The following is a 144,179-nucleotide window of genomic DNA, read 5'->3' on the forward strand; positions in this document are numbered from 1 at the left end:
ATACTCAGTATTACAAATATACTAAGTCACACACACAGTTATTTGTTACTTCTTTATGATTTAATCAGCACACTTCCATTGTTGAAAATGCACACACAAGTGGAGTGATGGCCTAGAGGTAATGCGTCCACCTAGGAAGTGGGAGAATCGGAGCACGCTGGTTGGAATCACGGCTCAGCCGCCAATATTTTCTCCCCCTCCACTAGTCCTTGAGTGGTGGTGTGGACGCTAGTCATTCAGATTAGATGATAAACCGAGGTCCCGTGTGCAGCATGCACTTTGCGCACGTAAAAGAACCCATGGCAAAAAAAGGGTCGTTCCTGGCAAAATTCTGTAGAAAAATCCACTTCGATAGGAAAAACAAATAAAACCTCAAGCAGGAAAAAATACAAAAAAATGGGTGGTGTTGTAGTGTAGCGATGCGCTCTCCCTGGGGAGAGCAGCCCGAATTTCACACAGAGAAATCTGTTGTGATAAAATACAAAATACAACAAGAGGATAATACTACAAAATACTATCCTCATGACTGTGCTAGAATTCCTCCAACCTAAGCATTTCAAAAACATATGGAGCTTCAGTTTCATTACATCGTTAACACAGTTTGCTGTGCTGTGTGCAAGATAAATTTTCAGAAAAATGGAAATATCATCTCTCTCTCTCTCTCTCTTTCACACACACATACACACACACACACACACACACACACTGAGACATACCTGATCCTAACATACCCCCATCAATTTTTTCACAACACACACCCACAGCAGAGGGGCCAGGTTACACCCCCACACCCCACATCCCCATTTCACTCACTGTCACACACCCACACACACTTCACCACCATCCCACACCCAGGAAGATCAAGGGAGTGAATTCTGCTTGCTTTGCAGTCATCTTTTCTGCAACGCTGAGCTGAACAGAGAGAGTGATACTGAACATACAGTGACTGTGTACGTCAACACATCATTAGCACCCAAAATTTGTATGAGTGCACTTCATCAACACAGCAGACAAGGGGTTGATGCTCTGTATCAAGCCACACCAAGAACTTCATAGAGTAACGCTCAATGATCTCAAGTTCGTACTCAAAGGCACCAGTCAAAGAGCTTCGGTGGTTGATCTTTACTTTACCAACAATCATGCTATGTAGGAAATGAATGATGAGTGCCCAAAAGCCAGTTGTCACCCAGCTCTATAAAGGCAGGCAGTCTGTTTTGCAAATGACTGTTTTTTGAAATGTGCTTGGAGTTTGGTCTCAACCAAAAATAGGTGCAATGTATGTATCAATCATATGAATAATAATGTTGTTAGCTGCAGAAAATGTCTGCAAATTCTGTGGGTGCATTTCAGCTTGTTTGAAACTAATTTTCATATCTGAAAAAAAAAAAAAAAAAAAAAAAATCCAAAACTTCAAAATTATTATTCTGACTTTATTTACTGAAGAAACTTTGATGAGCAAGCTGGAAGGTAATAATGCAGATGGTAATGATGCTGTGGAGGAAAAACAACAAAACAAAACAAAACAAAAGGTGAAAATCTGTGAGTCTCTCATCATTTCTTCTTCTTGTTGGCGTTTTTCTTGGAGCGCACAACCTGTCGATGTTTCTGGAAAGACTGCACTTTGGCTTTTTGTCGACGCTCTTTGAGGATTTTCTCCTTGGATTTGAGCTCAGAGCGGCCTCCCTTGAACTTGCGTTTGGTGCTGCCCCCTGGCTGGTCGCCTGTCTCCATGCCTTTAGTGTGCCCTGCAGACAGACAGGGATGTGCCGTTGAACAACCTGTTGTCTAATGCTTGAGAAGGGCATGGTGACTAACCACCCATGGTGTCCAATCATGGGTTAAATGATCATTTTTTTTTTTTTTTATTCCTTTGTGTACAAACAAAAAGGAAATTTTCTTCCTAAAATTACATTTAAGTAATATACTTACCGTGACCCACTAGTGCAGACTCCAGCAGGGGTCTGATTCCTATCCTGTGGAAGCTACTACCCGCCTATGCGGAGAAAACAAAAGTAGCTACTGCAGATAACCTCCCAAAGAAAACAATAGTTTCTTGGTGGAGGTATACAAAATCAATAGTGGATAAAGTCATCAAATTTACATTAAATTGTTGTAAAACTAACTGAGTTGTGAAGATTCAAATTAGACAATGCCCTGACATATCAACATACTTCTTTTCTTACTTTTTTACAATGATATTCTTTTTAAAAATAAAAACACACACTTAAACTGGAAAACAAAATAAATTTCTATCAGTGCAGGTATAAGAAAAAAGAAAAAGAGTACATTTGTAATAAATGTTAGTGATCATGTTCTAATGACTATACTCAGAATCTACATGTAAGATTAATGTGCAAGGTCAGCAACATGTAAAAGTTAACATAATATAAGCACTGATTTGTTGAAATGTGTTGCTCTTGTTAACTGAAACAAGGATCCAAAAAGCAAATGAAGCCAGGGATTTTCAGTTGGCAGATTCCACCTCACCTAATTTACCCAAATCCAGACAATTCTGTCACATACCACCCACATTTCTCACCCAAATCCAGACAATTCTGTCACATACCAACCCACATTTCTCACCCAAATCCAGACAATTCTGTCACATACCAACCCACATTTCTCACCCAAATCCAGAAAATTCTGTCACATACCACCCACATTTCTCACCCAAATCCAGACAATTCTGTCACATACCAACCCACATTTCTCACCCAAATCCAGACAATTCTGTCACATACCAACCCACATTTCTCACCCAAATCCAGACAATTCTGTCACATACCACCCACATTTCTCACCCAAATCCAGACAATTCTGTCACATACCAACCCACATTTCTCACCCAAACCCAGACAATCCTGTCACATACCACCCACATTTCTCACCCAAATCCAGGCAATGCCATAATATATCAACTCACATTTCTTGCCTCTGGTACCGGTGACTTGCATGCCTCGTTTACCTCCCTTCTGTTGGTGCCTCTTGCCGGGGTGGCTGGGTCGTTCGTCGTCACTGTCATCATTTTCCTCCACCTTTTCCTTGCTCACCCACATTTTGTATGTAGGCTGTGTTAAGGATCACTCTGACTGCCAGGTATCAGGGTCTGTACTTTTTTTCTTCAATGCAAACTTGTATTCTGTGCCCCTTAACTCCTTTCGCCCAATGCCTCAGCAGTACTTGAGAATGGAAACCTGATTCATCAAATTGGTTTTTCTATCATTCAACCAAGTTTTAACAAATAGGGAAGGGATGCAACTTTCTGACAAAGTTTGGGTGCAGAGCATTTTCAAGAACTCTTTTTGCTACTTTTGTTTATTAGATTCAAAGCACAAACACTCACAACACAAGCACACAATGTATGATGAATAATAATTCAAGTGTTGTGGTAACATCTCCAAGAGAATATGGGGGTACAGGATCAAATTCTACACTCACCACACTTTTCTCCCCTTCACTATGAGTGGTGGTCTGGACACTAGTCATTCAGATGAGTCCCTTGTGCAGCATGCACTTAACACATGTAAAAGAACCCACGGCAAAACAATGGATGTCCTTAGAAAGATTCTGAAGAAAAATCCACTCCAATACATGTAAGTTCATGCTTGTGACTGAAGCTTGACTGAAGGACACAGGAAATGAATGACAAGCACCTAAAGGCAACTGTCTGTCAGCTCTTACCTGGTAGGCAGCCTGTTGTGCAAATAACTCCATGTTTGTAAAGCACACAGAGTTTGGTCTCTGACCGAAAATAGGCAGTGAATAAGACTCACTGATAACAATAAGCAAGGATATAGACTGGACTTGTAGGAGGCTGGGATCCAGTTTCCACTCTCTGTCTTCACTTTCTTCACTTTGCCTTCAGTGCTGTCCGTCACAAACCTCTTCCGCTTGCGGTCCCTGCCCAGCAAACACAGCTCAGTGTTGAACACGCATACATGTTACAAACATACATGTAGATTCTATTGTTTTGTTTCTTGATGTTTTGTTCATACTAATCTTTTGCTGTTAATGTGTAGCTGTTTGGTGCATGGGGAGTTGAAACTCTGAGAGGAGAGAAAAACGTAAAAATAAACAAGATTAAAGAGAAAACTGTGACAGGAATGATTAATTTTAGAGATCACATTACATAAAAAAGAGAGAGAAACATGAGAGACACAGAGAGAAAGAATGTCAATGTTCTATTCATGACAGACCATAGCCCCTCATGTGGTGGTGTGACATTAAAGTACAGTAAGATCATCCAAGGCCATACGACAAAGCACAAAATGAATTTCATTTTCATATGCATCTCTACGCAATGGACAAATAAGTTCAATTTCAGTATGAGGTCTACAACAAAAATGATGAAGAGTAATATCAGACAAGCCAAATCTGAATCTTGTCATAATAAATTTCAAGTGTTTATCTATATATGCTGGAACGCAGTGCAGGACAGAGAGACAGAGAGAGAAACAGTGTCATCACCAGAGACAGAGAGAGAAGCAGTGTAATCACCAGAAACAGAGAGAGAAACAGTGTCATCATCAGAGACAGAGAGAGAAACAGTGTAATCACCAGAGACAGAGAGAGAAACAGTGTCATCATCAGAGACAGAGAGAGAAGCAGTGTAATCACCAGAGACAGAGAGAGAAGCAGTGTAATCACCAGAGACAGAGAGAGAAACAGTGTCATCATCAGAGACAGAGAGAGAAACAGTGTAATCACCAGAGACAGAGAAACAGTGTCATCATCAGAGACAGAGAGAGAAACAGTGTAATCACCAGAGACAGAGAAACAGTGTAATCACCAGAGACAGAGAAACAGTGTCATCATCAGAGACAGAGAGAGAAACAGTGTCATCATCAGAGACAGAGAGAGAAACAGTGTAATCACCAGAGACAGAGAAACAGTGTAATCACCAGAGACAGACAGAGAAGCAGTGTAATCACCAGAGACAGACAGAGAAGCAGTGTAATCACCAGAGACAGACAGAGGAGCAGTGTAATCACCAGAGACAGAGAGAGAAGCAGTGTAATCACCAGAGACAGACAGAGAAACAGTGTAATCACCAGAGACAGACAGAGGAGCAGTGTAATCACCAGAGACAGAGAGAGAAGCAGTGTAATCACCAGAGACAGAGAGAGAAACAGTGTAATCACCAGAGACAGAGAAACAGTGTAATCACCAGAGACAGACAGAGAAGCAGTGTAATCACCAGAGACAGACAGAGGAGCAGTGTAATCACCAGAGACAGACAGAGGAGCAGTGTAATCACCAGAGACAGACAGAGGAGCAGTGTAATCACCAGAGACAGACAGAAAAGCAGTGTAATCACCAGAGACAGAGAGAGAAGCAGTGTAATCACCAGAGACAGACAGAGGAGCAGTGTCATCACCAAAATCTGAGAAATCTGAGGTTAGGTGGGGTATGATAGGAAGTCAAACCCAAGTGATGATAAGATAAAGCGGTGGAAGAGGGGGGCATGCGGAAATCAAGGTAGGAGGTTTGGCAGTGATACGCTGCATGGTCAGCAGAAAAGAGAAAGTCATCATACATTTCTGGATTTCGCTCAGAACAAGTCTCCACACACCGTCATATGAACACAAAATGGAGCACAAAACAGAAGCACAGTGGACAGGGTGAGCCACATAATGAACACTGCAGTGTCCCCTCCACTGTAAACACGGCCTGGAAACGGTTCACAGCCGTGAGCTTTACTCGCAGATTTATTAATTTTCTTTGTCATAATTTTGATGAAAATTCCAGCAAACTGACCCACTGCACAAAGGTAAGTCTCTAAATTGACCGCCATGACTATCAGCTGCTACAAACAAATAAATGTGTGTAGTCAGTCTAATCACTGTGAGAGAGAAAGAAGTAGTGTAATCACTGAGAGACAGGGAGAGAAGCAGTGTAATCACTGAGTGAGAGAGAAAGAAGCAGTGTAATCACTGAGGGACAGGGAGAGAAGTAGTGTAATCACTGAGGGACAGAGAGAGAAGTAGTGTAATCACTGAGAGACAGGGAGAGAAGCAGTGTAATCACTGTGAGAGAGAAAGAAGTAGTGTAATCACTGAGGGACAGGGAGAGAAGTAGTGTAATCACTGAGAGACAGAGAAAGAAGTAGTGTAATCACTGAGGGACAGGGAGAGAAGCAGTGTAATCACTGAGGGACAGGGAGAGAAGCAGTGTAATCACTGAGAGACAGGGAGAGAAGCAGTGCAATCACTGAGAGACAGGGAGAGAAGTAGTGTAATCACTGAGAGACAGGGAGAGAAGCAGTGTAATCACTGAGAGACAGGGAGAGAAGCAGTGTAATCACTGAGAGACAGGGAGAGAAGCAATCACTGAGAGACAGAGAGAGAAGCAGTGTAATCACTGAGGGACAGGGAGAGAAGCAGTGTAATCACTGAGGGACAGGGAGAGAAGTAGTGTAATCACTGAGGGACAGGGACAGAAGCAGTGTAATCACTGTGAGAGAGAGAGAAGCAGTGTAATCACTGAGGGACAGGGAGAGAAGCAGTGTAATCACTGAGGGACAGGGAGAGAAGTAGTGTAATCACTGAGGGACAGGGAGAGAAGCAGTGTAATCACTGAGAGACAGGGAGAGAAGCAGTGTAATCACTGAGAGACAGGGAGAGAAGCAGTGTAATCACTGAGAGACAGGGAGAGAAGCAGTGTAATCACTGAGAGACAGGGAGAGAAGCAGTGTAATCACCATCGGCGTGTGTTGTTCAGGGACCGCATGTTATTATCATCATCCCCTGTGAAGTCCAGCACAGCACTGCTGATCTCGTTCTTGAAGCCGTCAATCTTGTACCTGTGCACACAGACAGAAACATGTACATATACACACACATGGCTTTCCCAGCCCTGGAAATGATTTTCCTATCATTCCAAGACCCTTCCAGACTTCCACAACTCTGTGGGAACCATGGAAGGAGGAGGAAGACAGCAGAATGAAGAGATGCTTATCTACTAACACAGTGTCTGTGAAGGTTTGGGTTCAATCCCAGTCTAACCCTTTCTCCCGAGTTTGACTGGAAAATCAAACTGAGCACCTAGTCATTCGGATGAGACAATAAACCGAGGTCCCATGTGTAGCATACACTTTGTGCACTGAAAAAGGAGCCATGGCAACATGACTGTTGTTCTCTGGTAAAACTCTGTGGAAGATATCCACTCTGATAGGCACACAAATATATATGTATGCACTACAGGCCTGACAGGCACATTGGGTTATGATGATGATGATATGGGTACTTATATAGCACCTATCCTCAGTCAGAGACCAAGCTCTAAGTGCTTTACAAACACGGGGTCATTTGCTCATTTGCACAACAGGCTGCCAACCTGGGTAGAGCCAACTAACGGCTGCCATTGGGTGCTCATCATTTCTTTCCTGTGTCATTCAATAAGGTTTCAGTCACACATACATACACACTCAGACAGACATGCAACACTGATGCTGCTGGTCAGGCATCTGCCTAGCAGATGTGGTGTAGTGTAGATGGATTTGTCTGAATGCAGTGATGCTTCCTTGAGGAAGTGAAGAAGTGAAAAGGAAGACGAGGAACTCACCCAGCCTCAGTGTGTGTGTTTGAAGGTTGGTACTGCACATAGTTCTGCTCGTCCCTGGCTGTCCTGCTCTTCTTCTTCTTCTTCTCCTTGTCTGTACTGTCGGAACTCTGCTTGAACACCTCCTGTTGGTCAGCAAGACACCATGCTTTAGTCACTGACATGATTAAATTAAATGAAAGAAGCAGTCCATATAGAGTGTGTAAAAATGTGTGTTCACTGCATCACCCACACACACACACTGATACACATACTCATAATGTTTGCTAAGTATTCAACTATTTATCAAGGAACTGTAATTACTGATAGTGTTTGCTAAGTATTTTATTAAGTAGGAACTGTAATAAGATTTTCATAATGAACAGTGAATTTCTGGGTACAGCCAATAAAGAAATTTTGAGTCTTGGGGGAGGCGCTGGGGGGTGGGGTTGATCATTTGTTCTGGAATTGCAATGTGTTAGATGGAGATTCGTTCTCTGAGCCAAATATGTGGCTATAGCTCAAATTCAACGAAAATATATCATTCTTTTTGTATATCATGAAAAAAATCTTTACATCTCACCAGCAAATCTTCCTCGGGGTCACTGGCAGGACGACTGGCTGACGACACATGTGACAAAGCTGAAGCAGCAGCAGAAGACGCCTGATTTTCTCTGGCTTTCTGGATGATGTGATCGTGAGCCTCCCTCTTTGCCCGCATCACAGAGTGGCTCGTCTTCTTGGCTGTAGCGTTGATTTCGAAGATGGTCTGAAACCAGATGGAAGTGTCACATTTTGCTGGGTTACAGATGATCGAGCTTGGATGATGCCCACATTCTCTCTCTCCTGATGCATGTGTTCTGTGGAATATATTCTGTATTCTGCAGATCCATATGTATTGTGGGGGTAATACCACATTTTGTAAAGAGACACTGATTACAACAACATTAATTTTGTAAAGAGACATTGATAACAACAACATTAACGATACCAATACATAATTCTTCTATGGCATGATAACCAGTACTAACGCTGCTCAAAGCACCTAACATGATCCAGTGAAAAGCAAACATGATACAAAAAGAGAAACCTGGTGGTGAAAGAGGGTCATGCAAATGCTTTCTTTTTCACGGTGATGAGAGAAACCAAAAGTCAAAAAATCCTTATGCTGTGGGCGACATGTATGGCATGGTAAGTCATGGCCACTCCGTTCTGCAGCAGGACTTGTGTACACACTCTGTACCATGTGTACTGATTTATCTGGTTACTTCCCATGGACTGAGTAAGGATAACTAGTTCAATACAGCAAAGAGCACACTCAGTTTCACTTTTTCAATCACTTGAATTCCTCTATGTTGTTCATTGTTGTTTCCAATGGGGCTGAACATGTTTTTGATGACTTGTGTGTGGTTTCTTTTTTGTGTAAAAAGCATGGCTTCAATGGTGCACCCAGTTATTGTGGGACACAGAAACTGCAGTGCAGCGGCACTGGTGGGGTACAAAGTGTTACATCTGAATTATATTACAGCTTAAAACAACACCAAACAGCTCAGGTGATATATGCTCAGCTGTGATGCAGAAAGAAACAAAAACAAAACAAAACAAAAAAAAACCAACAACAACAAATGAAAGAACACAAAAGACGGAAGTACTGACAAACTTACTGCTCTCCCCCTGAAGTTCCTCAGCACAGACAAAGCATGCTGGTGAAAATCATCGGTATTGTCCACCAGTTTGTCTGAAAATCAAATCAAATCACATTGAACAGAAACACTGCCTTCAAACTTCAAAAGAAATTGTTTTTTTCTTTTTCATAATTTAGGTTTTCACACCAACAACTTCACAATACCTGACAATAATAACCAACCTGTATTTGTTTCTCAGCTTTATCCCACAAACTGACATGCTTGTCAGATTCTAACTCACCTGCTGGACCGAAAATAAACAAAATAAAAACTTGTAGCTACAAAAATGAAGAAAAACGGATTTTAAAACATGCCCCCCACCAACACTCACTGAAGACAGGGTGGAAGCCAAAGTCAGCCTTCTCTTTCTCCAACGCCTTGGCTCGCTTGATGGACTCTGACGCCGCTGGGGGTCGTGACCTCAGGTACTGTTTGTAGGCGTTCTCACTCACCCGCTTCTGGTTCTCCTGCAAATGATGATGATAATGATAATTGTAATAACAGTGATAATGATAATAAGAATGATAATTGTAATAATAGTGATAATGATAATAAGAATAATTGTAATAATAGGGATAATAATGATAATGATGATGATGATACTAATGATGATGATAATGGTGAAAACTGTGATGATGATGATGATGATGATGATGATGATGATAATAATAATAATAATGATAATGATAACAGCAATGAATAATAACAATAATGATGATGACAATAATAATCATAAGAATAATACTGATAACAAGAATAGTAATGATAACAAGAAGAAGAAGAATGGTATGTATAAAGTGATAAACCAATAAAATACACATGTTGACTTGCAAAGAAAAGTTAGCACCACACAAATATACAGATAATGGCACAAGCGCATAGTTTCAGTTTCAGTTTCAGTAGCTCAAGGAGGCGTCACTGCATTCGGACAAATCCATATACACTATACCACATCTGCCAAGCAGATGCCTGACCAGCAGTGTAACCCAACGCGCTTAGTCAGGCCTTGAGAAAAAAATTAAAAAATAAATAATAAAATAATAAAAAATTAAAAATTAAAAAATGAAATAAAATAAAATAAAAGCGCATAATCATAGTAAATGCACACATCTGACACAGTTGCAACAACGACAACAACAATTATCACAATAAAAATGATAACAACAATAATAATGATAACAAGGATAATAATAATGGTATGTATAAGTGTAAACCAATAAAATACATCCGTTGATGTGCAAAGAAAAGTCAGCACCACACAAATATACAGATAAAATCACAAGCCCATAGGCAAAGTAAATGCACACATTTTGCACAGTTACAACAACAATAACAACAATAATGAAAATGATAATAGTAACAATAATAATGATTACAACAATAATAATGATAACAACAATAATAATGATTACAACAACAACAACAACAACAATAATAATAATAATAATACTATGTATAAAGTGTAAACCAATAAAATACACCCACTGACTTGCAAAGAACAGTTAGCGCCATACAAATATACAGATAAAAGCACACATTTTGCATAGTCATAAATATTCTAAACATTTGTTCTAAAGAGGACTTTGCTGATACACTATAATCATCTGAAAAATGTACAAATTGTTTGTGATGTCTAATTTACTGTCAGTAAATCCTATTTCCTTCTTTTTATCAACTGAAGATTTCTTTGCTGAAAAGGTGTTTGATATTAATTATATTGTCAGTCTCCAGTCACCCAAATCATACACCATAACAAACACACAGAAGCAGAAGTCATCTTTCCCTCACCAGATCCACTGATTCACTTTTCACCAATTGTAATTCATCCCCCTGGTCGTTGATGACGCTCCTTGGTATGTTGCCAAAGTAACCGTCTTCATCTGAAACAGTGAACACATAGCTTCACCGTCAGCATCAGACCAAGGTTACACACACTTGCTGTCACACAAGAATTATTCCCTGAAAATCCTACCATCCACCCATGCACTTTCTTTCTTTTCTTTTTCTAATTTTACATAGTGAAAAGAAACTGAAGGGTACAACCACACACACACACACAAACAAACACACACACACACTGAAATATTCACATGCACACACATACAGAGTTTTATATATAAAAAAGAAGTTCATCAGAGCAGTGAATCCACACCCACTGTGTCCAGGGCTCAGCACAGGAAGGCAGGGCCCAATCCTCTCCTTCTGCCATTTTAACCTTCCCCAACCGATCAGGTACCCGTTCACACCATGGCAGAATGAGGAAAATTGAAATAAACTGCCTTTCTCCAGGACACACCACCACGCTGAAATGGGACCTCCGACTGATCACTGGCGAGCACAGGATCAGGAGTTCAGTGCCGGACCCACTGCTACAGCACTTCAATCAAGTCATCCCAAACCTTTATGGATGATTCTGCTACAGCACTTCAATCAAGTCGTCCCAAACCTTTATGGATGATTCTGCTACAGCACTTCAATCAAGTCGTCCCAAACCTTTATGGATGATTCTGCTACAGCACTTCAATCAAGTCGTCCCAAACCTTTATGGATGATTCTGCTACAGCACTTCAATCAAGTCGTCCCAAACCTTTATGGATGATTCTGCTACAGCACTTCAATCAAGTCGTCCCAAACCTTTATGGATGATTCTGCTACAGCACTTCAATCAAGTCGTCCCAAACCTTTATGGACCCCCACAGCAACATCTTCATCTTATCCATTATCTCTAAAATTTACAAAACAAAATATTCCCAATTTGGGGCACCAAAAAAAAAACAACAAAAAAACAGCAGCAACAACAAGAAAAAAAGAAACAAAAAACAAAATGCAGTGCAGTCTCCCTACCTTCCACCTGTCCTGACTGAGGCACAGCCTTCAAGGGGCGGCCCAGGAAAACGTGGAGGTCTATCAGGTGTGCCACTTCGTCCATGGCTACCAGGGAGTACGCTGTGCCACTGCGACCCGCACGTGCAACCCGACCTGCACGTCACACACAGCACAGAAAGTCTGTTGGGGGCTTCTTGCTTTGTTGTTCAGTAATTCAGATTAGAATGTCTAATTAGTCGGGGCAGCAGTTGCCTCCTCTGCTGTTCTGATGGTCATAGCTGGACACAACTATCATACATACATACATATTCTGACAGGCCATTGCCCTTAGAAAGAGGTGAACATGACCATAACAGAAACATATTCAAATTATTTTATTACATATGCACATTATCATTTAAATGATTTGTATACCCCCGAAAACAGAGTATGGCTGCCAACATGGTGGGGTAAACACAGTCATACACATAAAAGCCCCCTCGTGTACATACAAGTGAATGTGGTAGTTGCAGCCCACAAACGAAGAAGAAGAAACTCTTTGTATATATAGAGTATAAAAAAAAATTTTTTTAAAAGTGTGTGTGACCTGGGTTATACAGAGCCTAAGGGCAGAACTATGATGGGGATTGTTGGTTAGTTGTTTAGTAGTGATTCAGACTCAAATGTGTTATAAGTCAGGACAGCAGCTGCTTCCTCAACTGTGCTGATGGTCATAGTTGGACACAACTACATGTTCTAGCAGACCATGACTCCTAAGAAAGGGGTGAAGCTGACCATGACAGGAACATATTCAAATTATTATATATGCACCTTATCTTTCAAATGCTTTGTATGGAGAAATTTTGTTTAATGTCCCGTCACATATATCGGTGATTGAAGACATTTTGTTAAAGTATTTATGAATACATTTGAGTATTATCGGTCAGAAGGGGTGAGAGATGTGAATGAATGGGGGGGTTGGGGGAAACTGGGCAAGTGAGGGTGAAATGTGGGTGAAATTTGGAAAAAAAAAGAACAAAATTCTAAATACAATTATGCTTTGTATCTATAGATAGAGAGAGTGATAAAAAAAAACTGGGTGGGTGGGTGAAGGAGTGGGACAGAGAGTGTTGAATTTTGTTTAATGTCCCGTCACACATACTGGTGACTGTAGAGAGAGACAGAGTGTGTGTCTGATGGGGGTTTGTTGGTTGATTGTTAAGTAGTAAGAGAGTGCCTGTGCCTGTGCTAGTGTGTGTGTGTGTGTCTGTGTGTGCATGCGTGCATGAGCGTGTGCTCGTGCGCGTATGCATGCGTGTGAGCGTGTATGTGTGCATGCGTGAGTGTGTGTGCATGCATGCAAACATGCGTGAGTGTGTGTGTATAAATGTGTGTGTGTGTATGCATGCATGCTTGCGTGCATGTGTGCGTGTGTGTTTTCATGTGCGCGTGTGTGTGCTGTCAGACAACTCACCCACACGGTGGACGAAGAGCTTGGCCTTGGCAGGGAAGTGGAAGTTGACGACGTTGTCCAGCTGGGGGATGTCGATGCCACGCGCCGCCAGGTCCGTCACCAGCATCACCCTCACCTGCCTCTGCGTGAACTTGGCCACGTGGATCTTGCGCGCTGTCTGGTCCAGGGAGCTGTAGATGTAGGTGCAGTCAATGCCGCACTTTGTCAGCAGCTGCCACACACAATTATTATGTGACCATTTTACTGTTCACTTGGCATAAGTTTATATAAAGTGATTTTATTGACTCAAATTAAATGCAACTCTTTTTTTTTTTTTAATTCTTTAAAAATTTTGCAAAGACATGTATACAATACAGAGAACATCCAATAGAGAAGAAAAAAAAAATCAAAAGTAAAATATAAAAAGCAACAAAGCAATAACAACAACAACAAAAAACTTGTCCAATCATTCAGTCAATCAATGTTTACACAACACTGACTGCAGTAGTAATGATGATTTAAGACGATATTAATAATTAAGAGACCAGCTGTACATAGCAATAGCATCAGTTATGTCAACTATTACAGTAATGGCATCAAGGGTGAGGTGAAAGCGAGTGGCAGCATTGTAGTATCATGATAAGGAGCAATGAGTAGACCACTTCCACATTACTGGGGAAAAAAAAAGCTTATAGTTAATTAAATTGTAAAGACAACAACAACAACAATGACAACAAACAAACCAAAAAAAAAACCAACAAAAAACTGCTGGTACAAGTAAGGGCTGTTATACAGAATGGTTACTATGGAACAGGCGAAATTGTGATTAGTAACAGTTTCCATAATTGGAAGGTAATTTTTCCACTTTGTACGGAAAGCATAATGGTTCATCAGTATATAAAAATGCGATTTCACTTTTTACTGTTCAATGGACATAAAACTATACGACAATTGTATTTTTTATTGGACACAAACTTATACAATCATTTTATTGTTTATTGGACACATATCATATAATTATTTCATTATTTATTGGACATAAATTATAGGACAATGTTACTGTTTACTGGACAGAAACTTATACAATCAATTTCAATATAAAATGAACACAAAATAGAATATAATCTTACTTTTTATTAGATATAGATCATATGATGATCTTATTTTTATTGGACACAAAGAGTACAAAAACTTCATTGTTTATTAGACACAAATTACACAGTTTTATTATCTACTGGACACAAATTATGCAACAATCGTATTGTTTACTGGACACAGCGTATATGACAATCTTTGTTCGTTCGTTCTTTAGTTTAATGTCTTTTCACTGTAAGTGATATTAGACAAGCAATCTTATTGTTCATTAGAGACAAATTATACAACAACTGATTATATGACAATTTCACTGTTTATTCACTTCTTTGTTTACAAACAAAACAATAACATGTCAGCTGGACAAAGATGATACATCATTTTCATCAATGGACTATCACTGATGACTTCATACACACACACACACACACTCACACACACACACACATACTTACAGTGTGCAGATACTCCACGTGATGTTTGGTAGCGACAAACACAACGGTCAGTTCATTGTCACTGATGACGTCACGCAGAAGGTACAGCAACATGGCCTCCTTGTCATCCGCTCGGCATGACAGGAAACTCAGCTGGGTAGAGAAAAGGATTGTAAAGGATCAGCATATTCTTTTATATTTGTAAACTTTTCTCTGTACATGTGTGTAGACATTTGATAAAGCATATGTGACAAAACATCACACAATATGATACAACCCAATACAAAACAAAATTACAGTTATTTTCCAAAAAATGTTTTAGTTTTAATTCCACAGAGACATTCCCTGGCTGTCTGTTTAAAACAACTTGTGAATAGTGGTGATCACTGTTAACCCCTTCAGTGCTGCTGCCAAGTATGTCTGTCACGTGAGACAGACTGATCTCACAGGTAAGGGGGTCAGTCACACGAGACAGACTGATCTCACAGGTAAGGGGGTCAGTCACACGAGACAGACTGATCTCACAGGTCAGGGGGTCAGTCACACGAGACAGACTGATCTCACAGGTAAGGAGGTCAGTCACACGAGACAGACTGATCTCACAGGTCAGGGGGTCAGTCATGTGAGACAGATTGATCTCACAGGTCAGGGGGTCAGTCACGTGAGACAGACTGATCTCACAGGTCAGGGGGTCAGTCATGTGAGACAGATTGATCTCACAGGTCAGGGGGTCAGTCACGTGAGACAGACTGATCTCACAGGTAAGGGGGTCAGTCACATGACAGATTGATCTCACAGGTCAGGGGGTCAGTCACATGAGACAGACTGATCTCACAGGTCAGGGGGTCAGTCATGTGAGACAGACTGATCTCACAGGTAAGGGGGTCAGTCACACGAGACAGACTGATCTCACAGGTCAGGGGGTCAGTCATGTGAGACAGATTGATCTCACAGGTCAGGGGGGGTCAGTCATGTGAGACAGATTGACCTCACAGGTCAGGGGGTCAGTCATGTGAGACAGATTGATCTCACAGGTCAGGGGGTCAGTCATGTGAGACAGATTGATCTCACAGGTCAGGGGGTCAGTCATGTGAGACAGACTGATCTCACAGGTCAGGGGGTCAGTCATGTGAGACAGACTGATCTCACAGGTCAGGGGGTCAGTCATATGAGACAGACTGATCTCACAGGTCAGGGGGTCAATCACATGAGACAGACTGATCTCACAGGTCAGGGGGTCAGTCACAGTTATTTATTTGGACGTCTTCCTCTTGGGACTGCATGACTTTGGTTCAGCAAAATCAACACTGTAGATAACACAGACAGCAGTAACTGCTCTCAGAATTCACTCCATGCTGGTTAAGGCTAAGCAGTCCAGTGGTTTCTTCTGCTTCTGAATTCATGGGCCGCAACTCCTACGTTCACTCATTTGTACAAGTCCGCCTTTACATACATGTATGGCTGTTTTTACCATGCCATGTATTGTGTTGTATTGCGTTGTGTTGCTTTGCATTGTATTGTATTGTATTGTATCGTATCGTATCGTATCGTATCGTATCGCACTGCACTGTATTACCCTTTTGTCACAACAAATTTCTCTATGAGAAATTCCAGCAGCTTTCACAGGAGAGAGCATGCTGCAACCGTGTGAGCATCATCCTTTTTTCCCCTACCTGCCAGTGTATTTGTTTTCTTATCAAAGTGGGTTTTCTCTACAGAATCTTGCCAGGGACACTCCCTTTTGTTGCCATGCGTTCTTTTACATGCTCTAAGTGCATGCTACACAAGGGACCTTGGTTTATCACCCCATCCAAATGACTAGCATCCAGACCACAACACAAGGGGGAGAAAATACTGGTGAGTTTGGGATTCAAACCTGTATACTCAGATTCTCTCACTTCATAGGCGGACATATTACCACTAGGCCACCACTCCACACTGGCAGCCATGCACTGTTGTGGGTTAATACCTTCAGCTGGGCACTCAGCTTGGTGTCCACATCCAGACGGACAAGGGTGGGGTCGGTCAGACCTGCCTGAGCAAAGGACACCAGAGTTTTGGGCAGAGTGGCCGAAAATAACAATGTCTGTCGAGTCTCCGGCACACGGTGAAGGATCTCCTTCAGCTGTTCGGCAAAGCCCATCTCAAACAGTCTGCAAAGACACACACACACTAAATGCATGCATATAATACATTTAATAATTACTCATTTCAGGGGCTCCTCCTGGAACCTCCCATTCAGACAGACACCCACGACTCATCCCCTTAAACAACACAACAACCAAGCCCTCAATAACCTGACCTTAAGGGCTTTTTGCCAGTGGGTTGTTTAACTCCACAGTTAATATCATTGATTCTTATTCTTCTTTTTTTCTGTTTGTGACCTGAAACTCCCACGTACATTTTTGTACCATAGAGACGGCTGTCAAGTGTATGACTGTTTTAAACCAGACAAATTGGAAAGCCATACTCTGTTCTACCGGGGTGTGTAAGCAAGGTACATTCAGGTTTTCATAATCCAACAAACACTGACATTGATTATGGGGTCTTTAATTTGTGTAACTGATCTTCTGTGAGCATACATACATATATAGGGGTTTAAGGCATTCACAGACCTACACATGCTGACCACACATAAACTACCAGGCACTGATACTGGGATTAAATCAATGTTCCTCAGATTGATAGTTCAAGACTAACCGCTCAGTTATCGAGTCATTCGTGTTGAGCACTATTCTCTTGCTCAGAGCTGGACTCAGTAGTATGCAGAAGTCATGTCACACACACATCAACACTCATCCATACATACTTGCACACACAGCACACCCCACACTCCAACTGTGAAACTGACACCTGCAGTATCAACAGTACCTCCTGCACTGATACTTGACCCTAGTCAGGAACACAAGAAGACATGAAGACAGGCAGATATAAATGCATGCAAACATAGACAAGACACAGACATGCGCAGATGAAACAGAGACAGACAGACATACAGGTTAAGATAGCAGAAGGAGAGGATTGGGCCCTGCCTACCTGTGCCAAGCCCTAGACACAGTGGCTTTTAAAAGGCTGTGAGACCTTTTCTTTTCTTTTTTAAATGTCTCACCTGTCTGCTTCATCAAAGACGACGTAGATAATTTCCTTCAGGGTTTTGTTCATCTCCACCAGAACATGCAGCAGACGACCAGGTGTGGCGATGATGCTGTTGACAGTCAGACAACAACATCCTGAGGTTTAGTATAATAATATTGGGTGTTCGTAATGTGCTCTACATCTTTAGCACAGACAGCACTAATAATCAATATCACTACTGAAAATATGGTTACAAAAATGATCTATTTGGACATCTCCCCCTCCACACACACACACACACACACACACACATGCGCACATGCATGCACACACACATTTCTACATACTAATATAACAAAAGCACCCACCCCTACAAATATCCACAAAGAACAAAAGCACATACTTACATTTATCCTGCACAAATGCACATTACATGATAATTGTGAACACTGTCACACACAAACATGCCTCTTTCACAAACATACACTCACACATCATGTGTAATAACATGTACACACATACATACTCTCTGTCTCTCTCTCATGTACACACATACCACACATACTTAACTATGCAAGTAATCTCGTACACCTACACATTCACAAATGCATGCAAGGACACCAGACACACACACACACACACACATGTCCACAATAACACACCCACACCAGCACTCATACATATTAGTTTTCACCTCCCCACCCCTGCACACACACACACACACACACACACACACAAACACACACACACTTCAGTGACAGTAAAAAAACAGAACTGTACTCACATGTCTGGGTTCTGATGCAAAGCAGAGAACTGATCTTCCATCCTGTTGACAATGTTTTTTTTAAAGATGTGAGAGTCATGCCACTGAAAAACAGCTGCCTACAACATGGCCCCTAATCAAATCATGTTGTTTAAAGCCCACCTGACCACAGAGGGACCAACAGGGCTCCAAAAACTAAAAACCAAGTTTCAACCCCCCAAAACAAAAGAAATTCAGGCACTGTTCCATTTGCAAAAATCATGAAATAAAAACTTTTTCTTTCTCATAAGGGAGATTGTTTTTTCTCCCCACCCCCGATCCCAAAACTAAGTTTGCACATACGATATAAAGGCTGAAATATTCATAAGACAGTGTCACAGTTCAGAAACATGACTTTAACTTTTGTGATAATCAGTTTTGCTCCCTCGTAAGAAAATGACATTACAACGAAAAGAAAAAAAGAAAAAAAAGATATAAGATGAAACACGCACATCACATAAATATGAAAGCCTATCACAAGAACCAAATTTTCAATTCTTTATTTTGTGTTAATAAACAGGCAATTTTAAAAAGTAAATAACAAACAAATAAACATACAAATATTTAAAGAAAAAAATAACTTGACCATAATATCTGATGGACTGATGGCAAGGTTGCTAAATTCTTTCATTTACATAAAAATCAGCCATACATATCAACAACAAAAAATACAAAAAGAAAATGAATCTAATGCAATGAAATCTTGATAATAACAACAAATAGCATCATTTTCAACACACACACACAGACACACAGACACGCACACTTACTTGTCTCCGCCAAGAATTACTGCAGCTCTCAGATCCATAAACTTCCCCAGCTGAAATAAAACAAACAAACCCCCCCCACACACACACACAAATGAACATCAACTGATATCTTGTTCACAATGCACATCAGCAAAGAAAAACTGCCTGATCGTGATACAAATCATATTTAGTGGTGTAAACAATGACATGCCTGTTTTGGTCACAAAGATTCTTTCAAGATAAAGTTTTAAAGAATCATTATTTTACTTTGAATTAAATTCAAGTGGAATGTTTTAACAAATGTGCTTATCAGTGACATTAACAATGTATATTTTTTGTTATCAATAACGTAGAGGCCAAAATTTAAAAAAAACCTTCAAAACAAACCTGGGTCATTAGAAGAAAAAAACAACAACCTTTTCAGGGCTTAAAAAAAGGAATGTCATTTTTCACAAATTTCTAAAAACTAGGGGAGTAAAACCTGTATAAACCCTGTATAAGATCTGAGCAAAGCAACAAAAAGTGAATGTTGATCAACAAAACTAAAGTAAAGAAAGAAACAACCACCAACTTCTTTGGTGAATTTCAACGTCTGCAGGGCTAGCTCTCTCGTTGGGGACAGAATGAGTGCACGTGCACCCTTAGAAGAGTGCAGCTTGAGGCGCTCCAACATGGGCACAAGAAAGGCTGCTGTTTTTCCACTGCCAGTCCTTGCCATGGCAACCACATCTTTGCCTTCCATGATCAGTGGAATGGTCTGTGGGAAAAATACAAATATAATTAATTTTATAATATATATATATATATATGTGTGTGTGTGTGTGTGTGTGTAAATATTCAAGTCGCTATGTTAAAAAGACACTCAAAAATTGTGTGGGCAAGTTCCAGGGAAACATGGCGCACAACACTTGAAAATGAACTGAAGGAGAATGGTTATACCTAGGGGAAGCTGGCTATGACAGTACAAGATAAGCAGCAGTGGCAATAAGTGATGGCCTTATGTATGCCATATGTTGTAAAATATCAATCTTTTCTTCTTTCTTCTTTTGCAATTGTGGGCTTCATCTTCTATGTTCGCAAACAGATCTGCAAGTGGATTTTAACGGGTATGACTGTTTTCAACCCACCATACTACCTTTTCCTGGAGACAGAGAGAAAGGGACTGCATGCTGGGTATGATTGTGTATCTATAACCCACACAACACTAATAATGGAATTAAGCATGCACATTTGATCTTTTGTGTGGGTATACATAACAGTCAACAAGAAATATACAGTAACTTCAGTTGTCATCTTCCAAGAAACTGCTGCACAAAAATGGAAGATGTCCAGCAGGCCACTGCCACATGGGGATAAAAATCGCTAAAGGCTTATTTTGTGACATCAAGAAGAAATTGCAAAGGGTGTTATGCATGATTATACAAATGTATTCTGACCTTCCTCTGTATGGGTGTGGGCAGTTTGTATCCCTTCCTTGTGATGGCTTTGAACACTGCATTGGACAAACCTGAAAATGACACAGACATATGACAAGAGCAATAAAAAATACAAATATGTATACATTACATATTATACAGATACACAGGGACTATCTAACAAGAAGAACACAGAGTTGAGATTGATAGATTGTCGTTGAGAAGAATTCTAAATAATGCACTCAATAAATGAATACTAACATACAGCATAGCTTTCAGCTGCCATGCGCTGCCTTCATCAGCCATCTACTGAAGGCTGACCAGCACGTGAGTCCACACCATCCTCAGATTAAACTCTAGTAAACACTAAAGAGTGGTAACTCTCTCCATACAAGGTACACAACTTCAGTCAATGCTACATATGCTACCGATTCAGCCAGCACAGGTCAAACAAAAGATACATTGGAACAAATCCAGATACTTCCTCAAAAAAGAAGCTCCAGGCTTCTCCCTATACCAGTCACTTGACATGTGCATGCAGCAGCAATGACAGAAGAAATGTGCAAACACAGATTAGCTTTATATTCAAAACTTTTAATCCTGAATATGCTACACTGTAAACAGAATATACAGACAATATCGAACGAGCACATGGTTGCCTCAATATGAAAGAATGATGAGGCAAGGGGAGTAAATTATTAATAAACAATAAAGAGTGGAAACTTCAAGTCAATGCTGTATATGCTACCGATTCAGCTAGCACACAGGTCAAACAAAGGTACACTGGAACAAAACCAGACACTTCCTCAGGAAGCTCCGGGCTTGTCCCTATACCAATCACATGACATGTTACTAAACCTTTACTCCCATGAACACGCTGGAGATATATCTTTTGATTTTGTCTTGTCTTTCATCTTTATCAGAGCAGACATCAGTTTTTGGTTTGTTTCTTTTTCAGTTCAACTCATCAAGCCATTTCCTTTCAGCTTCATGATAATAACAACGACAACAACAATGCATTATGGCATGCAAAAACACCGCACATGATAACTTACAAACAAAAATTTACACCAAAACAACAAACTGAATAACTGCAAACCAATATGATTTATCACATCAAGCAAAAAATATGCCTTTCAGTTACACAAAACATACACATATAGTGATATAATCATATACATACATGCACACATACGCATCTACAATCACCAATATGTGTAACAGGATATTAAACAAAATTCCTCCTACACATATATTGTATGCATGCATGCATGTATGTACACACAGACTAATACAGACTGCATATGTTTTGTATGAATCATCACATCAAAAAAACTCAAAATACAACTTACAGTCACACACACACACACACACACACACACACACAAAGAATAAAGCAGATTGCAAGTATGAATCTGCACATCAAAACAGCACAAAATATGCACACGCTATAAGGAAACTTCCTTGGTTTGATCTGGCTAAATAGACAGAGTTGACAGTAGGTCAGAATGACTAGAAGTTGGAACAGACACTTGCTGGAAAAAGGTTTATTCTTTTGTCACCAGGTTCATGTTAGGCAGAACCAGGACACATAGGCCTATTTTCCCTTTCTGATGCTTTAATCTGAACCAGAGGACAGGAGTCTGGACAATAATGTCTCCCAGAAACATACCCATGGCCTGAAATCCACCAGATTTCTTCTTCTTCCTGTTCTGTGCCTGCATCAGTTTTCTCATCTCCACCTCCTCCCCACTGCTGTCCCCGCTGGATTCCTCGGCTGACGACATGATCTGTAACATCAAATATAATATTCATATCATATACATTATAATATATTCAGGGTACTTTAAGCATTGTTTTATGAACAGTCAACATGAGGGACTCAACAACCATGCCTGTAGTGTTGAGATGTTCAAATACACATTGGACAATGTTTCAGTTTAGGTACATCAGGGCACAGATTCATGTTTTACTAGTTTCCAGTTCTATAGGATATAAATAAAAGTCTTCAGTCAATCTGACAAAGTTTTAAACTGACTCAGAAAAAGGATCTGACATCCATCTCTCCCTCTCTCTCTCTCCCCCCCCCCTCCCCCCCCTCTCTCTCTCTCTTTGTATATACTATATATATACATGTATAACAGTATATGGATAAGCAAGGAACAGACTTTTCTTTATCCAGCCCTTGCCTATAAGAAGGGAAAAAAGCAAAAGAACCAAACCTATAAACAAAAGAAAAAAAAAAGAAAATATCTATCAAAACAAACTGAAAAAAACCTACATCACTACAATCAAAATTCCTGAATCCTACTTCCCAGTTTTCACACCCTGCACCGATATCCTGCCCATGCAGAGCAAAAGAAAACACACACGAGAGTAAATGAAAACAAAAGCATACAAATACCGCAGCCTGAACACACAGTTCTCCCTTTGTAATCAACCCCCACCTCAGCCCTGACACACAGACAGACAAGCAGGTTAACAGATGGACATTGATATTGACATTTTTTTTTTTTTTTATCCATTCAGCCTTAAAACCCATTAGACAAAGGTGGGTGGGGGGGGGGGGGTTACAATTTCAATGACAATTGTAAACAAATGAAATTCATAGGAGCACACACACACACACACACATACATATATATATATATATATATATATATATATATATGGATATAAACAGACACAGACATACAGATGATTGATGATTTATTAAATTTTTTATACTGCCAGAGCCTAAAATTAAAGCTATTTTGGCAGTAAATACAGACACAAACACATTCAGACATGCACATGCGTGTGCGTACAGCAACCACACGCGCGCGTGCGCGCACACACACACACACACACATTCACACACAGTGACACACACACACACAGAGAGAAGAAGAGGGAGAGAGAGCAACCATGCGCACACACAAGATCCATATACACTAATACAGGATCATCTTGAATGTGGACAGACAGACAAAGAGAACCAGATTAATCATCCAATAGCATAATCAATCATTCGTTCATTCATTCAGAGTGAGAGAGAGAGAGAGAGACTGAGAAAGAGAAAGGGGGGGGGGGGGGGAGATAGATTGTTGGAATAATAATCTACAATGGTTGACACATCAACTGATTTCGTGATTATCATCAATTTTGATTGAAATGTATTTTTACTGTCCAGAGTAAGTGGTTAAAAGATAATAAATTAAAATATATTAATGATGATAAGAATAGTCATAACAATGATGATGATGATGATAATAATAATAATAAACACAACAGAATAAATGCTGCTATATAAGAATTCAAAAAAGCATGAGAATTGAAGAATGCTAAATTTTCATCATTATTTAACCATAGGAAGAGTAGGACAAAAGGGAACTGCAACAAGAAAGTCAAACATGAGATGAACATGGTCTTTACAACTGAGTCGATGACAGACTGAGAGAAAGCGAGTCTGTTTTAAACCGCGTCCAGATTTTGAGAGGAAAAAAATGAAAAGACCACAAACCTTTTGTCCAACGATTCTATGTTTCTTCCGGATAACTTATCTAGTTTATAGGAATGAAATCTGGATCTTCTTCAACACACCACAACCAACACATGCCATGTGTGAAAAACCGGAAATAGTATACAGAGTGGTCTTTTACTTCAGAAACCGGAAGTTATCGAAAAGTGAAAACAACCGAACAAACGACCTAAAGGGTGTAGGCGCCAAAAGGTCGTTAAACTCCTATAGAACTGGAAAAGTGAATGATCATTCACGAATCTGACAGTCTCAGTTTCAATGAAGTGTCAAAGTGTGCGGACTGATCCAAAAATGCCATACAATATCAGCTGTATTTTTTTTTACACATACACTAATTCACACACACGCATGCACAAACACACTGACTCGGCATTCACCTGGCGCGCCTGTGTCGTGCGCGCGCGCACACACACACAAACACACACACACACACCAGTTACCACAACATACATATGCATACATACCAACGCTCACATATTGCCACACACACACATACACTGATACATATGTAGGCTACTCACCGCCTTACATATGGAAACTCATATTTTCCAGTTCCTTTCCCAGCATTATTTTCCCTTATCCAAGTCAAACTAACAAAGAACTGAAAGAAGATGTCAAACAAAACACGCAGAAAAAGAACGTAGTGCCACAAATTTTCCACTGTTGATACACAAAATCAACAGGGTGTCAAAATATATCTGACGCTGAGAACGTGCTATTGCCTATAGCTTGTTGTTCAGCGCGACTGTATTTTGGGAAGGCCCGTTGAGACTGCTCCATTTTGAAGAAACCTGACAGCACAGGTTAATTTCCTGTGATGATATAGATCCTGAAGATGTTTTTACATGCTTCCGTGTTTTCATTGTCCCGTGAGATTTTCCAGTTTTAGTATCCTAGACTCAGAGACTTACTTTACTGAGGATTTTTTGTGTATGGTTGAAGCAATGTTACCATTAGTATATGCTGTGACTCTGTTGTCTTCGACTCTTATTTTCATGGTAATTCCACAGAATTTACATGCTGCTCCTGCTGATTACTATTTATGTTAGCACCTCGTTTTCACTTTTCTGTCTCACTTCACATTATGTGTGTCAGTTTCAAACTGGATTAAATTGTACGGTTGAGTCATTTGACCCAAAAACTGCATTGTGCTTCAGTTTAGAGGCCAACAGTGTCTCCACCTGCAACTATGACATCCCTGCCTGCAGGACATAGTACAGACAGATGTCTTCCTTCCCCCGTACCATCCCGGAATGGGACACACTGCCCCAGGAGGTTGTCACAGCCGAGTCGCCAGACTGCTTCAAGTATAGACTCGCCTCCTTCCTGTGACACAACATAACAGAGTCGACTTAGCACCCCACCCCACCCCCACTACCCTCAAACACTTGTGTTTGGTCCCTCCCCCCGGGACCCCCCTCCTCCTCGCAAACACACACACACCTGCCAGCAAGTCCACCCACCCCCACTCTTTTTTTTTCTTTTTTTTTTCCCCCACTGGAAAGTACTGTCGTAGAAGGCTAGGGCTGTGTCGGTCGGGAGTATTCTCGGGGACCACTATCGTAGTCAGATTGGCCTAGCTGGAGATGCGAACACGCCAGTGGACTGTGCACCATTTCCCCTATCAGTTATCCCTTAGTAGCCCAGGTGAATTGTGCCCAACAGCAACCTCCCACAACACAACAGTTTTCATCAACATACTGATGTTGGTCATCTCGTGGAAGAAGAAGACATGAAATAAGAGCTGACCTTTGATCTTGCACAGACAACCGGTGGGTGTAATTAATGTCATCGTTGTAAGATCATTACACCCAGAGAGAACAATGGTTGAAACTCTTATTCCATTAAACTAAAGGCTACAGGATAGAAAGGCCTTCATACAAAGTGAGCCAGGATGGACATGCCGAATGGGTCAATGCATGCCAAAAGGTAAAGACAATGAGTGGTTCTAGTCAGCCTGGGTAAGGACGGCTGTTTACATTCCTATCAGTTATCTTACAGGGTTGCTGCTATCGCTTGTGCTGGCCAAGTCCCATAACTAACTAGCTATAAATAAAAACTAGTTAGATCACTACAGTAGGAGTTGTTGGGCCGCGTGTAGTTGTTGGGATAAGTACTAATTAAGACCATTAACTGTCATATACAGGTTTGTACGGTCCAGGCATTCCGTCAGTGACAGAGATGGGTGGGGTTGGATCAAACTCCAACTTCCAGATTTATTTTGTTAGTAATTTTGATGCCATTGGTTGACACCCATCATATGACCATGAGTATGTGTGCTGAAATGAATGCATGTGTACATGTCTTAACACTTTGTAGTGAATAAACAAATGCTTCTTCTTCTTCTTTTTTGGACACCCAAGTCTCTGCAACAAAGCCAGCTGTACGCTGCAGGTCCTCCACTGAGACAGCCGTAGAGCTTCCAAGTCACCAGAATTGGGTCAGGCCAGTTCCTCTTTCTGAGCGCCTCACAGAGGGGGCAGGACTGCAGCAGATGTTCTGTTGTCTGGCTGTCAAGCCCACTGGGACACCAAACTGAGTGAACAATGCAGGATTTAGTATACAAGTGGTGCTTTAGGCGTTTGTGGCCTGCCCTGAGTCTGAACACTGACACCTGTTACTGCCTAGTCAGCAAGTAGTAAGGGTCTGTCCTTTTGTGGCGTGGATGCTGATGGATAGTGGGTTTGAAAATGCTGAAAGGTAAAGACTTTTTCTCAAAGCCACTCTGAGAGTCTCGGCCCAACACCAGAGATGCTGGACTGAACATGGCCGAGTGTTCCTTCTCCCCATGCAGGGACAGCCCAACACCCAGGGATCTCTTTGGGGTCATGGTCAGGGATGTCCCAGTGTTGTTCAAGGGTCCTGCTCTGGTGGACAAAGCTGCTTCTCTTGAATTGCCTAATACGACTGGGACAGTCAGTCTTTCATGGGATGGGATCCTGCAGCCTCTTGAATTTGACAGTTTGGGTGAGGAGCTAGACATATCTGCAACCCTCAAGAGGTTGGAACCCCGTGACTGTTTCAAGCTCCAGTACTGACGTTGACTTCATGGCCCTGGTGATGATGCAGGTTGCCTGGTTCTGCTGACCTGATCCAAGTTGGATGTGGCCGTAGCCGGTGCCCATTCTGTCACACTATAATACTCAAGCACTGGCCTGACTTTTCTAGTGTAGATCCTCCTGAATGTCGTGGTGTCTGTAATCCATCTCATTGGTAACTTTGTCAAAGCCGGGAGACTAGTGCTTTAGTGCTTCATCCAGCTCATCCATGTTGAAAGGTTTGTCTGTGCATTCTTGTGGATCTTGTTCACCCTAGTGGTTCTTCAGATTGTCATGAACTTTTTTCATGCCCTCTAGAATCTGAATGTTGCTATCTGCTCTTAGCTGTCTATATAACAGTTTGCTGCATCCTTCCCTGTCACCATCTCCTGGTCTTTTTCAGTCAGGTGCTGACCTTGTGTCCTCATTATTTATTGCCGCTCTCAGGGTCCAGCTTTTCTATTTTCTCCAACTTGTTCTTGTAGCTTTAATGTAGGCCACAGCTGTCCAAGTTCTAAACAGAACTGCACGCTTAGCCGACAGCGAGCTCCTGCGGACAGCACTGATAGTGCCAGACCCGTAAACTCGTTCGGCCGCTGTACCCGCCTAACCCTCCTCTGACCCTTCTTTGTCTTATATTAAAACGCGGCAATTTCCCACGCCTTTTGGGTGGGCTTGTGAGCGTACGCAAGATTCTGTGGCATTAAAGTTTGTACTGTCGGATAGTTCAGACATTTCTCTTTCTTGTGGTGGTAGTACCTTTCTCCATCGGAACCGATCTTTTAATGTTGCAGCATTTATTTGTAAGAACTGTTTGCTGGCAACTGTGACTGGCAGTGGTGTATTTTTCACAGCAGAAATTCGTGAGTAGGGTTTCCTTCACCTCCTCTTCTCTCTCATTTTCTTTCTTTCCTTCCATATTTCGTTCTGTTTTCCTCCCTCTCTTTCTCTTGTTTACTCTTTGTTTTACTCAGTTCACCACCCTCTCTCATATCTTTTTTTTCTCTTTTAAATTTTTTTTTTTTTTATATACTTTTTCATGCAGTATTCATTCATTCATTCTCTGTCTCTCTCTCACCAGAGGACCAGAATCTGTCATCCTTTCTGTTTGTCTTCCTTATTTCTTTCATTCTTTTTTCTGTTTTTTTCAACACGTGCTGCCCACTTATATCCTGCTCTCTCTCTCACTCATTCTTCGCACTGCATCTCTCGTCTTGCATTTATTCATTTCACTCTCTCTCTCTCTCTCTGTCCGAATTAAAGAAATCTCTCTCTCTCTCTGGATTTAATTATTAAATAAATCGTTCTCTATCTCTTTAACTGAATTAAAGAAATCATTGTGCTTTGTGCTGCTATCTCTTCCAGGCCACAGTTCTAACCATCCCGGCTGCTGCATGTTATTTTTAATTGATGCCTTTCCTTCCCGAGTTGAACGCCAAGTCAAGTTCAATACTGTGATGAACTAAAAGTTAAGCGCTGAACATGTGTGAGGCCTTTTGACATTTGACAGCATGCATGCACATGTTCTCTTTCACACACACACACACGCACATGTACACACACAATCAACAACAGACCGAGATGATGAAAAGCCACAAAATACCATATAATATGTTCATTTCTTATTTTCAAAGATACATCTTGTTCATCTTGACAATAAGTATTGAACACATTTCGCAATCATGAAAAGGTCAACTATGACATTCCCCGTTTTCAAACATTCATCATGTTTGCAGTCAACTGGAATTCAATACAAACCACAACAGACAACTACACAAAGATATTACAAATATCCCAAAACAACAGTCACAAAACTATTGACCCTGTCTCTGTTGCACTTTCAACATTTCTCCCAAAATTAGACTTCCATTAAAAAAATGTATCCCTTAATTATTATTTCATTAATATCATTTTATCAAGTTCCTCAGACATTAAACACAATGATACAAGTAGTTCTGTTGATGCATATAACTACACAACTTACAATCTTATGTGCTCATTATCTTACCTGCCAGCAGCTGAATGATAACAAATTTCATAGAGTGCAAACAATAGTTTGATAGTTTTGAGCTTTGATAGTTTCAGGATTTGTTGGTGGTATTTCTGACTGTACTATATACGATTGTGTGCTGACTTGTGTGTGTTCGTGCGCGTTTGCTTGTGTATTGTGTGGGGGGTGGATGAATAGTTTTCAATGATGTTTGGTATCTCGAGTTCAATTTTTCTTTTTTGATATTTCCATACGTGTTCTATTTGTAAACGCCTTGGGCTTATTTTCAAGATTAGGCATAAATGCTCATAATAATAATAATAGCAAAATGAATGAAACACTTTATGAAAACATGCAAACAGACTGGAAAGGTTGAAAGATGATGAAATTATCAGAGAAAAAGAATGAAAGCTATTGAAATGACAATATTTCCAGAGTACAATTTTTAGGGAAGATGGGTATAAAGGAAAGGTTCCTTCTGGCATCCAAATGAAGCACTCTCAAGTAGTGGTTTAGTTTATCAACGGCATGTGACAAATTCTTGTTTGCCATTGTTCTGTTCATTCATTTGTAAATATGTGGTGTAATAGGCATGTGGTACCATTCATCATTGATAAGAACATTTTAATATGCATAACATGTATATGGGTACATGAAATAATCATCCATACATAACATTTAATAAGAAAGGTACAAAAACAAACGTGCAATAATTTGTGGGTCAAAGTTTACTCTTTTTTTCTTTTTTAAAATCACTTTGACACAGTCTACAAAAATATATCCATGTTTTATTATGCAAAGATACTTACTGTTAGTCTTTAGTTTTCTAGAAGAAATAGGATCTGAAAGTGAAAAAGAAAAAAGAAGAAGAAAAAAAAACACTTTCCATTCGAACATCTGTGGTTTTTATACTCATCAAAAGCGGAAACAAAACTGAGAAATGAAACTCCAGTTCTCACCTTTTAGTGGTTTCTATAATGTGGCTTTGTGTCAATACATAAAAACTGCCAGACTGCTGCATTCCTGAAGCAACTCCAGGTAAATAATGATTTTCTAGTGTTTCCACAGAAAATAGTTTGCATTTATGAAAGGTCAGTTTCAGGTTGCAGCTCTCAATAAAATCCAATGGCTTTTCTGACCAGCCTTGAGTCTCAAGGTTTCATCACAAACACATAAACTTTGTACCAGGTTTGACCAAGCTATAAAATATGGATGCACATTCAAAGGCCAGTGAAAAAGGAGGATATAATTTCAAAACACATTTCAGCAATGTCAAAAATACTTATGCTGCATGAGGAACACCTTTTAAAATCATGCATGTTCAGTATCTGACCGTCTGGGTCACACTGATTGCTAAACATGACTTCGCACATGGTCACCAACTGCAGCGTACCACTTAGCAACTGCTGACATCTACTGACACTGATGAATCACAAAATCACATTCTAACATTAATCATTGACGATGAAAACATGCTTACATGTGAGAGTTCATATCATCATCAAAAAACACAGCAGTCTGTATTGCCAATCAATGCTGATGTTACAGATAAGAAATGACCTGTACACAAAGCCATCAACCAATGAGAAGCTGCCAAAGGTGGTAGCATGTGTTCTGAATGGACTGGATTAGTAGTTAAATACTCACACACACACACTAAATAGTCTGCAACTGTTCAAATACTTGACTGAGTTGTCAGAAGCATCTATATATTCTTTGTGAAATGATCTCCGCCTTGTGTTGAAGTAAAGGACAATGAACAAAGTTGGCGGCAGAGTGAAGTAAGGTCACTGTGCTATCGTGACCTCCATGAGTGGTCCATCACTGGACACCACATGGAAAAAAAGAAGTGCGAGGAAGACCAAGGGAGACATGACACAAACCAGCTGAAAAAGAACTGAAGGAGAACAGCTTCACCTGAAGAAAGCTTGCTAGGACAGCACAAAGACTGGCAGTAATGGAGATCTCTGGTGATGGCTACAAGGCACGAAGAAGATTGAGATCAACTTTCATAACCTATGTCAACATGATCCTATGACCACTTTGAGCACACTGAAGCTCTGCTAGGCAGGAAATCTGTTTCTGTGCAGAAAATCACATTGTATAATGTGGCCGAGATTGGCAGAACATGTGCAGACTTGGCTCTGTGGTAAAAAAGAGGGTGATCACTGTGGAGAGAGAAATATTGCAAAGAAAAAGAAAGTTTAAAAACCTGACGCATTATTTCCGAAATGAGCACATGCTGCACATCCCTCAGTGAAGCACAATAAATACATCTGGTAATCTAACAACCAAGATTTTCTCCTACAGTTCCCCTAAAGCTGTCTGACTACACTGCCCATCTATTTGTGCATTGCATTACCGGAGTTAGAAATGAATAGTGCACATTCACAGGGGAAAATCAGATCAAGTCTTTTCCTTCAAAAAGCTGTCAAACATGTACAGAAAATATACAATGGCATACAGTCATTATGAAACTTTAAAACTAACCCTTTTCGTAAAGCAGTGATCTTATCCATACTAATGAAAATAAACATGTCAAAATCATATAAACAATACAGTTATCACAATTTGTGAAAATAATATACAAAACACTCATGAAAATAAATGTTACAAAAAGAGCCTCAATTAACAATGCTACCAGAATACTAACAAAAACCAGAAACAGTGAGCAAAATGATGTAAGGAAGAGACCCACTAATATTCATGAAGTCTTCTAGTGACAGTATTCTCAATATTCTCAAAAAGCGTTTATAAAAAAAAAAAATCAAAGAGAAAGAAAATGCTCATACATGATGCTGTCAATAATGGTAACATTTTCGCAAAGATAAAATGACAGAAACCTGAATGTTACATGAAGAATAAAGCCAATATGAATGGTTGACAGTTAATAACTACCAGAACTGTACGGCTTGTTAGGGAAAAACTGTTTGTTCACACTGTCTAAATCACCTGTGTTGAATGGGAAGCAGCAGCATAATTTTGTTCACAATCACAAAATGTTCAGTTCTGTTGCAGACTTTCTATTAGGGTTGTTTGGCTGGTTCCCTTTTAAGATATTCACAACAATTTTCCAGTCAGTAGATGATTCACTGATTTGTTTTCTGGTTTAATGTTTTAATTGCATTTCTGATTTTGCATATTCTTGCTCAGTGTGCATGTTTTCAGGTCATAACGAGCAGATTAACACTTCTCTTGACCCATCTTGTTCTGTACAGGTGAATCTGTCAGGACCCTGTGATGACATAACCAGGTGTGGCATAACTACATGGGGGAGTGGTGGGGGGAGGAAAAAAAGAAATGAAACATCCCCGAGACTGAAAAACAAAACAAAAACAATAATAGTGCCAAATGCAGACAGTAAATACGAAAACTGTGGCTTCTCTTGTCAGTCGAAAACCTCCCTAAAATGGCTCTGATAACAAAGCAAAACACAACTCTGGACTTGGGCAAAACACAACTCTGTCACATGCAGAAGGAGTGGTGCTAGAGATAAAGCTGAAAATGTATATCATGACCTCTTTTTACTATTAACTGAAACTTTCCAAGAAAATCACCAAATATGAGAAAGAAAACAAAAAGATTTTAATGGGCGTGCCATGAAAAAAAAAAGTTTTAACATGGGATTCTTTGTCAAAAGGGATTCTTTGTTTGAGAGTTATGACAACATGAAATTCATGCAAACAATCATAACAAAAACAAATTATGGTACTGTAACAACTGAGAATTACTACTAATACCATTTTTTGAGACAGAACATCACAAAATATTGGCACTGCCAGTAGTTGTTGTATGTCAGTTTAGTTTTGAAGTGAAACTGGTGAAAGGTGTATGCCATGGTTTGTCCACCTCTTTCTCTTTCCCCACTGTGACCCAGGTGCAGTGAAAGATGTCCATGCAGCATCCCGCTCAACAACCTTGTTTGTCACTGACCCTTCACTTCTCCCTTGATCCAACAGGATTCTGATGTTTCTGCTTGACATCACTCACATAATTTCTGTCTGCTGGGATCACATGCAAACATGGAGCAAAGGAACTGACATCCTCAATGTTTCCCATTCCTTTCTCAAAAACACAACCATCACCACACACACACAAAAGAAAAAGATCAGTCAAGATTTTCACTCATGCACACTTAATCTAGCATGACTCCTTTCACTTCACTCAGCAGCTTTGTTTACAAAAAACAACAACAAATAATAATAATAAAAAGAAAAGAAGAAAAACCAGACAGAATTCGCTCCCTCAACAGAAAAAAAGCTTTGGCCCATACACCAACACATCAACATAGACGCAAGACAGTCACATCAGATGTACCAATACATGTGGAAACAACAACAGTTGTCCCTCAGGGCACTGAACAGGACCTGCCAACACTGAGGGAAGGCCCCCGTCATCAAGGCAACCACTTCAGGCCCAGAGTCAGACCAATGAAGCTGTACATTTCTGATATCTCTTCAATCTGAAACAAAGCAATGGGAACATTGCCTCATCACAGAGAAGCATACAAAAATAACAGATATATCTGATAATACGTTACACACACCGATACAATAGACTCAATCGCACACATGAAATTCACTCCCACTCACACACATACTGTCACACTCACACCTGTACTACTCACTCTCACACAAAAACAGTCCACAAGAATTTTTTTTTTTTTTTTTTTTTGCTGCTCCACAACCCCTCCAATACCCCACCACTCCACTGTTAGCTGGGTTTTTGTGTTATTTCTCAATATAGCCTCCACCCCAACCCTCCGTGTCCAATCACAGGTACCCACTCTCTACATCCATTGTATGAGTATGTATGTGTATGCTAAAAAGTAAAATGAATGACTGTGTCTATATCATGTCTGTTCATGAGAAAAAGGTTACTTCAACAGATTTCCATGTTTGCATTACAGTCCTCTGACTGATCCTTTCCTTCTTGTAATTAGTATGCCTACTATAGAGATGTTTCACTAGATTCAGATAGTTATTCTTTCTCAGCCAGTACCACCTGTCCCTCTTCCTATATCATCTCTCTGTCTCTTGCTCTGTCTGTCTTCACTCCCCTCAATCTCATCAACCCCACCTTGCGTGCGTGCGTGTGTGTGTGAGTTAAGCATCCTTGTACAATGCAGCTGCACAAACACATACATACAAAGTTCTATTTATCCTCCTTTTTCTCAGTCTAATATCACTCACACACGTTAAAGACGTTAACCTAAAAAAAGAAACACACACACACACCCACACAAGTAAACTCACAACTTTGGTTGTTGGCTTTCCAGCACCATGCCCAGAGTCTGTGTCCACCCGAATCAGCAGGGGGTTGGTCTGTAACAGACAACCAGGTTCATGGTAGGGTGCAATCCTCATCATGATCACCAGAACCACTTCAACAACATCATTACCATCATTTTCCATTACATTGTGGAAGATGCTTTCATCACTGTTGTGCAGCAAATCAAACAAAATTCTAATCACTTTTTCTGCACTGTATGTTCTGGCAGCCATGTTTACATGGCAAACAACCTTTTGCATTACACAAAAAACAAAAACAACAACAAAAGCAACAAAACTGAGCTAAAGCTTGCTGAAAAATTGCTTCAAACACTCTGCAAGGCAGATATCATTTGCAAACAAAATTTTGGCAATCAACTGACCAGTTTAACTTCTGATTATACAATAACTCCCTGAATTGCAGCTAAAACCACAATCAAATGTAAAAGGCTTAACTGTGATATTGTGTTTATAATGTGTGTTTTTTGCCATTGCATTTGTATATTGTTTGTGACACATGAAAGAGCACAATATAAGCTCAGGCTTGTTGCTCAAGTTTTCTGAACTGAACGCTGTATTCCGCCTCGTTTCTTGATATCAAAAAATGTTAAAACCAACTGTGATATAGATAATTTAATTGCATTATTACTGAAATGAGGTGGTTTCATTATCAAATAGTTGTTCATCATTGGCACACACAAATATCACCTACCTTCTACCTACTTTTGATATCTCAGGTTTCTGTGTTTTTCAGATGCACTGGCTGACCAATTCTCTCTCTCATAAACATTCACACATTCTTGTTTGTCTGTTGCCATCCAGTGATCCTGGGGTGTGGGCCAGGCTCTGTGGGTGTGCAGATGACTGTTCAGGTTGGTCCAGATAGAGCAGTCAGGGATTTTGCTGAAGCTGGTTTTCCTGGCCTGTCTGCATTGTTCAACTGCAGCCATATAGTTGGACTAGGTTTTCATGTCACTGTAGACAGCTGATCACCACTTTTCTCTGTCCTCAACTGTCTGCTTACTTGTGATAAGGCAGATGGCCCTTGGATGCAGGATGACTGCCGATTTGCTTGATGACTTTCTTTAAAGTGAGGAACAGTTGTGCACTGTCTACCTGTCTCTCTGACACCACCTGCACCCAGTGGCCAGACAAGGTCAGGATGACTGGAGATGTGCTGGATGCAGTGGACACACACACACGTGTACACACTCATTCACTCCCTGACACACAAATTTCTTCTTTTTCTTCATTTTGAACCCCATTAAGTCATTGGGGCATCAAACTGAAGAACTGTTAACCAGATACCTCCAGCTCTGTTGGGAGTGTGTTACAGCCTTGGTCATTTTACAATTGGTTTTTCTGTCCATAATGCAACATTATCAGTCCATCCTTATTTCTGTCTTCCCCTCCGTCTCACTCCCTCAACAGTTCCTTAGAGGAGTGTTCTTAGTAAGGCCTGTGAATCTTGTTATCACTTTCTACCCAACACTGCCCATGCTGCCTCACCTGGTTAGGGTTCTTCCCCACGGTGTGCTGCAACTCGGCTATAAACTTGAGAGAGTGAAGGGGGACCACTCTGTCGTCGTGATCTCCCGTCATCAGCAGAATGGCAGGGTACTGTCCCCCTTTGGGGTCCTTGGGAATGTTGTGCAATGGGGAGTACCTGTGATGTCAACAGTGGGGGTAAACTGCATGGTAGTGTGTGAGCGAGTCTGCAAGTGTGTGTGTGCATGCATGCATGTGTGTGTGTGTGTGTGTGTATGTGTGGGCAATGAACACGGGCTCAAAGGACAGGAAAAAACAAAAACAAACAAAAACACATACAAAATACAATGGTATCAAAACTGCATAAATAAAAACCCTGACTGGGGGTGGGTGGGGGGGGGGGGGTGAACACTGTTAACCGGCAAGAGCAAAGCTCTGCAAATTAATTGCTTGTTTGTTTGTAGTAATTGCTTGGCGATTGACCAGTGAAAATGTACCTGGGTTAACAAGAGGAACCACTGCCTCACCCCATGGAATTTTTTTTAAATTTTCAAAGCAAATTGACAATGCTTTCAAAGTAAATATGTGCAAGACATGGCAAGATGATGAGATCACGTAGCAGAAAACGGAGACAGAGGCAGACAACAGATTCTCAGTCGGAATCAAGTACATCTGACACTCTGGCAAAGAAAAGCAACTTGCCTGAAGCAAAATGTGCTTTGAAAAAACAAAAGACAACATCAAGTATGCCGATCTCATGGACCTTGGCAAAGTTTGTTTACAAATCAAAGAAACTGGAGGAAGAGCAGGAAGAAAATATGGCGGATAAGGGTGCTAACTTAAGATAGTTTGAATCTGATGAATCTGATGCGGTTTTCTCCCTTGACAGTAGTTGTAAACAAGCTCAGGGGGTGAGCAATGAAGATCTCATGCTCAAACTGTGCACCAACGGTGCGGAGATCTCCAAGCTGTCCTGTACAGTAGAGTATTTGAGAGCTGCCCTGTTCACAGTTCAGATGGAGAATGAGAAGCTAAGACAGGTGACCGAGGCCAGGAAGAGGGAGGAGCTGATGCAGTCCCAGATCAAGGAAGCCAGGCACCTTGCAGAGCTGGCTGAACGTCACAGCGAGGACCTGTCAGCCTACGTGTGAAGGAATAACCTGTGCATTTACAGCGTGAAGGAGGAGACGAACGGAATCCAGGAGACACACCAGCAGTGTGAGGACAAAGTGCTTTCTCTCTTTTGTGACAAACTAAAAGTGAAAGTGCTACTTGAAGACATTGAAGCCATTCACAGATTTGGACCCAGACAACGTCCACCTGTCGGTTCCCGCAATGATGCCCCAAACAAAGGTATTATTGTTCGTTTTCTGTCGCCGACTTCAAGACTCTGTATTATATGCACGTAAAAATCTTAAAGGTTTTAAGACAGTGATTGTGGAGGATTTTTTGTGCACAGTCAAGAGAGACACAACCATATGTCAGCAAGCATGGACAAAAAATGGGAACGTTATAATGAAAGCACAGAACGGCAAAATCACCATGACAAAGTCTTTATCAGATTTTAGACAGACAGATCAACATAACGAATGGGCGAAAAAACAACGCTAAACCCAGTTTCGTCTGCTTAACTGCAGACAGTAACTAACTTCAGTAAAGAGTAGAAAGTTCAACAGTTTAATTCTGACTGTTGAGAAATGATACTTTAACAAACTCTGAACAATTCCAGCTTCTTTTTCTTATCTCGACAGCTCATTTTTTCATGAATTAGTTTTCTTTTCTTCTTCATTTGCTCCATTTTTTTGGTGCTTTGGGGGGGCCTTTGGGTGATGCGATACGGAAAGGTCAAGGTTGTTTTGAACTTTGAACCCGACACATGCCAGGGCCGATTGAATGTTTGTATATAGTATCATTGCCTCAACCATTTTTCATGTAATAGAAATGCTCAAACAAAAAGATTCATAAATGGCGTATGTGTACGTGTGTATGGGTGCTCCATCATGATCAATCAGGATATTGTTTTGATTTATTGCTTTTCATCGGCGAGAACACATGTACTGTGTTCTGATCACATGACTTAGGTCAAGACGATTGCTGATTCCAACAGTGAGTGTTTGTCCATCTGCTGTGGATTATTATTAATGTTCTTTTGTGTGGGACAGTAGCGGTGGACCCAGCTATGAAGAAAATGTGAGAGTGTTATATGACATTGTTATGTGGTTTTGTCATATTTATGTTGGTGTTTATCGTATGTATGGGTGGTGTGAAGTTGTGGGTTGAGTTGAGACAGGATCTCTCTTGTTGCTGTTATGTTTTGAAGTTTTACAAAACTTATTGTGGACACTTGCAGCCTCTCAAAAAAAATTGAAAAGCTATTCAGTCTTGAGTGGGTGTCTGTGAGGAGAATGGTACTACTTAAAGCTTTGTAGGAGCTAACGCTCTCAAAATTTGTACTTCTTATTGCAATAATTTGAGTGATGGAGGAAGGGAAGAAAAAGAAAATATGTATTTTATTTCTTGGGGACAAAGTGGATACTGTCAGATTTACCACCAACATGAAAGTAGTCAAAAAACTGACATTGTTACTGGTCTTTTCAGTGGCTGTGTAGTGGTGAATTGTGACTGTATGGTTCTTCTGAAATACATACCTGTTCAACATGGAAGAGTTTATTTGGAAGATGAGGGAATATGAAACAATTGTTCAAGGTCTTGTGAACAGACTGGGATATTTACTGCAAAGAGTTCATAGTCTGATAGATCACAACAGTGTCGAAGTTCCTACTATCTCATGTTGATGTTTCAGATTTTTCTGTTTGCCCGTCTGCTTCTCTCTCTCTCTATCTCTCTAAACAGTACCTTATTCTGATAAGATGATGGCAACCAATAACTCATTTAAAATTTGTTCCTACAACTGCAATGGTTTAAACAATTCAAAGAAAAGAAAAGATGTCTCTGACTTTCTTCACAAGAAAGATGCTAATATCCTGTGTCTGCAGGAGACACACCTACTGATACAGACGAACAATTTTATTCGAGCTAGTTGGGGTTATGATGTTTGGCTCAGTGGCCCTGAATCAAACAAACATGGTGTGGCCATACTCTAACAACAATTTTGAATATAAAATTTTTGATGTTGTCCGAGATCAGCATGGATGTTATATTGTGATGAATTTTGATTTTTGAAAAAGGTGATTTTGGTGAACTTGTATGGACCCAGTGGTGGTGACAGACCAGACTTTTTTGAAAGAATTTGGAACACATAGAACGTATTGGAAATGATCATGTTATAATTACTGGGGACTTGAACTGCACTTTGAATATGAAATTAGATGTAAGGAACTATTCAAGTACAGAAAATCGTCCAAGGACACGGAGAAAAATTTGTGATATCATGACAAAGTATAATCTTTTTGATGTTTTTACAGAAATATATCCAGACAAAAGAACATATACCTAGCATACATTTAACTCAATAAAACAAGCAAGGCTCGATTCTTTTCTAAAAACTGAAGAAATGCTAATTGAAGTGATTGATGTTAATGTTGAACCAGGATACAGATCAGATCATTCTCTGGTTACATTACTTTTGAAAAAAGAACAATTCAAATGTGATAGACCTTTCTGGAAATTTAATAATAGCCTGCTGAAAATTACTCACTTAATCAGCCATTTGAACTCCTCTTCTTTCTCAGAACACCCAAAATCTGAGGTCCAGGCATGGCCTATGGTAAACTTGTGGAACCGCAGCATGTCCAAAACACTGAAAATGCAAATACACATGGGATTTAATAATAATAATAACAGTAATTAAGTACTTTATATACCACTGAATCTTGCACAGAGACAAACCAAAGCACTCACTCACAAGTCATTCACACGCATGCACAGCACTGATCCATAGGGATGAAAAATAAAACTTGTAAATACATAAAAGCAGAAAGCTGGAGAAACTGGAGACCAGCATGAGGGGCATGGGGGGATACTGTGGAAAGAGGTAACTCTGGAGGCCACATTTCAAAGAGTGCAGAGATTTGATGAAAATAATACTAAGAACAAGAAAAATGAAAAAAATGATAATGATGAGAATAATAATAAATTACACACAAAAATATAATAATTAAAACAAATACATGAGCAAATTTTCAATCTCCACAAACACAATCAGCACAAATTTAACAATTTTTCATGGAACAGTCTGTCGTGTGGGATGACACCAGCACTAATCTCCACAACACCATCATCAATATCCTCAATGATCATCACAGTATTTGGGTGTTTTTGTTTTGTTTTTGTTTTTACAAATCCAAACTATGAAAGTCGTCCTAAGGATTAGAGGGTGTCAAAAAGGAAATGTGTACCTAACTCAAGTTTAATCCAACATGATTACCATAACCCAGTGGTGCAGACTCTGGCAGCAGTCTAATTCCTGTACTGTGCAAACTACTACCCTACTCATGCAGATAACTCAAACGTACTGCAGCTAGTAATTTCCCTTCAAATACTACCCTCCCTTCTGCGTGCCTATTCAGCATCCTCTTTTCCTGCAGCCATCTTTCATTCCTGCATCCTGTATATCCAAACAGCTAAGTTTTTTTTTTGTGATCATTTATCTTTCTCCACATGAACTGTTACAATGTTGTTGCCTATTGTCATGTCTTCCAACAGGACACAAGATTATCTGGCTTGTTTGGGAGATCAGGCCAAAGTTGGGCCCAGATCAGACTCGATCAGTGGACACACAGGCCCCGCCATGCCACCACCACTTTCTCTTCTCCACCACCTCTCCCCCCTTCTTCCCTCCGTCAACACGTGCCAACAAAAGACCAACTTACCCAACCTGGGCAATGCCTGAAGCAAAGAGGTCTGGCCTCTGGTTCAGACAGGCTGCAACCAACAGTCCCCCATTGGACGCTCCATTGATAGTGATCCTGTTCACAAATAAACAGTAATAACTGAACACCAAGGTAACCCTGTTAACAAACAGTAATAACTGAACACCAAGGTAACCCTGTTAACAAACAGTAATAACTGAACACCAAGGTAACCCTGTTAACAAACAGTAATAACTGAACACCAAGGTAACCCTGTTAACAAACAGTAATAACTGAACACCAAGGTAATCCTGTTAACAAACAGTAATAACTGAACACCATGGTAATCCTGTTAACAAACAGTAATAACTGAACACCAAGGTAACCCTGTTAACATTAATAACTGAACATCATGGTAAACCTGATAACAAATAAATATACATTTTCAATGAACACTATTCTCCTGCTCAGTACAGGATCCACAGTGATTTACAGTACAGGATCCACAGTGATTTACGTCGGTAGGTATAATTACCTCACACTGATGCACACACATATTCAAACTCGCCTGCACATGCCTGTAAACACAGAACCCCCCACACAATACTGCATTTCCACCAGCATCTCCTGCACTGTTAACTGAACTATGGGTGGGATGCACAAAGTGATATTAGCAGCTGTAAGCTTGCTTTGCATTAAGAATTTTTTCTTTGGTAACACCAGTTCCACTGAGGAAATTCTTGACACTGTGTGTGCTTAGCACTGTTCAGATTGCTTGAATATTAGGATGACAGTTACTGAGGAAGAGCGAAAATATTTCAAAGAACTAAAACAAAACAAACAAAAAAGGCAGTCAAAGGTAATCATCAGTTACATATGCAATACTGTGAAATAAATCGCAAATGGAACATACCATGAATGCTGGTGTGGACGAAAACAATAAAAACAATAATCATGTGAATTCATATGTGCCTATTCTCTAAAAGGGATTTAGGTGCTAAATGAAAATATGACAATATTGGAAAATGAAAGTATGCTATTATAAATAATAAAATCAATGAAATTATATTACTATAAAACAGAATAATTAATCTTTCAATACTAATGTTGATAACAAAAACCTGCATATCAACGTGTGTCACAAGAGACATAATTCCCTACCACCACTTACTTTTGTGGCCGCGTGTATTTGTTCTCTATCAAGTATTCAGCTGCCGCCTGGAAATCATCAAAGACATTCTGCTTCTTGGCTAGGTTCCCACCCTTGTGCCAATCATCACCATACTCACTGCACACAAAATACATCTTTATCAACCTGACAATTATTTGTGCATCCACAGGCTAGTCAATCATACCACAATGTTGCTCACCTCACAGTCAGGTCCAAAAAGCACACAGCCTAACCACAAAGCTGTATCATACAGGGAACGCTTTTACTCCAAAACCAATGTTGTCATGAATTAACCAATCAATCCTTTCATCAGAAGTGTATTCACATTCTTAGCATGTTAAAAGTGAATAAAGTGTGTGTAGGGTGTTTGTGTGTCTGTATCATTGTGTGTGTGTGTGTGATTGAGTGAGTGAGTGTGAGCGTGCGTGCGTGCGTGGTCACACCAGTTTGGCACGATCAGTATCTGGCGTCAATCCTTTGTTCAGCATGTATCCACATTAACATTAGACAGAGGAAAAGACTAAGTGTGTGGTTAGATGTATGTGAGAGAGACATGGATAGATAGAGAAGATATGGGAAATTACAGTTAATTAATTGACATGTCAAAAGCTGTCCCAAATCAACCAAACTGCTGTGTACTGTCGAATCTGATACACCGACTCATCAATCAATGGGTCATTTACTGAAGACCTGGTAAATAAAATGCCATGTTTTTGTGGGTATTTCTTTAAAAAATGTTTTATACCAGTTGGTCAATTTGTACAAGAATGGTCCAGATATCTTTATGAAAAACTGAATTCAAGAAAAAAAAGAAGAAAAAAGTAACATGAAAGCATTAAGTGCATGAAACACACATATTAAGCATAAACAATGACACAGACACACACCCACAAGTAAAAAACACACAGTAATGACACACAACCACACACATACAGAAACACAGTCATACGCAATAATCACACACATATTAATCACAGACTGACACACACAGCAAAACACACACACTGCAAACACAGTCACACCCCCACAATTCCTTTTCAAGCAGTCACACACCCACCTGCCCCCCCGGATGTTGGCGACAGCATAGATGCCCCCCATGTGCTGGAGGAAGACAGTGCGTGCAGGGGAGAAGAAGGGGGTAATGGAGATGCTGAACCCTCCATAGCCGTACAGCATCACTGGGTGATTCCCGGTCCTCTCCAGACCCTGACACACAACACATCACATTAATAATAATAATAATAATGGATACTTATATAACACACTATCCAGAAATCTGCTCTAGGTGCTTTACAAAAACACTTTAACATAAAACATTACATCTATGTTACATACACACACCAAAGTGTGACCACACACACACACACACACTGCATACATACATTTTAACATACATGTGTATCTAACAGCTACCCTAACACATACGCACACATAGGCAGGTACAAACTTACATAAACGCACGCACACACAATACACATTCATATACATGCATGTAGTTATGTACACATACATATGTATACACACATAGTCAAGCACAGCTAACTCAAAGGAAGTGGACCTGCCACAATTGAACTTACTGCTGAGGGAAGAGGTGAGTTTTGAGACAAGATTTAAAAGATGCAAGGGAATCAGAATGACGGAGGTTATCAGGGAGCTTGTTCCCCGTCTTTGGCGATTGAAAAGAAAACGATCTGTGTCCATAGGTCTTACTTCTGACGTGAGGTATCCTGAGAAGTCGAGTATCAGAGGAAGAACGGAGCTGGCGAGACGGGGTATAGATATGGAGGAGTTCAGAAAGATACTTGGGGCCAGATCCGTTGACTGCAGAAAAGGTCAGAGTGGATAGCTTATAGTCTATTCGATCAGAAACAGGCAACCAGTGGAGAGACTGAAAGAGAGGAGAAACATGGTCAAATTTAGAAGCTCTGCAAATATTTGGGAAGGCCGGCCAAAAGAGAATTGCAGTAATCCAATCTTGAGAGAACCAGAGAGCATACTAGTGTCTTGGTTGCATCGGTTGAGAGATAGTGGTGGATAGAGCTGATTCTACACAGTTCCAAATAGGCAACTTTACAGATATTCGAAATGTGCTGTTGGAAGGAAAGAGACTGGTCTAGGATTACACCAAGACTGCGAACAGAAGGAGAAAGTGAAACAGGTGTGCTATTGATCAGAACAGAGTCAGGAATGGAAGGATGTTGACGAAACATCTTTGGGCAGGTTATCATAAATTCAGTCTTATCATTTAGTTGCAGCTTGTTGAGAGTCATCCAGTCCTTTAAGCCAGCAATGCACTCCTGTGTTCGAGTCACCAGTGCATCAAATTCAGCTATGGAAAACGACTGATAAAGTTGTGTGTCATCAGCAAAGCTCTCATGCGACATCGCATGACTGATGACATCCAACACAGGAGCCGCATACAGCACAAAAAGAACAGGACCTAGAACGGACCCCTGTGGGACACCATATTTTAAGGCAGATACTTGAGTATCTACCATTTACACACACTTCTGTGTACAACCTGACAGGTAAGACGTGATCCATGCTAGTGCAGTGTCACAAATACCAAAGGAAATTTTAAGTCTGTTCAAGAGGATAGAGTGGTCGATAGTGTCAAAAGCTGCTGACAAATCTAAGAGAGCGAGAACAGATATCTTATCCTCATCAAATCCCGAAAGCAAATCATTCGCTATTCTAAGAAGGGCCGTTTCGCAACTATGACCACGTCTATAAGCTGACCCTGACACACTTCATCCTGTGCCTCCAGACCCTGACACACAACACCACACTGACACACTTCATCCTGTGTCTCCTGTCCTCTCCAGACCCTGACACACAACACACCACAGTGACACACTTCATCCTGTGTCTCCTGTCCTCTCCAGACCCTGACACACAACACCACATTGACACACTTCATCCTGTGTCTCCTTGTCCTCTCAGACACTGACACACAACACACCACAGTGACACACTTCATCCTGTGTCTCCTGTCCTCTCCAGACCCTGACACACAACACACCACAGTGACACACTTCATCCTGTGTCTCCTGTCCTCTTCAGACACTGACACACAACACACCACAGTGACACACTTCATCCTGTGTCTCCTGTCCTCTTCAGACCCTGACACACAACACATCACATCAACACACTACATCCTGTCTCCTGTCCTCTTCAGACCCTGACACACAACACATCACAGTCGACACACTTCATCCTGTCTCTGTCCTCTTCAGACCCTGACACACACACACCACAGTGAAACACTTCATCCTGTCTTCTGTCCTCTTCAGACCCTGACACACACACCACAGTGAAACACTTCATCCTGTCTTCTGTCCTCTTCAGACCCTGACAAACACACCACAGTGACACACTTCATCCTGTCTTCTGTCCTCTTCAGACCCTGACAAACACACCACAGTGACACACTTCATCCTGTCTTCTGTCCTCTTCAGACCCTGACACACACACCACAGTGACACACTTCATCCTGTCTTCTGTCCTCTCCAGACACTGACACACAACACACCACAGTGACACACTTCATCCTGTCTTCTGTCCTCTTCAGACACTGACACACAACACACCACAGTGACACACTTCATCCTGTCTTCTGTCCTCTTCAGACACTGACACACACACCACAGTGACACACTTCATCCTGTCTTCTGTCCTCTTCAGACCCTGACACACAACACACCACAGTGACACACTTCATCCTGTCTTCTGTCCTCTTCAGACCCTGACACACACACCACAGTGACACACTTCATCCTGTCTCCTGTCCTCTTCAGACCCTGACACACAACACATCACATCAACACACTACATCCTGTCTCCTGTCCTCTTCAGACCCTGACAAACACACCACAGTGACACACTTCATCCTGTCTTCTGTCCTCTTCAGACCCTGACAAACACACCACAGTGACACACTTCATCCTGTCTCCTGTCCTCTTCAGACCCTGACAAACACACCACAGTGACACACTTCATCCTGTCTTCTGTCCTCTTCAGACACTGACACACACACCACAGTGACACACTTCATCCTGTCTTCTGTCCTCTTCAGACCCTGACAAACACACCACAGTGACACACTTCATCCTGTCTCCTGTCCTCTTCAGACCCTGACACACACACACCACAGTGACACACTTCATCCTGTCTCTGTCCTCTTCAGACACTGACACACACACCACAGTGACACACTTCATCCTGTCTCCTGTCCTCTTCAGACCCTGACACACACACCACAGTGACACACTTCATCCTGTCTTCTGTCCTCTTCAGACCCTGACAAACACACCACAGTGAGACACTTCATCCTGTCTCCTGTCCTCTTCAGACCCTGACAAACACACCACAGTGACACACTTCATCCTGTGTCTTCTGTCCTCTTCAGACCCTGACAAACACACCACAGTGACACACTTCATCCTGTCTCCTGTCCTCTTCAGACCCTGACAAACACACCACAGTGACACACTTCATCCTGTCTCCTGTCCTCTTCAGACCCTGACAAACACACCACAGTGACACACTTCATCCTGTCTCCTGTCCTCTTCAGACCCTGACACACACACCACAGTGACACACTTCATCCTGTCTTCTGTCCTCTTCAGACCCTGACACACAACACACCACAGTGACACACTTCATCCTGTCTTCTGTCCTCTTCAGACCCTGACACACAACACACCACAGTGACACACTTCATCCTGTCTTCTGTCCTCTTCAGACCCTGACACACATCACATTGACACTCCTGTGTCTTCTGTCCTCTCCAGACCCTGACATACAACACATTGACACACTTAATCATGTGCCTCCTGTCCTCTCCAGACCCTGACATACAACACACTGACACACTTTATCATGTGCCTCCTGTCCTCTCCAGACCCTGACATACAACACATTGACACACTTTATCATGTGCCTCCTGTCCTCTCCAGACCCTGACATACAACACATTGACACACTTAATCATGTGCCTCCTGTCCTCTCCAGACCCTGACATACAACACATTGACACACTTTATCATGTGTCTTCTGTCCTCTCCAGACCCTGACATACAACACACTGACACACTTTATCATGTGCCTCCTGTCCTCTCCAGACCCTGACATACAACACATTGACACACTTTATCATGTGCCTCCTGTCCTCTCCAGACCCTGACATACAACACATTGACACACTTTATCATGTGCCTCCTGTCCTCTCCAGACCCTGACATACAACACACTGACACACTTTATCATGTGCCTCCTGTCCTCTCCAGACCCTGACATACAACACATTGACACACTTTATCATGTGCCTCCTGTCCTCTCCAGACCCTGACATACAACACACTGACACACTTTATCATGTGCCTCCTGTCCTCTCCAGACCCTGACATACAACACATTGACACACTTTATCATGTGCCTCCTGTCCTCTCCAGACCCTGACACTCAAGTTCCTCGTGACATCAGTGAACACAGTGAGACCATGGAATGAGGAACTCATTACTTTTTTTCTGTTAACAGTGTTCAATTTTGCATACTATACCATGACGCATCAGTGCAGCCTCGATTCCTGTCCTGTGCAAATTACAACTCCTCAAACAGAGAAATCAAAAGTAGCTGCAGCTAGTAGCCTCCTTTAGCATATTACCTCCCTCATGCAGCAACCTCATTACTGGCAGCTTTCTTCCGTTCCTGCAGCCTGTGCACCAAAGAATTAAGTTTTTGTTTTGCCTTTCCTCTCTACCATTTGATTGTTCAAGCTTCTATTATTGCATGTTATCAGTCTTCTACCAGGATAATCTCACTTGTTTGGGCAGTTAGACTAAAATTAAGCTCAGGTCGCAATCAATCACTGGACATATGATGTATTTTTCTACTACTTTCTCACATGTCATCAAACCCTCATTGATGAAGGAATGGATAATAACATTAACATTTTATCCCAGACCAAAAGTTTAGTCTTACCTGGAGTCAGAGAAAGGTAAGAGGACTAGGGAGGTCTGTTGGCGGTCTATACCACAGGAGGGGTGAACGGTCTAAACAAGTACAGGGTTTCCACATGTCTGAGCACACAAAATTCCATACTTTTCCCAGAAAAAACCCTTGCCCTACATTTTCCAAGACACAAAGTCACACACAAAGATACAAGCATGCACACATACACAAACACAGCAGAATTGCTGCAGTTGTGAGAAAAAGAGTGGGAGGGGCAGTATGGGGTCCTCATAAACTGTTGCACAAAACAATCTCACAGAGATCTTGACATTTATTTAATTTCCATCACAAACTGGCTTTGTTTTCTGTTCTTTTTTGTTAAAGCAAAATCATCAGTACTGTTGGTGTGGTGGAAGGCATCGTGAAAATACCAAGACTTTTCCAGACCTTGCAAAACAAAACATTTATTTCAATGACTTTTCCAGCTCTGGAAAAACGGTTCAGTATATGACACCAAACACGTATTTCAAAGACTTTTCCAGCCCTGAAAATGGTCTTCCTATCTTCCAAAGACTTCCATGACTGTGTAGGGACCCTGTAGGTATGCATGGAACATTCTCTGTGCCCTGCCGACCCACCTTTTTGTGCACCAGGAACATGGGGATCCGGGTGCCGTCCTTGCTAGTGTAGAACTCCTGCACTGTCTCAAACTTGTCTGGTTCAAACCCTTTCACCTTTGTCTCTCGGAACACCTGCACACAAACCAACCACACAGGTCGAGTTGAGTCTAACAACCTACTGGCCTATGCCTAGGAGGTCAAAATGTTCAGGGCTTGGGTCTTGGTCTGGTGAAGGTTGTGTTGTTTGAAAGGGCGAGTCCTGAGCAGCACAGATACTTACAGCATTTTATGGACTACAAGGTGCTTTGGATTATTTAGTGCATCCTAACATTTAAACAAAATTCTTAGTTTACTGTATATAAGGCACAGCCTATTTTCATAAGGCGCACATCACAATGATAAACAAAAAGTCAAGCATTGATGTGTTGATTGCTGTCAATTCTGCAGCCATCTTTACACTTTCAGCTGAAGTCAATGTCAAAGCCCTGATCTCATCATCCGAACTGTCCACACATGTTGCATCATCTGTTCACTTGTCAGCTCTCCTGAACCTGGCCCGTCCCTCTGATAATGTGATGTTTTAGCTCTGATTCATGGTACTTTCAGTTGCCTCCACAGCCACAAATATCACACTTTTTGGTTGGAAGGTCAACATTTGATTCACAATATTTCAAAACACATGCTTACTATGGGCGCAGCCATTGTTGTTTATATAAACAAGACTCTTGCGAGATTCACAGCCTCATTTCCGACACTTCCTGCCGTGCATTTGCACTTTTCAGAGTCCAGTTTGTTTGAATTTTGACAAAGCTGTGAATTTTTGAAGTTGCAAGATGAGTTTGATGACAGCCCAGAGCTTAACACTTTGGCCACCACTGTCACCTTTTGGCACCAACTATGGAGGCCGTCGATGTCGCCAAAAGGCAACCAGATCAGGGTAGGTCATTCAGAAACCTGCCACTCTTATTCTGGAGAGGTCTGAATAGCCATATTTTGTGCATGTACTAGAGGAATCCCCTTCTATTGATTGACACCATCTTTTCAGTACTTCTGCAAGTTTTTGAGTGAATTTATTATAGTTTTATCTGCAACTTCGATTTTTTCATTTTCCAAAATGGCTGCATTGATGAGCAGACAATGCTACTTCACAACTGAGCAAGTTATCAAGCAACTGAGACTGCAACTAGGCCAGCAAAATGAAGATTCAGGTGAAGAATTCCACGTATGATGACGAAGAAGTTTCATTGTTTTAGGGGGAGGGTGATAGTGGTGGTGACTGGGCACCGAGCCAAGTACCAAGTTGCGAGCATATGGGGCATGGCCAGACGAGTGGAGCATGTGTTCCTGCTATGGCCACCACATCAGCAGCTGTGATTGACCGTGACAGTGAAGGGGAAGAGTGTGTTGCTCAAGTCACAGCGTCTGTGTCATGTCGGAGACTAACAACACAGCGTGGTTGTGGGTCAAGCTCGACTACACGCCAATGACCAGGAGGGAAGGGGCATGGTGGAACAGCTGTGCCAAGCCAGGATTTGTTTCAGTGGGTGCTGTACCACATGGATGATCCCTACTGTCCTGCAGAATGGCTTCCAAATTTTACGAAGAAAACAGGTAAGAGCTCTGTGTGTGTGTGTGTGTGTGTGTGTGTGTGTGTGTGTGTGTGTGTGTGTGTGCATAAAACAGCATGTTCATTGTTGCAATTCAAGCTGAGTAAGAAAAAGAATAAAAAGATGTGTTAGAAGACACTGCACACCAGACAAATTTATTCCAAAGAAAATCATACTGTAATTAAAAGAAATTTTTTTCAAAGTTGACCATCAAATTGGACACTTTTATTTTTTGGAGTAAATGCAAACCAACATGAGCCTGAAAACAAAAATTCTTTTGCAACTTTATTATGTGTAGAATGCAGGAAAAATATATATGTGCAACAAAAGAAAGTAATTATATTTCTAATAATAATAAATAAAAAAATTTCCCACTATTGAAAATCACAAGACTTATTCCCCTTGGCATGGGATTTCATGGGTGATTAGTGCTGGGTGACCTGGGTGTAAGAGGGTTATACACACAGCTACCATTGAGAAAAGCTTACCTTAGTATTATAGGGCAGCTGGGTCATATCCAGGTGATAGATGATGTTTGGTGTCAGGTAGGATGTGAAGGCCAAGAACACCTGTTCCACACATCATACAACACATCAACATGCAGGTACAATCACTGGGTTGTTTTTTTTTTTACCCACTTCATGTGTATTTAACTAAATGCAGACGACCTGGTGAATAGTTCTTGCATGCAGCACCCCAATGACTTTTCACAGAGTCAAGGGAGAACAAGTGAGGGATTTCTCTCAATCACACTGACTTTGATGCAGCTTCACATGAAAGTGTTCTTACCACAAGGCAGTTTGATTAGTTATTTTTCTTGTGAGCCCCCTCATATACTGTCCTCCCGTTATTACACAAATCTGGCGACAACGTTAAACACTGACAAACTTCAAAATTTCATCAGCAGATGGCTAATACACATATGGGCATTAGGTGGCCAGACTGCCAGTCTGATGAAATAAATGTGATACATTGTTACAAAAAACACAGAGAAACCACAAAAGAAGGAACAAACAAACACAAAAAAGAAACAAAAAAATCAAAGAAGGAAAAGTGAAGCAGTACTTCTGTGTTGCGGAAGCGACCGGTCACGCTGCTGACAAATCCCACGTCCAGGGGAAACTGGTACTCCCTGGCCCCTGTTTCCAAGTCATGGATGAACAACTCACTCTGCAACAAGTTCCACCAATTCTGAAATCTCTCCAACCAGTGTAAAGTCTCTCAGAACTGACTTCAAAGTTTACTCAGACAGTGACTCCAAGTCCAAAATTTGTCCATATCCCTGTTTTCTCAATCCATACCATGTTTCACAATTTACTTCCCTTCAATAGCCTTCAATGTTTGTTTTATTTACATTTGTTAGTCTTTATTTAAATTTTAACAATGAAAATGTTGAAATGCTGAAAACGGTGGAGTAAGTTTTCAAATTCATGACAGCAACATTGACAAGGAGCCAAATGATTCAGATTTTAGTCCAAGTGAGCGACACCCTGAGACAGATGAGGTTCTGAGAAAAATGGCTGCCAGGTCATCAAGTGGCACCCTTACAGAAGTACACGATAGAAGAAAAAAAAATGAAGAAAAAAAGGGAGAAAAAGACATGTCTGTGAGGACATGCACACTGGGGATGGGGAGGTAATAAGACATACACATCGAGGAGGGGGGTGGGGGGTAATAAAACATGCACATTGGGGATTTGGGGGGGGGGGGGGGGGAGGGGCAGGATAATTAGACATCCGCATCGGGGATGGGGGGTAACAAGACATGCACATTGGGGATAATAAGACGCACACTGGAGATGGGGGATAATAAGACGCACACTGGGGATGGGGGATAACAAGACATGCACACTGGGGATGGGGAGGTAATAAGACATGCACACTGGAGATGGGGAGGTAAGTAAGACATGCACACTGGAGATGGGGGATAATAAGACGCACACTGGGGATGGGGGATAGTAAGACATGCACACTGGGGATGGGGGATAACAAGACATGCACACTGGGGATGGGGATAACAAGACACGCACACTGGGGATGGGGATAACAAGACATGCACATTGGGGATAATAAGAGGCACACTGGAGATGGGGGATAATAAGACGCACACTGGGGATGGGGGATAACAAGACATGCACACTGGGGATAATAAGAGGCACACTGGAGATGGGGGATAATAAGACGCACACTGGGGATGGGGGGTAACAAGACATGCACATTGGGGATGGGGATAACAAGACATGCACACTGGGGATAATAAGAGGCACACTGGAGATGGGGGATAATAAGACGCACACTGGGGATGGGGGATAATAAGACGCACACTGGGGATGGGGGATAACAAGACATGCACACTGGGGATGGGGAGGTAATAAGACATGCACACTGGAGATGGGGAGGTAATAAGACATGCACACTGGGGATGGGGAGGTAATAAGACATGCACACCGGGGATGGGGAGGTGATAAGACATGCACACTGGGGATGGGGAGGTAATAAGACATGCACACCGGGGATGGGGAGGTAATAAGACATGCACACCGGGGATGGGGGGGTGATCAGACATGCACACTGGGGATGGGGAGGTAATAAGACATGCACACTGGGGATGGGGAGGTGATAAGACATGCACACTGGGGATGGGGAGGTTATAAGACATGCACACTGGGGATGGGGAGGTAATAAGACATGCACACCGGGGATGGGGAGGTAATAAGACATGCACACTGGAGATGGGGAGGTGATAAGACATGCACACTGGGGATGGGGAGGTAATAAGACATACACATCGAGGAGGGGGGTGGGGGGTAATAAAACATGCACATTGGGGATTTGGGGGGCTGGAGGGGGGGGGAAGGGGCAGGATAATTAGACATCCGCATCGGGGATGGGGGGTAACAAGACATGCACATTGGGGATAATAAGACACACACTGGAGATGGGGGATAAAAAGACGCACACTGGGGATGGGGGATAACAAGACATGCACACTGGGGATGGGGATAACAAGACATGCACACTGGGGATGGGGATAACAAGACACGCACACTGGGGATGGGGATAACAAGACATGCACATTGGGGATAATAAGAGGCACACTGGAGATGGGGGATAATAAGACGCACACTGGGGATGGGGGATAGTAAGACATGCACACTGGGGATGGGGGATAGTAAGACATGCACACTGGGGATGGGGGATAGTAAGACATGCACACTGGGGATGGGGGATAACAAGACACGCACACTGGGGATGGGGATAACAAGACACGCACACTGGGGATGGGGATAACAAGACATGCACATTGGGGATAATAAGAGGCACACTGGAGATGGGGGATAATAAGACGCACACTGGGGATGGGGGATAATAAGACGCACACTGGGGATGGGGGATAACAAGACACGCACACTGGGGATGGGGAGGTAAGAAGACATGCACACCGGGGATGGGGAGGTAATAAGACATGCACACCAGGGATGGGGAGGTAATAAGACATGCACACCGGGGATGGGGAGGTAATAAGACATGCACACCAGGGATGGGGAGGTAATAAGACATGCACACCGGGGATGGGGAGGTAATAAGACATGCACACCGGGGATGGGGAGGTAATAAGACATGCACACTGGGGATGGGGATAACAAGACATGCACACTGGGGATGGGGAGGTAATAAGACATGCACACCAGGGATGGGGAGGTAATAAGACATGCACACTGGAGATGGGGAGGTGTTAAGACATGCACACTGGGGATGGGGAGGTAAAAAGACATGCACACTGGAGATGGGGAGGTGATAAGACATGCACACTGGGGATGGGGAGGTAAAAAGACATGCACACTGGAGATGGGGAGGTAATAAGACATGCACACTGGGGATGGGGAGTTAATAAGACATGCACACTGGGGATGGGGAGGTGATAAGACATGCACACTGGGGATGGGGAGGTGATAAGACATGCACACTGGGGATGGGGAGGTGATAAGACATGCACACTGGGGATGGGGAGGTAATAAGACATGCACACCGGGGATGGGGAGGTAATAAGACATGCACACCGGGGATGGGGAGGTGATAAGACATGCACACCGGGGATGGGGAGGTGATAAGACATGCACACCGGGGATGGGGAGGTAATAAGACATGCACATTGGGGATGGAGGGTAATAAGACACGCACACTGGGGATGGGGGGTTTGGGGGGTTAATAACTTGCAGCGTTCCTACCTTGACGTCATGCAGGTAGCCCACCACCAACTTGTTGTAGTTGACACACGTGGCCCACTCCAGCACTGCACCTCCAGCATCCTCCTCTATCAGTGTCACCCAGTTCTCCTGTCCCAAGGTTCAAATCCCTTGTGTCAGTGACAGTGGTGAGTGCTTGTTAGGGGAGTGTGAGTGTATGAATTTGTGTGATGTATAAGCATACACTGACAGACACAGATTGTATGCAAAAACACCCACACATTACCAAACTCACTGACATTTATCTGTTTATCAAAATTTAGATCTGCACATGTCACATAAAAAGTAACCATACACATACACACTCACAAACAACACAGGATGAAAATCAGACATATACAAAAACATTACATACATACATGTAATTCCCCAAACATGTACACAAAAATGGACTCACAAGCACTGTCATTCTTTTTCTCATTAAACACACACATAAAAACACACAAGCACTCTCATTCATTCTGTAATTCTTCCTGTGCCCTTCTCCCCTTTCTGCCACTCGCTGTCCGAATGCGACTTACGGGGTCAGGGTTGGCGAAGTCGATAGTGATCAGTTTGTAGAGAGGAGCATCTTTGTTGGTCTTGAAAATGAATTTGGTGCCCACGTTGTACACATACTGTCACAGAAAAAAGACTTCATTTTGTATGGCAATACAACAACAGATGAATACTGAGACTATAAAACTGGCTAATGGAGAAAGTCTGGGAAAAAAAAACCCTGTGGGTTGTGAAAAAGACTCACTGTGATAAAAAGCGCAAGTGTTTCTGACTACTGGTCCTTGATTGCAAAATAAGACTAATTTTGATAAGGAACATGAATGTTTTTGACCACAGGTCCTTCTGACCAATACTCTTAACAATCGGTTATTGCAACCGTCAACTACTTAACAGATGGTACCAAAACATATAAGCTTTCAAAACAAACATCATTTAAAACTTACCGAATATTCAGCTTCAAAGTTGTCAACCACTTTGACATAGGGCAGCTTTCCTGAATAAAAAAAAATATAACAGATTATGAAGCAATAACAAAGATCATGAAAAAAAAATAAAACAGATCATAAAAAAGAAATATCAAAGATCATGAAGAAATAACAAAGATCATAAGGAAATAACAACACAGACCATGAAGAAAAACAACTAAGATCCTTAAGAAAAGTAACAAAGACCATTTAGAAAAAAACGAAGATGATGAAATAAAATGAACAGTGTCATGAAGAAACACATGCACCGCCCACCCAGTGGGTTCACATTCATCTATTCCTCATATATCCTCTCTTCCCCACCCGACCCCAACATCCCTCCCCACATGCTTTTTGTGTGTATGTGTCTTACACCATTTTGAGTGAAAAGACAAGAAACTGAAGGCTTCTACTGCAACTACACAAGCTATACACACAGAAACACAATCCCTCACACACACACACACACACACACACTCACACTGTCACTCACACACCATCCCTCACCAGTGATGCCGTTCTCCAGTGCATGCAGGTCAGTGTAGTACAAACTGTTCACAGGGTCGCACCCTTCCCGCGCGCTCAAGATCAGGTACCGACCACAGTCCGACAGCTCTGCTCCACTGAAAACACAGTTGAGAGAACTGTGATGGCCATACAAACTGTACCTTCTAGCCTGTCACTATTCTGATGGGTCACTTCTGTGACCTGTTAGCTTCAATTTCCATGTACCACTCTTCTGTTCTCCAAAGTTCCCACAGATGAAACTGAACAAATTTCCACACTTTCCCCCGACCTTTTCCAAATCAGACTGAACATTTTCCATGCCTGTTTGGAAACAAAGATAACCTGAATAAAAAATTCACCTTCAACACCACTGATGAAAGAGATCGGCAGACATTCCATCACTTTTTGTATTATTTGATTGCTTTTTGTTTTTCAAATGCATCAAATTGTTTGTTGAATGGTAATTTGGTCAAGGATTTGATCAAAATTACAAGACTTTTCCAGACCCTGAAGGGCAAAACATATCTTCCCAGACTTCTCCAGCCCTGGAAATGGTTCTCTCAATTTTTCAAGACTTTTCCAGACTTCCAGGACTGTAAAGCTCTGTACAAAGAATCAGTTCTTGCCACTCACTATTCTGCCCACTTTTCTTTACACAGACCACTCTTGTCTTTCTCTGGTCCTCCACTGAAAAGCTGTTAAAACCTCAAAACTTAAATTGAAGACTGTTGGGAGAACATGGTTTTACTCTACAAGAACTCTACAAAAAAATAACCAGTTTGCGAAACACCCAAACTCCCATTCCATGAGCTATGAATGTGTGGTGATTGTGCATGGTGCAGGAATTGTGTGAGTAGAGAGTATTCAGTGCACTGAGCTGAATAATACATGATTATATGCCACATAAAATATTGATTATAACATCATTATTACATTAACATGCACACACAAACATAAATATAACACACACACTCACTCTCTCACACACACACACAAACCCATCACACACTCTCTCTGTTCTTACATCATCCACCTGGGATGTTCCGGCATTTCTGCAGCCAGAATGTCCTCACTCTGGTCAGTTCCCAGACGGTGGTAATACAACTTGTGATGGAGGTTAGAGGTCGTCTCTGTTCCATCTGACTTTCCTTCCGTCTCAGGGTACCTCTGTCATAAATTGCCATTTTATTTTTAAAAAATCAAATACACTTGTTTTAAACTGAAACCTAAAATGAAAAACAACAAACAAACAAAAATCCACAGCACCTGCAGTTTAAATCAAAACACCATATTTTGAATAATTAAATAAAAAAGATGCAATACACTCATTTTACAAATCAAAACACATTTTTTCCACCCCCAAAATAAAACACAAGACACTTTACTTAAGATTTCTTTAACAAACCAGAACTTACATTGTAGAAGACATCAGAACCTACACTTCAAACCTAAAAAGAGAAAGGACACAGAGGTCCAGACAGAGTGAGAACAAAAAAGTAGCTAATCAAAGATGAATGAGTAGCATGATCGATTTAATGTCAGTGTTGATGCAAAAGTCCTATGTAAAAGAAAGCTGCAGATAAGCAAACATGCAACATAAAGTCTAAAAGCCGGCAAAAGGTATCAGCAAGACACAGCAAAACCTGGCAGACTTGTCCATGCAAATGTAGGTCAAAGAACGGCTATTCAGGGCTTAAGGTTGGGAACTGCAGTGACTGGCTAAGCAGATGATGTGCATGGCAGAGGCATCCTAGTACAAACTGCAAAATTTGGCTGACAAAGCAAGCCCACAGGCCTAAATGCATTAGTTTGTTATGGAACAGTAAATGACACTGATCTTACATTGTAGAAGAGGCCTTTGTTATCCATTGTCCAGGCCAGGCTGGTGAACTTGACGTTCTTGAGTTCATCCGGCAGGTCCTCTGAGGATGGGGCCTTCTTGAACTGAACACAGGAGGAAATGTTGAGAGGATTCTGTGTGTGTGTGTGTGTGTGTGTGTGTGTGTGTGCGTGTGTGTGTGCATGCATACATGCGTGTGTAATACAGCCAGTCAGTCAAAAACAAAAATAACTCTGTGTGTGTGTGTGCGCGCGCACGCATGTGCATATATGCCTACATGCATGTGTGTAATACAGCCAGTCAGTTAAAAACAAAAAGACCTTTTTTTTAAGGATGCAACAGAACTTATTTGCACAAGATATCAGAATCCCTGCTTCAAACCCAAAAAGCAAAAGGAATGTGTGTGTGTGTGTGTGTGTGTGTGTGTGTCTGTCTCTGTCTGTCTGTCTGTCTGTCTCTGTGTGTGTGTGTGTGTGTGTGTGTGTGTGTCTGTGTGCATGGCTGGTTTATCGATTTTCATATTTTACCATAATTATAACAAATACAGGCATTCCAGTATAGTAGACATGTGTGCCAACTTAGGCAGCACACTCACTTTGATAGTGATCCAGTCAGAACCGCTTTCACTCAGACTGTAGGCCCACATGCTGCCATCCTCAGAGAAGTAGTGGGAGCGCAGGGAGACTGTTCCTTTAGTTGACAACTTGTTGGGGTCGAAAAACACTTTCGGCTCTGAGTCAAGGGTGTCTTGCACATACAATACACTGCAACACAGCAGTTGAGTTTACTGTATTTCTTTTAATTTCAACAACCAATAAGGAACTACATGGGTGTACACACAGTTATTCCAGATAAAACAAAATGCTTGACAAATTTCAAGCTTCACAATGAGTAGCTTATATCATAATACTTCTGTTTTTGTAAGTACGGTTAACGTAGTAACGATTGTGTAATGCTAATGTTTACTATATTCTGCCAAGGCCCCCAAATACCTCTCAGTAGCAGAACCCCAGTTTTTAGTAGTTTTATGGTGGTTTTCAGTAGTATGGACATGGCAGCATTTCCACTTTAATACACTCTTCATGTCATCTTCCTTGTACTAACCAAGACATGGTTTAGGGCTAATTGTCAAACACAAGAGAAGCTTTCAGTAATCACATACAGAGATACCAATCTCCGAAGACAAAAAAGGAGCATGCGACAAAATCATCAACATAAAACGGCTGACGTTTGTGTGTCGATCTCAGTGTGTATGCGTGGTGTGTGTGTGTGTGTGTGTGTGTGTGTGTGTGTGTGTGCACGTGCATGTATATGTATGTGCGTGTGCGTCTGTGTAGTGTATGTAAGCATGGTAAAATGTGTTTGCACATCTGCCAGTGTGCGTTTGTGTGTTGATCTGTGTATGCGTGGTGTGTGTGCGTGTGTGTATGTATGCCTGCGCATGTGTGCGAAGGTGCGCGCACGCGTGTGTATGTGTATACGCACGTATATGTGTATATGCACACGTCTCTGTAATGTATGTAAGCATGGGAAAATGTGTTTGCACACTGATCTGCCAGTGTGCGTTTGTATGTCGATCTGTGTATGCATGGTGTGTGTGTGTGTGCGTACGTGTGCGCGCGCGCTCATGTGTGTGCGTGCGTGTGATAAAAAACAACAGCGATCGTTAAATGAACCGACGTCCAATTGACAGGCCACACACGTGTTTGGTAAAGCGGATCGATTGATCTCCAATGAAGTGACGAAATCTCAGCAATACGCACACACAAAACAGATGCTAAGAAGCACTGCACACAATCGTCTCTGAAGAATTCGTCACTGAAGATGAGCTTTCATATGTGTGTGTGTGTGTTTTAGGTTTCGCGGTCGGCAAAATCGTAGTTTTTCTTTACTCGGCCACAGTGCCATAGTCAGGGGACTTGAAGCGCAGAAACTACGGACGAATCGTAGTACTAGGCAGGTCTGTTAATGTAATCCTATCATCACACCATACTTTACAATTCTGTGCCTAAATTGTTGAAACATGATATCCCCCAAATGAAAGTTTGGAAGGCATTTATCTAATTTACACTGACTGCATCTTTCAAGGGTATAATTCCTATTAACTAATCCAAGATCGAGTCAACTTGCCAGCATAGTTACCAGACAAATACAATTTTATGCAAATTTTAATAACTACCATATACTAACAATAACAATCTATGTCAATTCCAGATCTTACACACCCACACAAATGCATGCATGCACACCCACGCACACACATGTATACACACAGACAAGCATATTATAAGTGAGCTTACCTTTGGTTTTCAAGACCAGTGTTGTGAAAGTAGTAGTACTTTTCTCCCCTTTTCTTGGGACAGCCATATTTTGGATAATCCCAACGCTCTGTGACTCTGAAAACAGAAAGAATGCCAATACAGAACACCAAGAACAATACCAACAGTATGGTGAGTACCTGTAACTTATGTGTCGTTTTTATTTTCTGAGTTTGCATATATATTTTCTCACTGCTCTAATTTGCTTGTCCAATCTCTCAGCCTATGTTTGCCTCTCTTCCTCATTTTCCTTCCTTAAGTTTTTAACCCTATCTATATGTCATAAAAGACATCTTCCACTTCTGGCAGAGTTCATACTGGTTTTTATTTGTAAAATTCAAAAACTTAGAAAAACAAAAACAGCAACAACAAAAAATCATAAACACTGAAGGCCAGAAATTCAAAATGCCAGTAACCCATCTGAAATGCCTGGCAATTTGACAGGTTGTTAAAATCCTTCAGAAGCATGGTTCACAGTTCATCCAAATCTAACCATGTGTACTGGGGGATTCAGGATGAGCAGTGTGGGACTACAATCAAAGCGCGCACACACACAACATCCGTAAGCGTACTGCTAATTTCACAAGAATAAGAATGGAATGTTCAACTTACTTTGCTCCAATACCACATTTAAATGTACATTTTCTGATGTAGGGTATAGACAAAGCATTCTGGGCATCGACGAAGGTTTTGACTTCTTCCGCGTCTGGATCTTCCATCCAGCGGTAAGGATCAGCCACCTGAAAAACAACCACCACAAATGTTCCAAATTCAAAGAACTGAAGGAGAATGGCTTGGAGAATGGCTTGGGCAGGGCAAGCCAAGACAGCCCACTGCACAAAACAAGCAGCAGTTGAGATCTCTGGAGGTCATGAAGACAGGAGAGGATTAAACTGAAGCCTGATACTACTAACTTTTTATTAGTGACAGTGATTTTGAGCGAAACCAAGTTTAGTAAAGAGCTATGAACTTTAAATAATGCCATGGATGTTTAATCCCATAGGAGGAAATCTAAAACCATCCCTTGATCATAGATTCTTATTTGACTTAGTCATTAAGCATCACACCATTTTCAACAAATTATCAAGGCCCATTCATCATTATCATACTAATCTGCAATCGTCAAGCTTATACAAAACCATACAATATATACACAAGAGAAACAAAAGCTTATACAGTTGTAGTTGTAAAATCCTCAACAAAAATACCTTGATCTAATTCTGAGCAGTATTCTATGATCTTACTCTCCAAGGTGACAGGTGAAATAGTGGTTTTTCTAGACCTAGGGTCCTATGTTCAAATTCCACCTTTGTCTAGTGGGTTATGGGTTATTGGTGGAGATTCTGATTTCCAAGGTCAACATGTGTAGACCTGCAACTTTCTGATCTCCTTTGTGTGTGAATACACATGTAGAACATCAAATGGGCATGTTAAAGATCGCATAAACCATGTCAGTGTTTTGTGGGTTATGGAAACACACCCAGCATGCATATCACCAAAAGTGGACTACGGCTGCCTGAGGTAGGGTAAAAGTGCCAACACATGTAACAGCCTACTTGTCGATCATGCAGTAGGGAATGAGCGAATGACGCCATGCGCAATGGACTGTGGAATTGTTCGCCATTCTGGTCATACCCAACATGTAAACAAACTTGCCGTCCGTGATCCTAAGCGTTATCAATGCTTTCAGGGCTGTGAGTTCGCTGATGTCTTGTAGATTGCAACAACGCTTCGCATAATCACATAATCAAAGAATTGAAAAATGATGTGGGAATGACATTCTTCCAATTCTCTAAAGTGGAAAGAAAAGAACTTGAAAGCACGTAGAAGTCACAAGATATTGAGTTCAGATAGCAGCGATCACATGCAAAACCATCATCACAGTTGAGATGGTATGCGTGATAGTTCAAGACACTGTCACTAGTGTCAGGGAGGTATTTAGCGGGATTTACATTTTCCTCTGTGTTTGTGTGTGTTTTGTGTGTGAGTCGTGGTGGCCGATGAGTACTGTGTGCAGGAATGTCCGCGTCGTACAAGCGTATGTCACGAATGTCATTTTCTGTTCGATTCTCAAGGAGACGAAACTGAATTCAAACCAGTAACACCCTGCTATCAATTTTGATTACTTTAAGACACTGCACGGCGTTCGGGCAAATCCACTTATATGACACACCACATCTGTTGGTTGGATTCTTGAACAACAGCTAAGCCGGCCAATATGCTTGACAGGATTTTTGTTTATTATATTTGTGTATCTATCAGAGTGTGTGTGTGTGTGTGTGTGTGTGTGTGTGTGTGTGTGTGTGTGTGTGTGTGTGTACATGTGTCAGTGTTTCACTGTTTGTGTCTCTGTGTGTGAATTTTGAACAAGAATAAATGATTTTGAGAACAAATCTCTCTCTCTCTCTCTGTGGAAATAAATGGGTTCTTTTTTTTCTTCTTTTAAAAAAAAAAAAAAATCTTTCTTCAAATACCAAAAATCCAGTAATCAAAAATATTTTATACCTGATTTTATTATTCCATTATAAAACGAATGGTAATTTGTAAAATCAGTTCTGGAAACAGGCAGTTTAATAAACTCTAAATATGATTAAATGATGGGAATTCCTCTCCCTATCTGACTTGTCTCTTTGTATCTCAATGCACACAGCAACATGCATAAACTACAAATAAAAGAAAACACACATACAATGGTAAGCCATTTGAATAAAAAACAGACATACATCGCCATGGTGTGAGACATACAATTTGTAATTTTCAAAAATACTCATTCCATTTCAACCATGAGAGTTACAACCATGCTGATGAAAAACTTGCAACACACATACAGTGGTGATACACACACAAATGGACATGCAAGTAATATTCAAGTAACATGAAATAAGAAAATGAAGTGGAACAAGAGCCTGAGGCCCATGATGTTGAACCAGAAATGGAACAAGATAGTGTATCAGCAGCTTATGCTCTTGAGGATGCAAGAACTGACTGCCAGAACATTCAGAAACTGATGGGATGAGGGAAGAAATAAACAGGCATACATATGAAAACAGAAACCTGAGAGGGAAGTTACAGATGAAAGAAATTAGCTCAGTGTTGTATGGTCAAATTTGTAATGAACTGACGACAAACATTTGTGTAATCATGAAGCACAAGTAGTTGTGTACAAAACAAGAACCACACCTTTAGACTTGTTCTCATAAGGAGTAAAGTAATAGCAAAATTTATGTTTGATCCAGTAAAAGGCAACAAGACCACTGCTAATAGTAACAGACAGTAACATGCTGAGAGAGTCTAAAACAGAATACTATTCATTGATTTATCAGCTGCAATGAATGAATAACTGTGGATGGTTGAGTACATTGTCAAAATGGTCATTTTTTAAATACCATTGTGAAAATATGTTAAGACTGTGTCACAAATGCAAATATACAGTGTTTATATATATATATATATATATATATTGAGAGAGAGAGTGAGAAAGAGAGAGAGATGGGAGGTAAAATCTGTCAGATTACTAGATCAAGCAGACAAAAGTAAACAGATCAACTGCAAAATAATAGATACATGAATCACACTGCAGATGAACAGACATGTGACAGTATGAGGCCAGCAGGATTACAAACATAACTCATTCTGTCACGTTTTGGGAAATCATGCAGTAAGATGGTACTCATGTGACTGGCCTTTTCCCCAAACTTTACAGCTGCTGAAGTTTTAAATCTTTATAGTAGTTCCCCACCAGGGGTTCAGATCTCAGCCAACCCAGCCATGTAGTGACAGTGGGCATCATTATTGTCTGATTTATTCATTACTGTACATGGCAAAAGTGGCTTCTCATTTAGCCTTTGGGAGTGTATAACTTACGCGCGCGTGTGTGTGTGTGCGCGCGCGCACACACACACACAAACACATAATATTAATCAGTTTCTATTATCATCATCACTGATTTTATCACAGACAGAATGATTCTATAATGTCCATGCTATTATCAGTCATGTTTGTGATGACATGGAACAGTGACAGCTGACAATTGCAACACACACACACACACACACACACACTCTCATACAGACTGACTGGCACAGTAACAGATATGCTCACACATGCACACATGTGACAATACATAAAAACAAAAAAACAAAGAGCAAAATTATCAGGTGGTGGAGTTCTCAGATGCTCTTTCCATACTCCAAGCCCTCAAGAACTCCCGCTGCAAAGAACAGAACCATCTCACTTCAGCCCTTCTTGCCCCGAGTGCCAGAGTGGAGAAAGTGGTGATACAATGGGTACCAGCACGCTGTGGCATCAGAGACAACGAAAAAGTGGACATTCTGGCAAAAGACGGTGCACAGAAGGAGCAGGCCAACAAACTGGTGTCATACAATGAAATCAAGACAATCATCAAGGCACAGCAAGGAATAAAGTGTCGCCTTCAGCACCCCAAATATAACCCAGAAGACAGATACCATTTGCTGGAACGACGAGAACAGGTCAAGATCTTCCGCCTGAGGACTGGACCCAACCACCTGCTCCACCTCATGCACACAAAATTTGGCATTGGACAGAGTGGAGAGTGCCCTTGTGGTGAGGGACCTATGACAACTGACCGCATCCTTCAAGACTGTAGGACACATGCAGCATCCAGGAGGAAGTACTGGCCAACACCGACAGCAATGGAAGCCAAACTGTACGGCACCCTGGAGGAGCTGCGACGGATGGCAGCCTTTATCGAGGACACCGGGCTGTTCATCTAATGGGAGGCGAACGAGGAAGAAGAAAAATCTTTCAATGCAGCATTTTCATCCCTTGCTGTCATGGCCATTTATTGACTTACTCTTGAATTAGAAAAATAAAAACAAAAGAAACAAACAAAAAAAAAAAACAAAATTTTTTTTTTTTTTTTTTTTTTTACATGATTTTGATCAAAATAAGTCAGCCAAGTACTATCCCCACCAGTGATCATGTAAGTCTTAAAGGCAGCACACAAAGAAACTTGGAGTCTCAGAGACAATGGTTGCTGAAGGAACCAATGACATTCAGAGAAGACTGAGGCTGGAGTGAGAAATCTAGTTTGATTCTTAGTCTTACGACTGCCCTGACTGTTATCGTAAATCTTGTATCCAGCTATCGGTGTACTGCATGTGTGCTTCTACACTTTCAGTGAAGCGCTTGAACTGCTCAAATGTGTAAGAGCTCACACCGAACACACAATCGAGATGGGATCCAACTCATTCTCATTCCTTTGAATTGCTTGGATCAAAACCAATTAACACGCTTGATCTAGCCTTTGTGTCCAACTGATTTACTACTTAAGTTATGTGTCCTTCACCCTGAGTTCTTCCATACTCAAATAATAAATTCGACTGACATGAGAAACGAAACGAAAGGACCGGAAACGCAGACCTCTTATCATTGTATTATCATCATGGCGGACATCACTCCTGTTTCTTAGGAACGCTACGTCACCACTCGTTCCCTACTGTGCAGTCCATGATCAGCAGGGGGGAAAAAGCACACACACAAACACAAAGACACAAACGCACATACACTGTATATATATCTATATGCTCAATGACAGTTCAGTCTGTGCTCCTCATGCATTCACAGCAAGTAAGTTTTCTCTCAAAATGTATATTCAGATAAAGCATTCAAATATACAACAATGGGAAAGCTTGGTATTATGTCTTCTTGAGTTATTCATGATCACACTGCAAATGTTCCGTCCATGACACAGCAATATACCTTTCCAGCTTCATGATTCGAAGCTGCTGTTGACCTTGCTCTCATTATCACAGATGACAAAATGTGAAAAGACTAAGTTAGACCTAGAAACTGTGTACATTCCATGTTGACCCAGATTTTATTTCATTTCCAGGTAATAACTGGTCAAGTATTACGATAAAATGGGGAGAAAAGTGATGATAGAACACAACTTTTCATCTGCTAGCTAGCACAGAAGCTGAGCCCATCATAATGATATAAAGTTGCCAGAGCAGAAACACTGCATAAGTCACACCATGCTCGTTCTTTTAACGTCTATCCATTAATTCTGTGTGTGTGTGTGTGTGTGTGTGTGTGTGTGTGTGTGTGTGTGTGTGTGATTTTGGTGGACATTGTTCATTGGCCTAGAGGTAATGCGTCCGCCTAGGAAGCGAGAGAATCTGAGCACGCTGGTTTGAATCACGGCTCAGCCGCCGATATTTTCTCCCACTCCACTAGACCTTGAGTGGTGGTCTGGGCACACGTAAAAGAACTCACGGCAACAAAAGGGTTGTTCCTGGCAAAATTTGGAAGAAAAATCCACTTCAATAGGAAAAACAAATAAAACTACACGCAAGAAAAAATACAAAAAAAAAAAAAAAAGGTGGTGCTATAGTATAGCGACACGCTCTCCCTGGGGAGAGCAGCCCGGATTTCACACAGTGAAATCTGTTGTGATAAAAAGAAATACAAATTATACAAATTTTCACTTCAAAAAGTGCAGTCTAAGCTCAATATATATATAGCAGTACAGTATAAATAATCATACTTTCAGTGGTTTGCAAGCTTTCCATGGCCAGTTTTTTCTTGGCAAATCGTTGTAACTTTAACATAGAATTAAAAAGGTGCGACACAGAAGTGTGGGTTCATACTTCATATGATATTGCCCATGCCATACAGTTCTGTTTAGTTTTCAGCATGGTTTTCTCTTGTTTTCTTCTCATCTTCCGTGCTCTCTTTTTATATTAAAAATGTCAATAAATGTCTGCATCAATAACTGGACACTATTGGAAGTGATGAATGGATCGAACATTACTAGCTGCATCATTTCTCGAATATTGAGAAATGCCATAGTGAGAAAGACTTAGGAATAATGTTTGACAATAAACTATCCTTTAGTTTGATACACATATTGATAATATTATAAATAAAGCCAATCAAATTATTGGTGTAATTAAGAGAACCTTCAATTACTTAGATAAAGATATATTTCTCAATCTATATAAAGCATTAGTTAAATTGCATGTTGAATATGGTAATATTGTGTGGCACCAATACCTTAAGAGACAATCCATAGCAATAGAAAGGGTCCAAAGAAGAGCAACGAAATTGTTCGTGTGGGAAGGGTGGGAGGTGTCCAGGACTGCAGAAACTGAAAGGATCTTTTCTCCTTCGATTTTTTGTAAAATATCATTACCTGGTAGTAACGAGCACATCATTTTTGGAGTAGTGTACAGATCTCCCAACTCGGATTATGAGGATCATGCTAGTGTAATTAAACTAATAAACTATGTATTTAACAGTTTTAAAAACAAGGTTATTGTCTCTGGAGATTTTAATTGCATGTATCCAGAAATTGACTGGCAAAATGTGGTAAGTTGTAAAAATGAGGACCATCCAGCTACGAAATTTTTGGATTGTGTTCAACAAAATTACATTGTACAAATGGCTTCCGAGCCCACTCATTATAGAGGTTTACAAAAACCCAATGTGCTAGATCTATTGTTTACTAACTCATATGAAAATGTCTACACTTTGGATTACTGGCCCCCTCTAGGGAAGAGCCACCATTCTGCCCTCTACTTTGATGTTCAGATCAAGTGGGAACACCCATCTGGTCACTCCGTGAAATATCAACTAGATAAAGGAGATTACGAAGGCATGAAGCATTACGTAGGTGAGATTAACTGGGACGATCTTTTAACAAATGAGACATCTGTGGATGAAACCTGGGAACTTATTCATGATGTAATAATAAAGTCCATGAACAAATTTATTCCAAAAAAATCATTCAAACAAGGACCCTCCAATAAACAAAGACGAGACCCCATTCCCCATTCACTTTTTGATAAAATTCATCAAAAGCGCAGAGGCTTTAAAAAATACAAGAAATATCCCACTAATGAGAACTATAAAATGTATGCACGTGCTAGAAACCAGGTAACATGGGAGTCAAGAAAATACGTGAAAGCTAAGGAAACTAAATTAGTTAAAGAATCTAAGCATAATCCAAAAGGATTCTTCCGTTATGTTGCAAGTAAAACTCTGCCAAGAGAATCAATTGCTAATCTATTAAAGGAACATGGTACCTTAACACAAAATGACTCAGAAAAAGCAACTATGCTAAACAGATTTTTTGCTAGTGTTTTTACCGAGGAGAGTAACATAAATGTTCCAGAGTTAACTCAGTTTTTATGCAAGACAGAGGTTACTGAAATTTCCAACGTGGAGGTCACAGTTGAACAGATGAAAAAAGCTCTAAAGAGCCTAAACCCATCGAAGTCCCCAAGACCTAATGAGATACACCCACGAGTATTAATAGAGCTTGCTGAAGTTATTGCTCACCCACTTAAGATCTTGTTTGATAGAACACAAGATAAGGGTGCAGTACCAAAAACTTGGAAAGAAGCAGAAGTATGACCTATCTTTAAGAAAGGTAACAAGAATTCTGCGGGTAACTATCGTCCAGTCAGCCTAACATCAGTTGTCTGTAAAGTTTTTAAGGGTTTTATTCGAGACGCTCTCTGCCAAAATTTAACCAAACATGATCTGTTATCTAGAGAACAGTTTGGATTTACCAGAGGGCGCTCATGTGTTACACAACTACTTGTTAATTACAAGATTGGTTAGTCATGCTAGATGAGAAGGTACCAGTCGATGCAGTCAACCTTGATCTAAGGAAAGCTTTCGATACAGTTCCCCATCACAGACTCATAAATAAACTGGGAGGCTATGGGATAAAAGGCAAGCTACTATCGTGGATCAGAGACTTTCTAAATGGAAGATCACAGTTTGTAAGTGTAAATAGTAGTAAATCATCAAAGGTTAAGGTAACTAGTGGTGTACCACAAGGTAGTGTTCTTGGCCCAATCTTGTTCATATACTTTATAAATGATATGCCTGGTGAGGTAGATTGTAAAGTAAAAATTTTTGCAGACGACACCAAGGCTTACTCTGCCATCCGAAATACAGAAGATAGAGATCACTTACAAATGTGTATACATAATCTGGTTAAATGGACAAATACTTGGCTGTTGCAATTTAACAGCGAGAAATGCAAAGTTCTGCACCTTGGAAAAAATAATCCACAGTATCAGTACACAATACAGGAAAAGGGGGTAACTCGAACAATGGATAGTACAATTGCTGAAAAAGATTTAGGGATCAAGATGGATCCAGAACTAAGCTTCGAGGCACATATAAATAATATAGTGGAAAAGGGAAATCAAATTTCTGGTCTTCTTGTGAGAACTATAACTAATAAATCTCCCGAAATTATGATTCCATTGTTCAAAGCTCTGGTTAGACCCAAAAAATATGGAAACTCAGTATGGTGCCCTTGCCTTAAAAAGCACATAAATATGATTGAAGGTGTTCAACGCAGATTTACCAAGTGTATAACTAGTAATACTAATAGTACTCGTGATCTTAGTTATGAGGTGCGCCTGGCTCTTTTTAATATGCCTAGCCTAGAGTTAAGAAGATTAAGAGGTGATCTCATTGAAGTATATAAGATCATGCACAATATTTATGATCCTTGCACCACCTCTTCCTTGTTTACTATGGCTAACTACGATAAAACTCGAGGGCACAACTTCAAAATAAACAAAACTAATTTTGTAACTAACCAGTTCCGCAAGTTCTTTACTAACTGTATCATAAATCTGTGGAATAACCTTTCCTATGACACCATCAATGCACCATCGGTAAACGCCTTAAAAAATCACATTGACAAAAAGTTTAAGGACCATGTATTTTCCACAGAGTTAAATCTTTATTGAGCTGTAGATAAATGTACTTATGTAGTATACACTATGCCAGATTTAAACAAGGGTCTGTTCACAAGTGATCCAAAAGCACATAAATGGACACTGATTATGAGGGCAAAAGGCTTTTAGCCTATAGCCAAACATTTCTGTGATTCTGTGATCTGTGAAAGAATGCATGAATATGAGTTATCAACAAAGACTTACATACTTAAATCTACACTCACTAAATGGTAGAAGAGTAAGAGGAGATTTGATTGAAACTTATAAGATATTAAATAACATAAATGATGTAAATGCAAGACATATCTTTAGAATGTCGGTCTATGATAGTACAAGGAACTCAGTTAAGAAAATCTGTTTAGAACACTGCAACACCAACATTCGAAAAAATTCATTGGCTAACCAAACATGGAATGCACTACCAACCAAAGTTAAACTTGCGCAAAATACTAACACGTTCAAAAATCTCCTTGACACCAACACCATATTAAAAGAAATTTTTTTTGATTATGATGAATATAACAATGTTTCTTACAGAAGTATACTTGCGTACCCCGCCCAACAACAACAAAGAAAATAAATAAATAAAATAAAATGGAAGAAGTGAAGATGAAGATTCGATGGGGACATAAAAAGGCCGAGAGGTCTAGGCAGATGACTTGCCAGTCCCTATACTACTACTACTACATCTCATCGTTAGGTGGCCAAACCGTCGGACCGGTGTTGGCTGTTGAACTGTTATGTCATGATTACAGAAACATTGGAACACGGCTCCAAACTACACTGCCTGCCAAACAACTTGACAAAAAACATAAAACCAAACATACCGTTGTCCCATGATAATCTTCGGCGACAGACTCGTCTCGCCTGGCATCAGGGTAAGTCAGCTTTCGGCCCATTTCCCTTCTACCCTCAGTGTCTTTCCGCAAAAAGTGGTCTGAAACAAAGTAAGCAACCAACGCTGCCAGCAGACCCAAGAAAGCAGATAGCCCAACGATGTACATGTCTGACACCGTCCGCTCACCCAATCAGAAACGTTGGTACAAGGAATGGTCAACCGGAAGAGAACATCATCGACCAATCCAATATTAATTAAGCTGATACCTTGTTGCGGGATAAACAATGATGGCCGCCACTTGAGCGGAGAAGTTTGTTTCGTTTTCTTTCGTCAGCTTAAAACCAGAAAATTCACATTGAAAACATCACGATCGACTTTAGAAAAAGATCCTTCGTTCAGAATAAAATGTCAAACATCGTACAGTACGTCGTTGTACGTGGAGATTTGGTAAAAGTGCAGAAATGGCCTTTGGGAGCATTGATAGCCCAAGCCTGCCATGCCAGTTCTGCTGCCATCCACCTTTTCTATACTGCCCAAGATACACAGCAGTATCTAGCAGATGTTGACAGAATGCACAAAGTTGTATTAGAGGTAAAACTGTTGTGTTTGACAGACGAACAATTTTAACACAAAATATTCAAGATTATGATGGTGTGACCTGTTATGTCTGTTTCTATTCATAATTGAAAGGTTGTGAAAAAGACACACATGAATGATTCTGTTGTAACACCAAATGGAGAAAGTTGTAAAATAAGACTCACTTTTGATGAAAGGTGTCCAATGTTTCAGACCATAGGTCTTGTCCTCAGGGACTGTGTCAGATGGATATGACAGTAGAGGTAAAAGAAAAGTTTTTGAATATGGTGAGTATCAATCAGTAAAGGAGGTGAGGATGAACAGAGAAATGAGTAGATTCAGAGGGTGTGTGAGAAGAAGATCCAGAATGGGAAGGAAGGTGGTGGAGAAGGGGTATGGAGTGGATGAGCTAAAAAAAATAAAAATAAAAATAAAAAAAAATAAAAAGGGGGGGGGGGGGGATGATGGGAAGGGAAATGAAGAGGAAGAGCATTTAGTGGTTAGAAAAGAGGTGGGGCCAGGGGATGAGGGGGGGTTGGGGGGGGGAGGGAAGGCTGGTGATGCCACTGGTCACTCTCTTGTGTTGAGGCCCACTGGGTGGAGTGTGCCAAGGGGAGCGATTATGTGGGACTCCTGGTGTTTTCTGTATGTTCTGTTAGGTTGGTTCTGCCATACAGCTGCAACCTTGACATGGTTGAGACTGTGGCGGGCGCTGTTGAAATGTTGACCAATGGGGTGACGGGCACAAAAGCCAAATGGTTAAAGCATTGGACTTTCAATCTGAGGGTTCAAATCTCAGTAACGGTGCCTGGTGGGAAAAGGGTGGAGATTTTTCCAATCTCCCAGGTCAACATATGTGCAGACCTGCTAGTGCCCGAACCCAGGGTGGGTGGGGGGGGGGGGGGGGGGTAAAAGGAAGAACTTAAGTTTGTATCAGATTCTTACTATGTAAACCTTTCTTGCTACATAGGTTTTGTTAAAATGAACGTAATTTTAGGAGGGGAGCAGGAGAGGGACACTTTTTACAGGTTTGCATGAGGCATTCAATAAAAACATTTTGTTGATGAGTTTTCTTTCAAGATTGGATGTATTTCCTGAGAATGCTAGTTGTACAGTCGAGTCTATCATTTACTGACACACAAACACAGGTTGATTAGTAATAGATTCTGTGGAGAAACCCTGTGATCAATGATGCCTTGAGAATATATGAACATTGGATTTACTACAATATAAAGTGTGTTGTATTTATGCTTTAAGATTATGTGTCAAATCTACAGGAAGCTTTTGTTCTGTGTTTTAAATTTGTGCATTGCTATTAATTTACCTAAATCGGTTTGAGAATAGTCATACCAATTTACATGATGGTGAAGGTTCATACCAATTTACATGATAGTTCTCAGGAATTTAAAAGGTGAATTGAGCGTGGTATAAAGGTTTCCTGAGCTCTGGATTTTACTTTAAACTTTCTGTAGTGTCATCCTGATGGCAGCAGTTCATAGTACTTTCTGCCTGGCTTTCTGAAACACTTGCCTTTCATACAGCTCTTGCATATTAGCTTGTCTCACTCCCACAACTTTACTGCAGACACTCACGACATCATTCAAAACTCGCTTACTTCTCACTCCCAAACTTCCATACCAGCACATATATGAAACTGTCTATCGGACATTATTTGATTTCTTATTATCATTAAATACCACAAGGATAACTGAATGACTTGCATTTCCCAAGAACTGTGATCCACTGACTATATTTATACAAAGCAGCAGCAGCAGCAGCAGCAGCAACAAATTATTACATTGATTTGTATTGTAGGGGAAAACATTTTTTTTACTCACACACACACAAACACTTATACAAATTCTGAATTTCACCTAATGCATGTATATGAGTATGTCAACAATCTGTTTCTATTTGCACTGTCTGTTTATTACACACTTGTGTTTATTGTATGAAAAGATGGAATAGATTTATATATGCATCCCAGTGAAAATATATAGAGAAAAAAATCTTTAAAAAACTCTTGAGTCTCTGTTAATCATATGCTGTTGCAATCAAACTACCCACATTTTCTTTCATTTTCAGGCAAAAGATGAAGCAAGTCTGTCAGAGCTGGCAAAGACGCTGACGGCGAGTGAGATTGACCACAAGCTGTGGGTGGAACAGCCAGAAAACTACCCCACCTGTCTGGCTACCCGACCCTACCCAAAGGACACAGTACAACAGTATTTTAAAAAGTTTAAACTGTTCAAATGAAACTGTTTTGGGGGAAGTGGGGTTGGGGAGAGAGTTTGAGGAAGGGGGCGGGGGTTGAAGGATTCAGGGTGGGGTTGGGCTGAGGTAATGAAGAAGATAATGTGTATTTCAGGACCAGATTATCAGTGACATAATGCTTTCAGTGCAGTTGTTTTTGAATCATCATGAAATCTGTTAACTCACTGCAAAACAAGTTTATGTAATATTGAAATAAATTCTATGCTTCACAGAAGATTACCGTGTTAACAAGAGTGGATGAAGGATGATTCGATAGTCTTTAGGTAAGTAGATTGGTTCTTTGGAAAATATATGATTGAACTGTTTGTCGATGATGGTGCTTTGTATTTAAAGGTCCAGTGCTGAACTGTTCAGAGGTTTTGATCTTATGTGTTAAAAGATAGTTTTTGTTAATACTTAAATGCACCAAGTCACAGATGGGCTGATACCAGTCTTGATATGTCTTGAGAAAAATGAAAGAACCATTTCCAGAGCTGGAAAAGTCTTAGAAAAACATGTTTTTCCCTTAAGGTATGGAAAAGTTTTGGAATTTTAATAAAACTCCAGACCAGTACCATTCAATAGTTAACTGCATTCACAAAAATCAGCTTACTAAAATGAACATTGATACTTTGATATCTTTCACTCTTTCATCAGCGGTCCAGCAAAGTTAGTTTTTGATTCAGTTTTTGGCTTTGTGTCTGGTATGGAAAATTTTTTGTTCCAGTCTTGAAAAAGAAGGAAATTTTGTTTGGTTGCATCTGTGGGAACCATGGCCATCTTATGCCCACATCTGCTGATGGTCTGGAATTTGTTGACTTTGATAGTCAACTCTTTGATAGTCTTTGATAGTCAACGACTTTGATGATCCACTCAGGGCAGACTTTGCTTGACTGTTGAATAAAATTATCCTTTTCTTGATGTAGTTTTCTTGACTTGCTTGATTTCTTTCTCTTGATTTTAACACACACACACTGAGTGGAGGTTGGAACAACATTTGTTTAGTGATCAATCCAAAGGTGTGCGTTACTCTTTGATTGATCAATCGATATGTATCCTTACATAGCGCTTATCTTCAAAGACCAAGCTCTCAACATTTTACAGTCATTTGCACGTAAGGATGCCTGCCTGGGTAGATCTAGAGCTGACTGAACTGCCTCAAGGTGCTCATTCATTTTCTAAGTCAGTCAGGCTTGACACTCACACACACAAGAACATATTGTGATGGACTGTTAATTTTGCTTGTGCCATCAATCAAAATGTGTGCCAAAATGCCCACCAATGCCAGTTCCCAGTTTCTGTTGGTGAGAGAAGATTTTTCCTGTTGGTAACTGGCAGAATCAAGAAACAATTTCCATATGGTTAATATCACTTACATTTGATGAAAAATCAAACATCTCATATTGATTTTTATATCCACAAACCTATAAATCATCTGACCACCAAGAGCAGAAACCTTGAATCTACAGGATTTTGTTTTCACCTTGACCAGTTACTGTATCAAGTCTTATGAAGACTGGACCAGATACAAAAGAATTCTTTTTCTCTTTCTGAGCAGACAACGGGACAGAGGTGTCTTTTTAGAGTTAAACGCAAAATTTGGGCACAAAAAAGAACCATCCAACAGTTCTAGTTTGCATTAATTTGACATGGTACAGTATATGACACCAAACATTATTTTCACATTATATCTGTATTGTGACGATGACATACAATTTCAATAGAAATCACGCTACCAATATGGTCAGTCACAATGCCTAGTTTCATATAAAATGTTTCATAAAAACTGGTTTTTAACTCTTTCATTTCTGCTGCATGGTTTTCTGGTTTACAGGAATCTTACTCTTATATTCCTGGAGGCTGGAAAACCATGCAGCAGAGAATTGTCCATTTCCTTCCTATGGCACGGAAAATATTTTCTTGTAAAGCATTAGCTTTGCTAGAGTCGCATCAGCATGCATGACCTGTCCTTGACTGGGTCACTAGTGGGGCGGTGTTAATGAGTAGAATGGATTCCAGACACCTCTCTCCCCCTTCCTAGGCCATAGGAACATGGCTGCAACTACATTCTTGCCGATGTGCTGTGTAGACACATGCACATAGAAACTAAAATTTACAAAACTTTATCAGATGATGAATTCGATCTGTTACAACGGAACGAAGAGAGAGTGCAATTAGCTGCTGCTACAGAACATATAGTGGGTGATAAAAAGTTCAAGTGTGAAAGCTGTGGTTTCTGTTTGTGTTGTAACTAGACTGCTTCAAGGTACATCACACACAGTTCACCTTTGTGTGACAAATGATGCGATGACTGTGACACGGACATGTCTATATAGAGAAAGTTTCATTTATGAATAGTTTATGTTCAAGAACTGTGTAAATGTTCGGATTCTGGCTCTGTGACTGCTTGTGAAAAGAAAGGCATATATTCTCTTCGAGACCAACTCCAAATCATTCATGCGGAAAGGGCAATAGCAGTGACAGTTTTTCATGGATATGACCAGTAGTGTGGCACTGAGATACATGTGAGGCATACACGAGGAGTACCTTCATGATGTGCATACTCTGCAGGCAAAACATTGTCCTGCTTGTGGTACATACTTGTATGGGTTGTGTTCGAGCGATGGCCTAGATGTAATACGTCCACATAGGTAACAAAAGAATCTGAGCACACTGGTTCGAATCCATAAGTCACCAGTATTTTCTCCTCCGCTGCAAGACCTTGAGTGGTGGTCTGGACGCTAGTCATATGGATGAGATGATAAACTGAGGTCCCGTGTGCAGCATGCGCTTAGCACACATATAAGAACCCATGGCAACAAAAGGGTTGTCTCTGGTGAAAGTCTGTAGAAAAATCCACGTTCATACAAAAACAAATTAAACTGCAGGCAGGAAAAAATTAAAAAATTTTAAAAAAGAGAGAAAAAAAGGGGGCTAATGCTTTCAGTTTAGTGACACACTATCCCTGAAGAGAGCAGCTGAATTTCACACAGAGAAATGTGTTGTGACAAAAAAGAGTAATACAAGCTAACCTTTTTAGCACCTGTGTCACCAGAGATGTCACCCTATGGTGTCAACAGGGTCACAGTCAACTTGTCATATCAATTCTGTACACAACAGTATATGACAATTTTAGTGTACTGTAATGAGCCCGTTACGTACTTTCTTTCTCTTCTCTAAATCCATGAATGAAGGGAACATGTATCATAGGACTTTGGGAACGAGGGGAAGTAATGGTTCATAGAAAAATAGGAACGAAAGAGTTCAGCATTTACTGTATCAGACTTCTTTATTTTTCAATTTTACGAAGTGTTGTCCTTGTCCTATGACCCCTCACCCTGCTTTCCACTTTGCCACGAAGGGAATGAATGGAAAGCTTATAGTCAAAGCTACCATTTTGCCAAGGTTTGGTCTTAATAACACTTGTAGCAGCTGACAATGGCCAACATTAGTTTTACACACACATTCACACACAGGACAGTGATCATATGAACTCGCTTTGTTCACATATTCAAGTCAAGAAAGCTGTCACATTCATGTATTAAACGCATCAACAAAAACAGATGAGAAAAGAAAAAGAACAGCAATCTGACACTGATGAAAACAACACACACCATCAAAGTTCTGAATTCTTTAATGTCACTCGGCTAATGAATGTAATATTCACTTCCCATACCAGCACAACTGTTAAAAAGCTGTTGTGTCTTGTTTTAATCAAGGAACTATTGTCTGCTTTTCCAAAAATGTAATTATTCACACAAACACAAACAAAAAGCTTCTAAACTTTTACACTGGTCTTCAACAAATTTTAGAATTATCATTCTTCAACACAGAACAAACATCAAACATTCACCATGTAACTTTCCTTCTGAAAACACACACATATATAACTGAATAAATTCTTACTTTTGGTATTTTCCCTTACTTCTTTAAAATCAATGGGAACAATCACACATAAACTTCAACATGGGATGCGATTTTCCTTTTCTGAAACTGAACTGAAAAGATGGAACAACAAGCTCCTTGCTTGGAAACGTACAACCAAAAATTATTTCATGTTGCTTTTAGTACACTTCTCTTGCGTACTGACATCAAAGATAAAAGAACATTTTGATCTGTCTCTGACCTATTCTCTGAGGGTGCAGAAAATCTCTGACCTTTCTAAGGGTGCAGAAAAACAAAAATGAAAAAGAAACAACAAAAAAAAACCCCCTGAAAATGCAAGAACCATGTGTACTAACAATCACCAAACATTGTGAAACAATACGTTTCCATCGACACAGAGGCAGGGAAGGTTTGGACGCTCAGCCAGCTCCAGGACTGATGTCTAGTCAGAGATGTCCTTCTCCTGGTGTTGCAGTTTCTTGATCTTCTTCTTGTGTCGCTCAATGGCCTCCTGCAACACACAGAGCACTCAATCAAACATTACTTCACAAGGGCACACAACTCCACTGATGATAATGATGATAAGAAAAAAAAAAGCACTTTATCTTTTTTGTGCACTCACTACAAGTTATTGCATTAGCACTGTGACACTTGTTCATAAGTATATCATTTTCTGTGCCAAAGATGAACAGGATAGGATGACTAATCATACTGAATCAGAAATTATAACTACAACAGCATGGAGAAAAGCTTTTACTGACTTCATTTTTGTAATGATAATCCCCGTTGATAGCAAGTGGGAATTCATACAAGCGTGATTAAACAGTCGTAAGAATCTCCGAGTATTAATGTAGACACTAAATAATCAAGGCCAGTTTAATGTTGATGAACAGATCCTAACCACATACATTGTGATTCAATGAACAGACTCAAACATTTGATGATTCAAAACACAATTTCTTGAGTCCATGCCAGTTTAGAGCCTCAGAAACTTACATTTGAATGGGAAAAAATCTGGGGATAAACTGGTTAGTTAAATAATACAAAAAGATAAAAACAAAAAAAAACAACATATGCTCCAATTTCTTAACTTTTCAAATATATTTAAACCTCGTATCATCTGCAAACAGCTGTGAACATGCAAGAAGAACTCTGTAAATGATATACAAATTTCTGTAGCATAGCCCACTCTTACAGTCAAGATCATAGAATAAAATTAAAATAACCAAAATAATTCCAGGCATTCACTTTGTTTTTGATTTTTCATTCTTTCAAAATCAACTTACCCTGAGTTGCTATGGGCTGGTTTTCTATCCCATCAGTTTATTGCACATTGGATTAACTCAATATGTTTTGTTTGTTAGATATTACACAGAAAGAGATTTTGATATGTGTTTTCAAAGTAAAATGAACAAACACTGTGAAAGTATTAGGTTACATACACACATAGCGCATGATTTTAAAGCACTGATTGATTATTTAGTCAGTAACAGTCAGTGTTATTGTTAAACAATTGCAGCATCACATAAATGTGATTTTTTTCACTCTCCTATTTTGTTTTCATAAAAGAATGCAACCCCCCCCCCCCAAAAAAAAAAAACCAAACAACTCTGTGACATCATACCCACAATTCTAACACTGAAAGAAATACAGAAGTGCACCATGCAGAGAAATGTGGAACATAAATTAGGTCAAAAAGACAACCGGGAACCTAAACCATAACTAGTCACATTTTATTCTTTCACTCATCAAGTGTTAAACTCATCCCCTTTTATTGAGGGAAATACTTCCAGTACTATATTATCGCAGCTAAATGACAATCTTCAACAAGTGCAGGTAGTGAAATGATGCAATGAAAGCCAAAGAGAAACTACAAAATAAGAAACTCAAAACAGATAACTACAGTAGATTTTAATTCTGTCAAACAGCATGCGAAACTAAAACCAACAAGAATAACAAGCTGAAAATTACCCACGCTCAGAAGTACACAAATACAAATGTGCACATGCATACCACAACTTACAAACAGATGGAATGGAGTACACAATCATACGCCAGCATTCACACAAACACAAACACCAGACATGTGCACATTACTTATCAACATGACTGACTGCAGCTGATATGTGATGTTTACCATTTAACACTGACAAGTGCAGTGTCATTACACAAGAGACAGCTGTGTCTGTAGACATGTGAACACCTCATCACCCCATCCAGTCCCTAGCCTCTCTACACCCTGATTATGTCCCAATGTTTTCTTTTCTGTGGACTTGTGTCAATACTTAACAAATACATACGCACAGACTGAATCATACATAAACACATGCATACATTCTCACACACATATTTTAATGTCCCCATTCTTTTTGGGTTTTTTTTTTGTTTTTTTGTGTCTAAAATCATAGTGAAAAGACAAACTAAAACACACACACACACTCAAGTCAATAGTATGCACACACTACAAGACACACATAAGCAACAGTAGTTACTGTACAATGGCAAAACTATTACAAATACGAAATGCATGCTAATGCTTACATTGAACAGTGAATATAAAATGATTCATTTCAGAAGCCACACATGACATGTTTAAAAACATTAGAAAAAAAAAATGTGTTTTTGCAGGGGCATATGAAAATCCACATTTAACTACTGTAAACAACTGATCTACAGCCAAAAAAGTAAAATTAAAGTTAGTCCCAAACACATGCACTTCACCTCACACACATGATAACTGACCAAACTAAAGAAACTGGAAGCAACAAAACACAACGAAACCTGTTCTACAGGCCAATTTGAGTGATCAGAGTTCTGGGACAGAGGAAAGTCCTGAGAAATCACTCTCCTCGCTGTCAGAAACAACCAACATGGCTGATGAAGGCAGAACTGTAGCTGACGGCATCATATCTTGGTGTATATCAGTCATGTCGTCTGTAGCAGTTGCTTTTGCTGTTGCAGTGCACATTCATCACACCTTTGTCATGAAAATTTTTTTTTTTGGTTTTAACTGACCTGAACCCTTCTATCATTTCTTGGAGTTCTTCTGTGTTTGAGAACTATACCCATGTTAACCCCTATCATAAAGTGTGCATTTACATGTATGGCACCCCATAAAGTGGGCTTTATGTGTATGACAACCCTATCATAAAGTTGGCTTTTACATGTATATCTCTATTATAAAGTGGACTTTTATGTATAAGAGACCCCTCTAAAGAGTGGGCTTTTATGTGCGACAAAGTTGGCTTTTATGTGTATGACACCACTATCATAAACTGGGCTTTTAAGTGTAAGACAATCCTTTAGTAAAGTGGGCTTTTATTTGTATGACACCCCTATCTGTAAGTGGACATTCCTGTGTATGATTTAACCCCACCATGTATCCAGCCACATTCCGTTCTGGGGCAAGATAGGGTTTTTTTTGTTGTGTTTCCATAGCCCATCAAATGTCAAAATGGATTACAGGATCTTCTACATGCATGATGTATACTTGAAGGGTGAGGGTCAGCACACGTGTTGTCCTGTTTGGTAAGAAAACCTGTCTTCCACCCTCAATCCACAACGTGTTGTTACTGGGATCAAACCCTGGACACTCAGAATATAAGTCCAGCGCTCTATGCACATGCCCATGAGATTTATTGGGAGTTGTTCTGGGGTCACACATGTGTGAATGAATTTCAGGTAATAGCCACACTTGAGTCAGTCTCAAGAGAAAAAGTCAAATCTACAACTCGCTCAATGCCTCAGAAAACCAAACTACCGTAGTCAGAAATGGGCTGTTAGATAAGCAATGCATGCATTTCCTCACAGGTAATGCATCTATGACTCATTTACTATCTAGACTAAAGAATATCAATAAGCCAGTTTTGTCTCTTTCTCTCCCCCACCCCCAACACACACTCCCCCCTCCCTTCTCTTTCTCTCTCTTCAAAACAAAACAATTTCGTTTTAACCTGAAGGAGTGTAACTGATCTCATCCATTACAAGACAAGCATCACAAGCATAAAAACTGGAACACATCAAATGACAACAATCTGGATAGCATAAAAACTTCCATGATCCTTCTGACCATCTTGCTTACAAAAAAACAAACAAAAACCAATAAATGATCAAAATGTATATAGACTATCCAATATAAACCCTAACCCTTCCCCACAATCCTAACAAGATGGCACCTGACCATCCTGCCTCAGTAGAAAAATACCCCCCCCCCCCCGCCCCCAACCCCCAACCTCCCCATTTCCTCCAGAGGCTTGGATTACCTGGTGGTCCCGAATGGCTTGCAGGTGGTGGTCCACCTCCTCTTCCAAATGGTCTTTAATACGCTGCAGCTGAATCGCGTTCTTATCAACCATTCCAGAAAAGAGAAAACAAAACAGTTCTTCAACACTCAGAACTGAACAAGCAAACAAACAGTAAAACACCCAACCCCAAGCAAGAACTGGAACGAAACAGCATGAAAGAGTGTTGATCCTGCAACCTGTGAGCTGACCTGGTACTGGTGAAAGGACCTATGATAGGAAGCCACCACGCCATCTACATGCTGTTGTCAACGCCCGTTGACGTCTTCTTGCTGCGAGGCTTTAAAACAAGGAAAAGATCCACACAGCAAAGCAACAGAAAGCCAGGAAGAGTGAATACTTAAAGCCTCATCAACAGCCACAGAGAACAAAGACGAGGACAATGAATAAATAACCTATGTGTATATAAACCAGTCTCTTCTTTCCGTCTGCATTCTTGGGTTGTGACTCCCTCTGTTTCTTTCTTTCTTCGTTCTAGGCTGTGATTCCCATGTTCACTCATAGGTACAAATGGGTTTTTGTGTACACAACTATTTTTATCCGGCTGTGTTGACCGAACTCAAATTTTTTAGGGGGGTGCATATAGTGTACATAAATATGTGTTTCCAAACTGTCAAACACTGACATGGATTATGGAATCATTACCATGCACATTTTTTCTTCTGCAAGTGTATACACTTGAATGGGATTAAGGCACTAGCTGGCCAGCACATACGCTGACTTGGGAGACAGGAACAATCTCCCTTAGTTCCACCGGCACCAACACTGCAATCAAACCCAGGACCCTCCAACTAAAGTCCAATTCTAACCACTTGGCTATTGCTACAAAACAGTCTGAAAGGAACTGTTTTAAGCTGAGAATAGCTCTGCTGCAATCAGAATCATGGGTGGGCAAACTGACCATTAAGTTTATTCTGTATTATTTATCTAAATTGTCTTGTTTCAAACTGAAAGGTTAAGGCCATAAATAATACTTACCGGTACTTTTTTTTTTAATTGGCTGTATTCTTAAAAAAAAAAGAAAAACGAACTTGGCAAAGATGATGGAGAGGGAGAAATGACTCAGGACTGGTTAATATACACATTCAACACCCATCACCTCATTCAGACAAAAACAACACACACCTATATGTCAACAACAGCAGCCACTGGCTACCCACTTCAAATTAACCGTTAGATGCTCTGGAACAAACTATGATTAAAACCTTTCACAGACAAAAAAAGCTTCTGACAACAACAGGAAAGAAAACACACACAACAAATTAGCATGCTGATGGATATTAAAAAAAGAAAAGAAAAAAAAAGAGTGCACAAGTATGTATCACACTGATGTGGTTAAAGAGACAATACACTTGCAGGACAAGAATGGAAAGCGCTTGGAGGACAGATGAGTACAAACAGAAACCTTGTGATCTTCAATCTGGTCTTTGTGATAATCCACTTCATCCTCCAGGTGCTTGCGAAGTTTGGCCATCTGCTCCCGTTCCTGAAGGCAACACTGACTGTCAACACTCACACACACTGAAGGCTACACTCTGACTGTCAACCCTTCCACACAGCTGGTGCCAACACACCACACACCTAGCTTCCACACCTACAGATCTTCCCCTAAATCATCGCATCATGTCAGGTCTCATCCCATGATTGTGCAAATATTCAGATCATCATGCAAAACACTGTGGAATCCTTGATCATCATTCTACACCCACAGACCTTTCTTTAATCATCAACATCATGTTTCATTCTGTCCATGTGTAAATGAACTGTAAGGAAATCCAGTTCAGTCAATTCATTCATCCTTTCCTGCTGCAGTTTCCATGATCCAGGGCAAGAGAATGTCACCTGAAAAAGTATCACCTGTATTCATCGTATCAAAACAGTATGAGGATAACACAGGGTGAGAGAGAACAACAGTCTTATAACCCCGTTCAGTGCCAGGGAATTTTGTACAGAAGTGCTCTCCCCTTGTCAAGGAATTTTGTGTATTCAGGGGTAATAAATCTTAAAAAAATTCCAGCACAAAAACTACAGGAGATGCAGACATCAATGTTTTTGTGAAGGAAAGTGAATGTGGATTCTGAATCAGGGATTTTTCCCGTAATTATTTTGATTGTTGACAACCGTTCAGTCATTACCAAATAAACTCCACCTCCACAGAATGACACCTAAAAAGAAAACAAACATAATACAGCTGGAAATAGCAAGCTTGCTGTCATATTATATGTGTAGAAGAAAATAAAACGGGTTATAAGTTATGATAACAATTCAAAACTTGTGCTGACAAGTGAAAAACTGCCCCAACAATGACAAAACATGTCAGTCAGAAAAAAAAAAAGTCCATCATGTTCTTAGAAACTGACCAATAAGGCTTTTTGACAGCATAGAGCTTTCCCCCTTTAGAGAAGGAAGTTCTCTGATGACACCTACTCCCTCCAGGAGCATCCAGTCTGACTCCTCTACAGACAAGTTAGCCATCTGATTCAGTCAAAAAGTGTGAAAAAATAAGCATGTATTTCATGTCCAGTGCTCTTTCGACCCTACATATCGTGGATTATTAGTTGTCGATTTCTGGCAGTATTCAGTGAAAGAGCAGTTCACTGATGTCTAAGGCCATGCCCTCTTCCACACCCTCTGACTGGCATCTGACCTATCATCTTACCTCACTCCTCTCCCTCTCTTTCCCATCTTCCAAACTCTACTCTGGGCATTCTTGTCAGTCATAGTCACCCACTCAAAAATGCTGTCTGGTTGGATAACTAGACTGAACTAGCATTGAATAGGCCATCAGTTTAATCACTCTCAATGTTATTCACCTTTGAGTTCAAATGAATCATCAGACAAAAAAGATTCATTTCCACTGTCATACCTATCCATAACTAGCACAGCTTGCAAAATCATTCAAATTCTGTGACGGGGGCCACTGTCTTTGCTGAACAAAGTTTTCAACACCTGCTTTGCATATGAAGCAACCCCCTTTCTACACTCGCTCCACTGCTTCAGTTAGCAAATCATTACTGAGAAGAAAAGGGTCATCTACCTGACATATGCTAACTCAAGTGAGATTTTTATAATCCTGACACAGTTCGGAGTCTGTTTATGTTCACTGAACCAAACTCCAATGAAGGAAAAATTGGAATAGATGCAGGCTGTCAGTGGATGCTATGGCAACACTTTGCTCAGGACATCAGCTGACATCGTATAGGCACTGAATGGGTTAATAAAATTGTCTTTGGAAACCACATTCAAATGGTTTCTTTTGCTCTTTCTGATGTCGTTGTTCCCTATTATCCTATCTGTCAGAAATGATCAAGGACTGAATCTCAAAGCTGCGTCAGAGTCTGAGCAATCTGTGCCTTGTTTTCTGGGTTATAAGAGAACTGGTGTGGAGAGACACAGCTTTAAGGAACAAGGACTAAAGAATGTTATCAGTCCCAGCATGATTACTGAAATAAAAAGAAGGCTGACTGAAACTGACAACTGAAAACCACCAGGAACAAAGTAAAAAAACAACAACAAACAAAAAGCAACAAAACAACAATAATGCAGCATCTCTTCAAATGCCATGGAAGTCAACCACCACCAGATATCTATTTTTAACATAAACAGACATTCAAAAATTTCCATATCTATGACTCACAAGCAACTGCCATACACTATAGTGTCAGATGTTAATTTTCAACCTGTTCAGTGCCAGAGAATTTTGTTGTGGAAAAAAAGAGCTGTCCCTGTGCCAGGGAATTTTGAGGATTCAGAGGTAATAAATTAAAGAAAAAACTCTAGCAGAAAAACTACAGGACACATATTTTATGAAGGAAAATGAATGTGGATTCTTAATCCAGGCTTTTTTCCCCAATTATTTTGAACAGATAACTATTCAGGCATTTCATATTGAAGGTAATTATCTTTACGCCTTTAAAAAGTCTATTTCCACTTTGAAAGAGTGGCACCAGAAAAGAAGACAAAACAAAACACAGCTGGAAATACCATGCTTATTGTCTGATTATACATGTGGAAGAAAAGAAAATGGCTAATAAGTTTATGATAACAATTACAACACTTGTAGTCATGTAAGTGAAGAAATGTCCCAGCAACGACATCATGGGTTCTGTCAAGAAAAAGTCAATCATGTTCTCTGAAAGTGAGTCGTCAAGATTTTCAAACACCTAAGAGCGTCCCCCTTAAAAGGAGAAAGCGCTTTGATGATATCCCCATCCTCCTCGTTGTAACTGATCTGATAACAGTCTGCTGTGCATCCCATCTGACTCCTCAAGAAAGAGATATGTCAACTATCAGTGACAAATAATAGCATGAAAAAGAAAAAAAAAACAAAAAAAAACCCCAAGTGAATCTCCTTTATTATCTGTCAAACCTGTGTTTCATGAAAATCGTGGATTATTGGCTGTTGCCATTCCCGGCAGTTGAACACTGAAAAGACAGTTCACTGACAGGCTGAGGCCACATCCCCTTACCCGTCCTCCATCTGGCCTTTCACCTGTTGTCTTACACCACTCCTCTATCTCCTCTCTTCTCAAATTACGTCAAAATACCATGCCTTCTCTGTCAGTCACGGTCACTAGCTCAGAAATGATGACTGGATAGATGGACTGGAGAAAGTGTCGAATGTTGCTGTCAGTTTCGTCACTGTCATTGTCATCACCTGCAAGTTCAAACAGACCCATCTCTCATCGTTATACATTATCATCTGCACAGCTTGCACAGTTGTGTAAATCTTCACTTGACAAAGTGTTTGTATCTTTTTGGCATGAGAAGCAGACACTCTTTAAACACACACTCCAAACGGTCCAGCTAGTAAATCATTACTGAGAAGAAAGGGGTCTTCCACCTAACGAAGGCTCACTTAAATAGTATGTTTATAATCCAGACACATTAAAATAACCATTCAGTCAGGTTATGTTCAATGTACCGAACTCCAATGAAGGAAAAATCAAAAGAGATGCAGAGTGCCTTATGGGCACTATGGCAACACTTTGTTTAGGACGTCAGCTGATGTCCTACAGGCACTGAACGGGTTAACATAAACAGGAGCACAAAGGTATTTCACATCCTTGACCTTCTTGTAATTCCAGCTGAAGCAACAGCAGAACCTATTCTACAGTGTTAGATTTTGAATTCGACACAAACAGAAGCACAAAAAGTCTTCCATATCCACAAATCACAAGTGATTCCAAATAAAGCAATAGCAGAACCTGTTTTACGGTGTTAGATGCCAATTCATATTACAGAAGCCAAAAAAGCCTTCCATATCCACGTGTGATTCCAATTAAAGCAGCTGCAGAGACTACTCTATGAGGAAAAATGTTCAGTTACTGTAGAAAAGGCAGTGTTTGGAAGCTTTCAGTATTTTGGTCCTGGCCTGCCGTTCTACTGTTAACAAAATGAATATGGGAAAAAAAAACCCAACTCAGCTTCAGTTTCAAGAATCTAAGTGTGTGGAATGATATACACAACATCACATCTACTTTAAAGAAAACTTTTAAAAGAGAAGGGCTGGCCAAGCAGATGCCTGACTGACACACAGACCCAATGAGGTGGTCAGATCTCAAGCTGACTGTAGAGAGCAAGAAGGGGGGTACAGGCAATCACATGCAGTCACACGGGTAGGACAGGGCAGATCTGCTTGTGCAAAATTTATGACAGAGTGTAAATCTTGTACTTCATCCTGTGTGACACAGGGAACAATAGAGAGACTACAAGACAGGAGTAATGTAAAAATCTACACACATCAGCAGCTTACAATGAAGAAAATGTTATCATTCTCAGAAAAAAAAAAAAAAATGGCAGAGATCAGACATGATATACTCCATAGAATTCACACACTTCAATCCAAACTATTGACTACATTCCCAACTCCAGTTTTACTGTCAGGGAGACAAAGCTTCATTGTTGCTTTTGAGACATTGCATCAGACAACCTGTTTCATTACATGGAAAGAAAAGAAAATGACACCAAAAACATTTCCACACCCAATTAGCATTTCCATCAAATGATGCACTGCAGATTCATATAAACTGAACACAGCATACATGTCTCACCCAAGGCTGAGTAATACATCAACAGGCATGCTAAAATCAAGTATACTTTTAACAAAATCAAATTGTTCATACTAACAACAACAAACATTAACACAAATGAATTTCAGAGCAAATACGAATATGTTTTTTTTCATTTTTTTTCATATATCAATATCATGACAACAGCTCTGGAAAGAAACATTCTTAACTCTTTCACTGCGAAGTTTCTGTGTGAAAAACACTCCCCAGCACCAAATATTTTAGATATGATGCTCTCAGTCACAGGCTTTGGTTAATGTCAAAACAACACCAGGGACTTGTTCACTTCAAACTGGGTCAGGGATCAATGGTTAGTCAGTGTTCTGCTGGTGGGAAACTGGCTGCAGCAGTCAACCTTTGTTACAATGTGAAAAATAGTCTTATCAACATGACTCCTTGATGTCAACAAAAGTTTCCTATAGCAGTGAAAGAGTTAACTGAATTTTACATTATGTCGCAATAAAATTTCACAATCACACAGTTTAAAAATGAAAAACTATAAATTCAAACCGAAAATATACTTATTACACAATCAAATCAAACAATATGATCAAGAAATAATTTAAGTTTTAACACTGATATGTGCTATTTTCTCCTTTTATTAACATCCTCTAGCTCATTTAATCATACATATTAAAATCAACATGATTTTTTAATAAAATACTGAGCAAGCAAATTTAATTTTTAAATGCAATTTTTTTTTCTGTTCTAAATCCATGCAAAAGCAAAATGATTTTTTGTAAACAAAATACTGAGCATGTGACTTTCTGTTTTCTCAATGCATCATTTACCATTATATATATAAAACAATCCACACAATTGCTCTGTTGTTTCAAGGTTTAACGTCAGATCATACACAAATTCTGAACAACTTAGAACTCATTATATTCCTGACACCTCTATGGATGCACAAGAACCCTACAGCCATAGCTTACCAGTTTCTTGAAGTACAGTTCCTCATGTGCAGCCTCCATCTTGCCGAAAGCACCGCCAGCGTCTCTGCAAGCAAAAGGTTATAACACTCTTCATTCACCGCATTTTTCAATATAAATATCTATGCTTGTGTAGTGGTAGTTACTGAATGAATAGTTCACAAATCACCCCAATATCCAAACTTGCGTTGTACTTGTAGTATTTGCAGTTTAAAGGTCCTTCAGTTGAGGTATGATAATTAACACATCTGCAGAGCCTTTTCAAGTAAAGCATCACTTTGGGAGACTCTAACCATTTCTCTACCCCCAAACATTCCAATTTGTTTTTCTCCAACTTTCTGCTTTCAAGTAAGGTCTCTTAGTAATGCTGATTCCTCTATTTTTCTGCATTTTCCTTTCTCACATGTATTCAGCTCCCCTTGCTGAAGAAAATTGTCCAAATTCATATGCAAAAATTAAACCTACAAAATGCCAGGCACTGTATAATAATTGTATCAAAACACAGTGTTGACTGGGTCATGGCAACTCGAGATCTTTACCCATGAAGCATCACAAATGGTGTCTTACAGAAACAAAAGAGTCAGAAGAGCTGACCAACGTGATCTGTTTAAAAAAATATTGTGACATACAGTATGCAAAATCAGGGCAAACACATGGTGTCCACACACAACTTAGTATCTGACTTGATTTGAGCGATCAGATCTATATCATCTGTGATTAAAGGATGTGACTTATAATAATAATAATAATAATAATAACAACAATAATAATAATACAAATAAAAGATACTTATATAGCACACAATCAAGAAATCTGCTCTGGGTGCTTTACAAACCACTTTCGTTTCCATAACATCAATGTTATGTACACACCAAAATGCGACTAACAAACTAAACACACACACACACACACAATGCATCATGTACATTTTAACATACAAATGTATATAGCAGCTACCCTCCACACATACGCACACACAGGCACACACAAAAACACATACACAGACGCACACGCACACATACACGTACAAACACACATTTACACACATGCTTGTATTTACATACATATACATACATATACACACATAGTCAAGCACAGCTCACGCAAAGAAATGGACCTGCCACAACTGAACTTATTGCTGAGGGAAGAGGTGAGTTTTGAGACCAGATTTGAAAGATGCAAGGGGTTCATAATGACATAGGTAAAAAGGGAGCTTGTTCTGTGTCTTTGGTGATTGAAAAGAAAACGATCTGTGCCCATAGGTCTTACTTCTGATGTGAGGTATCCTGAAAAGTCGAGTATCAGAAGAAGAGTGGAGCTTGCGAGACGGAGTACAGATATGGAAGAGTTCAGAAAGATACTTTGGGCCACATCTGCTGACTGGAGAAAAGGTCAGAGTGGATAGCTTATAGTCTATTCGATCAGAAACAGGCAACCAGCAAGGAGACTGAAGGAGAGGAGAAACATGGTCAAATTTAGAAGCTCTGCAAATGAGTCTGGCAGGATTATTCTGAATTCATTGAAGTCTAACAGATATTTGGGAAGGCCAGCCAAAAGATAATTGCAGTAATCCAATCTTGAGAGAACCAAAGCGCATACAAGTGTCTTGGTTGCATCAGTTGAGAGGTAGTGGCAGACAGAACTGATTCTACGCAGTTCCAGATAGGCAACTTTACAGATATTTGAAATGTGCTTTTGGAAGGAAAGAGATTGATACAGGATTAAAGCAAGACTACGTACAGAAGGAAATGAAACAGGCGTGCATTGATCAGAACAGAGTTAGGAAAGGAAGGATACTGACAAAACTTTTCTGGACAGACTATCATAAATTCAGTCTTATCGTCGTTTAGTCGGAGCTTATTGAGAGTCGTCCAGTCCTTTACATCAGCAATGGACTCCTGTGTTTGAGTCACCAGTGCATCAATTTCAGAAATAGAAGCTGACTGATAAATAACTAGTCAGAACTAGGTCAGGCTGTGCAGATTAAACAGGGATCCAAGGTTGAATCTATCTGGTCCCTTATTTAGTGTTATGTTGTATGTCATGCACGCATCTGTTTGAGTACATGGATGTCATGTCTCCTATGTTGAGTTTTTATTTCATGCATGCTTCTGAAAGAGTACATGCACATATGGGGAAAAGACTGAACAATGACCAGATCACAGTCATCATATAGGATCTTTGTTTATGTCTGTATCTTTCTGTCCTTCGCTAACTCATTTCATTTGATGTGTGAGGAACCTTTGGTTTGACATGTAGCTGTTCTAATCCATTGTATGTTGATTCTACAAAGATTCCTTTAATCTTTTTCTTCTCTCTCTCTCTCTCTCTCTCTCTATATATATATATATATATATATACAGTTTGGATAAGGTCCAACATCTCACCTGACAGCTCCTCCAGTGCCACCACCCTGAAACACAAGATTTTATTTTCTTCTCTCAAATTACAAAACTGACATTTTCTAAGACAGACTCTGAGACTGGCACACACACACAAGTAAACAGAGAATCACACACACACACAAACACCACACACACACACACACACACAGAGTCACACACACACACACACAAAGTCATAATGATACTGGGTATACATGTGTTCATGCCTACACACACACATTATCCACACACACTGCATATAACATAAGTTAAAACACTGCAAGGGAATATCTGCATATATACATGCATGCACTCACACACACCACATACACAGAAGAGCACTCATGAACAGATATATATACAATGTCACAAATCACATACACAAAAAAAGAAGATAAAGTATTGAATATTGCCCGCCTTTCCAGTATTTTTTTTAATCAATTTAGAAGTGGTACTTCTGTGTGTGTGTGTAACTGGTATGTGTGTGTATGTGTGCTTGTGCACGTATGTTCGTATGTGTGTGTTTGTATGAATGTGTATGTGTGTGCTTGTGCACGTGTGTTTGTATGTGTGTGTTTGTGTGAATGTATGTGTAGTATGCACATTCTTTAAGTTTTTCAACCATCTCTCTCTCTCAAGCACTTTTATAAATGTTCAAAAGCACAAAATCTCATTTCATAAATCTGGGAGTAGTCCTTCCCTTTGTGTGTGTGTTTTTGTGTGTGGATGTATGTGCATATGTGTGTGTGAATGTTTGTGTATGCACATATTTTCATTTTTCAACAATCTCTCCCTCTCTCTCCCCCAAGCACTTTTATAAATGCACAAGAGCACAAACCTTGCCAGCTCCTGCCCCAAACTCCCCAACACCAGACCCAGATGCCATGAAGCGAACTCTGCAAATCATAAACATGAAATCATGGATGAATCCAAAAAAAAAAAAAATAAATAAATGAAAGTTTTATTCATGTGACTGTGAGCTAACAGTAACTTAGTTTCCCATCATCCAGTGAATAGGCGACAGACCTTGTGCACAGAACAACAGGTACAATAACCATGTGGTTTAAATTAAGCACTGGATTTTCAATCTGACAGTTCTATGTTCAATGTTGGTATTGAAACCTGTATGGTGGATAATGGGTGGAGATTTTCTATTTTTAGTCATCTGATCTCCCAGATCAACATAAATGCTGACCTGTTTGTGTTTTAAACGCCCTCGTGTCTAAACACACTGAGATCAAAATCAATATGCAAGGCAAAGATCCTTTGTCCATGTCAGTGTTTGGTGAATTAAACTACCACGATATGTCCTTGACATGGAACCCCCGGGAACCAGTGGAAATGTAGCTGATCAAAGAATATCTAGCACCATGACTGACACATGATACACCTAGTGGGCAGCTTGAAAAGACGGCCCAAGACAGGAGGTTCTGGAGGACTGTTACTGTTGACAGCCTGTGCCGAATGAGGGATGATGGATAATGATGATTCATGATGTTCACAACCTCAATGTCAATCTACTTTTGGGTAATGATGATTCATGACAATCACAACCTCAATGCAAGTTTACTCTATCTCATTTACATATATACACATACAAAAAAACAACAACAAAAAACAACAACTTGAATGACATCCACTATATTCTGATTTGCTAACCCTAAACAAGTTGAAGTTGTAGTAGCAGTAGGAGTAGTTTATCTATTATGACTATCACGCTGTGTGCTATTGTGCATATTCTTGCAGCTCTATCTGTTTCATAATACCAGCAGCAGCAGAAGTAGTAGTTGTTGTAGTAGCAGTATAATTAGTAGCTGTAGGACTGGATTTCATAACCTGTGCCTAACAACCTACCTGAATGATGTCCCTTGAATCGTCAATGTGATATAATTGTGCTTTCACATGACTGTCAATAAATTTTTTTAAAATTAAATTTATAAAAAAACAACTGTTGCTGCATTTTCGAGTTTTACATTATCAGAAACATTTCTATAACTGAATGCATGAGTGTCTATTGCATCTTTTAAATGAACAGGAAATGAATCCCACCACTGTGCTGTCGCTGTAAACTAGAAAAGATTTCCTTTGATACTGTGCAATCCATCTTCTGATCTTAAAATCTTGTCAAATTTTGCCAATGTGATGCTTAATTTCAGTCTAACTGTTAACTTCAAGATCACTGAAAATCTGATTATTAAGTCTCAATGTTTCCTTTTAATCTTCTTCTGTCTGCTCTTTTATCTTATGATAAACTCGACAGAGAATCAGAATGCTGGTTCAGATAATCACGAGTATATCATAATAGTTCATTACATTCCTTCAGCAACATTTCTTCAGCAATCCTTTACTTTTAATTCTAGCCACATTCTATATTCTGTGACTAGCTGCTTATTTACTTCAGTCACCAAACCACTCGCTTACCTGGAAACAAGAAAACAATGCTGGGCAGAGAGACCAGAGAGACCAGACCTGTATATATGTGTGAAGCTAAAATTTATTATAAATACTGATGGTCGCTGAATATCTATCACTGTTAACCTAATGTTTTAATTCTTTTTTAGATATGTTTGCAACGTCAGGTACAATTTCGTCAGAATGCAACGCAAATAATCTTGCAGGACACAGCACAGCCTGTGGGACCTCTGCGGTGACATTGTCTCAAACACGTTCGACAAGAGAGAACTGTTTCCATTTTAAAAGGATTAAACATATTTTCATAAATACAGTGATTATTTCCAAACGTTAAAATCAACAACAAATACCAATTCGTCAAAAAACGAAGTTTGACATGAACTTGCGCAGTTCTGCTGACCCGAATCGTGAACGTGACGTTACGGCCCCAATGCAACTGGGCGTTTTACGAAAAATCAGAACGCACAACACCAGATTCGAGACATGCAAAACAGTTTCCGACACTGAGGTTTGCCGATATCCTGTGCCAAAATTTCTAACTGCTTCTGTGCTTCGTTAGGAACTTACCCGGCCAAGCGCAGTGCGACGGGTAACCTGTAAGCCATGTTGCAACGATGAAGGTCGTTGGGTAGGTGCTTGCTCGTCGTTCAATCGGGGAGGTCAGTTTCGAGGAAAAGGACTTTTTGTGTGTTGAAGTTACGTCCCTTTTATTCCAATGGCCCATGAAGAACATAGAAGGGAGGAACACAAAAATCCCAATTGACAGTCCCAAAAATCTGGCCAAACTAACAAAGGAGTCAGAACATCAGGTGTTGCAGAAACTGAACTTGGCTTAGGACAAGCCAGAGGAAGAGGTTCCAAAACTGAACATCTTGTGTATCAATGTGTATGGGCTGCTTTCCAAACAACTTTTTATCTGAATTTGTGCTTGCTGATGACATACTTGTATTCACTGAAACTAAAACAGAAAGTAATTCAGACAAACTTTTAGAGGACTTTTTTTTAATAACCATAACTTTACTTGTTTCTTTATACATAGGAAGAATATGAGGTGCAATAGTTCAGGGGATATTATTATATGCTTCATGACTCTGTTTTGCAGACAGAGCAAGAAATGGTAGACCTTAATAATACTCATGAATTCTGTGTACTGTTAATGGGAGATTTCAATGCTCACACTGGTTGTAGTAGTGATTTTATTGACTCAGAAGATAACACTGTCCTAGAACTATTGAACACTGACATGTTTCTTGACAATATTGATCAGAATTCCTCCCTCACATCGAGCAGCCTTGGTGTCCCAGTCAATAGAAATACAGAAGATAAACATAGTGTTAATAATTTTGGAAATGTATGCCGCTCAGATAACTTATATATTTTTAATGGCAAACTAGGCGATTACTTAAACCATGGAAAAAACACAAACGTAAAAGACCAAAGTACTATTGATTATGTGATTGGTGAAATTCAGTTAATGACACAAGTCCATGATTTCAAAGTAAATGAGTTTGATCCTACACTCTCAGATATTCATTGCTCTGTCCATACAAAATTTGTTATGTCAAATAAATCATGTGTAAATGTAGAAAGTACTGCTCAAGCTAGACATGACAGTGTTACTCAATTGACTTCATGCCAACGCAAGATTGCTTGGCGTAAAGAAAATGTACCAAGTGATGCTTTTGTTGTTAGTGATGAAGACATGTTATCCTTAAATACTATGAATGATGTTAATGACATGTATGATGTCATGAAAAAGGTGATCTTGAACACTTGCGACAAGTATGGCATGTTTAAATCAACAGCTCCAAGACCCTCAACAAACACCTAACACTAACAAGGCCTGGTTTGACCAAGCATGTAACCTCAGTAGAGAAATATATAACACATTCAAAAACTCTCGTCTGAATGACAAGGACAATGTGATTCTAAAACAAGAGAGATGAAAGCAGCATGTAAACAGTACAAATCCACAATTTGAAAAGCTGAAAAAAGGTACAGAAAATCTATAGTTAATGATATAAGAAAAATGAAATCACATGATCCAAAACGCTATTGGTCTCTCATAAATGGGAAGAACCATAAACAAGCGACAACAATTCTATTAGACAAATTCAAGGAACACTTAAAATAGATCCAAAATAAATACAAGTAACCAGACCGTACTCTCACAGGAAGAAGAAACAGATTATTGGGAGAATTTATTGAATCAGATGAAGCAAAAACAATTCTAAATAAAAGCTTCACAGAAGCAGAACTTTGTTCTACTGTTAAAAAGCTAAAGAATAATAAATCCCCAGGAATTGATGGAATTACCAATGAAGCCATTTATCATACCTTTGATAAATTAAAACAGTTTTGGTGCAATTTATTCAATATAATATTTGAAACTAGCACCTTACCAGATGACTGGCTCACTGGTACCATTTTCCCCATTTACAAAAATAAATGAGACAAAAACGACCCGAATAATCACGTTACCTTCATGCAGTGCTACATTCTTTACTGCTGCACTCAACGAAAGACTATGCACCTTTTCTGATACCTTAGATATTCTTTCCGAAAACCAGGCTGGTTTTAGACCTAACCACTCCACAGCTGATCACATGTTTGTAATGAAAATGTTTGAATGACATAATGAGAAGCAGGAAGAAAAATTGTTCTGTGCTTTCATAGATTATGAGAAAGCGTTCAACAAATTGTGGCCTACAGGCTTGTGGACAAAACTAATTTGCTCTGGAATCAGTGGCAAGTTCTTCAGTATTGTCAGGAACATGTATAAAGGAATTGTTTCATGCGTTTCCTCAAATGGTGCCGTTTCTGAGTTATTTGCAGTTTATCAAGGTGTTCGCCAAGGTGAAAACCAATCCCCCTTTTTGTTTGCTTTGTATGTGAATGATGTGGAAACCCACCTTATCAGGAATGGTTGCTCCCCTGTCGATATGGGACTAAGCCATGATGAAAGAGTATCTGAATACCTCAAACTATTGCTAATTCTGTATGCTGATGATACAGTAATATTTGCTGACTCAGAAGCTAAGCTTCAGAAGGCACTAAACGAACTAGAAGCATATGTAATGACTGGAAAATAAGTTTGAATTGCTCCAAAACAAAAATAATGGTATTCTGTGGTAAGAAACTAAATTACCAGTACCCGTTCACGCTTAATGGAAGTACTCTAGAACACATACTTCTTTAAATACCTAGGACTGACTTTCAATTTCAATGGGAAGTTTAACATAGCTGAGAAATAATTAAAAGATCAGGTCAGATGGGCAATGATGGCACTGTTAAGAAAAAGCAGACAACTTCAGCTCCCTATTTCCAGTCAATTAGACTTATTCAATTCACTGGTCATGCCAATATTAACTTATGGTTGTGAAGTTTGGGGTGATAACTGCATTGAAATTGCCGAATCATTACACTTGGAATACTGTAAATACATACTTCGGCTTAAGAAAAGCACACCAAACTGTTTCATCTATGGTGAAACGGGACGTTTCCCCCTGTTTGTGCATGTATATTGCCGAATGATCAAATTCTGGCACAAATTGTCCATTGACACATTGACTAGTAAAAAAATTCTCCTCTCGCATGCAGAATACGTTAACTGAATGTTACTTAAAATCAGATTCTAGGTGAAAATGGGCTGTCTTTTGTGTGGTACTATCCACAATCTGTATCAGCCACATGGCTGATAAACAATCTGACCCAAAGGCTTAAAGATAGTTATACACAAAAATGGGCAGAAACTTGTCCTAACTCTACAAAAGCCAATAACTACAGTTTATTTTAAAGCTAAATAGCTTTTGAAGACTATCTGGACATTTTGCCATTGTGCTATAGCATCCCAATGTTGAAACTCAGAATAAGTCATCACAAACTACCAATTGAGAAAGGGAGACACATGAACGTAATACAAGAAGCAAAATTGTGTCATCTTTGTGACACGAGTCGAGTGGGAGACGAATACCACTTTGTCATGGAATGTCCTGCAATTCAGAATCTCTGCAATCAGTATTTACATAAGTATTTCAGAACACGTTGCAACTTCCACAAATATGCAACATTAATGTCTGTTAGTAGTGAGAAAAAGTTGCTAAATTTGGATAAATTCATTAAAGAAGGTTTTAATTTCGTTAGGAGTCAGTCTCAGTCTGGATTCTTTACCACTTATGCCTTAACTGTACTTGTGGAATAGGAATTAGAACAATGACATGTGGCAATCTTGACACTGCATCCTGTACATATATCCATTTGTAATTGCATGATCATATTTTTTTATGTCTTTTTCTCTCCTGTATTTATCAAACCAATTCCAGTATTACTAGCAAATGGGTGCTAAAATAGCAAATTATTGTGTATTTTATTTTGTTATACCATGTCATTGTTATTGCTATGCTGCAACTTGCCCCTCAGTTCCCAGTTCAGGCTCAGCTAGTCAGATACAGAGCCGAACATGTCACATCACTCACAGTTATTGTAAATCAAAGTTATGATCTGTGCATTTGTCTATGGAGTATTGCTTTCGCTATTCCTATTGCATTGTATCAGACTGATGATTACATTTGGCCTTCTGTTTTATTTCATTTTATTTGTTCCCCATTTGTATTATCCCCCCCTCCCCCCTTTTTTTTCTGTTTAAAATATCGTCGCTCTTCCTCTGTGGCCGTCATCCTGTTTTTGTCATGTTTCCATGTTTCTCTATGACTCAAAAGAGTTAATGGGAATGAATAAACTCAAACTCAAACTCATTGCCCATTATTTTCAAGACCCCTGAGTGCGAGACGTGAAACGAAGTTGTGGAGAAAAGAAAACATGAAAATGTTTGCTCTCTTAATTGTGTCTCTTTTAAGTCCATTTGACCCTCTCTGTTTCCCCAGTGTTCTCGCTATCTCCCTTGCGCGCGCGCACACACACACACCCACGCACGCACGCCCGCGCGCGCGCGCGTACGTCTGAGTGTGAGTTCCATGATCTGGGGATGAAGTCTATCCAGGTGCGAGTCCTGGTTGCTCGTCCGTGGGTGACGTTCGGTTGGCGTTCCAAGGATGAATTGAGTGGAGGGGGATGAAGTACTGAACGTGAATAATACAAATTGAAACTAGAGTATTGTGAATATGGCGGCAAGTATAAAAGATTAAATAAGAAATGAAATAAACAAATATAATAGTAAAATTTGAATAGAGTACCATAATAAAATCACCCAAGAAAAAGAAATGAGGGAGGGGAGAAGATCGAGATGGATCAGTACCTCCAGAGATCACTTGACCTTGGTTGTCCCAGTCGGTTTCCTTCTATCATTTCAATTTCATTCTCTCATTCCTCAATCTATTTATCCGTTTCTTTTCTATTTCTAACTCTGCACCTAAGTACCGGCGTCGCTGGACCCCCCACGCACATCCTTCGCTCCCCCCACCACCGCCCCCCTCCCCATCCTGTCTCTCAGTCACTCTTTTCTTTCTCCGTCTTCTCCCCATCTTTATTCCTCTCGTCTTCTTCTTCAGTCTCCTCCTTTTCTGTCTCTCTCACCCTCTCTTTCTTCAAGTTCTCATTCTCACCACCCTTCTTCATCAACTTCTTTTCCGCTGTAGTTAAAGGTTTAAGTGAATGCATCCCGAGCACAGTTAATAGGAATGTGATTAAAAAAATTTTTTTCATTTTTATTATTTTTATTATATATATATATATATATATATATTAATATAAAAATATTAAAATAGGATACACTTAGGGGAGACGGACCCAAAGACATAGAGAAAGGGATACAACTTGAGGGAGACTGCAACACGACATACATTGGGGAGAGACACAAAAACCGGACAAAAAGACAGGGAGAGGAGACTGATTCAGCAGAACAGACGGACACAATGGACCCAACTGAGAGATAAGTGAGACAAGCCTGAATGACGAAAACAGTACGTGTGGATGAATAAAAAGACAGAGCGAGGCGTACAGCCATCACGGCTCACGTGTGATTCCTTGCTGCACAACTGACAAAAGCGGGTTATTTTTCCTCATCAGAAACCAGTATTTGTCGTTCCGTAAGTCGTGTGAGATGAAGAGGAGGGGTGGGGGTGGGGATGTGTGTGCGCGCGCGTGTGTGTGTCAGTGTGTGTGTGCGTCCGCGCGCACATGCGTATGTGCGAACGAGCCTGTGCCCACTGTGTGAGAGAGAGAGAACAGGATAGAATACTTAGTCATAAAACCTTAAGGTTTAAAAGACACAAAACAGTACCAACATCAGATAGACTGATATATTGATAAATAGATAGACAGACAGACAGACGGACGTACACAGATATATAGATAGATAGATAGAAGAGCGATCGAGAGAGAGAGATTTAAAAGACCGCTCAACCGAACCGCCATACCACCCAACCTTCACATCCCAGATATTGGCTATGTACATGTGTAGATTTGAACATCTCGTCAAAGAAGGGGGATGGGGATCACCTCTCCCTGTGTCAGTCTCTCTTCTTCATAGCAATTTCTTTCAATCGGCTGTAGAAATTCCATATGCTGTCCAGTGTAAGTCTCGGTACGGTTTTTGTCTGTATTATTATTTTTTTAATTTAAATTTTAATGTACAGGGTACAAACTGTCCCTTGCAATACACCAATGTTTATGGCCACACATGTTGGCGGGTAAAGTTAATACTTTCCCCTTCCTTCCCACACCCACCTTTGGTCACAGCTGACGCTATGTAATAATAACATTGTTGATCCCCATGTTGACCGCTTTCCTCTCTCTTTCTCTTCCTCCCCCCTCTCTCTCTTTCCCCCTCTCGCTTTCTCCCCCTCCTCTCTCTCGCTTTCTTTCTGCCGATCTTTCTCTCTCCCCCTCTCTCGTTCTGTGCCCCTTTTGTCTGTTTCTAAGTGTGTCCAAACACGAACTGAACGGACGGACGGACGCACGGACACGCACGCTTTTACCGTCCGTCCGTAGCGTTCATGAAAAACCAAAAAACGAACAACGGCATGGAGCCGACTCCGTGACATTCAGACTCTAAAACGCGTACGTTGTAGTAAGAATCTCTCCCGATTCGATCAAAGCAACATATTTCGCTCCCAGGTCTTAGTCACGTACAATAGAATAAATGTACACAATGATCGAGGTAACAAAATTAGAGAGTTGGGAGAGGGGTAATCAATTAGCCCCAGTAGATCACTGATCGTTTTTGTAGATTTAAAATTCTGAGTCTAAAAAAAAATAAAATAAAAAATAAAAAAATAAAAAAATAATTATAAAAAAAAAATTCAAGGGACACAGACTTGACTGCAAATCAGAAGCTACTACACTTTGCAGAACGTGTCGTAAACTCCCGTAACAGTCTCCCACATCACGGTGGCCACAGTGCCATTGGTGAACGTACTCTTTCAAGTCCAGACTCCATGCTCACTGGGCAAACTAAACAACAGTATACAAACCCAGTTTGACATCATTAGCTGGAACTTCCAGACCTAGACTCCCGCACATGCAGGAGGTAGGCAACAAGTCTTACCGGTGAACAGGCCTCACACTGATCGACATGTCAAGCATCATAAGTTCAAGTTCAAGGTTTAAGTAAATTCCTATTTTAGCACCCTAAATTCAGGAACCTACTTTGCTGGCAAATTTTGTGCGTATTTGAAACGATATTACCATTAGTAAGATATTGTAACCCAATTTTTCAGCGGATTTCTACTCTTATTTTGTACGTTTGGATTAAAGAGGCTATGCCAGTCTTGAATAAAAGCTAAATTGTGTTTGCACATTTTTTTTCTGTCTTTGCTGCTGTGTGAACATGTCGAATGATCGGTACAAGGACAGGCCCGGCGCTTCCTTTTTTGAGGAAGTGTCTGAAATCTGATTGAATGACACAGGAAACAAATGATGAGCGCTCAAATGGCAGCTGTCAGTCGGCTTCACCCAGGTAGGCAGCATGTTGTGCAAATGACCCCGAATTTGAAAAGCGCTTAGAGCGCTAGAGGGTAAGCGCTATGAAGTATCCATATCATCATCATGTGTCTATATATATCTGTGTGTGTGTGTGTGTGTGTGTGTGTGTTTCATCGTCTGTTTCATAAACATAATGTTGTGTAATACTGCCGGTGTAAGGTCGACGTCGTACGATAGTAGTCTCAAGCCAAAACAAAAAAACAACAACTGACCAACTGATCAAAAAGTCTGTGTTGGAACTGTTTTAATCAAAGTCCAGCATGTCACACGACGAAATACCCACAGCAAATGCATTACGTTGTGTGTCGTACTGTATTGAGTACATGTTTTGGGGGCTCCCCGGTGAGTGCACCTCGCCACAGTGGAACGCCATCCCTATATATATGTGTGTGTGTGTGTGTGTGTGTGTGTGTTCTATCTATAGGTCTTTTTTTTTTTTTTTTTTGCTTTAAAGTGGATTTTTTTTTTTCCAGTATTGAACTCGAACCCATGGACACCCGCTTCCAAGCCGGACGTATCATACGATGGGGGCCCCGCCCACTGTCAGAAACGCCCGGCGGAGCGTGCAGGTCAGTGTGCTGTACGCTGTTTGGTCAAGGCTACTGAAGAACAGGTTTAAATTTGAACCAGGTCCAGTTGTAGGTTTTTCGTATGTGTTCCCCTCCATCTAAACAGAGCAAACCTAACTGGCATGAGAGACCTGAGCTGGGTGGTGATCTTTCCTTGGTGGGCTTCAAAGCCACGCATCTGTTACCCCACCTCCACCTTCCTCACTGATATTCCTTGCATCATGACCGTTGTGGCCACACGTGGAGACTGACTGTGACGGCAAGAAACACCACGTGCTGACCACAACATGGCTGCTGGGTTGGTCCGTTTCATGTGGACTGGTGTTCTGTTGGACACGTGTAATCTCAACATTCACACGTCTGAGTAGACTTCAACCACCACAGTGTCCGTTTTCAGTATTTAATTACCTCCATTCACAGATAATATACACAGTGAAACCATCATCACCCCCCACCCCCCGCATAAAATCAACAACAAAAAACAAAACAAAAAACAAACAACAACACCAACAAAAAATTAAAAAAATTAATGAAAAAAAAAAGAACACGCACAGGTACCATTCATCAAAACATACCGAGGAATGTTCTGTTAGCATGGCATATCCTTGACGACTTCAACTTACATACAGCAAAATAAATGAGCAAAACTGTCCATTCCCATCTGACATGATGGAAGAAAACGACCAAACCTCACAGACATGTAACGTCCCTCTGTGCCCCATGGTGTGGTGCCCGGTTTCTGGGGAATGCTGACGTCACTGACAGCAAGCTTCAGTTAATGACCAGAGTACTGCCCGGTGATGTGGGATTGGATGACGACCAGACTCAGTCAACTTCCTGGTTCAGGGCCATCACAGAGGATGTATAACACACAGCAAACATTACTCTATAACCAGACTTGCTTCCAGGTAGTTCAGTTCTGTGACTGGGGGTGTGACGTTTGGTATTCTGCGGTCTTCTTGCAAGACTTCCAAAATATACGGGTATTCTAAGACCATTGTACGATTTGTGAAGTTAGCATTGTCCTTGACTCAGACAGATCAATGTCTTCCGTGACTATCATAATCAAGGATGTACTGATGGTATCACAGAGAGCAGGCATCGTTCTGTGAGCAAAGAGCAAAAAAGAACTCTACTGCCTGGCGATATCTTGCTGGGTGACCTCCTCAGGCAGCCTAACCACCTCCATCTCCTTACCCTCCTGGACCAGGGCCATGCAGGGAACCACGCAGTGCAGCACGCAGTCCCAGATGGGCGTGCCATCGATGTCCTTCTGGTCCCTGATCAGGGTCCGCATGTAGGCTCCCATACAGCCGTGCAGGCAGCACGTGAGGGCAGCAGCGTAGATGATGCAGCAGGCCACACAGTTGTGGTCCATGGCCTCAGCGTTGAGGCTGTACTGGTAGCAGGGCGCTATGCAGGCTATCAGGCAGATGGACTGGTCGTCCAGACACCGCAACAGCGCGTACTGCCAGTCCTCCATGTCTGGTCAGTTCTGTGGCTGGTGGCAGGTGGTGTGACGTTCTGTGACAGGTGGTGTGAAGTTCTGTGACTGGTGTGAAGTTCTGTGACAGGTGGTGTGAAGTTCTGTGACTGGTGTGAAGTTCTGTGACTGGTGTGAAGTTCTGTGACTGGTGGTGTGAAGTTCTGTGACAGGTGGTGTGAAGTTCTGTGATAGGTGGTGTGAAGTCTGTTGAGTTCTGTGGACTACTCTTGCAAGACTTTCGAAGGCAGATACGAGTATTCTTGGACCAGCGCACTCGATTTTTGGGGTTGGTATTGTTTTCTACTAAGTCTGGTCAGTGGCTCCCGTGATTACAATACTGAAGTTTGTGATTTTCGTGGCTACTTCACACAAATGATTGTCTGTCAAGATTGTTTCATTCAGATAAACGCCTTCTGAGATGATCACACAAACATCTGACAAGAATGTTGCACGCAGATGAATGTCTTTCGAAGGTATCACACAAAGATAAATACCTTTCAAGACTATTGCGCACAACTAATATTGAAAACTTCCCCCCATACTGTTTGATATTGACAGACGTGTTCCGATGCTATCACGCGACTATTTTGCACACACACATATCTTTACAGACTATTGTATATTACATACACTGAAATGTCTTTCACAACAGACTGTAGACAAATGGTCATTTTTTTAAAAGATAATCGTAGGTAGTCTTCCACTAGTGATGTAGATCAGTCAAATCGCTCCATCGCAGACACATAAGGTTCTTCCAAGATAGTAGGGAAAGACTGGTGAATGTCTTAAAAAAAACTGTCGACGTCAGATGGAAATCTTTAGACAGTCCTGAAGAACTGATTGTCTTGATAGATGGAAAAAAACAGCGCTTTATGCAAGACTTAGGAAGACCCGTGAATCTTCAAAGAATTCCAAATACTTACACAAAAAAGGAAAATAGTTGTCAACTTACTGATTTTTGAACGAAAAAAAGTTTAAATGTCTTGGTTGTTGATTTTGGATTGAGTGCACTTCTCAACGATGATTCCACAAAAATATAAAACTTTTTTTTTTCCGCTTCGCCAAAAGTCTCTTATGTCGCGTCGGCATTCTTTACGTCATCACTAAAATGACGTGTATTCCCTTCAAGACTCTACGTATCTTTCTCTTACGTACACGAAAGTGTGAGATGCTCTCTCTCTCTCTCTCTCTCTCTCTCTCTGAGGCACACACACACACATACACACACACACACACACACACGAGTTAATGTCTATCGACACCAAATTTGGCTCAAGAATGTAAAAAAATGAGTTCTTTTCACACATTCTATTTTGAAAATAATAATGGACATTTATATACTGCTCAAAGCGCTTTACATTTCGTTCCCCACTCCCCGCCTCCTCTATCAATACTCCTCTCCACCCCCCCCCCTCCCAACACACATTTTAAATGACAATACACTTCTGGGAAGGGCACGAAAATTTATAAATACGCCAAAATATCTCCACTTTAATTTATCATCCAAAAAATCCCACCTTTTTCAAAAAACCCTAGCACTTTGATTTGACATACTGACGCTATTTAAGAGAAGTCGTTTTGTCATTTTTTTTGTTCAAATAGGAACTTATTTCGCTTAGTATGGAAGTTCGGCCTGCATTGTTAATCAATCAATTTTCATCTCTCAGAAGCAGCGAATTAATAGGGCGTTAATCTAAATATTTTATGGGCGATGTTGTTTCTCTCCTCCCCCCCCCACCCCCCCACCTCCCCTCCCCTCTATCTCATCTATTATCTCAAGGAACCTTGTAGTCATTCTTGCACGCTCAGGTCGTAAATCTGATAGGCATAATACATTGTGAACTTCGTCGCATCAACTCTATCTGTCAGTACCTTTCTGTTGAAACTACTAAAACTCTTATTTCTGCTTTTGTGCTATCACGAATCGACTACTGTAATTCTCTTCTCAAATGCTGTCTATATAATCTTCTTCAGCGAATTCAAAAACTTCAAAACAACGCTGCCCGCCTAACTCTCAGAGTCCCACGTACTGATCACATTTCTCGCCATCTCCACACTTTACATTGTCCCCCCCCCCCCCCCCCCCCCCATTGAAGCGAGAATTAAATGCAAAGTTGCGTGTCTCTGTTATTCTGCACATATGCTTTGTCAGCATTTACACTCCCTAAAGAAATCTCCGCTCTTCCTCTGACTGTTACCTTTTGAAACTTCCTCGTGTCAATACAAGAACCTGTGGTTTTTTCTTCTTTGCTGCTCATCACATCTGGAACAACCTTCCTCATCATATCCGTGCATCTGATTCTATCTCTACTTTTCGCTCACCACTAAAACCTAAAGCACTCTCTCCTTCTTCTCAAACACCATCCATGTCAGCTATGGATGCATGAAGAGTGGGACAGGGAGAGTGGGAGGGAGGGAGGTGTTTTTGTTGTTGTTGTCGCTGTGTGTGTGTGTGTGTGTGTGTGTGTGTGCGCGTGTGTGTTTGCGCCGAAGATATCGGGCTTGAATATTTCAGCCAATAGTGTACACACCTCAGGTCACTTGGACTTCAGTCACGGCGAAGATGACATCATCGATCATGATCGTAATGTCCGATCTGCTGAACATAATTTGTCGGGAAAAAAATACTTGTTTACTGATGATCGTATATATACCTACCTTCATTGCGCACAAACGTGTATGGCGATTTTTTTTTTTTTAAACGATCTGTCCAAGTTGGAAAGTCGTAATCTTAACTTTGACACATCTGTAGCATGATCATAGAATGATGAAATACTGATCGATATGGGCTGCTTCAAGTACAGGCTATTTCTTTGTTCTGTTTTCAGCAAGCAACATCGGGTCGACAAACACGTTCCTGAACGTGAGCTTCGGCGTTTTCCGCCTTTGCTGTTGATAAGCAGAAATCGTATCTGAGCCATGCGGGCTCTGCCCCTCTTTTCTCCTGTTTTCAGCTACCCCTCACCTCCCCCCCCCCCCCTCTCTCTCTCTCTCTCTCTCTCTCACACACACACAATTGGACCCCCTAAGTGCTCTGTGCACTGTGCTTCGTCCGAAGGGGGACCGTGTTGTGGCCCTTAAAGATTTTGTTGTGTGGTTCATTGTCTTTCACCGCTACGACGCTACAACTGAGCTATCGGGAAACCTTGGCCACCTTGTTTTGTACAGCTGGGTTTTCATCATAAAACAACCGTTCGAGAACATTGCCCAACAATGTGATGGGTGCATTACAGAGTCTTCATGATCTTTCTGCCACCAGCGCATTTTGGAAATTTCTGGTAATCAACATTATAAAAAAAAAGAAAGAAAAAGAAACGAAAAAAAAAAAAGAAAAAAAAAGAAAGAAAAGCTTTTACCACAGTACTCAATTCAATACTAATGCTAAGTTAAACCGAAAGAAGCCTCAACCCCTTTTGCTGTATGTTTAAAAAAAATCCAAACAATCCACACAAAAATACACATGCACATACGCACGCACGCTCAAACATACAGGTTCTGTTTTAACAAAACTGCACACATGACATCCACATGGCACCCGTTTATTTGCACAGCACTTTGGGTCTCTTTCTCTTTCTATCTCTCTGTGTCCTCTCTCACTCGTTTTCTGTTTTTCTTTCTCTCTGACTCTGTCACTGTCCATCTGTCTCTGTCTTTGCCCCTCTTTGTGAGTGTGTGTGTGTGTGTGTGTGTGTGTGTGTGTGTGTCTACCTGCCGCTGGAGTCAACGTTGACAGGTTTCGGTTTCACCACACACACCGAGCGTTCGGGAAACTCGAACACGACGGATGACGTCACATTTGTGTGTGCACGAAATGACATCATCCTCTGCAACGGGTCCTGCGCACTGTCAGTGACGTCATCACAGCGTGTGTCCCGGACAGTGTTCAGCGTTGCTGACGGCTCCCTGGCGGGGACCTCTTTGTCAGAGCTCAGGACAAAGGACACGTTCCGTGATAGGGAGGATTTGGGAGGGGTGCCCAGGGGGCTTCTGGGATAGCTGCCGTCCTCATGACCTTTGTCCTGCAGTCTGTCAGGTACCTTTCGGGGGCTGGAGGCTATCGAGTGGTTGGGGGAGTGAGGGGGCGTGGGGGGTCTGTAGGGGATGCCCTGCTGTAGCTGGCGGGAGATGGACGTGGCGGTCACTGCAGTACCACCGCTGGCCCCCGCCATGGCGGTCTGACGCCGCCGGGCCTGCTCGAACGCCAGCAGCACGCGCGCCAAGGGCTTGAACTTGCAGCTGTTCCTTCTCTCCCTGGGCCTGATTGGGTGGTCCTTGGGGTGGTCCGGGTCGTTGACTCCGTCCAGGACTGACGTCATGTCGATGACGTGAACTGCAGGTTCAGGCTGCGGTGTTTTGGAGATCGGGCTTTTTGCTTTGTTGGCTCTGCTGGCGTCAGAATCAGAGGCAGGGCCGCCGGTGACAGCGACCGGTTTGGACGTGGATGTGGTCCTGGATCTTCTCACTGAGGAGCAGGATCTGGGTCTAGGCTTTTGTCTGGGTCCTGCACTGCTGCTCCTTTCACCAGGCGACGTGTCCCTGGCCGGGCTGGCCAGGTCCGGTGACGTCAGGTTTGTGGCTGTTCTGGAACGGCGCAGGCCGGACCGCTGGTCTTGAGGTTCTTCTTCCAACAGTTTTGAAGTGTCGTTGTGCTGATGCCGCTGCGTGATGCGGATCTCCATCTCTTTGACACGCTCCAACTGCTTTGAAATGAGTACACGTCTGCTTCCTCCAACCACAGGGCTACCTGTGTCCTTCCTGGCCCAGCAGTAGTCATCCGCAGAGTGGTTCTGTGGCCCCATAGTCACGGGGGAATCAGGGAACAGGCTTTGCTGTAACAGTTCCTCGGGATCTCCTTTCTGGCTCATGATGACCTCAAAGTTGGGGCCGTTAAATCGCTCCTTTCCTTTCTCTGGCTGGACATCGTCAGCTCCTTGAAGGAAGGTCCTGTTGGGCCGTGCCCCAGGTGATCGGTCTGATGGCGACATGGCTTTCCTTCCCATGGGAGACCCTTTGGGGCTGTCATGCGGGCGACTCCACGCCTCTTTTCGCCTCCTTGAAAAATTCTGACCACTTCCTGAAGATTCCCAACGAGAATAATGCCTTGATGGCGATTTCTGGCTTCTGGGAGAATCCAGCCCGTTTCTATTATTTCTCGGTGAATCAAGTCGTGGGCTGATGAGGGTCTCGCCTCCGCCACCTGAGGGAGAGTAGAATCTGCAGGACTCGGCACGGGTCAAGGGAGACCGTGTCCTGTTGATGGAGGATGCCCGTGTTGGGGACACACTCTGCCACGGCCGCACAGAGGGGGGCTCCAGAATGGACGGAAGCTCGTTCTTATCATCCACGGTGGGTTCTAAGTAACTGACTGTTGTTTCCCTCCTGCTGTGTGGAACTTCAAGTCGGCCCGGCGAGAAACTCTGGAGCTTTGGAGAAGACATCCCTCTCTTCAGTTTAGCGGGGTCCCGGGGTGACAGGCTGTTGGGAGAGGAGGGGGAGTGGGAGGGGGAGGGGGACAGGTCTTTGACGGTGACCATGTGACACGTCAGAGAGCGACGTAGTGGGGAACGTCGCTGCCTCGTGCCCAGCTTCCTCAGGTGGTCACAGGCCGTCCTTGGGCTGCTGGACATATCTCTCTGGGTGGTGCGTCTTTTGTCATTCTCGGCGTCACGCCACGCCAGCTTTTCTTTGTCAGACTGTGGCCAGCCTCTCTGCTTCACCCCCACACTGTTCCTGTCAGTGAACACGTTGTCCGACAGTTCCGGAGGAGCGCCCCGAGAAACTTCGTCATCGTCGTTACCGACAGTACTGACGTGGTCCGAGACATCGTGAACGGGTAATTTGAAAGTCAGAGTCGAAATAGGCTGAGGAGACGAAGCTCTCGGAGAGCTTTTGTTCATGACGCCATGAGACTGCGAACATTCCCGAGCTCCGAGGAAATGCTTGTTTCTGTCGGAAACTGCACCCAAAGAGAAGTGGGATCTGTCCTTGGCGTCCTCTTCAGCCAGGCTCTTCGTTCCTTTCGCCGACTGCCGCACATCAGACCGATCTCGTGCCGGCCCCACAGAAGACAGCCCGAGGTCGCCCCCAGCGTCCCGAGCGCAGGGAGGAACGTACACGGGGTGGATGATAGACTCCACCACCGACTCACGGTCATCGTCACAGTCGTCATCATGTTTATCATTTCTGGAACTCTCTTCTCTCCCTGTCCGGTCAGCAGCACCAGTCTTGGCCTCCAGAGCCTGCTTGGTTTGAAGAACCTGCTCCTCGATCTCTTTCAACACCAAGGCCTGGGACGCCCCTGGCCAGGAATCCACGTCCCCCTCCGGATCAGCCTCGTTCTCGCTTTGGCGCGTGCTGTCCACGTGGTCAGGGTGGAGGTCAGGGTGGATAAGGCGGTCAAGGTCGTGTCTGAAGGCGAGCCGTGCATCATGGAGCTCTGTGCTCACCCCCGTGTCCACAGGAGAGACTGGGTGATCATCGTCTGTGTGGACAGAATGAACAGTTAATGCGTCTGATTTAATCTGGTTGGTTGCTTACTTTATTTAGAGTCTGTACACACAGGCTGGCGATTTCAGACTGATTTCATTATTAAATTGCAAAAAGTGCTACACTTCTCTCCAAGGTCAGGAAAGTTCACTGTGTGATTCGCTCATTGTCATTATACGCAGAATCCATTGTGAGCATTGATGCTGCTACAGTTCATTTGCTGCTTTGCTGATAACAATGGTGCAGTAACCATGCTGTGTGATGGACAAGTCTGTGGCATTGTAATGTCGCGTGCATTGTAATTAATGCACGCTGTGCTCTTTCTTACAGCTGTTACAATGATGATGTTTATTTTATATATGACTAGCTAGGTAATTCTTTAGCTGTTGACTTTTATTTGATTTATCTTTGGGCATACATTCCATTTTGGTTCCTATCATTTGAACGATCCGGAAGAGTGTGATGGTAGACTCTGTGTGTGTGTGTGTGTGTGTGTGTGTGTGTGTGTGTGTGTGTGTGTGTGTGTGTGTGTGTGTGAGAGAGAGAGAGAGAGATACGGATACGGATACGGATGTTTTATTCAATATAGGCCATGGCCCCTCATGAAGGGGTGGTGTAAACAAACATTACAGAGGTAATATATTCAGATATGTAACATAACACAGTTGTAACCTGAAAATGAGAAAAACAGTCATTATCTGCATTTAGTCTTATTCACACATAATAACAAAAAAGCGGAAAACTTGCCAGACTCAACTGCATATTGTATTTCTAATCTTTGAGGCTTTATATAAGTAAATTGCTAGCTGTTTATTAACGTGTTCCTTAGTGGATGACATAAGCAAATACAGTCTGAACAAGGAAGGTTGCCTATGAAATTTTGAAGGTATCAGCTGATTTCTGAGATCACTTAACACAGGACAACAAAGTACAAAGTGGAGTTCACTCTCCGTCGCACCTTTACATAAAGGACAAATAAGATCACTATCTTTATGTTGCCTGTAACGGTAATAATGCGTAAACAAATCAGAAATTCCAAATCTAAGCTTGTGAGAGAGAGAGAGAGAGAGAGAGAGTGTGTGTGTGTGTGCGCGCGTGCGTGTGTATGTTAGTGCGCGCACGAGCACGTGTGTGTGCACTTTGTGTGGGTGTGCCTTCTGCGTATCTTTAAAAAAATATATTGCATTTGATTGATTTCCTTGATTGTTTATTTTGTGCATTCATTTTATTCCATTTTGATTGCATGTTTGATATAGAACTATAACAGACTCCAAAGGCTTGACCAACGCTAGCGGTCTATGCTGCTCTTGGGTCAGACCCCCACCCCGTACCCCCCTTCCCACCTGCCCCTTATTTTTGATCAGATGTGGTGCGACGTATATAAATACAGATAGATCCGAATGTTCTGACACCTCCTTGATTTTGAAACTGACACCGGAGACTTCCCTATCTTCATAGTCACTGACAGCAGGGATAGTTGAGCACAGATCGTCTGGAAATACGTAATTTAGAAATAATAGTTACTGTTGTTGTGGATTTTTCATTAGTATCATTTTTGATCTGATCGAACCAATTTTCCAGGTCTGATTTATTTGATAACAAGCAACAACAAACAAAAAACAAAAAAAAACAACCAAAAACAAAACAACAACAGCAAAAAAAAAACAACAACAAAAAACAAAACAAAAACAAAAAACCCAACAAAAAACAAACAAGCAAACAAACAAAAAACAACAAAAAACAAAACAAAACAACAACAAAACAAAGTGCAGACAAATAAAGACAGACTTCGGTCAGATTCAATTCCGCAACTCCATAACTTTGATGAACACCAGCTTTTTATCTATCTGTTTACTTATAACTATCGGCCAGCAATTTTCTGTGGTGACTTCGTCGGAGCTATCTACATATTTACCGTTTAGCATTTTTTTCATTGTTGAAAATTTCAAGTAAAGACAATACATAATGAATTGGGAGGGGAAAAAAACAACGAAAAAAATATAACATAGACAGACAGGCAGACAAAGAGACAGGCCCGCCAGAGACAGAGAGCATCAATCATAATTTGTCAACAAAACACATAGCTGACCATTCAGCTGGGCGTGCTGTCTTGACCTGGCAGACCGGAGCAGGCTGGACCTCCTGGACCTGGCTGTGTGTGGCCAGACAGGGTAAGTCACTGGGTCAAACTCAGGGGGAGGTAAACAAGCTATTCCCTCTTCAAGCGTCAATGGCGTTCCGGGAAAGTCCAGTTCTGTATCACTGTCGAAGCTATCGTCATAGTCTTTATAGTACTGACGATCAGACTCCGAGACATCGCTATTGTTTAGTTTCAAGAATAATTCCTGTATCTCAATTCTGGGAATGTGTCCAGCGACCTTTTCAACACTTTCTCCCTGCTCGTTTTCCTCTGATTCAATTTGTGTATCAAATCCGATTTCTTGGAAACTGTCCGTCGTGAAGTTACCCGTGGAGGGGTCTTTTGGGGATGCCTCCGTGTTTTCATTATTAGGAATTCCAGTTTTAGTTTCCATAGAACTGTCGGCGAGATTAGAATTATCTGCAATGTGTCTTTGTGAGGCTGTGTTTTCAGCATTCAGATCAGCGTCGTTTCCACTGGTTAATGTCACAGTTTCTGAACCAGAGAGGAGCAGAGTTTTCACTTCTTCAGACCCAACCAAACCTGGACTCTTCTTTACATTGTCGTTCCTGTCGTCGCGCTCACGACTTTCAGAAAGAGGGAGGGGTGGGGGTGCGACCGTATCTGCCGGGGGTGGGGGAGCGACCGTATCTGCCGGTGCGGAATAGCCTGAGAAGATTTTCCTCCTGCGATGTGTTGCCTGCACGTCCTCAGGGGGCTCTGCGGCCACCAGCCTCAGCTTTGTGGACGACGTGCTGGTCCCCTCACTGTCAGCAGCATCGGAAGGTGACGTGGATGAGGACGTGTTCAAGGAACCCGCGCCCTTCTCAGGTGTGGACTGGGGGTTAGCTGACGGTGATGTGGAGTCGTCGTCCTTGGACTCCGCGCTGTGGACGTATTTGTTGAGGATCTGGTCCTCCAGTTTGACGGTCTTCTCGTGGCCCAAGAGAAAGAGGAAGAGATCTGCAGCATGGGCCAGGTGAAGAGGATGTCAGGTGGGGTGTGTTATGGGTGGGTGGGTGGGTAGGTGGGTGATGTAGTGATGATAATGTTCGTGGAAGTGGTGGTGATAGGCTGGTGGTGATGAAGATGGTGGTGGGGGTTTGGTAGAAGACATGCATGTTTGGAAGCACAATAAATGGTATTTCATCCCTCTCTCCCTCCCCCCCCTCTCTCTCTCTCTTTCCCTCCCTCCCTTCCTCTCTCTCTCCCCCCTCCATCTCTCTCACACCATTATGTAACAAATACAGTTCTCCTTTTAATCGCTTTATACAGATAAAGAGCGAGCTCCTTGGCAGTCTTGTTGCAAGACCAGCATTTTCCTGTACCCACTTGTATGGGGCTGTGTGGCCTACATGAAGAAACCATCTCAATCCCACTCTCTCCCTCACACACACACACACACACACACACACACACACACTCTCTCTCTCTCTCTTTCTCACTCTATCTCTCACACTTAATTTCTCTATCTACCACACACATAATCTCTCTGTGTCTCAAACACACTCACACACTCACTTCCATCCTGTCCTCCAGCCCCACCCACCACCCAAACACGCATCACCCACCTCCCTCCCTCCTTCCCCCCCTCCCTCACCCTTTTTACTGATCTTCCCATCGCCGTCCACGTCTGCCGTGCGGAGCATGAGGTCCACCTGGTCTTCCCAGGGCACCTCCCCCAGGTGGATCATCAGGCGGTACAGGTCCCTGTGGGTCACCAGGCCGTCCCCGTCCTGGTCCAGCACCCAGAAGGCGGCGTCCACACAGCTCTCCAGCTCCTCGGGGTCATCCTGCCGCTTCTTGCCCACCACCACCTGGTCCAGGGTGTGGGAGTTGATCAGGCCGTAGGCTGTGACAGAGACACCTTGACGTTTTGACACTGTGGCATTCTATTGTCATTACAGGCTGTGAGAGAGACACCTTGACGTTTTGACACTGTGACATTCTGTTGTCATTACAGGCTGTGACAGAGACACCTTGACGTTTTGACACTGTGGCATTCTATTGTCATTACAGGCTGTGACAGAGACACCTTGACGTTTTGACACTGTGGCATTCTATTGTCATTACAGACTGTGAGAGAGACACCATGACGTTTTGACACGGTGGCATTCTATTGTCATTACAGACTGTGAGAGAGACACCTTGACGTTTTGACACTGTGGCATTCTGTTGGCATTACAGGCTGTGACAGAGACAACTTGACGTTTTGACACTGTGGCATTCTATTGTCATTACAGGCTGTGAGAGAGACACCTTGACGTTTTGACACTGTGGCATTCTATTGTCATTACAGACTGTGAGAGAGACACCTTGATGTTTTGACACTGTGGCATTCTGTTGTCATTACAGGCTGTGACAGAGACACCTTGACGTTTTGACGCTGTGGCATTCTATTGTCATTACAGGCTGTGACAGAGACACCTTGATGTTTTGACACTGTGACATTCTATTGTCATTACAGGCTGTGACAGAGACACCTTGACGTTTTGACACTGTGGCATTCTATTGTCATTACAGACTGTGAGAGAGACACCTTGACGTTTTGACACTGTGGCATTCTATTGTCATTACAGGCCGTGACAGAGACACCTTGATGTTTTGACACTGTGACATTCTATTGTCATTACAGGCCGTGACAGAGACACCTTGACGTTTTGACACTGTGGCATTCTATTGTCATTACAGACTGTGAGAGACACCTTGACGTTTTGACACTGTGGCATTCTATTGTCATTACAGGCTGTGACAGAGACACCTTGACGTTTTGACACGGTGGCATTCTATTGTCATTACAGACTGTGAGAGAGACACCTTGACGTTTTGACACTGTGGCATTCTGTTGTCATTACAGGCTGTGACAGAGACACCTTGACGTTTTGACACGGTGGCATTCTGTTGTCATTACAGACTGTGACAGAGACACCTTGACGTTTTGACACGGTGGCATTCTATTGTCATTACAGACTGTGAGAGAGACACCTTGACGTTTTGACACGGTGGCATTCTATTGTCATTACAGACTGTGAGAGAGACACCTTGACGTTTTGACACTGTGACATTCTGTTGGCATTACAGGCTGTGACAGAGACAACTTGACGTTTTGAGAGAGAGAGAGACAGGGGGAGAGAGAGATAGATAGAGAGAGAGTGATGTATGTGTGAGACGGGGAAAAAGAGAGAGAGAGAGAGAGGGAGGAGAGAGAAGATGTATATGTGAGAGGGGGGAAGAGAGACAGAAAGAGAGAGAGGGTGCATGTGAGAGAGAGACAGAGGATGTGTGTGTGTGTGTGTGTGTGTGTGTGTGTGTGTGTGTGTGTGTGTGTGTGTGAGAGAGAGAGAGAGAGAGGGAGAGCTGAAAACAGGAGAAAAGAGAGGCAGAGCCTGCATGGCTCAGGTGCGATTTCTGCTTATCAACAGCAAAGTGGAGAGAGAGAGAGAGAGAGAGAGAGAGAGAGAGAGAGAGAGAGAGAGAGAGAGACGGAGGTGTTGGTGTGTCACCTCAGTCAGTTGTGATTACAGGTCAGGATGTCAGTGAAGGGGTGTCATCTCAGTCAGTTGTGATTACAGGTCAGGGTGTCAGTGAAGGGGTGTCATCTCAGTCAGTTGTGATTACAGGTCAGGATGTCAGTGAAGGGGTGTCACCTGTCAGTTGTGATTACAGGTCAGGGTGTCAGTTAAGGGGTATCACCTCAGTCAGTTGTGATTACAGGTCAGGATGTCAGTGAAGGGGTGTCATCTCAGTCAGTTGTGATTACAGGTCAGGGTGTCAGTGAAGGGGTGTCATCTCAGTCAGTTGTGATTACAGGTCAGGATGTCAGTGAAGGGGTGTCATCTCAGTCAGTTGTGATTACAGGTCAGGGTGTCAGTGAAGGGGTGTCACCTCAGTCAGTTGTGATTACATGTCAGGATGTCAGTGAAGGGCTGTCACTTCAGTCAGTTGTGATTACAAGTAAGGATGTCAGTGAAGGGGTGTCATCTCAGTCAGTTGTGATTACAAGTAAGGATGTCAGTGAAGGGGTGTCACCTCAGTCAGTTGTGATTACAAGTAAGGATGTCAGTGAAGGGCTGTCACTTCAGTCAGTTGTGATTACAAGTAAGGATGTCAGTGAAGGGGTGTCATCTCAGTCAGTTGTGATTACAAGTAAGGATGTCAGTGAAGGGCTGTCACCTCAGTCAGTTGTGATTACAAGTAAGGATGTCAGTGAAGGGCTGTCACCTCAGTCAGTTGTGATTACAAGTAAGGATGTCAGTGAAGGGGTGTCATCTCAGTCAGTTGTGATTACAAGTAAGGATGTCAGTGAAGGGGTGTCATCTCAGTCAGTTGTGATTACAAGTAAGGATGTCAGTGAAGGGGTGTCACCTCAGTCAGTTGTGATTACAAGTAAGGATGTCAGTGAAGGGGTGTCACCTCAGTCAGTTGTGATTACAGGTCAGGATGTCAGTGAAGGGGTGTCATCTCAGTCAGTTGTGATTACAGGTCAGGGTGTCAGTGAAGGGGTGTCACCTCAGTCAGTTGTGATTACATGTCAGGATGTCAGTGAAGGGCTGTCACTTCAGTCAGTTGTGATTACAAGTAAGGATGTCAGTGAAGGGGTGTCATCTCAGTCAGTTGTGATTACAAGTAAGGATGTCAGTGAAGGGGTGTCACCTCAGTCAGTTGTGATTACAAGTAAGGATGTCAGTGAAGGGCTGTCACTTCAGTCAGTTGTGATTACAAGTAAGGATGTCAGTGAAGGGGTGTCATCTCAGTCAGTTGTGATTACAAGTAAGGATGTCAGTGAAGGGCTGTCACCTCAGTCAGTTGTGATTACAAGTAAGGATGTCAGTGAAGGGCTGTCACCTCAGTCAGTTGTGATTACAAGTAAGGATGTCAGTGAAGGGGTGTCATCTCAGTCAGTTGTGATTACAAGTAAGGATGTCAGTGAAGGGCTGTCATCTCAGTCAGTTGTGATTACAAGTAAGGATGTCAGTGAAGGGGTGTCACCTCAGTCAGTTGTGATTACAAGTAAGGATGTCAGTGAAGGGGTGTCACCTCAGTCAGTTGTGATTACAAGTAAGGATATCAGTGAAGGGGTGTCATCTCAGTCAGTTGTGATTACAAGTAAGGATGTCAGTGAAGGGGTGTCACCTCAGTCAGTTGTGATTACAAGTAAGGATGTCAGTGAAGGGCTGTCACCTCAGTCAGTTGTGATTACAAGTAAGGATGTCAGTGAAGGGGTGTCACCTCAGTCAGTTGTGATTACAAGTAAGGATGTCAGTGAAGGGCTGTCACCTCAGTCAGTTGTGATTACAAGTAAGGATGTCAGTGAAGGGGTGTCCCCTCAGTCAGTTTTGATTACAGGTCAGAATGTCAGTGAAGGGGTGTCATCTCAGTCAGTTGTGATTACAGGTCAGGGTGTCAGTGAAGGGGTGTCACCTCAGTCAGTTGTGATTACAGGTCAGGGTGTCAGTGAAGGGGTGTCACCTCAGTCAGTTGTGATTACAGGTCAGGATGTCAGTGAAGGGGTGTCATCTCAGTCAGTTGTGATTACAGGTCAGGATGTCAGTGAAGGGGTGTCATCTCAGTCAGTTGTGATTACAGGTCAGGATGTCAGTGAAGGGCTGTCACCTCAGTCAGTTGTGATTACAGGTCAGGGTGTCAGTGAAAGGGTGTCACCTCAGTCAGTTGTGATTACAAGTCAGGATGTCAGTGAAGGGGTGTCACCTCAGTCAGTTGTGATTACAGGTCAGGATGTCAGTGAAGGGGTGTCATCTCAGTCAGTTGTGATTACAGGTCAGGATGTCAGTGAAGGGGTGTCACCTCAGTCAGTTGTGATTACAGGTCAGGATGTCAGTGAAGGGGTGTCATCTCAGTCAGTTGTGATTAAAGGTCAGGATGTCAATCAACATTCTTTATCTGAACTCCTTCCTCTGTGGATTACATCACCTTTGTGAAGCGAAATCAGTGACATCATGGAAATGTTCACACAACAAAAAAGAAGCACCAGCAGTTAAAACCTAAAGCCATACTGATCTTACTTCACCAAGGGTCAGCAGTCTGCGGGTTAATGAACTCACTGTTGAGCAGAGCGTCCAGAACGAGGTCCTTGACCTCCTCATCCCCCGGGTCAAGGTGAAGGCTTTTCATCAGGGGAGTTAAGTTGTCCACCGTGATGCTGATCTCCCCTTTCTGCATGACCAGGTTCAGTGACGTCTGCACCACTGAGGACATAGTGACAGTGATGGTGGTGATTACGATGACGACGACAACGATGATGATGATGGATAATGATGCTGGTGATCATCACGATAATGATGATGATAATACGTGACGATGATACAACAATACTGACATGAAAAAGTTATCATTGTGTTTGTTGTTGTTATGTAAGAAAAAGAACAACAAACAGATACATCGTGTGTGTGTGTGTGTGTGTGTGTGTGTGTGTGTGTGTGTGTGTACGATTATATCATAAAGTAGAAGAAAAAGACGGAGACAAAGAAGAACTGGAACAAGAAAAGAGATTTGAAGCATGCGCACTCATACTTACTGGTGTAAATGGATTCCTTGAAGGCCGCCTCGTCAAAAGTCTGTGGCGCCTCTTCCTCTGCCTACACACACACAGATACAGACTGAGACTAACACACAGACACGGATCCAGAGATGGAGAGGGAGAGAAGGGAGGGGGTGGGGCGGTGGGGGAGAAAGAAAGGGTTACAGTTAAGTTAGTTAACGTTTAAGCACACACACAAAGATATTGTTCTTTTATTATTTTACCTTCACTCAGGGTATGGGAGAGAAAGACAAACAAGTAGACAGACAGCCAGACACAGACACAGACCGACACAGAGAGACACAGACAGACACAGACAGACAAAATCACCACCACAACCGTTATCATTCCACACAAAAAATCTCAATCATTCGAGTTAAGTGTCCACACACAATCCGTAAAAAATCTCAATCATTCGAGTTACGTGTCCACACACAATCCGTAAAAAATCTCAATCATTCGAGTTACGTGTCCACACACAATCCGTAAAAAATCTCAATCATTCGAGTTACGTGTCCACACACAATCCGTAAAAAATCTCAATCATTCGAGTTACGTGTCCACACACAATCCGTAAAAAATCTCAATCATTCGAGTTACGTGTCCACACACAATCCGTAAAAAATCTCAATCATTCGAGTTAATTGTCCACACACAATCCGTAAAAAATCTCAATCATTCGAGTTACGTGTCCACACACAATCCGTAAAAAATCTCAATCATTCGAGTTAATTGTCCACACACAATCCGTGCCTACAGACTGGACAAAGAAGTTGGGAACCACTTCATAGAACAGGCGTGTGTTTATAGAATGTTAACAAATGGAGAGATGGTTTGAATCATGCAGGCTGTACATGATCTGACACCCGCCTCTCACTGATGACACTGGCGGCTGTTTCTGACACACGTGCTCGGTGCACGGAACAGATTGAAAAATCGATCTTTAGCCAAAATTCTAGTTTTTCAGTGGTTTATTTTTTAAACATGTTTTTAATTTCCATTTTTTATGACATAGACAACTGACACAAATACGTGTAAAAGAAAGGGGGGGATGACGAAACGGATGAAAACACGATGAAAGCAAAATATAATGACACATGTAAAGTATTCCAAGCAATACAATGTGAATAACTGTAAATATAGATATATCATGTTTATACGTCATCAAATATGAGATAAGATATCCATACCACTCAAAATGTCTCATTTGTTTATATCTTAACGTGTGCACTAATGCTAGAAATAGGGGGAAAAAGAACCCCCAAAACATCGTGTCACAACACACACACACACACACACACACACACACAAGACAGTCAAGGGAAAACGAAAATGCTAACGACAGGTGATTATTTCACCCGTACAGACAACTGTCAAAATATCTAACACATTTTCTGATCGGGTTTATAAACATTTTTACTTTAATTGTGGCAGTTAAGGGTAGATTCTTGAATTATTGTCATGTAGGCTAACCATTGTATTTCAAAGTCATTTAATGTCCATGCCATTCTTGCGTTTTGTTCTTCAATTTTGTATCACGAAAATAGGTGGCTTTTAAAAGAAAGTATGTTCGGTGTGCTCTTTTCCATTTTGCACCTGTAAATATAAGTTTTACCAATGAGTATTAAAAAGTCAAACATGGACTCTGTACGCATATTTTAGTTTTTCAGTAGTTAATAAACGACAGTTGTGGATTTTTTCATTCTACGAGAACAGAAGTGCACGTGCAAAGAAAGCACCTCTGGTTATGAATGATGATCATTACACTGGTTGCACTCACCACTGTTTGCCTGTGGTTATGAATGATGATCATTACACTGGTTGCACTCACCACTGTTTGCCTGTGGTTATGAATGATGATCATTACACTGGTTGCACACACCACTGTTTGCCTGTGGTTATGAATGATGATCATTACACTGGTTGCACACACCACTGTTTGCCTGTGGTTATGAATGATGATCATTACACTGGTTGCACACACCACTGTTTGCCTGTGGTTATGAATGATGATCATTACACTGGTTGCACACACCACTGTTTGCCTGTGGTTATGAATGATGATCATTACACTGGTTGCACACACCACTGTTTGCCTGTGGTTATGAATGATGATCATTACACTGGTTGCACTCACCACTGTTTGCCTGTGGTTATGAATGATGATCATTACACTGGTTGCACTCACCACTGTTTGCCTGTGGTTATGAATGATGATCATTACACTGGTTGCACACACCACTGTTTGCCTGTGGTTATGAATGATGATCATTACACTGGTTGCACTCACCACTGTTTGCCTGTGGTTATGAATGATGATCATTACACTGGTTGCACTCACCACTGTTTGCCTGTGGTTATGAATGATGATCATTACACTGGTTGCACACACCACTGTTTACCTGTGGTTATGAATGATGATCATTACACTGGTTGCACTCACCACTGTTTGCCTGTGGTTATGAATGATGATCATTACACTGGTTGCACTCACCACTGTTTGCCTGTGGTTATGAATGATGATCATTACACTGGTTGCACACACCACTGTTTACCTGTGGTTATGAATGATGATCATTACACTGGTTGCACTCACCACTGTTTGCCTGTGGTTATGAATGATGATCATTACACTGGTTGCACACACCACTGTTTACCTGTGGTTATGAATGATGATCATTACACTGGTTGCACACACCACTGTTTGCCTGTGGTTATGAATGATGATCATTACACTGGTTGCACTCACCACTGTTTGCCTGTGGTTATGAATGATGATCATTACACTGGTTGCACACACCACTGTTTGCCGAAAATTAGGCATCATTTCACCCTGACCCCAATCACCAAACTACAAGTTCCCAAGTGGTCCTCAACTTTTTGTTAACCTTGTAGTTCGATCAGCTTCACAAACTTCTTCACAGTAACAACAGAAATCAACTAAAAAAACAACAAACAAAAACAAACGGAAATTTGTTGAAAGGCAGTCAGCTTCATTATTGAAGATTTTGTTGCCTTTGGGATGTGGGGTGGGAAGGGAGGAGCTGCATTATGTTTGGGGGGTGGGGTGGGGTGGGAAGGGAGGAGCTGCATTATGTTTGGGGGGTGGGGTGGGGTGGGAAGGGAGGAGCTGCATTATGTTTGGGGGGTGGGGTGGGGTGGGAAGGGAGGAGCTGCATTATGTTTGGGGGGTGGGGGGGGAAGGGAGGAGCTGCATTATGTTTGGGGGGTGGGAGGGGAAGGGAGGAGCTGCATTATGTTTGGGGGGGGTGGGGTGGGGTGGGAAGGGAGGAGCTGCATTATGTTTGGGGGGTGGGGGGGGAAGGGAGGAGCTGCATTATGTTTGGGGGGTGGGGTGGGGTGGGAAGGGAGGAGCTGCATTATGTTTGGGGGGTGGGGTGGGGTGGGAAGGGAGGAGCTGCATTATGTTTGGGGGGTGGGGGGGGAAGGGAGGAGCTGCATTATGTTTGGGGGGTGGGAGGGGAAGGGAGGAGCTGCATTATGTTTGGGGGGGGTGGGGTGGGGTGGGAAGGGAGGAGCTGCATTATGTTTGGGGGGTGGGGTGGGGTGGGAAGGGAGGAGCTGCATTATGTTTGGGGGGTGGGGTGGGGTGGGAAGGGAGGAGCTGCATTATGTTTGGGGGGGGTGGGGTGGGGTGGGAAGGGAGGAGCTGCATTATGTTTGGGGGGTGGGGTGGGAAGGGAGGAGCTGCATTATGTTTGGGGGGTGGGGTGGGAAGGGAGGAGCTGCATTATGTTTGGGGGGTGTGGTGGGGTGGGAAGGGAGGAGCTGCATTATGTTTGGGGGGTGGGGTGGGGTGGGAAGGGAGGAGCTGCATTATGTTTGGGGGGTGGGGTGGGAAGGGAGGAGCTGCATTATGTTTGGGGGGTGGGGTGGGAAGGGAGGAGCTGCATTATGTTTGGGGGGTGGGGTGGGGTGGGAAGGGAGGAGCTGCATTATGTTTGGGGGGTGGGGTGGGGTGGGAAGGGAGGAGCTGCATTATGTTTGGGGGGTGGGGTGGGAAGGGAGGAGCTGCATTATGTTTGGGGGGTGGGGTGGGGTGGGAAGGGAGGAGCTGCATTATGTTTGGGGGGGTGGGATGGGAAGGGAGGAGCTGCATTATGTTTGGGGGGTGGGGTGGGGTGGGAAGGGAGGAGCTGCATTATGTTTGGGGGGTGGGGTGGGGTGGGAAAGGAGGAGCTGCATTATTTTGGGGGGTGGGGTGGGGTGGGAAGGGAGGAGCTGCATTATGTTTGGGGGGTGGGGTGGGAAGGGAGGAGCTGCATTATGTTTGGGGGGTGGGGTGGGAGGAGCTGCATTGTGTTTGGGGGGTGGGGTGGGAAGGGAGGAGCTGCATTATGTTTGGGGGGTGGGGTGGGAAGGGAGGAGCTGCATTATTTTGGGGGGTGGGGTGGGGTGGGGATTTATTTGCAACAGTGGAACTGGGATTGGAATCAAAACCAAGGTTGATCTGAAGGGAATAAATTTCCTGAACTGAACGGTTTGGCGGAGATTCAAACGCCCGACCCCAGGATCACCTGGATCACTAGTCCGACACTGTATCACCTGACTTATTCCTTCCACAACACTTAAACGGTCATGACTTCCACAAGCCACGAGTCAGGAAAACAAACCAGAGGTATATGCCGGTCAATCGAATGGGTCCACTGACTGCATCAAGCCAAAGACTTCTGCCAAAAACAAGAGTACAAGTTGTTTTGATTGCTTCAAACACACACACACACACACACACACACACACACACGTAGAGCCGCTCATCTCACTCACACTAATTTACCGATTTAGTAAATCGACCAAGACGTATGATATTACTCAACAGACCAGCCTGCATCATGTTTCGTTGGCACACGACTAAAAATACTGGATAAGAAGGTCATCAGTTCCTGTGGTCAAATGGTCAAACCTTTGACCTGCAAAAACAAGTCAAAGAATTATGCCGGTCACTTAAGCAAACCTGCATGCCGTTTCTTGATCACAGCAGGCTAATTATTGCAGAATGCGTGACAAGTTACGTGCAGTGTTTTGGTCAAAGGGTCAAACCGAAAGGACATATCTGCAGTTCACGGAGTTCAGTCAACGATGTGTTTACCTCAGCAAGCTGTTCACACACACACACACACACACACACACACACACACACACACACACACACACACACACACACACACACACACACACACACACACACACACACACACACACACACACACACCACTTTGAAGCTGAAAAGTTTATAACTCTTCCAAAACAGAGCTGCCGGGTTAGCACATTAACACTTCGTGACAAAATTTGTGTTGCTCTCAGAAAAACAAACAAAAATAAAACAAAAATACATGCGTCACGTAGTTAAACTCAAATGTCATCGTCCAGTTCTCCCACTCTAGACACACACACACACACACACACACACACACACACACACACACACAGAATTAAAACTTTTTAGTGAGTCATACCATCGTCCATGTCAAGGGGGAGGGATCACATTAGGAAAGAGTGTGATATCGTAATGCTTCAGATTGATCGGTCGTCGACATTTATTATGAACCTACTATGCAGAGAGGGAGAGAGAGAGAGAGAGAGGGGGGGGGGATGGGGGGGGGGGAAGAAATGGATGGACGAAGGTAAGGAGAAGGAGAGAGAAAGGATGAAGTGCGAGAGAGAAAGAAAAAGAATGACAGGCAGACAGGCAGAGACAGCGACAGAGTGGGCTGGGGGTTGTTCATTCACATTCAGACCTTTGCCCCTACCGTGAGGGATGCACGTGAGAACAATCATATAGGCCAGCAGAACAACATCAGCGAATGATCATAAATATAGACCACCAAACCACCACCACCATCATCACCACCACCACCACCACCATATTCAGTTCATGTTACGAAGTAGCACTTGCCTGAATTTAAATGCCTGATACAATAAAGTGAGAAAAACGGCAGGACACCTTTCAGTTCTCCAGCTGTCCAAACCAGGAATTCACTGCCTTTTCCAGCTCCTCACTCATACCCTTTAAAGCCAGTGTAAAATATGTTCTTTTTCACCCAGTCTCTACATAATTAAGGCACTCCGTTACATACCTGTTTTCTAATGATCGACATCTATTTCTTCCATATTTGTTTGTTTGTGTGTGTGTGTGTGTGTGTGTGTGTGTGTGTGTGTGTGTGTGTGTGAGAAGCTAGAGAGAGAGAGAGAGAAAGAGAGAGGATGTGTGTTTGTATGGTTTGTGCCAAACTGATGCGTGAATTGTAAAGCGCTTTGAGAGATTTAAAGAAGCCATATTGATGTATTATTATTATTTTTATCACCATCATTATCATATGAAGTATTATTATTATCATAATTATCATAATCATCATCAATTGTCATCATTGTTGTTGATGTTGTCACTGCAGCGTTTACATATATTGAATAGCATTTTGCATCATGATAAATTAGACCGTTTTGTGTTCGCGTGTCTACTCTTTAATATTTCCACAATGATGCATTTCCAGATAACAGGACTGAATCTGTTATTCAAACTATTATTCAAATGAAAGGTGATATCAAAAACCCGAACACAATTATTTAAGATGTTTTTCTTTCATATTAGTCGCAAGTTATAAGGAAAGAAATCATTATCGTCAGATAACAAGACTGGTTGGAAGAAAACAATATTACAGGTGATTGTCAAGCTGGTTGTGATAAAAAGATATTCAACAGTCGACGACATGTTTACTCTTTAGCCCTTATATAGCTGTCTTCCTTCAAATCTTCTCTTAAAACTACTCTTTTCACATCTGATTGGCATCTCTGTTTTACTCCTCTCCAGTTTGTGTGTCCCTTCTGCGTGTGCGTCTGTTGTGTGCGTGATAAGAGAATGGCAAAATCGTGGTGGAAGTGGTGACTGTCCCTTGATGCCTGTGCTGTTTCGTCCCAGTATACTTGTCCCATATGTATGTTTGTTTTTGTAAGTGCTTTGGGCTTCGGTAAGATTAAGCGCCATAAATGCCCATTATTATTATTATACAAAAGCACTTTGCATGCAATAATATGTAGCGTTTGTAGATTTTGAAAAGGCTTTTGATTTTATAAACAGAATAAAAATTTTGGACAGTTATTAAAAAAAGGAAAACTGGCAAATTATATAGATGTATTGAAATAATTATGTTCAATGCAGTTCAGTATGGCGCCATATTCACAGTTCATATTACCTGCACGTAAGGGTAAGACAAGGTGATGCTTGCAGCTCGGTTCTTTTATCTTTGTTTACGAATGAACAATAGAAGAATTTAATACTGGGCGTTTTTAACAATTTATCTAATCCATTCACGATATTATTATTATTATTATTATTATTTTAAAGACAGGTATAGGTCAACAAACACAACTGAACAGTTTACAATACACAGCTACTTCTTTGCAATTAGTAAATCATGGTATTTCCAGAGGGTTGACATCTAAAAATTAATGTGAGAGAATGGTAGTTTTATAATAGCATTACAATTTCTGTTGTGAATGCCTGTAACTATTCAAGAGTTTTGCTTTGATGTGTGTAAAAAAAATATGCTGTTTGGTTACCAAATACTACGGCTAGCACAATATGGACGTGTGTTTCGGGGAACAGATAATGCTGTTGCTCATTACGAATCTGTTGGATTTAATGACATATTTAAGAGTGGAGATGCGAACACAGAATGGTCTAATTCATCGTGAAACAAACTTGTATGCAATAATTATGTATGTAGATTCTGCTATTAACCGTATTCGCTAACGGCTGATAAACACACGTATACACACGCACGGTGCACGCAGAAGTGGCGGGACGTTGGTGAAATGGGAGGACCTGATTTTGGGCGCTGCCCCTTGGGCTGGCTGTGTAATCCCCCAGGATTCGATAGATCAACTCCTGATCGTTAATCAGCCAGTGGTTTTCAGATCAAGGTGACTGTCTGTTTGTGTAGCGGTGAACAGCACAGAGTTGTGATTAGGCCTGGGTGTATGCTTTGGTCCTGGGGCTTTAGGAGGTTTACGTTGTGTATCAATGGTTAGGGATACCTGGTGATTAGTTCCTTTCTGTCTTGGGATATGAAGAAACTCGGGTGTGTTTCGAGGCGGTAGTGTGTGTGTGTGTGTGTGTGTGTGTGTGTGTGTGTGTGTGTGTGTGTGTGTGTGTTCTTTCTTTCTTTCTTTCTTTCTTTTAACGTCTTTTGACTTTGAGTGATATTAGACGTGTGTGTGTGTGTGTGTGTGTGTGTGTGTGTGTGGAGGAGGGAAAAGGGGGAAACGCACAAGATTCCCAAGTAATCGAACAGTGGGTAACGAGAGAAGATAGATATCTTGCCCTTCATACCTCTGTATGTATATCAGAAGATCTTAACAACAGTCGCACAACAAGCCACGAAATCTGTTCTACGAAGTCCGTGGCACTCACAAGTCACCCTCTGTACTTCACTCCGCCTCAAGTTTGGTTTTGCTGTCAACCAGCATGTAAGCCCACCCTGCGTCCCACCCGAAGGCAGCTTTGCACACCCCGGGTGGCCGCTATTTGGGCTGACTCAAAGTGTTAAAAAGCACAGACACTAACCCCTGCCCCTGGCCAGAGATTTTAACACAGGTTCGGGTGAACGTGGTTTGGTGCCGAGCAGACCGCCAGGGTCCTCCCAGGGGTTGTTGGTCAACGTGCGTGTGGGTGTGTGTGTGTGTGCGTGTGTGTGTGTGTGTGTGCGTGCGTGCGTGCGCGCGCGTGTGTGTGTGTGTGTGTGTGTGTGCGTGCGTGCGTGTGTGTGTGTGTGTGTGTGAGTGCCGCGCGCGCACGCGCGATTATTTGTTAATGCTTTAGTATTTATCCACTTAAAATGATTTTTAGTTGTGACAAAACATAACAAAAATAGACTCTGCTTATGAGACTGGTATATGAAACACACACACACACACACACACACACACACACACACAAAACCAAAACAAACAGCAACATACAATAAGGCCAGTGAGTCAACAGTGCTTTGAACAGTGTGTTTGGAAACAGCTGGCATGTACTGCTTTGGAGCATCACAGAAAAGAACGTGTCTAGAAATGCATGAAATATTTGTTATATGTTTGATTTTAAAAGCGTTATTTTCCATCTGCACAGGAGGGATTCTCTGTTCCCTGTCCAGGTGAAATAGAGGGCCAGATGACTGACGCTGTGTGGCCATCCCACGACCCGCTCTGTCAGAGACATTGTGGGAGTCAGCCGTGTTGGCAAAGTCCTGTTTTACCGTGCTAAATTCAGGGACCTATTTCACCGCCAATTTTTGCACATGGATGAAACGATATTACCATCAGTAGAGGTTGTAACCCATTTCTCGTGGTTTTGGACTCTATTTTGAACGTTGTTTTATTCAATTTTGATGAGGATTCAGGCATGAAACTAACGTGCTGTCATCTTGCTCTTTCCGTTTTTGGTCCTGCAAACCTTGAAAATGTGAACAAAACATCTTTTTTGGTGGCTTGAGTTGAGACAAGTGCCGACTGGGGTTCATGTTATGGGTCATTTCGCGTCGTATTGTGCATGTTTCTTCATGAGGAGGTCGGCTAACGCAGCATGTCATTTCTCATATGCCTCCGCTGAAAAACACGCGAAAATTTATTGTTTAAATAGGTGCAAGTATTTAGGACGCTAAAATAGGACATTATCCAGGTGTGCTTATTTCAGTGGATCGTCTGCACACAATCAGATACACCTACTTTAATTAGATATGGGAGCGAAATTTGTCGGTTTGATAGTTTCGTTCACCCCTCCATCTCTCTCTCTCTACCGACCCCCCATCCCACAACTCAGGTACATAATGTTAAAACCATTAACGACCGCAACACACAGCAATCTTACCAAATTCATTTCCTTTCCTTTCCCCATGACATCAGGGAAACCACCAACCAGTGTCGCTCTATCAAGACAGGCAAAAACAGGACTAGCAGACGCAGACAGACGGGAACAGTGTGTTTGGATTTGAAGCCACGGAACACCATAATGGTTTCTGGAGATTGGAACAATCAGGGGGCGCGGGTCGATAGTGAGCCGGTAAGGTGTGTGTGTGTGTGTGTGTGTGTGTGTGTGTGTGTGTGTGTGTGTGTGTGTGTGTGTGTGTGTGTGTGTGTGTTTGGCCATCAAGACTGGACCTGGTCACAGCACCAGCAAGATTGGACCCGGTTACAACACCATCGATTCTCTGCTGGCTCCATTTTGGACACTGGGGATGGAGCTTTCCGTCAGTGTGTGTGTGACAGAGAGAGAGAGAGAGAGAGAGAGAGAGAGAGAGAGAGAGAGAGAGAGAGAGAGAGAGAGAGAGAGAGTTGAAGAGGAAAAGAAAGAAAAAAAAGTAGTAATATCCGGCACGAATCGTTAAATTATCTACACTTTACACATACAGACACATAAACGGACACAGACACACCCACATGAACGAGCGTTCGCGCACACACACACGCAACTATGCGCACACACACACACACACACACACACACACACACACACACACACACACACACACACGATAGAGACAAAGAGACAGACAGACAGAGACGCAGAGAGACACAGAGACAACGAGAGACAGACAGAGCAAAGACAGAGACAAAGAGACAAAGATGGACAGAGACAGAGGTAAAGACAGAAATTTAGACACTAGAAAGGAGAGAGAGACGGGTAGACAAGTTGACAGACAGACGGAGAGACAGACAGACGGAGAGACAGACGGACAGACAGAGAGACAGACGAACGTTTCCATGCCTGGTCCAACATGGTACAACAATATGTACAGAATCAATCACTCCCCCAAGTAATAAGTCAGGTTGTTTGCACACCACAGCATGGGTCACAAACGAGAGAGAGAGAGAGGGAGAGAGAGGGAGGGAGAGAAAGCAGATAGAATGAATAATTCATTTTTTAATTTTTTGACGGTAATAGATTAAGCATACATGTTTTATTTCACCCAACCCCATGAATAGAAGAGAGAAAGAGAGAGAGGTGGGGGCTGAGAGGCAGGCAGACAAACAGACAGACGAACAAACAGACAGACAGACAGAGTGTAATGGAGGAAGAGAGAGAGAGAGAGAGGTGGGGGCTGAGAGGCAGGCAGACAAACAGACAGACGAACAAACAGACAGACAGACAGAGTGTAATGGAGGAAGAGAGAGAGAGAGAGGTGGGGGTTGAGAGGCAGGCAGACAAACAGACGAACAGACAGACAGACAGACAGACAGACAGACAGACAGACAGATAGAGTGTAATGGAGGAAGAGAGAGAGACAGAGAGAGAGAGAGAGGTGGGGGTTGAGAGGCAGGCAGACAGACAGACGAACAAACAGACAGACAGACAGAGTGTAATGGAGGAAGAGAGAGAGAGAGAGAGAGAGAGAGAGGTGGGGGTTGAGAGGCAGGCAGACAAACAGACAGACGAACAAACAGACAGACAGACAGACAGACAGAGTGTAATGGAGGAAGAGAGAGAGAGAGAGAGAGAGAGAGAGAGACAGACAGACAGATAGACAGACAGACAGAGACGGAGACAGAGACAGAGTTAGAAACAGAGCCGAATAAAGTTGAACTGTATTTCATAGTATTGGATTATATTACTTTTTGTCACAACGGATTTCTGTGTGTGAAATTCGGGATGTTCTCTCCGGGAATAGCGTGTCGCCACAACGTAGCGCCACCCATCTTTTCTCTTTTTTCTGTTTGCAAGTGTGTTTGTTTTACTGTCAAAGTACAGAAGGACAACCATCCTTTTGTTGCCGGTTTTTTGTGTGGTTTGTGTGTGTGTGTGTGTGTGTGTGTGTGTCTGTGTGTCTGTGTGTGTCTGTGTCTGTGTCTGTGTGAATGCATAACGCTCATGGTACCTCGGTTTATCACCTCATCCAAACGACTACCATCCAAACCACCATTTACGGTCTAGTGGGGTGAGGTGTGAGGGGGGTGAGTGGGGGGGATAAAAATCCCGGTCCTTATACGTGACTCGTCCCTTGGACACTGGTTTTGCTGTCAGGCACTTGACCACTTGGCCACCACCCTCTTACCCACCGAGCCACCGGTCACTCGTTCACTCATTCACCCATCACTTACTTCAAGAAAACCTTCAAGTTCAGTTTTCACTTCATCAGTTAGTCAGCAAGCAAATAAGCACGTACGTAACTCTGCCGAGCAAGTGAAGCCAGAAACACACATCCACACCAATACGTAACTCTGCCGAGCAAGTGAAGCCAGAAACACATATCCACACCAATACGTAACTCTGCCGAGCAAGTGAAGCCAGAAACACACATCCACACCAATACGTAACTCTGCCGAGCAAGTGAAGTCAGAAACACACATCCACACCAATACGTAACTCTGCCGAGCAAGTGAAGCCAGAAACAAATCCACACCAATACGTAACTCTGCCGGGCAAGTGAAGCCTGAAACACATCCACACCAATACGTAACTCTGCCGGGCAAGTGAAGCCTGAAACACATCCACACCAATACGTAACTCTGCCGGGCAAGTGAAGCCAGAAACACACATCCACACCAATACGTAACTCTGCCGAGCAAGTGAAGCCACACACACATCCACACCAATACGTAACTCTGCCGGGCAAGTGAAGTCAGAAACACACATCCACACCAATACGTAACTCTGCCGGGCAAGTGAAGCCAGAAACACATCCACACCAATACGTAACTCTGCCGGGCAAGTGAAGCCAGAAACACATCCACACCAATACGTAACTCTGCCGGGCAAGTGAAGCCTGAAACACATCCACACCAATACGTAACTCTGCCGGGCAAGTGAAGCCTGAAACACATCCACACCAATACGTAACTCTGCCGGGCAAGTGAAGCCTGAAACACATCCACACCAATACGTAACTCTGCCGGGCAAGTGAAGCCTGAAACACATCCACACCAATACGTAACTCTGCCGGGCAAGTGAAGCCACACACACATCCATACCAATACGTAACTCTGCCGAGCAAGTGAAGCCAGACACACATCCACACCAATACGTAACTCTGCCGGGCAAGTGAAGCCACACACACATCCACACCAATACGTAACTCTGCCGAGCAAGTGAAGTCAGAAACACACATCCACACCAATACGTAACTCTGCCGAGCAAGTGAAGCCAGAAACAAATCCACACCAGTAACCAATGAACAGACGAATGAATAAATGTTCTTCATAATCGCATCAATAAATGAACAGATAAAACAGACAAACCAGCTGGGCAGATAGACACATACATTCGCAGACACACCAAAGTACACAGAAACGTAACTGAATGCAATCGAAAGATTAAATAAACCCAGAAATTCTTTCCACACCAAAACATACCCTGACTAAATCAAAAGCACTGACAGGCACAGACACAACTCGGCAGATGACAAAAAAGGTGTGTCCTTGTTAACCCCTTCCTTGCTGTTGACGCGCATGATTCCCAATGAAGGGCTAACCGGAGTGGGGTGATGGCCTAGAGGTAACGCGTCCGCCTTGGAAGCGAGAGAATCTGAGCGCAGTGGTTCAAATCACACCGGTTTTTTCTCCCCTTGACTGGTGGTCTGCCCACTAGTCATTCGGATGAGACGATAAATCCAGGTCCTGTGTGCAGCATGTGTTTAGCGCACGTAAAAGAACAATAAAAGGGTTGTCCCTGGCAAAATTCTGTAGAAAAGTCCACTTCGATAGGAGAACAAATACAACTTCAGGAAGAAAAAAAAGAAAAAAAAAGTGGCGCTGTCAGTGTAGCGAATTTCACTCGGAGAAATCCCTTGTGACAAAAAGAGTAATACAAATACAACTTACAGGTCAAGATATCAGTCAACGTTCTTTCTGCCTAGTTCATCCTCTTTGGATTGCATAACTTTCGTTCAGCAAAATCAGTGACACTACTTACAAGTACACACACGTTGTCAGCGCTCTTTTTTCCTACGGAACACACTGCCATTCTCAATACATCGTGGAGATGCCTCAGTTCAGTTTCAGCAGTCTCTGAAAACATGCCTCCTCCGTTCTGCCTGCCATCCTATTGACTGATGTGCTTCTTCAACTTCTGGTGGTCGTATGTGTGCATGTGTGGGTGTGTTTGTTTACGTGTTTGTGTGTGTACACACACATGTTTGTGTATGGTGTACTTGATGCATGTGTGTGTGTGTGTGTGTGTGTGTGTGTGTGTGTGTGTGTGTGTGTGTGTAAAACTGTTTATCTGTAAACACCATGACCTCCCTGCCACTCACGCCACACTGATCTCACTTCATCGAAGTTCATCAGTCAATGGGTTAACACTATACATCCCGGACATCCCAGGGCGTGACCACCAAGGTTCATCAGTCAATGGGTTAACACTATACATCCCGAACATCCCAGGGTGTCACCACCAATGTTCATCAGTCAATGGGTTAACACTATACATCCCGGACATCCCATGGTGTCACCACCACTGTTCATCAGTCAATGGGTTAACACTATACATCCCGGACATCCCATGGTGTCACCAGCAATGTTCAGCAGTCAATGGGTTAACACTACACATCCCGGACATCCAAGGGTGTCACCACCAATGTTCAGCAGTCAATGGGTTAACACTATACATCCCGGACATCCCAGGGTGTCACCACCAATGTTCAGCAGTCAATGGGTTAACACTATACATCCCGGACATCCCAGGGTGTCACCACCAAGGTTCAGCAGTCAATGGGTTAACACTATACATCCCGGACATCCCAGGGTGTCACCACCAATGTTCATCAGTCAATGGGTTAACACTATACATCCCGGACATCACAGAGCGTCATCACCAATGTTCATCAGTCAATGGGTTAACACTATACATCCCGGACATCCCAGGGTGTCATCACCAATGTTCATCAGTCAATGGGTTAACACTATACATCCCGGACATCCCAGGGTGTCATCACCAATGTTCAGCAGTCAATGGGTTAACACTACACATCCCGGACATCACAGAGCGTCATCACCAATGTTCAGCAGTCAATGGGTTAACACTATACATCCCGGACATCACAGAGCGTCATCACCAATGTTCATCAGTCAATGGGTTAACACTACACATCCCGGACATCCAAGGGTGTCACCACCAAGGTTCAGCAGTCAATGGGTTAACACTATACATCCCGGACATCACAGAGCGTCATCACCAATGTTCAGCAGTCAATGGGTTAACACTATACATCCCGGACATCACAGAGCGTCATCACCAATGTTCATCAGTCAATGGGTTAACACTATACATCCCGGACATCCCAGAGCGTCATCACCAAGGTTCATCAGTCAATGGGTTAACACTATACATCCCGGACATCACAGAGCGTCATCACCAATGTTCATCAGTCAATGGGTTAACACTATACATCCCGGACATCCCAGGGTGTCACCACCAATGTTCAGCAGTCAATGGGTTAACACTACACATCCCGGACATCACAGAGCGTCATCACCAATGTTCAGCAGTCAATGGGTTAACACTATACATCCCGGACATCCCAGGGTGTCACCACCAATGTTCAGCAGTCAATGGGTTAACACTACACATCCCGGACATCACAGAGCGTCATCACCAAGCGCGGCCACAGCCTGTACACCATGGTTCTCCTTTCATCATGTTCAATGGACATCAACCTGACCAACACTCACCTTCATCTTCTTCAAGTCCTCCACTCGTTGCTCCTTGTCATCGCCATGTCCCTCACTCACAGCACGGGTGGCGGGGTGGAGTGTTTGGGTATTGATCTGTCCCTGGCCCCCCCCCCACCCCACCCTCCACGACCCCCCTCTCCCCCGACCCCCCATTCACAAAGTACTGTTTGCTTTGTTGTGGTCCTTACTCTCGTGTTCGTTGTTGTAAACTTCTGTTACTCTTCACTCGTTCATGTTGCCCTGGCCTGACCGGGGTGTTGGTATCATGTGGTCAGTCACCTGTTTCTTTTTGGGTTTGTTTCTGTACTGTTTACAGCCGATGTGGTGTAGCGCATATGGATCAGTTGCTTTGACACTTTCTTAACACTGAAACCTATCTGTGGAGGGGGACTGGGAGGGGGTACGGGAGGGAGGGGAGGTCAGGGGGGGCATGAGGGGATGGGTGGGCTGGTTTACAAACAGTACAGGTGTACTTGTTAACCCCACACCCCCCCTTTTTTTTCTTTACACCTCTATTTCTTCCTTTCTTTGCAGTGTTTCGCGGGTCATGTTCAGTCTGAACGCTCATCAAATGCAGAGAAAGAGACAGACACAGGCAGAGAGACAAGACAAAGAAAGAACACATCACAAACGATGCCGACAACAATGCAACACAAAGTGACACATGACCTCATGATACATGAAACATCACAAAATACACAGTATCAGTATCAGTAGCTCAAGGAGGCGTCACTGCGTTCGGTCAAATCCATATACGCTACACCACATCTGCCAAGCAGATGCCTGACCAGCAGCGTAACCCAACGCGCTTAGTCAGGCCTTGAGAAAAAGAAATGAAGGAAGAAAAAACACCAACAAAAAAACAACAACTAAAATATAATTTTAAAAAAAATAATGAAAATAAAATAAAGTAAAATAAAATAGATAAAGTAAACAATAACCAAAACACACACACACACACACACACACACACACACACACATATATATATATATATAGACAAATAAAAATAAATTAAATAAAAATAAAGTAGAATTAATAAATAAATAAATAAAATAATAGATAAATACATAAAAATACTACTACTAATGATAATAATACTTAAAATTCGCAAAATCTTGATTGAGTCAACTCTAGGCGCACACACACACACACCCACACCCACACACACAAAAAATAAGATAAATAAGCAAATAACTGTAAAACATGCAGACACACGTTCACACACACACACACACACACACACACACACACACACACATATATATATTCATAACAGATATGCAACAAACATGCAGTTTCACAGATATGAAAGCACGATCAAATACACAATGAACACAATGTAAAGAACACGTCACTACAACAAAACAAAACAAAACAAAAACGACACCACAAAACTACACAATGCAACACAAAGAAACACATCACCGTGCCATCAGTGAAACAGATATGGAGGTCATGTGATGACGCCTGGCACCAACAGAATCTGAGAAGAACTGAATCCAACACTCGTCAGAATTTCTACCCCTCCACTAGACCTCCTTGAGTGGTGGTCTGGACGCCAGTCATTTGGATGAGACGATAAGCCGAGGTCCCGTATCCCGTGTGTGGCACACACTTAACGTTAAAACAACAGCGAACAAACAAACAGAAACAGGTAACAAACAACAACAACAGAACAAAACAAAGAAAAACAACACGACAACAAGACAGATGTCCCTGGCAAGATTCTGTAGAAAAATTCACTTTGATAATAAAACAAATACACTTTCACACACACACACACACACACACACACACACACAAAAGGTGCAAAAAACGAACAGGGAACCATAGAACTTTCTGTGCCTCTGTCTGTACAAGAGGGTTATCGAATACTAGAAAAAAAACATCGTGGAACAAAGTCACAGAATTATACCAGGAAAACGGCAAAGCTTTAAACCACAGTGTAATTAATGTTCAACAACCGGGAACTCATCATCATGGCCTGGCTTCGCTGACGAAGATCTAGGAAGGGCGTTGTCCACGTCTGATGCAGGCACGCTCATGGCTGACAAGGCCAATGCGGGAAAAGCAGAGTCGGCCGCAGCGGTTGCAAGGGAAAGTCTGGTCTGGGTTCGCGGCTGCAGCGTCGTGGTTCTTCCTCCTTCTGCGTTTGTCCTCAAGGCTGGCCCTGCGGTTGTTTTCGAAGGAGGAGACAGCTTGGTGGATGGTGCGTCGCCAGGTCTCTCGATCAGCGGCTACTGCGGACCACTGGCGATGGTCAATGTGACAGGCACCGAGAGCTTTCTTCAAGGAGTCTTTGTATCTCTTCTTGGGTGCTCCTCTGTCACGGTGGCCAGTGGACAGTTCGCCATACAGCGCGATCTTGGGCAGGCGGTGGTCCTCCATCCTGGACACGTGCCCTGCCCAACGTAGCTGGGTCTTTAGCAGCACTGCCTCGATGCTGATAGTTTTTGCCTGCTCCAGGACCTCGACATTTGTGATGTAGTCACTCCAGTGGATGCTGAGGATGGTGCGAAGGCAGCGCTGGTGGAAGCGATCAAGCAGTCGTATGTGGTGCCGGTAGGTGACCCAGGTTTCGGAGCCATACAACAAGGTGGGCAGTACAACAGCTCTGTACACGCTGATCTTTGTGTCTTTCTTCAGGTGTTTGTTGTTCCACACTCTCTTGTACAGCCTGCCGAATGCGCTGTTTGCCTTTGCAAGTCTGTTGTCGATCTCCTTGTCGATCTTGGCGTCAGACGAGATGGTGCAGCCTAGGTAGCTGAACTGGTGGACCGACTTCAGCTCTGTCTCACCGATGTTGATGTGAGGAGCGTGGAATTCTTCCTGTGGGGCAGGCTGGTGGAGAACTTCCGTCTTTTTCAGACTGACTTCTAGGCCGAAGAGCTGCGCAGCCTCTGCGAAGCAGGACGTTATACGCTGCAGGGCCGCTTCTGTATGGGCGACGAGGGCAGCATCGTCGGCAAACAGAAGCTCTCTGATGAGTTGCTCCAGTGTCTTGGTGTGGGCCTGTAGCCGCCCCAGGTTGAATAGGCTGCCAACAGTGCGGTATCTGATGAAGATACCGTCGTCGTCGCCAAGATCTTCAGTGGCCTGTTGGAGCATCATGCTGAAGAAGATCGTGAAGAGGGTCGGCGCGAGGACACAACCTTGTTTCACTCCATTTCCAATTGGGAAGGGCTCCGAAAGGTCGTTGCTGTGTCTGACCTGTCCACGCTGTTCCTCATGTAGTTGGATGACCATGCTGAGGAATTTTGGGGGGCATCCTAGACGTTTCATGATCTCCCACAGACCTTTTCTGCTCACGGTGTCGAAAGCTTTCGCGAGATCGATGAATGTCGCATACAGTCCTTTGTTCTGTTCCCGACATTTTTCTTGTAGCTGTCTGAGAACGAAGACCATGTCAGTGGTGCCTCTGTTGGCTCTAAAGCCACACTGACTCTCTGGGAGATGTTCTTCGGCGATAGTAGGCACCAGCCGATTTAGGAGGACTCTGGCGAGGATCTTGCCTGCGATGGAGAGCAGAGTTATCCCCCTGTAGTTGGAGCAGTCCGACTTTTCTCCCTTGTTTTTATACAGGGTGATGATGACTGCGTCACGGAGGTCCTGTGGTAGTTTGCCTTGCTCCCAGCAGCAGACAAAGAGGTTGTGGAGTTTGGAGTGTAGTGCTGGGCCTCCATTCTTCCACGCCTCCGGCGGAATTCCGTCAACCCCTGCTGCCTTGCCACATTTCAGCTGTTCAATGGCCTTGACAGTCTCTTCTAGGGTTGGTAGCTCGTCCAGTTGTAATTTCACTGGTTGTTGTGGGATGCGGAGAATTGCCGAGTATTGAACCGTGCGGTTGGCGCTGAAGAGGGCCTGGAAATGTTCCGACCACCTGTTCAGGATCGACGTCTTGTCTGTGAAGAGCGCCTGGCCGTCTGCGCTGCGCAAAGGACTCTGGACCTGGTATGAGGGACCGTACACCGCCTTCAAGGCTTCGTATAAGCCCCGGTAGTCACCAGTGTCTGCACAAAGCTGAGCCCTCTCTGCCAGGTTGGTCCACCACCCATTTTGAATCTCACGAAGCTTGCGCTGGAGGTTGCTGCATATGAGCCGGAAGGTTGCTTTCTTCACCGGACAAGACGGTTGTGCAAGGTGAGCCTGGTGGGCTGATCTCTTCTTCGCCAGCAATTCTTGGATCTCCTGGTTGTTTTCGTCAAACCAGTCCTTGTTCTTTTTCGACGAGAACCCTAGGACTTCTTCAGAGGACTGCAGGATGGCTGATTTCAGCTGTGCCCATAGTGCTTCTGGAGAGGGGTCTGTGGGGCAACTGGGGTCTTCAAGTTTGTCCTGAAGCTTCGCCTGGAATTCAGCTTTCACTTCAGCTGACTGAAAGTTGCCGACCTGGAATTTCTTCCTAGGAGCTCCTCCTTTCTTTGGTTTGGGCTTGAAGTGGAGCCTGAGCTTGCTGCGGACGAGGCGGTGGTCAGTATGACACTCCGCGCTGGGCATCACTCGGGTGTGTAGGACGTCTCGTACGTCTCTCTGGCGCATCAGGATGTAATCAATGAGGTGCCAATGTTTGGACCGAGGATGCATCCACGTTGTCTTCAGGCTGTCCTTCTGCTGGAAAATGGTGTTGGTGATGGTAAACTGCTGCTCTGCACAGAACTCGAGAAGAAGGCGCCCATTGTCGTTGCAATTACCAACGCCATGCTTGCCAAGGACTCCTTTCCAGGCTTCTGAATCTTGGCCAACTCTGGCATTGAAGTCGCCAAGGATGATGACCTTGTCGTCAGCAGGGGTGTTCTGAACAAGGTTGCGCAGATCAGTGTAAAACTTGACCTTTTCTGTGGGGTCCGCTTGGAGGGTTGGAGCGTACACGCTGAACAGAGTGGCATGCTGTTTGTTCCGTAGTGGGAGGCGCATGGACATAATTCGGTCTGAGTGTCCTGTTGGCAGGTTTTCAAGCTTGGAGGCAATGGTGCTCCTGACCATAAAGCCTACGCCATAAAGGCGTCTCTCGGTCTCTGGCTTGCCTGACCAGTAGAGGGTGTACCCAGCGCCGTGTTCCTGGAGGCTGCCTTTCCCTGCAAAGCGGACTTCGCTGACGGCAGCAATGTCAATGTTCAGTCTCTGAAGTTCGTGTGCGACTAGAGCGGAACGCCTTTCTGGGTGGTTGCTGTCTGCAGAGTCACGCATGGTTCGGATGTTCCAGCATGCTACCTTTAGTCCTTTTGCACCTAATTGTGAGGCAGGTGCCGGCCTTTTCTTCTCTATTGTTGTTCGACCGCGTTTGGAGATGCCCGTTGACCGCGGCTAGCCAACTGGGGGGTATGGAGATGAGCATTTGTTTGGACCACCTTTTCTAGGCCCCTCTCCGTGTGGAGCAAGCAGTGCTGTCCCTAGAAAAGGCTGCTTGGTCGTTCAGGGTGCTGCCGAGTGATGCTGTCACCTCCGGGTCAACAATCAGGCGACCAATATCCTGAACCGCCTGCATGCAGGATTGGAACTGCGGCTTCCAGTGACATCTTCCACCTGCCGTTTTCGCCCCTTTCCCATCGCTACAGGGCTTGGAATAGTTGGTGGCGCGGACGTGGACGTGTCCTTCAAGCCTGCGCAATGGAATTTTTAGGTGGAGTGCAGTGTGCGCAGTACTGGCCCCACCCTTTACACCCGTGGTTCATCTGCCATAGCCTAGCAAGCTGGGACGGTGACAGTGAGGTCCTCAGGTCGTAGGTTTTATATCAGACTGTCTTTGTCCTAGCCTCTGGCTCAAAAACCTTCCTCGGAGGCACGGGGGCGCGGCTACTGAAAGTCGGGACATGGCCATGGACCCAGGGTCAATGCATGTCGAGACTGTCCTGCATTCCTTAGCACTTCATGGGTTTTACTTCAGACTTTTCCTTGTCTTAGATGGACTGCCTTCCCGGGCTGTCGAGCTCCATCTGCCCGCATGTGACAGGTAGCACAGGGTTACATGGTACCTGTGGCAGGTAGAGACCTGACCTGACATTTAAACCGGGAACTATCAATCAGTCAAATACATATAGTAATTCAATAAGATTAAGGCTGATTCATACATTATCAAACGGGATAAAACTGAACGCTTTTATAACAAAGTTCAGCAAAGATGTTAGATGCATATATATCTAGCAACCATGTAATATTCGAATGTCAGAATCTAAAATGTTTTTTTGCCAGACTTTACCAAAAGTTCTTTTGAATGTGTTATTAACAATTCCAATATGTTATTTGTTGTCGCAGAAGGTTTGCTGCATAGTCCTATAGGACATTTGTTATAGTTGTTATAGTTGTTTGATGTTGGCGTTTATAACGTTTCCATTTTCTCTAGCTTTGTCTCTCCCTATTCACCCTCCACACATACACACACTTTTACCCCTCCCCCTCCCACAACCCCTGCCCCCACGGTTTTTTTGTTGTTGGTTTTTTGTTTGTTTTTATTTTTTTGTTGCTTTTTCCCCGTCTAATATCACTTTAAGTGGAAAGACGTTAAACTGAAGACGACGACGACGACGACACACACACACACACACACACACACACACACACACACACACACACACACACACACAAAGTGTGGCGCTGCACTATGGCGACGCGATTTACCCAGAGAGAGAAGAACAGAAAAATCTACTGTGACGAAAGAAAAGCAACACAATACAACACAACACATCACAAAACTACACAAAGTGCGACACAAAGCCGACACACATCCCACCCAGACTCACCAGTTGTGCTTTGAGTTCTCTCTTCCTTCTCCTTTCCTCTCTTCTTCGTCGTCTCTCCTCTCTCTCCCTCTCCTCCTCCAGCTCTTCTTCCAGCTGACGGAGCTGTTTCTTGTTCAGCTTCTTCGCTCTGCCCACCTTCCGGTTGGCCTCGTTTTCGCTTGGCTGCTTTTCTTCCTCTTCCTCTTCCGCGGCATTTTCGTTGTTGTTGTCATCAGGGAAGGGGTCTTCGTTCAGGACTGCACCATCATCTTCTCCTTCCGTAAGAACAACACACCCTGCTGCTTCTGGATCTTTTCTGGCGTCTGGGGAACGTTCGTCATCTTGCGGTGTGGTTTCTGGGATTGTGGAGGTGTCACGGTTTTGGTTGTCTGTATCCGGAGCGGAATCTTTCTCTTTGATTTCTTCTAAATTGGAAAATGGACGGACTTCCGGATTGCCGGAATCCTTTGCGGGTTTTTTCTTCTTGTCCACATGTGTCGTGGCTGCCCGCTTCTTTGGGTCCGGTTTACTGCTCGTTCTTTTGGTCACAGACTGGGACACTTCGGCGAAAGATCGACGAGGCATTGTGGGGGTTAGTCGCTCCGAAGGGTGGCTGACAACCGAATGCGAACTTCACCAGAAAGACTTCAAACAGTTAGGCATCGGAGAAGGAGGCATTGAAGAGATGAAAATGTAGCAGTTTCAGTTAAAAATTCAAGGTGTCAAAGTGTGCGGACTGATTCATATACGCTACACCACATCACACAGTAAAACTGTTGAAGAACGTTCCAGTGAAAAATGTTTTGTATCGCTTTCTGAAACTCCAATGAAGCGCTTTTACAATTATAGTAATAATAAAGCATGCACTCTTTTTATATCGTCAGTCAGCTAAGAGACAGATGAAGTGGACACCTTTGTTTCATTGTTTTCCGCACGATGTAAAAGTTGAACAAGCATCACTATTTCACCAGGCCTGTGTCCACATCTACCCGGGACGTTTACCGCGAACACCTTTAACAACTGATATCATCGGAATGAAAACAAAACCCATGGGTTACAAGTGTTTTATATTATTGGTCACGCAGTAAGCTAGGTAGAAACCTTGACGTGGGCGGTGTTACCTCAGTGTAATGCTGACCCTGTGTCAGTCAGGTCACGGCGCTAACCGGCTCAACGGATCACCACCACCACGCGCCGCGCGGGAAGCCGCCATGACAGGCCACAAGTGGTCCCCGCTCAAATTCTGCCCTAGGCACAATTCCCCGCATCGGTACTGTAATCCAAATCCGACACTGTTGCTGAATTCCGATAGTGTAGCTTGTGAATGGCCGTACTAAGCAGAACAAAAGAACGAACAAAAAGAAACAAAAACAACAAAAAAACAAAAAAGAAGGAAAAAAAAGAAAAAGAAAAAAAAGGAGGGAATGAAAGAAGAGACGGACAGACAGCGATGGAGATAGACTGAGAAAGACAGAGTACAGAGTACAGATTTACAAAAAGAGTGAAAACATGTTGATGTAGTACTCACATCCCAAATGAAGTTGTATCTTAATTTGGAAAACCGTTTGCATAAAAAAAAAAAATCACTGAAAAATGTCAGGAAGCAGAGGTGGGACCATTATTTTGTATTGTATTGTATTGTATTGTGTCGTGTCGTGTCGTGTCGTGTCGTGTCGTGAGAGAGAGAGAGAGAAAGGGGGGGGGGGAGGGGGGGAAGGAAAGAGAAAAAACCACCGGATACCACTTCGATGTGGCAACAAACTGGACCCCGTTCCCTGCATTTACAGAGAGAGAGGCGGGGCGTGGTGGTGGGGGGGGAGGGGGGATGGTGGAGCTGCTGGAAAAGTCATTCCCAGAGAATCTGCCCCAGTCGTTCACTGTGACATGCTGGCTGTGGGTTCATGAATATGCGCCACGTCGGACGCAGAATAATTTAGTTATGTTTCTAGTGTGGAAGTGATAGTCTTCTGCTATAATAATAATAATGATAATAATGATGATGATGATGATGACAACGACAAGGACAACAACAATAATAATAATGATAAATAATAATGATTTCTCATGATAATAACATTTATAACAATAATGATAGTAATAATAATAACAACAACAACGACGACAGAAATAACAATAATGTTGATAATGATAATGATAATAATGACAGGAAAGGGATATTTATAGTGCGCACTATGTCCTTAACACAGAGGTACAAACCGCTAACAATTGACATCAGTATGGGGAAATGGTTGCAGAAATTAATAACACAAATCTTTTGTTGTTTTGTTGGGGTTTTTGTTGGTTTGTTTGTTTTTTTCAAGTTAAGGGAAAAAAACGAAAGAAAGAAAGGAGGAAGAAGGGAGGAAGGTGAGGAAGGGAGAGAGAGAGGAGTTCAGTCAAAGAAAGAAAGGAACAGGGAGGGAAGAAGGAAACGGGAACAGAAACGAAGGAAACAGAAAAAAGGAGAGAGATAAAAAGAGGAATGAATCAATGAATAACAGGAAGAGAAAGAAGAGGAAATAGTGAAAGAGCGTACTGAATGAGAAAACGAGAAAAAAAAGGGAAGGGGGAGGGAGAGGTTAAGGGGGGGGGGGAGGAGGAAGGGGGAGAAAAAGAGAAATAAATTAACAAAAAATTTTAATGAAGTAGCGGCAGAGCTTTCAGAATGAACAATGAGGAGGAATCGAGGAATGTGTTTACCGCTGAATTGTCGCCTCCGCCAGGTGGTCGCCGGCGACAAATTGGCAGAGTTCAAATAACCGCTGAATTGTCGTCGATCGGAACAAATTGACGGGAGCAACAGCCGAGTGGTTAAAGCGTTGGACTTTCAATCTGAGG

At 42.1% G+C, this 144,179-nt stretch overlaps 4 protein-coding genes across 7 annotated transcripts in view; all 4 read right to left on the reverse strand.

The window, feature by feature from the left end:
• The window catches only part of LOC143276809 (ATP-dependent RNA helicase DDX54-like), a 25,730-nt gene extending 506 nt beyond the window's left edge, over window positions 1–25,224 (reverse strand). The window contains exons 1-20 of one of the 2 annotated variants that reach the window (XM_076581461.1): window positions 25,091–25,224; window positions 22,722–22,839; window positions 21,071–21,141; window positions 20,206–20,391; window positions 19,656–19,705; window positions 18,868–18,909; window positions 18,118–18,213; window positions 16,978–17,161; window positions 15,030–15,161; window positions 13,504–13,714; window positions 12,069–12,203; window positions 11,013–11,104; window positions 9,556–9,691; window positions 9,204–9,277; window positions 8,123–8,308; window positions 7,564–7,685; window positions 6,701–6,802; window positions 3,793–3,900; window positions 2,924–3,060; window positions 1–1,745 (exon numbers count right to left, since the gene is read on the reverse strand). The exon at window positions 1–1,745 is cut by the window's left edge and continues 506 nt beyond it. In XM_076581461.1, coding sequence (XP_076437576.1) covers window positions 1,552–1,745; window positions 2,924–3,060; window positions 3,793–3,900; window positions 6,701–6,802; window positions 7,564–7,685; window positions 8,123–8,308; window positions 9,204–9,277; window positions 9,556–9,691; window positions 11,013–11,104; window positions 12,069–12,203; window positions 13,504–13,714; window positions 15,030–15,161; window positions 16,978–17,161; window positions 18,118–18,213; window positions 18,868–18,909; window positions 19,656–19,705; window positions 20,206–20,391; window positions 21,071–21,141; window positions 22,722–22,836 — 2,373 coding nt within the window. In that variant the 5' untranslated portion in view covers window positions 22,837–22,839; window positions 25,091–25,224 and the 3' untranslated portion in view covers window positions 1–1,551. Of the gene's footprint in view, window positions 1,746–2,923; window positions 3,061–3,792; window positions 3,901–6,700; window positions 6,803–7,563; window positions 7,686–8,122; window positions 8,309–9,203; window positions 9,278–9,555; window positions 9,692–11,012; window positions 11,105–12,068; window positions 12,204–13,503; window positions 13,715–15,029; window positions 15,162–16,977; window positions 17,162–18,117; window positions 18,214–18,867; window positions 18,910–19,655; window positions 19,706–20,205; window positions 20,392–21,070; window positions 21,142–22,721; window positions 22,840–24,551; window positions 24,671–25,090 lie in introns of those variants that run through there. The other variant, XM_076581460.1, reaches the window with a different exon arrangement.
• Window positions 25,225–29,192: 3,968 nt separating this feature from the next.
• LOC143277270 (prolyl endopeptidase-like) lies at window positions 29,193–71,075 on the reverse strand. Its single transcript, XM_076582060.1, has 20 exons — window positions 70,969–71,075; window positions 61,005–61,132; window positions 60,375–60,470; window positions 58,670–58,838; window positions 58,077–58,178; window positions 57,259–57,401; window positions 56,235–56,350; window positions 55,707–55,756; window positions 55,287–55,382; window positions 54,748–54,855; window positions 51,585–51,689; window positions 51,008–51,088; window positions 48,931–49,044; window positions 43,395–43,543; window positions 42,338–42,454; window positions 41,188–41,283; window positions 40,014–40,115; window positions 36,377–36,533; window positions 34,853–34,921; window positions 29,193–34,059 (listed from the first exon to the last, which is right to left on the reverse strand). Exons 1-20 carry the CDS (start codon window positions 71,038–71,040, stop codon window positions 33,994–33,996), a joined length of 2,136 nt encoding a protein of 711 aa, XP_076438175.1. The 5' UTR covers window positions 71,041–71,075; the 3' UTR covers window positions 29,193–33,993.
• Window positions 71,076–77,424: 6,349 nt separating this feature from the next.
• Window positions 77,425–94,460, reverse strand: LOC143276807 (ATPase inhibitor mai-2, mitochondrial-like). 3 transcript variants are annotated; one of them, XM_076581456.1, is made up of 6 exons: window positions 94,361–94,460; window positions 92,220–92,277; window positions 91,385–91,410; window positions 89,001–89,064; window positions 83,400–83,480; window positions 77,425–78,204 (listed from the first exon to the last, which is right to left on the reverse strand). In XM_076581456.1, the coding sequence occupies exons 1-6, from the start codon at window positions 94,396–94,398 to the stop codon at window positions 78,136–78,138; spliced, it is 336 nt and encodes a 111-aa protein (XP_076437571.1). In that variant the 5' UTR covers window positions 94,399–94,460; the 3' UTR covers window positions 77,425–78,135. The 3 variants fall into 3 exon arrangements, with proteins under 3 accessions (XP_076437571.1, XP_076437570.1, XP_076437572.1); XM_076581455.1 differs by lacking the exon at window positions 83,400–83,480 and adding an exon at window positions 81,956–82,036 and having other exon boundaries at window positions 94,361–94,458; XM_076581457.1 differs by lacking the exons at window positions 83,400–83,480; window positions 94,361–94,460 and adding exons at window positions 81,956–82,036; window positions 94,144–94,205.
• An 8,975-nt stretch (window positions 94,461–103,435) lies between these two features.
• On the reverse strand, window positions 103,436–103,786 carry LOC143276879 (uncharacterized). The gene has a single exon (XM_076581535.1). The coding sequence runs from the start codon at window positions 103,784–103,786 to the stop codon at window positions 103,436–103,438; it is 351 nt and encodes a 116-aa protein (XP_076437650.1).
• Between the last annotated feature and the right edge of the window lie 40,393 nt (window positions 103,787–144,179).

Source organism: Babylonia areolata, chromosome 33 (assembly GCF_041734735.1).
Source record: "Babylonia areolata isolate BAREFJ2019XMU chromosome 33, ASM4173473v1, whole genome shotgun sequence".
In the NCBI taxonomy this organism is placed as follows: Eukaryota; Metazoa; Mollusca; class Gastropoda; order Neogastropoda; family Buccinidae; genus Babylonia; species Babylonia areolata.

Coding starts and splice junctions, on each gene's coding strand:
- LOC143277270 (XM_076582060.1), bottom strand. CDS start 71,040: ATGGGCCGAAAGCTGACTTACCCTGATGCCAGGCGAGACGAGTCTGTC. Junction 61,133..70,968: donor AAGATTATCATGGGACAACG/GTATGTTTGGTT, acceptor GTTGTTTTTCAG/GTGGCTGATCCTTACCGCTG. Junction 34,060..34,852: donor GAAAGCCAACAACCAAAGTT/GTGAGTTTACTT, acceptor GCTTTGTTTCAG/ATTGAAGAGATATCAGAAAT.
- LOC143276807 (XM_076581456.1), bottom strand. CDS start 94,398: ATGGCTTACAGGTTACCCGTCGCACTGCGCTTGGCCGG. Junction 83,481..89,000: donor AACTGTACTTCAAGAAACTG/GTAAGCTATGGC, acceptor TGTTGCCTTCAG/GAACGGGAGCAGATGGCCAA. Junction 78,205..83,399: donor ACCAGATTGAAGATCACAAG/GTTTCTGTTTGT, acceptor TGTGTGTTGCAG/GAGGCCATTGAGCGACACAA.
- LOC143276879 (XM_076581535.1), bottom strand. CDS start 103,786: ATGGAGGACTGGCAGTACGCGCTGTTGCGGTGTCTGGACGACCAGTCC.